Genomic DNA, 144179 nt, shown 5'->3' with positions numbered 1-144179 from the left:
TGTGCAGCTATTGCTTAACAGAGGACAGTGGCACTAGAACTGGCACTGACATCAGGAGCCGTAGAGCAAACGCAAAGACTCATTTGGTTCAGACAGATTTCTCTGCCCAGTGTGGTGGCAACACTTTGGGCAAAGCAATTGGATGTGGCTAATAGGAAGGAGACGGGAGGAGGAGGAGTCACTTTTGCATTAGCAGAATCACATTTTGAGATAGATGCAGCATTCCAGGACCTCTTTATTTGATTACTATAATGTCATAAATGCAAGAATGTACTCTGATAAATGGCAAAAGTAGCTGATGAATTAGTTATTCCCGTCAGCAAATACCCACGCTGGCTTGCCCTCCCTGTCCTCATCCCACGGGCCACATTGCCTCCTCAATCTGCAATATGGAGCATAATTATACTAATTTCTCTCTATTGCATTAGCAAGGGCCTGGAGAAAAGAAAGGCTTTCTTTCTAAGCAGGAGTCTTGACTATGCAGTCAGCCTCCTTCCATGCACCTCAGAGAGCAAGTACAGGGGGAGGCAACATGACCTCTGGTCACCCCCCACCCCCCTCCCAACACACATACACATAACCACCCCTTCATTTGCCTGTACTTCCCTTGCTTGCTTCATTCCCCCCAACTCTTGTCTCTTTTCCTCATTCTGTGTTTTGTTCCCACTGACAGCTTCATCTGATGTGAAATGAAACTTTAATACTCAAAACACAAAAGTGTTTCTGGTACTTGTTAAAATAAATATTTAGTCTTAGTGTGTGTATTTCCGTGTGTGTATGCATTTGATGTTTCCTTTTCTGTCCTTAGAGGAAGAAATATGAAGTTTTAGTGGCTTGTTTTTATATGCCCTTGAAGACCTTTAACTTTTGTTTCAGCTTGTGTTCAAACAGTCCCACTCCATTAGAAATGTGTCCCTGCTCTATCATAGCAAGGCATTATTCCAAACAGCATAAATTCACATAAATTCATAGCAATCATAACATTAAACTCAAAGCTGGAAAATCTTTTTAGCTGTACAGCTGTTAGGGTCAGTTCTGAAAATGTTCTATTACTTTAAAATTGTCAACTACACCCTAGTCTCACATTAGAAACTATATTTTGAATTTAAATTTTGCTTTGGTGGATAGATATTTATACGAGCAAAAAATTATTTAAAAAGATTATACAAAGATACAATTCCTTCTTTCTGTGTTTCCTCCTTAAGAAGAACCAGTCCACCATGACCAGGTCACATCAGATCAGCCTGGTGGATGAGGGACTCTGGGGGACAGTGGGGTGCTGGTAGTGGGAACGCTGCCTCAGTTATGAAAGACGCCATTGTCCTATCTGGCTCACCAACATAGAAAATGAATAAATCAAAGTGGAGAGATCAAGAGTGGAGGAGAAGAGGGGACGGTGAAAGGGGGGGGGGGGGGGCTATCTGACATCTGCATTTTTAAACTGGGCATTGAGCTCTGGAAGAATGTTGTTATCATCCACCCGCAATTGCTACAATGGTGAAGAATTCTGCATCGCATTATAGCATGTTCAGACATCTGAAAAGCTCTAAATCCCCTCTTTGCCTCACACTCCCTACACCCATGAGATGGGGGTTCTACTTATAACCAGACTGGTATCAAAGTAATCCCTGTTTTGTGGTCATGCCTTTGGTTTTAGGCTTTTTGTAAAGAATAGTCAAAAAAAATAAAAAGAAATTTTTTCAAATGTATATTTTTTTGTCCATAGATGCTATGCATTGTGAAATAATGGAATTACTACAAAGTTTGTTAGTGTAAATAGGTTAAAGTGGAGGTGATTTATATCCACGAGTCTGTAATGATCAATCAGATAGGTCAGCCAGGATGGTTGCAACAGATGCTATTTTTGCCTCCATATCAAGCAGTTGCAGTGATGCATGCAGACACAATTCTATTTCTGTTTATTTGATTGAGGGATTAGATTTGAAATCAAACAGCAGTTTTCACTGATAATGCATTATTTGGCGTTGGTGCTTTTAGTACCACAAATAGATAGCCTTTTCAGCGGATAAAGCTAACAAGACTTGGATTCATCCATTGAGAATCGTGCTAATGCAATCATCAGAACTCAATATAACTGAAAAAATGTGACTTTCTGGTCAAAAGATCAAAGGATGAACATAGTGAAGTAGCAAAGACAATTTCTTTTTTAAACTCTAGGTAGCCATGACTGTAATATATTTCCTTTTTTTTTTTTTTTTTTTTTTTTTTTTTTTGGCCTGTCCCGTTTGGCTCTTTTGCCATCAGAATTGTTGTCTAAAGGCAAAGAAAGATGCCCAACGGATTTACTTTACCAAACTGACCATCCCAGCCTTGCCGTAATGGTCCATTTGATTCACCTTTTATTGTTTATTTTATTTTCACTTACTGAATACGGGACAGACTTGACTGGGGGAAAGAAGGGGAGAAAGAAAGAGGGAAAGAGAAACAGCTGAGAAGACGGACGGGGGAGAAGGGCAAAAGACAAAAACCAACAGAACGGGCAGAGAAAAAAAAATGCATATATCAATCACCTGGATCACCTGCTGAGAAAGAAAAAAGAAAGCAAGCAGAAGAGAACAAGAGTAATAGAATAAACAACATCACAATGATATATGGGAATATGACAGTAAATACTAAATGTTAAACATTATTGTGCAGCACATAAGATCAACAGAACACAGTGTGCTTTGAGGTAGGAGCCAAAAAGGGTGTAGTTTGTGGGTGTGATCACCCGTGTGTACACCTGTGAGCATGGACGCGCTTGTTTTTTGTTTTTTTAAAAGGTTCCTTCATGTAATAATCTGCTAGAGGGTGTGGGGGGGCCACAGCCCCGTCCTCCAGGGCGTGAAGCAGGTGTGGAGGAGATCAAAACTCCAGACATCCAGAGGCCCCCAGAACACAAGAGACCAAGGAAGACCAACAGAGGGGCAGCTGCGCCACTGTCCCGGAAAGAGCTGAGGAGAGTCCCAGATGAGGGCTCACTCAGCAGCCGCGGAGCAGAAGCCAGGGGGAGTTGCAGTGACGTGCCCGTGAGCTCCGCCGGCAGCCAGCTGCGCCTGAGTGACCGAGCCCCAGGCCGAGAGGCCGGGGGCACCCCACCTCCGAAGTGGCCCGAGCGAGCCCCAGGCTCCAGGCCCCGATAAGCGGCCGCCAAGGAGTGAGCCGGTGTGTACCTGGACGCCCATCCCCGGACACAAAGAACCACCAACGCACCGATGTCTGAGGGGGTCCGCCACTGGCAGGGGAAGTGGTGGTAGGGGGAGATAGGCCTCCAAACCTTGGAGGGCCTGAGATGTCCCCAGAGAGGTGGCGCCTGACACCCAACCTGACATATAGACACAGACATACAGGCACACACAGATACAAACATCCATTCCCACCCTCATGCTCTCATATGCACTTACTCCACACTCAACCAATGTGGAGACATACATAAAGAGACGTTGTACACACGATCACACTCCCCAAGCATACTCTACAAACCGGGTCTAGGTGCCCCCGCCCCTGGAGGGGGGAACTGCACCCAGACCCAGGTGGTGTTTCCCTTTTCCCTGCGGTGGGGGGAGGCAGACCGCCCCGACTCCGCAGCAGCAGGAAGGCTCCACACTCCAGACCGCAGTCGGACGGCCAACTCCTCCTCCTAGTCCTAGCCCCCCTGCTCCAGCAGGTCGCAGAGAACGGGGGTGAGAGAAGACTCCGAACCTCCCTCCACCCGCTCATTGTAGTGTTGATGCATGTGTGTTCTAAGGTGCATTTAAAACCCAGGAGGGCTTGGAGCTACCTGCCAGAGAGCAGCAGGTAAGCGCATGGTCCCTCCTGCTAGCCCTCAATGTCTACGTGTATTTAAAATTGAGAGGTGGGCAACGATGCCAGGGGTGGGGTGTACACCCTGATGGTACTTTGGACTCCGTGTATCGTGCCCACCCCCAAGATCCTATATGTATGTGTAATGAGAGTGTGAGTAATGTGAATGTCTAAGTTGTGGGATAAAATTGAGGCAGAGGCAGCCAGAAGGGGACAGAGGGGGGGGGGGGGGTAGCCTCCTCTGCACCCTGGTGACATACCCCTACTCCAAGGCCCTGCATGTGTGGGTGGTTGTGGTGGAGCGGGAAGAGGGAGGCAGCTGGAGATGGGGAGGGAAGGAAGGGAGGGGCAGGTGACCCCTCCCTGGGGCCAGCTCCCCCGCTGACCCCAGTAGGCACCCCCATACTCCGCGACCCGCCAGGGAAAGGGGGCCCAGGCCCATCCAGACCGGGCCCAGTGCAGCAGCGCCGCCCGGCCCCACAGAGCCCGGGACAGTCCACCCAACCCCACCACAGAGAAAACTGCACCCACCCCACCATCCACTCATCTTCCAGACTACATAAGACAATAAACACCCAGGCTGAGATCTTCCTCCACCTCTCCTGTATCTCCCCCTCCTGCAGAGGCAGCTCCTGAGGAGAGGAAAGCTCCTGCAAGATGTGACAATCTCCCCCACCAGTTGAAGAGCCCCCCAGGTGGCTCGACGCACCGGCGGCACCCTGCTCCAGGGCTGGGCCCCCATGCACCCACCCGCCCACAACCCCGGCAACACACCAACCAGGACCCAAGCCCCCGAGGCCCGGTCCGGGTCCCAGCCCAGAGACGGAGCGCCCCCAGAACCTCACGCCCATCCCGGACCCACCCAGGGGCAGCCAGGCTACCAGGTCAGTAACCCACGTCCGTCAGCACAGACCCTCCCCTAGCCCCGCTGCACGCAGCCGCGAGGAAACAGTCACCGGAGAGCCAACAGAGCCCCTAACCGGACATGACCGCTACCCCGGGTTGAGCCCCCCAAGGAAGATGCCTCCGGGGAACCCCCCGACGCCCTAAGCCTGTCCCTACCCCCACACCAATCACAACAGTGAAGGCGGGACCAAACTATGACCCCCCACCCCCACTAGGTGATGGAGCTGATCAAAGGAGCCCAGAGCAATTGATCTGATGTGGTGGCAGAGGCTGTATCAAGACTAATGTAATCTAATAGATAATTTCTATATTGGTTAGAATTAAGATTATTTTTATTTTTCCAGTTCATGAGGACTGTTTTCTTGGCTATGCATAGGGCAGTGAAAACCATATGGGCGATATTCTTTTCTGAAGTGACATTATCTAAGCTGCCCAACAAACACACTAAGGGGGAAGTTGGAATGTTACATTTCAGACACTTCGATAAGTCTTCACATATCTCGCGCCAAAACTTCTGAACTGGTGGACAGAACCAAAGAGCGTGGATATAATTGTCCGGTGAATTGGTTTGGCAGTGTGAGCAGTTGTTGGTAGACGTAAAGCCCATCTTGAACATCCGATGACCTGTATAGTGCACTCTATGTAATATTTTGTATTGAATTAATTGAAGACTGGGATTTCTAATTAGATGAAAGGTTTTTAAGCAAATCTGAGACCAGAAGTTTAGGTCTAAGTTAACTGATAAATCCGCTTCCCATTTTGCAATAGGAAGTGATATTGATTCATCTGTTTTAGAAAGCATTCTGTATATTTTGGATAGTAATTTGGGGGGTTTAAGAGTAAGAAATTGAACCACACTTGGTGGTGTTTGTAGTTCAACTTGACCTGGTTTAAATTTCTTTTTTACTATGGATTTAATTTGTTGATATTCTAAAAATCTTTCTTGTTGATCCCATATTGTGTAACTAGTCCGTCAAATGAAATAAATTCTGTTCCTTCTAGTATATGTTCTAAATATTTGATTCCTTTATCACTCCAATCTGAAAAGTTTATCATATTATTGTTTTGTAATATGTCAGGGTTGTTCCAGATAGGTGTACGTTTGCATGGGATTAATGAAGACGCCGTCAATTTTAGAAACTCCCACCATGCTGTCAGAGAAGAGCTGATGTTGATGCTTTTAAAGCATTCATGTCGTTGGATGTTTGAGCTGATAAATGGTAGGTCTGAGATCTCTAGATTATTGCAGAGTGCTTGTTCTACATCTAGCCAAGGTTCATCTAAGAGGGTGTGTTTTAGCCATCCTGAGATAAACTGAAGCCTGTTGGCTAAGAAGTAGTGCTGAAAGTTAGGCAGTTCTAGTCCTCCTTTATCCTTGGTCTTTTGTAGTGTTTTTAAGCTTATACGTGGGGGTTTATTTTTCCAAAGGAATTTGGACATACATGAATCTAGAGATCTGAACCAATCTTGTGGCGGTTTAGTTGGGATCATTGAGAATAAATAATTTATTTTTGGTAAGACCATCATTTTTATAGCGGCAACCCTTCCCATGAGTGATATGGGTAGACATTTCCATCTAGCCAGATCATCTTCTACCTTCTTTAAAAGTGGGATATGGTTTAATTTAGTTAGATCTGCAAGCTTGGGAGAAACATTAATACCTAAATATTTTATATTTCCCGATTGCAGTGGTGTAGAAGAGGAATTATGGAAGGAGCAATTAATCGGTAGGACTGTAGATTTTGACCAGTTAATTGAGTAATCTGATATTCTTGCAAAAGAGTTTATCAATTCAATCACCCCAGAGATATTGGTTTGTGAATTTTGGAGAAAGAGTAACACATCATCCGCATAAAGGCTGATTTTATGTTCCACGTTCTTGCATTTTATGCCCTTAATTACTGAATTCTGTCTAATTGCTGCTGCTAGTGGTTCAATAAAAATTGCAAATAGTGAAGGGGAGAGTGGGCATCCCTGCCTGGTGCCCCTCAAGAGACAGAAGCTGGAGGATGTCTGGTCATTTGTTCTAACACAAGCTGTTGGGGAATTATATAATATTTTTAACCAGTTTATGAAAGAGGATCCAAAACCAAATTTGTGTAAAGTTGCAAATAGAAATTTCCAGTTAACTCTGTCAAATGCTTTTTCTGCGTCTAAAGAGAATATTGTAGTTTCTAGGTTTTTACTGTATGAGTAGTCTATCAAATTAAGTAATCTACGTGTATTTGTTGATGAGTGCCTACCTTTTATGAAACCAGTTTGGTCAGGATGAATTAAGAGGGGGGTTATTTTCTCCAGTCTCTTTGAGAGAGCTTTGCAGATTATTTTAAGGTCTACATTTATAAGGGATATTGGACGATAGCTTGAGGGATATACAGGGTCTTTGCCTGGTTTTAGCAGGAGATTAATGTTTGCAGAATTCATATTTGATGGAAGTCTGCCCTTTTCTTTAATTTCCAACAACGTTCTGTAGAAAACTGGTGCTAGAATCGACCAGAATTCTTTGTAGAATTCTGCAGGAAAGCCATCTGGACCTGGAGCCTTATTATTGTGCATACTTATCAGGGCTTCCTGGAGTTCACCTGGTGTCAGTGGTGAATCCAGTGCCATTGCTTGAGTGTCCAATAATTTTGGAAGAGTTATGTTGTCCAAAAACTGATCAATTTCTTTTTTAGATGGGTTTATTTGTGGTGAATACAACGTTTTATAGAAATCCCTGAAAATGTTGTTTATTTGTATCGGATCATATATTGTGTTCCCAGATGAATCTTGAACAGCACATATAGTTGTTTTTTCTTTATTTATTTTTAGCTGGTTTGCTAGAAATTGACCGGATTTATTACCATGTTCATAATTTTGTAGGCGTAGTCTTTGTACTAAGAATTTTGTTTTTTTATCAATTATCTCATTTAATTCTAGTTTTGTTTTGCGTATTTTGTTCAATGTTTCCTGATCTTGGTGGGACGCGTAGGCTTCTTCTAGTGATTTGATGTTTTTTTCTAATTCCTGAATATTTTTGTTTTCTTTTTTCTTTTTATGTGATGAGAAAGAAATTATTTTACCTCTCATCACAGCTTTCCCTGCTTCCCATAGAACAGAAGCTGATGTTTCGGGAGTGTCATTATAGTTCAAATATGAAGTCCACTCTTTTTTAAAATATTTAATAAAGTCTTCATCTTTAAGTAGTGATATATTAAATCTCCAGTTTTTTCTTGGCGTAGTATTATTCTTGTGCATTAGTGTTAAAGATACAGGACCATGATCGCTGACAGCTATAGGGTGAATCTCAGTGTCTGAAATGTCGTTCAGCAGTGAGCTGCTGACCAAAAAATAATCCAGACGAGAGTAGGAGTGATGGACATGTGAGAAAAAAGTATATTCCTTACTGGTGGGGTGAAGGGAGCGCCATGCATCGCAAAGACCAAAGTCGCTCATATACTGTTTGATTATATTTGTGGACTGCCAATTACGCTGAGTTCCCGCTGTATTGAGCCTATCCATGTCTTCATTTAGTCCAAGGTAACTGTAATATATTTCCAATCTAGCTGAAAAATATTACATTTATTCTTTTTTTTTCAGTCTCATGCCCTACTCACGGCAGTATTTGCATGCCTTTTTTGTGGATTTCCCATATTTAGCTCACTTTAAGCAACATCAGCAGTTGCTGCTAATCCTGGGGTTTGCAGAGCATATGAAATCCTTCCAAGTAAAAAGCAAAGTCCTTGCCGTTAGACATTTATACTGAATTCAAGGTCAAGTTCAAAGGTTTTTTTTATTTTTTTATTTTAAAAACTAAAATCCCTTATTTATAGCATGAGTCTACATCTGTGATAGATTCAAATGTGAGTACAGTATATCATTAGATTTGTATGTGTAGCATTTTGGGGGATATATTGGAGAATTGTTCATTTTCTTGTCTTCATTTCTAAGAGGGGGAAAGACTTTATACAATATAAATGGTTACATGTCAGTGAACTGTCACTGTCTGGTCACTCTACTTGTGAGGGGCGCACAGGGCAGCCAGTCAGTCACCCAGCCTCTGCCTGACCTCTCCAGTTGCACAGCCAGTCCAGACCAGTATACTGGTAGATCCCTTTAACAGCAAGACAGCAGCTGGCTTGCTGATTCAATTCAACATTTAACACAGTGAGACTTTGCTACTGCCTTCAGTCCCAGGTGTGTGTGTGTGTGTGTGTGTGTGTATCTGTGCGTGTGCATGTGTGCATAAATGATGACCACACAATGGTCGCCCTGTGTGACCCTGTGCATCTGTGTCTGCCCGGACAAGCTCCACTGTCCTGCCTGCCGCTGCAGTCTCTCTTCAGTGTTGACGGCATGCTACAGGTGCCCCGCACATCTGGTGCTTCACACGACCAAACACATCTGCTGAGGCACTGATAAGTTAAATTAGGATGGCCCTCAAAGGAATACACTATCAAAATCGGCAGGAACATAACAGAATGCTTTCAGTTGCTACTCTAAGACGTGAGAGAAGTTAAGTGACTTTTTTTTTCTTTTGCTGGACCACAAACGGATTCATTATTTGACCAGGCCACAAGTTCATGACCAGACCTCTGCTCATTAATGAAAGACTGTGTTTGGGGCGGGATTTTGAACAGTCATCACACTGTTATTTCATCTAACACCCCCCTCCCCCCCACACCACCACCATCTTTCAGTACCAAACACATTCTGCACATAATCAATGCTCTGTCTAACAGCAACCTCTGTTTGCTAACTCTGGACAGGCAGAAAAGTTTGGTTGAAAGAAGCCATTTATAGATGTTTTTGTACGCTAAGAGAATATTTGTGAATCATTTGGCTGCTTCTGAAACACAGTGGCACCCTACAGTTGTAGCTGCTCATTTGTGCTTCACTCTGCATACTGCTGTTCAACACATCTTGGCTGCAAATTAGAATATAAACCACTCGCTGGTCGCAAAATAAAAAAAAAAGCCCAGCCCAGCCCAGCCCAGTTATGCAGTAAGCTATGCAAATAAATCATGTAAGTTAGTTTCATATTTCTAACAAATAAATGCAACAGACAGATCATCATCTCTGATGTGTCACACTGAAATGCAGACCAAAGGTTAAGCTGTTCACAGGTGCACTTCCTCCTTCACCTGCATGAATATTTGCATGAATATCCAATGAGGAACCATCATCTGCGCCACCTGTCATAGTGATCAGTGAGCAAAGCTTGTTGCATGCTTGGTGTTTAATCTCTTCCTCATTAACCTGTGGAACAGGTTTCTTTTTTAAGATACCAGAACTGCTCGGAGAGAAACTCTTATCATCATGTTTAAATGATTTGTCCAAGCTCAGATCACTTTAAAGGAAGTTTTTGCAGCATCGGTAACAAAATGTACGTTGTGTTTTAGGTTGTCATGTCGAGGGGGCTAAATATCTTTACAGAGTTACATTATGAGGGTGCTATTTTATGCAGAAGATATATTAAAAGGTATTATTAGGTTAAGATTTCGGTTAGGGTTGGTAAAAGTTAGGGCTAGGCAAGCAGAAGTTATGGTTGAGGTTAGTCGAAGTGTCCAACGAATTCATATCATTCATCATGTCCTGTGAAGTCATGAAAACAAGGCTTTTTATTCGTCTATGTTATTGTAAGTTCCAGGTTTGGTAGGTCAGGTCAAAGGACCTGACAGTTTGCTGGTGGAATACAGCCTCTAGGCTAGTGCAAGCCCCTTCTCACTCTGGGTGGCCTGTGTTTACGAGTTCCAGGAGCAGGTCATCACTGTGCTGAGAACATGGTCTGTGCAAGGGGACTGTTATTGGGTCATACCCGGAGGAGCAACCAGGAATTTTTTTCCTCGCTGTGCACGTCTTAATGTGTGTGTGTGCACACTGACTGATGTGTGTTGATTCAGACTTCCTGTGTGCAACAGTGCGGGGGAACTGGAGGTGGGGGGGGAGCTGACCCTCGACCCTGACCACATGTCCCAGTCTGTTGGTTGATCATCCACACTTCCGCTGTGCAGAGGCTCTTTGGGCTAAAGAAACCTCCAAACTCATCAGCACCACTGTTATGATAAGGATGATCAGCAGCATTGTGCAAGTTCACACTTCAAAATAGCTAGTGAAATGTTTCATCACACTGAATAAAACTTTAGACTCTAGAGCCAACGTTGACAGTCAAAAAGCAAACTGGTTCACTTTTATGTTTTTTAGCTGTTCTCTTTCAGTATTTCTCCACATATCCATCAGTACTGTTTCCAGTCATTCCTACTACCCAAACAACTATATAGTCACAGATTTATAAATTTAAAAAAAGCACAACAAAATGCAAGTATATGTTTTTATCATCTAAACAATGTAAATGGTGCTGGTGTACAAATTTAATGCAGTTACTTCTGTTGGATCAGGGTGTCGTCCTTTATTATTATTTCCTGCTGTCGTCGGTCTGTGATTGATGACACCAAGTCAATAATGGATGTTTCACAAGACTCTTCAGATGCTTCTTCTCATGGAGTTGTTTGAAACTCAATTGCTGATGTGGCTGATGCAGAGAAAAGTTTGAGTGCTTTACTAAAACTTTCTGGGAATGTTTTTCTAACAGTATAAGTGTAAACGGCATGTTGGATTATGGATTTTCCAAATTACCTCTTAAGAGCTACATATGTAATAGCCATTCCATTTTGTGAAGCCATGTTGAAAATCAAATGTTTATAGTGTTAGAGGTCATGCTTTACAGTCAACTTAAAGGCCCAATGTCGCAGAGAAGCGAGAATGAGAGATTGTCTTTTTAACTCATCTCCCCACAGCTCATGTGAATAAGGTGTGAAAATTAGCTTGACTGGTTCCAAAAGTTAGGCAGTACATAATAAAGCAGCACAGATGTTGGAGGGGAATCTGACAACCTGACACGCAGTTTGGATAGTCCATAAATCCCGCTTATGTTTCAGCTCCCATGGCAGTGCCTGTCTGACAGTTGTGTGTCAGTGCTGTTAGACGGTTTTCCACCAATTTGCATGGTGAGTCACACACACTGTAGCTTGTAGCACAGCATATTTTGTCACTTTTTCTTTGTCACTCCCACATATATATTTTATACTTTCTTGGGTATTTGTAACTTTAAACTTTATATATTTTAATATTTACCAGCCAGATAGCATAGCAAAGTCATTTGGTGGGTAGTTGGTGTTACAGGTGTTGGACAGATGTTGTTAAAGGAACTGTATTAAAACTGTGCTCAAAACACTTTTGTAATTTTTTTAGGTGTGTAGTGTGTTTAATGGATGATATCTAGCTTGGGTAAAATGGTGCTACTAATTAAAGTAATGGATTTTTAGACTGTTTTAGAAGATACTCCGAGAGATTTTACAGAAGTTTCCAACATATGCAGACAATTAATAATATACTCGAAGCGCAAGGTGGGTTGGGATCTGCCAAGCGAGTTAGCATAGCTTCCTGGCTAGCTTGATCTATTTCTTTTTAGCTCCTTAAGGTGACAACAATTAATCATACTGTCAAATACAGTAAATGTTTTCCAATAATAGGTCTACGTGTTTATTTTTAATTTAAAAAAAAAGTTTTTTCCATTCTGAACTTTTTATCTGTTTTAGCCATTTTCAAACCCCGTGTTGATTTTTCAAATACGAAGACGTTAATAATCAACCACGATGCTTGATCACTGGAGACCTTTTAGCCCCCCGGTTTCCCTGGGAACATGCTCATTCCTGTGCTCTCACTCACACAGCAGTAGTCACTGGCTCAGGTCAAACCAACCACAAGGCTTCCTTTGACTACGCCTAATGAGAAGACTATGGTACAGGATTGCAACCAACATAGAGAGGTTTACATCCATTACTTTTCTGCTTATTGGCGAGTGAATCACAGATTATCCAATTATGTACATCTCCGCTTTCCAAGGATTATGCCCACTCCCATTAGTGCACACTATTCTATTAATGTAGTTAAATACAGTTAAATTGTGTAATCACAGAGGCTGCAATTAGTGCAGTATGCTTGTCAATAAAGGGCCTAGTATGTCTGCTGGCAGAGTGCGCTCCCCCTACGACATCCCAATTACTGTAATTAAATGTAGGGGTCTGCATTTTAGTTTATTCAATTTATTTCGACTTATTGGCCCTGGCATTGACTGATGGGTGAAACAGCGGTGGTGTTTGGCTTAAACAGAGAGGGATCTAGTACGATGTGTGAGCAAATTGTCCTACAACTGCTAGGACAATCCACCCAGAAGGTCAAAGGGCAACACATATACAATCAAATGTTTCAGACACAAACACCAACGTTCATTTGCTTTCTTTCCTGAATAATATTCCATGTTTTTCCTTCAGAGCCTGAAATTTGCTTATGTGCAAAGCCATCATTTGTAGGTTGTGGGAGTGTGTTTGGAGTGGCATTTACTGTGTTTATTTGGTCAGGGGTGTCAGACAGATTAGCTGGTGTGTTACAGGTGCTATAAAAGTTGTTGCTTTGGACACGGCTCATGAACAGCATAATGACTCCGGGTTCATGTTAATCTCACCCTGCCTGGCTCCATCTTGGGCTGCTGGACAGTTTAGTTGCCAGGCTCAGCCTAAGCTAAGATGACGCATAGAACAGGACAGCGCTACAGCATTACGCCTACTGGCACAGGTTGGGGAAAAGGCCAGAGCGGGAGGGAAAAAAGAAAAGCCTGAACAAGGAAGAAGCTGAATACTATCATCAAGGTCCTTATTTTTTGTAGTTTTTTTTCATCCATTACTGTTCTCCTTTTTGTCATATGCTTTCCTGTCTTTTATTTACAGATGTTGTAGGTTCAGTTTTTTGTTTTTTGAAATAGTTTTAGATTTAAAAAAAAAAGAGAATGACTTAGCGCAGAGCAAAGGAGAGCACAAGAATATGGAGAAGAAAAGAGTAAAGGAGAGGGTTCAGTTGCTGTTTTCTGCTCGGGGGGAGGTAAGAGTGTTGAAGAGTACATGCTGTTTGTTTTATTGCCCTTTAGGTGGGGAAAGGAACACAACATTTGTGCTGAATACCAGGAAGCAAATGGCTTGTACCTTGTTTGTGGATGATATTCAACTCTTTGAAAGATCATTACAGGTCAAAGATTTGTTTCTTACTGTCACCCTAGTTTTCTGGTGCATCTGTCTTCCTCCTAGCTGGCCACTGCCTCTCACTATAACTTTTGCAATTGCTGTCTGTATTATCTATCTCCAGCTCATTCTTCAGTTACCTTATTCTGTTTCCCCTCTTTTTATAATCTTAATAAATTATAGCATGATGAGAGCATCAGACATGGTTCCCTAGTGAAGTAGGGCTTTCGGCCAGCCAGCACAAAGTTTGAAAACTTAGATGCAGTTTAGAACCACAGCGTTTATGAGGCAAACACTGGTGTAATCCAAGTAATTGTTTATTACAGACCTCAACCTATGTTATAAGTAATTACTTTCGGGTGCCCCTGCTCTGTAAAAATCAGTTTTGTTTCCTGTCTGGCTGCCTTAACACCAAAATCTAAGCTCCTCCTTTCAAAATGAATGTATTTTATTGCGCCTTGAGAATGACATTACATATAATTGTTGGTTTTCTGTTAGCTACACAGTTGTAAAATACATGCATTTGCTATTAGGGATCATTAGAGCTTTGATGGTGCAGAGCTATTCCTCAGTGACACTCCATCACCTGTGCCCATAAAATTCTGTGTGCCAAGTCAGTGGGGGAGGATTTTTAAATGTGGCATAGGGCTCTAATAGCCACTTCCTTATGTGAACGGCTGGCCAAATTGCAGTCATGAGCAACATGCACGACATAGCTCTTGAAACACGTTAAAGTGAGTTAGCAGGGATAGGGAGCATGTGAGGGAGGATACGAAGGACGGGAGACAGGAGGAGAAGGTTGCTATCACAACCTGTGGTCCTATTAGGCCCTCGCTAGCTCAAATCAGCAAGGCTGATGTCATATTCATGCCACACATGCATGTAAGTACTCCTCTCACATGTATACAGTAGGCATGTGTGCAGGGATAGCCAAACGTGTGCACTGAAACCCACACAAACTGTGATTACAACAATCACACATGCGCGCACACACTCAGCAGGGGGGGCAGATACCGTTCACACTCTGATTCACTCTGTTGTCCTTCTGTGCTATGTGAAACCGACTGCAACAACAAGTGAGCCTTCAAGTTACTGATACCTGTTCGTTTTTTTTCTTCTGTGTTCTGGGCTTAGTTTCCCTTTTTTTCTCTTTCTGCCTTTGTATATTTTCTTTGGCCAGTTTCTTATCTCCTACTCTTTCATGTTCACGAAGTAGCTAATAAACAGTCAGGGAACATTAAATACAGAGAACATCTTGAGTCGCCCTTCCTTTTGTTGAGACACCAGAATTCAAAAGACACACACATACACGGGATCATTCATACACACGCTGATAAAAAAGACTGTATGGATGACTGTGTACAAATACTGTACACAGAAGTGCAAAGACGCATGTGCACGATTCACACAGCTGCACATGCTTAAGCAAAGCCAGCATCTGTCGCAGATACATCCGTCAGTGCCTTCACATCTGTGTGCTCCAGCTCAAACCTTTGGCTCCAGCCCCCACACCCCACACACGTTCCCCTCAACCGGGTTTGGCCTCGAGCCACCCTCCTTTATTTCTCCAACTGAGTGATACATACACTAACCTCAGACAGCCTTACAGTCGTGTAGCCTATTTAAAGTATTCCTAACGGGAATGTGATACAGTAAGTTTTATTTGAAACATCTTTTTTAATTAAAGGGGAGACGTGACAATTCCCTATAACTGCAGTTCTAATGGCCCTAACATGGAATGCCTTTTTTCCCCCCACTGTGACACATGTTCAGGGATTTTCTGGCATGCGCACTGAAGTAGCAAATGTTGTCCAGTGAAAAAAGTCCTTCATCTGTCTGAAACTTGACTTTTCTTTGTAGCAGCCTCATGGACGGGCATGAGTTAAATCACTGATACTGGCTCCTGAAGCCATTGTTTAGAGACAGTGACTGACATATCATATGCAAATCCAGAGCAGTTTCAGTTGTGAATCTAATTTGGATAGATTTTCATTTTGAGAACATTTTTGGTGTCTTTTCAAATGTTGTTGCTGAGGCATCGACAGAGGCTGGGTTTTGACTCCTGTAATGATGTTATCCCTACCCCGCGATCATCAGTCATGAGAAAGAGGGAGAGGGAAAGATTGCGAACAGTGTAGAGGAAATTGTGCAGAATGGATCCCATTGTCGTAGCCCCACAGGCCAGAGGGTGCTGTCTCATCCAGGAAAGTATCACCATTTGGACTACGCTCGTGGCCAATTGTGTTTTATTGGGTGTCTGTGCAAGTGTGTGTTTATTTTTCTGTGAATGCTTGCGTGTGTGTGCGTGTTTGGCTACACGTCCATGTACAGTATGTGTTAATGTGTTTCTTCCCAGACATATCACCATGGCAACTGCTCTTTTTGGTTGTTCACATGCGATGTGACACCAGCTGACACCACCACATGAGCATGTGAAGCTTCTTACAAGCTCATTTGTAAACTTGTCTTTCATTATTGTTGCATCTAGAGGTATTTCCATATGTTGGCCGTGCAACCGGGAGCGTATGCGGAATTGCGTATGCGTGTTGGTGGGCGGATGGGTTTGCAAGAGATGGCTAATGTGAATTTATGTACTTGTGGTGAAATTATTACAGATTACCATAATCATATCTGGCTGTGACGTGACATTGATTTCCGGCCAGCTCTTTTTTTTATGCATGTCAGCAAACCCATTCCCTCTTGGCTCGCCCTTTTAAACTGGTGTCCATTGTGTGATCGTACCTGGTTTCAGGATATTTGAGCCAAGGGAAAAATCAGCCTTTAATAAGTAAAGGGAAAGATTTAAACTGCCAACATGGCAGTACACTGTTCAGCTGGCGAGCTGACAGCCAGCGAAAGAAGGATGGGATTAGAACCTAAGCAAAAATAAGAGGGATTTTTCTCCCAGGCCTCCTGTTGACAGCATGTAAGAATGTACATGTGAGAATGTGAAGACGCACTGCACCAACGCAACCTTGCAAAGTATGGAAAACATCCCGATAACAGGCTTCCAGGTCACGTGACCAGTAGCTACATCAGTAGCCACATTAACATTAGGACCCTTACCTATCTTGTTATTCCCCTACACTTTTGCTGCTGTGCTTTACCGGGTGCTAGTAGTTGTATGTTTTGTTGTATGTGAATCACAAGTCTGAGCTGAGTGGAGCTTGGTAGGGAGGAGGCTCCAGCATGTTGGAAAGCACAGAACTAACGGCGCCAACTCCAATGAGAGAAGAATTATAGCTCCAGCTTCCCTGAAATCAAATAAATAATCTTTCCCTTATTTATTTACTCAGACTCTCTTTCTGATTTGTAGCCTCTTAATTATTCTACTTGAGTAATTGACCGTGGTTTTCTTGTCACACTTTGCTTTCCCTCCTTGTACAAACTTCACTGCTGATATTCAGACACACACCTGTCACCTGTTTCTTTCATTTATATCGACGTCTGGATATTTCGTCATTAAATTAATTGCAACCAGCCGGTCTATAGCAATGTAAATTCATTGTTAGGGCATTTATGCAGCAGCAGGCTTTGCTATTCCTACGCATGAGCACCGACAGAGGCAAAAACATTCAGCCAGCCTATAAACACGCACACACACACACACACACACACACACACACACACACACACACGCACACACACACACACACACACACACACACACACACACACATTCACACAGGTCCCAAGTAGCAACAGTGTTGCACCTATCAGAGCCTCTTGGCCATGTGTTGAGTGCAATAATGGTAAAGGCAATGACAGGCTCAGCTCATACTCTCAGTAAGGCTCCCCAAGTGCTAGGTGTGGAAAGGTGTCTGGCAAAACGCCTGACCACAGCACTCAAAGAGCACTTTGTCTGCACACCTCACACCCACCGTACCTGCTCATGTTGGGGTAACAGCCCAATGTTGTCACACAGTTGATTTAATAAAATTGGATCCTCAAAATGAGTCTTCTAGTGTTTCAGGGGCGCAATATTCGTAATGGAAACATATACTCCGCCACCCGTACCCCCACTTTGGCTTTACAGGCACCCTTCCAGAGTAAGAATGAGCAGGGGAGACCCGGGTAAACGGATACTTCCCCACTATGAGCCCAGTAGTCTGGGTATGGCACAAGTAAACCCACATCCATTGCAGGCTCATATCTAGCAACAGTCCTTGGCATTGCTGGAGCTCACAGAGTTGTTAAATGATGATTACTTAAACAGAAAAAGTCCCAAATGAAAATAAAGGTAGCGGCAGTGGAGCTGAGGTGTGGCTGTGGTTTTGTAAGTTGGTTTTGGGATTTTCGGGGAATCTGTTTAGTCTCACGTAGCTGAGACTAGTGCACAAGCTTTGAGAATGTTTACAGTAATTACATTTTATAATAAGTCCAAAGCCAAGTTTGATTTACTGAATTTATGCATATTTTTCGCCAAAAGCTTGGAATGCAGGAGGATGATCAAATTGCCAAAAGGGTTGGCAGCAGCTGAGCTTGTGAACACAGAGCAGTGTGACATTTCCTGGAAATAAATTTACTTTGATGACGCATTTTTAAATAAGACTTAAACACATGAAAATAAATATGAAATGGAAAATATGTTCTTCATACGCTCTGTGTGAAAAACTTTTTTAAGGTGCAAAGACAAGAAGATGCTACTTTTGTAAGAAAAAAAAATTAGCCTGACTCTGGAGCTCCGAATCAATCAGTGCACATATATGCTATCGTTTATCTGGAAATCTACAATCGCTACTGGGTGTTATTACTCAAAAGGTAATGTATTAAACAAAAACATTATTTTATTTTATTTTTTTAAACTGATGCATTAATGAAATGCTCTTTGAAGAAAATACTAATTGCATTGCTTTTGCATTAACTCATAACATGACCTGAGATGCTCTGTCAGATAATTACCAGGTAACAAGATAAACCTTAGGCTACAGTTTCACACACTAGCACAAATGCCTATCCTAATGAGGACACACACAGAGAATTGTTCTGTTTTAAGTTTTAACACATAGCTGACAGCAGGCCTGAAAACCAGACCAAAGATCCCTTGACAGCTATCACCACGGCAGTTCTGCTATAGAAAACAAACACTGGTAAAAGTGGAGGCTAGAATGCTACAAGCCTAACATGTTTCCTTTTCTTTGTGTTATGATCCTGCCTGTGCATATGCTTGCAAAGAATCAATCTAGTGCTATCAAGAGTTGGTTTTGGCCTGGACACTGTTTGCACTTTGCGGTTATGTTTTTAATCTTTTGAGCAATAAACATAAAACTATGTCCATAGCTCCAATAGTTTTGGACACTACTTTTCTCCTCCCTGCACAAAAACCAAAATAAGTTGATTGTAACACAAGTGTGTTTGAAACCCTCTCCCCAAAAAAGCATGTTTGATGACTTAAATCATACAGCCAAACAATCAATGAGCATATACAATGGCAAGGCAACCGTTATCTGTCTTTTTCAGTTCAAAGGAGTTCCTTTAAGAGTATTGATCAGATTTTACTGCACATAATGATCACCTAATTGGTTCACCGAAACTGTGCTCAAGGTCACAGTTTCCCTTTTATGGGCATTTTTCTATTGTTTCCTAATTATAACCCTCATCCTCCTGACATAGCTACTAAATAATATTCATTTTAAACCATTTAGCAAAGTCATTAACTTAATATTCTCAATGTTAAATTAGATTTTTTTTTTCCTTGCACAGCATTGTATCCTGTTAGATGAAGATAACGTCCTGTTTGTTACTATCATGGAGAGAGTCATCCTATTCGTTGACGCCAACATTAGAAAGGCTTGAATGGAGCCTTGCTACCAATATAGTCAGAGATATGAAATGCTGATACATTCCTATATTTTCATGGTTTTCTAGCCCTGAAGCCATTTGGAGATGAGCTAGATCTGTGCCATTTTTTTTTTTTCATTTAACCTGTATTTAACCAGGTTATTACCATTGAGATCTAAGATTTCATTAACAAGGGACACCTGGCCAAGAAGGGAGCAACACTGATACACAGAAACACATCATACTCAATTAACAACATTAAAACTCACTCACATAAAACACTTGCACACAGACAAGTTAAACTGTAATGATATCACCAGATCTTTAAACATCTTTACTGTAAGAAGGGCGTGAAGCAAAGTTCAGATTGATATGACAGTCGTGTTGATTTCTCAGCTTCATTTCTCATGTGTGTGCAATATAACAATGTATGAAGTATTTATCTACTTCATACATTACAGTTATCTGTAAACTGCAATGAGCCGGATGAGCTATAGTGTCGTCTACATCCTCTGTTGTTGTTACTGCACCTAATTTAGCGCAGTTTGCATGGCATTTTTCTGTAATCACATTACAGAAAAACATAATGTGACGACAATAACATCTTGTTTTGTAACTTATTACACTGCTTACAATTCAGTCTGCTAATTCAGCAGTAATGGTCCTAAAATGTGGAATAAATTAGGACGCTGCTCAGCATATTTCTGGCCACTGTTAGGATAGGTGGCATTACACATAACAGACTCCCAGTTTCATGTTCTAATAATATAGTGATTTTATCAACAGATGATGATCCATATGTCTTTTCCACGCTATTCTTCTATATATATATATACTGTGTCTTGGAGTGATTTCCTCTCTCTTGGAACACACTTTTGCCAGCAGCCACCCAGCACTTTATATAGCCATTTGCACATTTGACAATGTAACTGCAACATGTTTTTCTTTATCATTTAATCCTTAATGTTACCAGAAATGCCCCTGGTTCCTTCAAGCACTGCTGTGGCTCAGGAGGTAGAGCAGGTTGTTTAATACGGTTCGTGGGTCCATCGCCACCTTGTTTGAGAGAGATCACCTTGTCCATGAGTGCTATAAAATATTTTGGTTATGTTTAGGTTTTTTACACACAGATAAAAAGAGAAAGCACAAAGTTACATTTTTATACAAAGGCCAGTCAATGGAAATGATTGCAGGCAAACAGAAAAGCCACTAGTGGGGTAAACAGTTTTTTACAGCCACCATAAAACATCTAATGTTGTATAATGTTTAATAATGCGTGACATTATTAAAGTTTCATGTGAAAAGTGTCATTTAAATTTGAAGATCTAGAATAATACATACATTGTTACCATCTTAAATTCAGCTCTTTGAGTTTCAGGATTTTGGTTTGTTGCTATTTAATATTCAAAAACAAAGGCAAACGCTGCCACTCATAGATGGCTTCTTTAGGTAAATACACTATGCTTTCTCCCATCTTGTTAAATTGTGCAAAATATTAACACACCCATTTTTTCCCTTCTTCTGTGTATAACAACACTTATTTTTTATTTTCTAGTTTTTCTATTACCGTAATACTAAATATGATAGCAGCATAGGCATTTTAAAAAACTACAATTATTAAGCCATGCAGTCAGATTACTCTCACAGGGTGGGGGTAGCATAATGGTCACTTGGTAAACAGGTAAACACCCTGCTGAAATGTGTATTTGTTTACCCGCCAAGGTGTGTTGACACGCACATATTGCCACAGGGCTCTTAGGAAGGGGTGGGGTGTCACAGGCTTATTTATGCATCCATGTGTGTGGTACGGGGTCGTTAAAAAACACACATTATGGATGGAAAGTGGGTGTAACAGAGACACCTTTTTAAAATGAAGGAAAATGGTCCTTAACTGCTGGAAAGTTTCCTCAAAACAGTGTAATTTCTAAATCAGGTACTTTTAAAAAATGGTCTTAATTTACACATTTTCATTCCAGAAAATTAGGTTGAAGCAGTGAAGAGTCTTTGATCATGTGATTGAGATTAGAAATAACAGGGCTGGCTGTGAGTTTCACACAGCTTGTTCCATAAATGGAAAAACCTTATACACTCCAGAGCAATTTGCTATCTTTAAATGTGTTCATCTTAAACTTGGTCTCTGTTTTGTGCTTACAGCATGTTCGAATGCACATGCACGTCCATACATCACAGAGCCATCTCCAGCCACAATGATGTAGATGGATTTGTGAGGTTAAATCTTGTGGCCTTCAACGTGGAGGTTTACTTCCATAATTACACTTTGCAGGGTTATTCGTGTATTTTATGGGTCTGAACTTGTGACCCTGGATGCATCGTGGAACAATTTATGATTTCTATTTCTTTCCCCCTGTACATGATAAACATCTGCAAACCTCCCCAGAGCTGGCGACGATGACAGCTTACAGAGAAAGAGTTTTGTTTTTTTTTAAATGAGAATAGCAGAAATCTCTCTTTTCCTCTCTACCTCCCTTGTGCCTTCCTTGTCCTCTTATCCCTCTCTTCTTCTTCACTTCCATGTGTTTCTGTAGTCTTTGGAGTCTGGAGACAGAGTGGGGGGACAGATCCTGCTGCACATCTGAAGTTTATTTGATCTCCCCCTAGGGAGCGTGGTGAATCTCTGCATTTCAAGGAAATTGCCAGCACTTTTTGGTCAGCTTGGCACACTGTCAAACACACAGTACACACACACATTTATATATATATTCTCACTCCCAGTGGCAAAGTTTCTCCAGCTTTGCAGCCCTCAGCATCCAGTCCATATTATTTTAATATACATTCCCGTTGTTTTAACATTTATGTGAACACACGATGCTTGAATTGTAATTTTGATACCTGCATTTTTTGTTTTTTGTTTTAAAGTTGCACTTTTGAAGGTCATAAGTAAACAACATATACATCGAGTAAGCTGGTGTCAAAGCAGATCTAAAAGCTGCACAAAACAAATGAAATTCAGATTGAAAAGATGAGATGGATGCTACCAAACTGCAGTAGATTGCTCATATTCTAATGTACAAATACTGTATAACCACACAATAACATACAGTACCGCTGCCAGCTTGCCACGCTGCCATTTTTCTCATTTTTCTTTGTTTAAATGAGGAACACAATTAGTTGTTTTTTTGTCAGATGGACACGTTGGATTGTTGCCAATGTTTCTACCTCACTCCTACCCTCATTTGTGCTCCAGACTTCCAGCTGGTGGAGGGTGGACACGAAGACAAAAATTATGCCATCTCCCTGCTCAAACACTGACTTCTTCCATTTCCTGCTATCCTCTCTAGATCCAGCACCCATCCCCCCTCTCCCTGCCTCTACTCCCCACCTGGCTGTCATTGAGGTTTCCATCTACGGGTGGTGGGGGCTTCAAATGCAGAGGCAGACAATCAGACGCAGGTGTCTCCTCTAGTGACCCGGATGTACTTATCCCCCGATGCCTGGTGACCCTGACAGGAAGTGATCCGCTGGCCAAGTGACCTCCCCTGGTGGCCCTTCCTGTCCCCGTGTTGCCTCTCAGGAAGGAAGGATGCGGTTTGTTGTCCTCAGGCGCCTCTCTCTCACTCTCCTGTCCTCAGCCTGACGAGAGAAACTCGATTATTGATTCCAGGCTCGTCTCTCCTCGTCCTGTCTTTTTTTTATTCTTCTTTTTCTGTCTGCTCCATTCTTCATCTCTTTCTCTCTTGTCTCAGCACCCACTTTATTTTCTTTTGACATCATCCCTTTCTTCTTTTGTTACTTTTTCCCCGTCCGTACGAGATGTGAGTAAACACTGCGGACACAGGCAAACCACATCGTCCCCGATCCCATTCAATTACACTCAGGGGGCTAACAAGTCTTTTGATTTATAGGCTCTGCTTTATTTTATTTCTGACACTGATTTATTTATTTGTTTTACTGTTATTTTATTGCCCATACATTCACATTAAATATGGCAGTCAATTCATGTGGTGGAGAACTTCCAAGGTCAGGCTTCTGGGTTTAGTCTGCTCTAAAATGAAGTGCATGCACACTGCAGATTAAAGACACCATTTGGTCATATTTAGGACGGGGACTTCCAGGCAGAGACAGAGACAGAGACCTCACTAACAACATCAAACACTGTTTTTGTTGTTCTTGGCTGTAGATTAAGAACAGGAACTTAAACCAACAAGGTGGAAAGGTCATGAAAAATCATTGCCATTGTTTGTTAATCTTGTATCTGTCAAGCAACAATGTCCAGGCCAGGAAAAACCTTATCTCCTGAGGACTTTCACTGCTTTCCAATGTGAGCATAGAGATTAATTTATAATAATTTGTTTGGTGTAACGATGGCGACAAAACCGTTTTTATGTTTTATTATAGTAGAATATTTCTCTTTGTCACTTGTTAATTAACATTTTGTAATTTCTGTCTTCAGCTGTAATAGTTTTATTGTTTTTGGCAATGTGCCTTCAGTATGTTTATGGTTTTAATTATTAAATGCATTAACATCAAAAAATAATAAAGTTAAACCTTTTGTGAGCTTGTCCTAATTGTGTCCTAATTGTGTCTTTTTGTAGTTTTAATATTAAGGGGGGAAAAAAGTAGAAACAGAAAAAGCTAACAGCAGAATATGATTTGTATCAGTTCAGGCAGCTTCAGCTGTAACTTATCATTTATTAGTTAATGCTTCTTTACTTTCTTTAAATACAAATTAAAATATAATTGTCACTCCTGTCATAACAAATACTATAACAACTAACAATTGTCACATAATGAGAATAAATTTGTGTTTCTAAAACATTTGGATCTAATTTTTAAAAAAATGACTGCAAAACCCAGCAAAACTGAATTATGTCTAGTCCATTCTCGTTTTCTTTGTGTTGTTAACGGAGACAATAAATGGATTTAGCTGTTAATGGGGTGCTCGATTCTTTGTTTTCTAAACGGCAACATAACGTGTTCCAAAAGAGACGGGAGAATAACAGGACAGCAGGGAGAGAGTGTGAAGTGAGATGCTGTAGTCCCACAGGTGTTTTTCTCTCCTCTGTAATGTCAGTCTGCAACTTTATTGCCACCTAGTGGGAGTGGATGTTTACTGTTTTTAGACCATGGCGGTTTTAATTCATTTATAGCTGTTAAACGTAGATGGTCTGTTTAAAGTTGAGGTAAAGCAGTGAAATAATTAAGCCCAGAATAAGTGTTCAGATCAGCAGTTTCTTACCATCATTGCCTATGTCAGCAAACTGCTGGTCTGTGACAGTGAATTTTTCCAGCTGAGCTCCTCTGTCAAGTCCTCCAGTAAATCTCCAACCAGTGAGTTCACATCTGGAGTCTGAGTGGGGAGATACACATCAGCGGGCCTTCGGGCGATGAGCTGGGGCTGAGGAGCACATCTCCACAGTTGCAGAGGATCAAGAACACTCAAAATGAATAAATGTCAAAAGGCAGTACTTAGCGGGGAGGGGAATACACAAAGGAGGGTAAGGGTACAAGGACAGAAAATCCTGTAAAAGCAAGGGAGGATTTATTTGGCTACATTTGTCTAATTGGTTTTACGTTTGTGTCCACTGGCAACTAATGAAGTGTGTAACTGCTGAGTTTTATGTAATTTCTGCATTTTTCCGAGAGACGCAGAATGCAGAACTCAATTGAAAAAAGGAGAGTTAAATCAGCTAATTTAAAACCACACGTAGCACATCCTGCCACTCCTTACTGTATTTAACAGATGTTAGGCAAACTGAATTTGAACCTGTTTCATCCATTTAAAGCTATTTTAGGTTTTCACACTCTAAACGTCAAGCTTACATTTGAAGATTTTTAAAAAATGCTTTCATCTACTTCTTCCATCTTCATACCTATCTTCCATCTCTTTTAACCCTATCAAGTTATAAATGGTCATCCCTCTGACCTTCACCATTCTGTTTTGTACATCTTTCTTCAGCCATAGCTAAGGAGGTATGCAACAACAAAGCTCTGCTGTGGTCAGACGGCATCTGTCCTTTTAATAATCCTGGTTTTATAACTACACATCAAAGCGTTAAAGGCTAACATAATTGAGTTAACGAGTGTGTTTGGTATGTAAACCGATCCATTTTCCCTGTTAGGACTGTGGTCACAGTGTGTTGACCACAGATAGAGACAAACAGAGAGAGAGAGAAGGAGTGAGAAGGCCCTAAAGCCTTGCAACAACTGTAGATTCATGCTGTGGGTCTGGCAAGCTCCACAGCACTCTGGGCCAGCACCAAGCTAATGAAAAAACAACACAAGGGTAATGCTGGTGTGGAGTTGGGATCGCAGCACCGCGCACACGGCACAACTGCCCCGGTCAGCACTGGCACTGGCCGCAGCGCCAGTTGTCACGGCCTTAATCCTGCCTGCTGAATGACCTCATCATTGCCTGCCTGCCTTGCTCAAACAGCAATAGAATGACCTCACCGACTCAACACACTCACACAATCACATGCAAAGTAGGCTAATAGGCTGGTGTAATATCCAAAACATGCAAAACCAGAATAGATTAGACTTCTTTTTTCTTTTCTTTTTTTTTTTAGATCATTTTAATGTTCAGCGTGAGAGTTCTACCTCCAGCTGATAAAGTGGAGGTGAATTAGTTTTATTTTGAGTATTTGGGGTAAAATTTATTCATTGTTTTTTATCATTCAATTTAAGCCCATAATAAAGTTTTGGCAGTAAGAAATGTGAACTCATTGAACTAGTAAATGAAACAGGATGAATACATGTTTTTTAAAGATTAGAGATAAAGTGTTGTGAACGAGTGTTTGCCCCCTTCCTTCTTATTTTTCCATTTTTGTCACAGACCATCAACTACATTTTATTAAACAAAGATAACCCGAGAAAATTGAAAATGCACTTTTTAAATGATGATCTTATTTATTTAGAGAAAAACTTTATTCAAGCCTACCTGGCTCTATGTCAGGTAGAAACACATGATGCAAAACACACTCTCCTCTGCAGAATTGTTTTAATTCGGCCACATTGGAGAGATTTTGAGCATGAACAGTCTGTTTAAGGTCATGCCAAAGCATCTCAATTGGATTTAAGTCCAGACTTTGACTTGGCCGGACCAAAACCTTCATTTTGTTTAGCTTTTTTTTTTCAGTTAGCAATTGAGAGACAGACGTGCTGGTGTGTTTCAGCTTATTGTGCTGCTGTACGTCCTGACATTCTCCTTCAGGTACAATTCTTGGTAGAGAGCAGAATTCATGGTTCATCCATTTGGGCAAGTTCAGTCCAGGTGCTAAAGCAGCAAAGCAGCCCCAGACCATCACACTACCACCACCATGTTTGACTGCTTGACTATCGGTGCGATGCCATTTTTATGAAATGTGAGATGGGTTGCTTTTTGAGATCTTTTAGGCTACTTCACTTTCTCAAACAGGTTCTATTTAAGCAGTTTGTTAATTCAACAGGTCTGGCAGTAATCAAGTCTGAGTGCTGCTAGTGAAACTGAATGCACCTTTTCAAAAAGAATGGAGCTAATCACAGGTAAATCATGATTTAACAACAGGGGGCAGTCACTTTCTCACACGGGGCCAGGTAGGTTTGGATAGTTTGCTCCCTTGAAAAATGAAATGATCATTTATGAACTGCATTTTCGATTTAATCTGGTTATCCTGGTCTAATTGTAAAAGTATCTGATGATCTGATATATGGGCAAAAAAAATAAGATAAAATAGGACAATCAGAATCATGGCAAATACTTTTTCACAGCACTCTATACTTGTGCAAACTTTTCCTTGAGCGTCCTTGAAAGTGACAAATACGACAAAACACATGATGCAAGTTTACATTTACTGCACTCGTATTAAATAAGATCCTGTCCTGCACATACAGCCCAAATGATCATGAACATAGCTATTAACAGACATAAACACAGATGTACCTGCTGTCCATGAACATATATCCACACACAGACACACTTGTCTGTGATGAAAATAAAGAGACACTTGCTCTGTTGGCACCTCCTCCAATCACACAGGCCGCCTCCACTCCTTCATCCCAGCTGTCACAACTGCAAAAACTCTACAAATACACACGCGCACTCTTGCATATTCACACTCACCCACACACACCACTTTTCCTGCTCACACCTTTTCCCGCTCACCATGGCTCTCTCCAGTTGGTGCTCGTGTGCCCACTCTCAGCTGCAGCTTGTATGTAAAGTTTATGCTTGTGTGCATGTGCCATGTCTTTTATTGACGTGGTTCCAGCTGCGTGCAGACACAAAGAACCCACCTCTGCTCCTGAAGCAGTAGAGTGGACAAAGAGTTGCCGCCTTGAAGTTGTGAAAAATTACAGCCACCTAAAAGTCAGTCTGCTCTGTGTCTGAAAGAGGGGAAAGTATTGAAATGGCATCGGGTAATTTTGCATCTCCTTGTTGTGAATCTCTGCTTTTTCTCTGCTTTACACACCCTTATATTTTTGCTCCATGTGTCCAACCTGATACAGCTCACCTACTGAGTTAATTTTGGGCCACTGGATCTTATGATTAGTGCGTGTGAAATCACTCCTGTGCTTACTATGCATGTTTTCGTCTGTGTGTGTGTGAGAGTGAGTAAGTGCAACAACAAATGCTTCCTGTTTGACAGCAACACCATGTGCAAGGTCATAAATCTGATCACCAGAGCAGCAGATACAGTGACAGTGTTGCTCGCAGGAAGCACCCTGGATTAGCAAGGATTTATGGATGGACTTTGGATAACACAACCCATCACTTGTGAATGCACCCAGTATCCTGTTTCTTAAGATGGCAGACTGGGATTTTTGCAAGTGAAAAGAAAAGTGTCTTGATACTTCAAATCCACGAAAATAGAAAATGCTCAGACTGAATTCAGCTTTAGTAACTATCTGCAATTGAATAGGGGAACTAAAATAAGGAGCAGATATCTGGGAGGGGAGTTGGGCCTCTGTTAGTGATTATTGCCCATGTGGAGTTTTTTCCATTTTGGTACCCTGGCTCAGACTCTTATGTCTGGATCTTTTAAAGGGTCCAGTGAGGTTTGGGCATGTCTGATTTTCAACACTTCAGAATAAACTTTTCTACAGCTCCCTGAGGCCTTACTAATGCAGGCCCCCTGTTGACTTGCAGCAAAATTGAAAAAGAAAAAAACACAACTGTGAAAACTAGAGGTGGAAATTGCATGTGTGACACTGGGATGATGTGGTGACGTCTTTGGAAAGGTAATAATTATCGTTGTCACCTTCGTTTTTTATGATGCCAAGGAAAGAGAATTAAAACATTTTCAGGATGACAGGTTTGAAGCGGATGCTTGGCTTAATTTGTTTAGCACATTAAAAGAATTGAGGCATTGAAGGACATGATTGTGCCATGGCAATTTCAAGCAGCCTTAGCACATTGTTTCTGCAAAGCACCGTTTCTTTGCAATTTCTCAGCTAAAGTACACAAAGGTTTATAAGTAGAGAAAGGTTAACAAAATGACCTTATGGCTGCAAAGAAACTGCATTAAAATTCAACTGAAATATCAGGATTTCACATTAGATATTCATGGTGTTAGTCAGACTATCCATCTAAAATATTTTCATTTGTAGTGAACCGGGCCAGAATCAGCCCGCCAAAGGCTGTCAAAGTGAAGAAGGGCATGAATTTTAGACTTTTAACTGTATTTTCAAAGGTTTTACAATTTTTTCTACTGATAAAACTAAAACCATTCATGTCACACCAAAGTAAATAACTAATAGATAAACAATGAAATAGCAGAAGGTTCCTGTTTTCTATAATATTATCTAATAAAGAAATGTGTGATTTTTAGAAACAAAGACAAAAAGAGGACATCAACACATCTGTATAATTGCCGGACAGTCAGCACAAATAGATAGTAGAACTTTTTTTTTTTTTTTACAGTTTAGGCCCAAAACAGCATTTCTTTCTCATGTAGAAAAACTGAGATGTACTCCTGAAATTGCACTTGTTTTTTATTTTAGAATATGTCTAAACTTATTTGCACTGACATAAAGAGGAGTTTTTCTGACCGTTACAATGCTTTACTCTGTTGGGAAACCTCAGGTCTGTCCTTGGTAATATGCTAACACACACACACATAATTATTGCAAACAGTCACAACAGCACTCCCTGATGGCCGGAGCCTCCGCCCTCCTCCAGAAGGGCAATTCACTCCCCCACACAGTGCCCAAACCATTAACCCAGCCTCACTTCAAAACATGATTATGCCAGAACAAGCCTGATCCACAGAGGCTGACACCCCAAAACCCAGGCAGGACCCAAGTGATAAACTTCCAGCTTACTGGTGCCAGAAACCACAGGACATCCTCAGTCGTCCCTGTCCATACTCCAGTGGATCAAAGCTGTTTTCCTGGCATGTGGAAGCGCTCCTGATAGGTGATTTTAATATTGTGGTTTAATGGTCTATGAATTTGAATTTATTTTTGAAAATCAGACAAAGTGTCTTCAATATTTTTTTTAAGAAATCAGAAAAAGAGTCCTAAAATACTGACAGCTAATGGAAACCTGGAACACAGAAAGGATTCATAAGTAATAAATGAAAAAGGTTGGGGAACATCGCTACATAACAGTGTCAAAATAATCCAATAATACCTCTTTTTAATGTGTGTGTCCTGTAAGTATAAAGCTGTTTCCCTCACTAACTTATAACATGTGGCAAATGTCATGGAGTAAAAAGAAGGATAAGACTTATGGAATTATAGTTGAAGTAAAGCATTCCTTGAGTATTTAAATATCTATAATAAAAACTGTTCTGTTCATATTATACTTGTGCACTCTTTCTTAATGTTTTTTATTAAAATATATTTGATATAACCACATACAAACAACTAGCACCCACCCATACTTTTCTCTGGGACACACATATACACTCAGTGTGTTTTTCTCATTTAAGTTGCCTCGGGGAGCGAATAAGTGCCAGGCAGTACCAGTCCACTGTCGGCTGCTCTCGCCAAGGCCTGACAAACAGGGGTTCGGGCTGGCAAGATGCCCCCTGCCCCCTCTTGCAGCACTCAGGCCACAGGCAGCTGACAGAAGAAGCAGCCAAAAGATCAACAGTTGCTGTGACTTTGGTTGAGCGACTGGCCAGGCTGCTGCACGCCACCCAGCACACACTCAGGGCACCTGACCCTGAGTAAACTGACAAATGCCAAACATTTGGGTGTGCCTGCAGAGTGATGTGACCCTGAGGGTTCGATGACCTTACTGCACCAGGTACCCAGACACATACAAAACTACAGGTATTATTTTAACACTTTTCCCCCCTTTTTTGTCTGTCTTTCAAGCTCTCGACCAGCTATATTCCACTTGCAATCTCCCACACAGTAATCATCATGGAGCAAATCTAATGGCCCTTGCACCAGGGAAAGTGTGCTGTAATTTGTGCCTGATTACCATGTTTATGTGACTGGATGCTGTTTTACAGTGCGCGATACTTAAACAAGTGCTTGAAATTAACGTCTGGTTTGTTACTTTCAGCAAAGAAAAAATACACTCGCTTCATTAGGTTTCTCTGAACTGCCTCCACATTTTGTATTCATGGGCCTTGGCACAGAAACTCATAAACATGCACAAGCATATGGCACCCTAACTATACATTACAGCCTCTCGATGTAAAGTACAGTCGTTAGACATATTTAACTTATCTTGACAAGGATGTTAATTTTCCTGAAAGCAGGGATGGATTCCAGTGACCTTCCCTATTGACGTCCCTAATTCCCTCCAAAATGCCCAGCTGTTGCCACAGCAGACAGCTGCTTTGGGGGCAGAAGGAATCTCAGCTGTTGACGGGAGCTGTGCAAAAAGGTTGGTGGATTTTCGGGTTTGTATTCCCCCCAAATCCACTTACTGCCCTGCATGAAGCTGGGTGGAAAAATGCTGACAGACAGCAAACTGAGGGACGGAAAGCAGAGGCTACAGCTGTCCGTGTGTTTACAACCAAACTACTCTGTTTCTACCCCCAGCTCAAAAACGACTGACTTTTGAGTTGGGGGTCAAATTAAGAGACATCCCCAAATAATCTGTGGGATATAATTTGGCTTGATGGGAAATTCAGTATTGGGGATTCAAAAATAAAGAAAGGAAGAGATTAATTTGCCATTTTAGCAGCAAAAGTTTACTACAGTTATGTCAAAACCACTTAGGGATCAGCTAAATTCCAAATGCAGTGATTTCAATACACTGATCCCTCTATACATGTGACTCATAACCTGTTTAATGCTCTGTTGTTTCTTTCTGGGTTGATTTTCAGTTGTAACTTGCATATCTAAAATGTGACTTCCTCTGTGGAAAATTCAGCCTGATATTACAATTACGGACGCACACTGAAAAGCTGAGGGGATAATGAGAGCTCACTTTGACTCCCTGATGTGGGCATCAAATAATGTCTCTGGGCTATGATTGCCATTAATAGACTAATGAGCCTGGACAGTCTGGAAAATGAACGGAAAGAAGACTGCTGCGGAAGTCATGCTGCGGAAGGAAAAACTATTATATGAATTAGAAAGGGCATGGGTTAGTTCAGAGAGGATCAAGTGACCATCATTTACCATTCTTGATTATGGAGGCAACTGAAAAACCTACTGTAGTTTGGACAGAAGCAACCAGTAGTACTGATATATAAGCCAGACTCATGCAACAGTAGCAACTCTTTTTATTTTACTCCTAATAGTGATCTAATATAGTCGTTTCTCAATTTCTAAAACTCACACATTTAAATCAATCATATTCATTTTCTAGAAATCAAAGTATAAAGTGCAACTGTAGGTCTGAGTTTTAAGCTCTATGACTTTGTTTCTTATTGCTATACCGCCCTCTTGCGACGCATTGTTGAAATCACGTTTCAGCTGTTTTTCTTTTGATTATTCATGTATAAGAGAACCTTTTAAAATTATTTGTACTGACCTGCAGCCACACGCCATGTATACAGAGAGAGAGAGAGAGAGAGAGAGAGAGAGAGAGAGAGAGAGAGAGAGAGAGATACATACCAAACAAACAAAAAATCTAAGCTAATCATCAGTATAATACATGGAAATGTTGGCGCACTCACCTTAAAACGGCTTCTGTAACACAAAGTAGGGTAAGCTTATTACTAAAAAAGCAAAACTAGCTGCTTTAAAAGCAGTTCTGTTTTAAAGTATAATGCAAATTATTATGAGGCTTTACAACATATCACCTTTATTACATAAAAATCAGACTGCTGACAGAGAAATATCTGAATGCTCTGTACTTTAGCACACACTGACCCAAAGTCCTGCAAATATCAAGGTTTCATTGAACGCAAAACTTCGTTTTTAGGTGGAAGAATTCCTTGCACACAAATCTGTAGCAAAGCTGTGCCGCTGATATTTTATTTTGTTATTTTTGTTGTTGTTGTTGTTCCTTCTCTTCTTTTTCAGGACCACGGAGAGCGCCCCTGACCCCGTCGATTGGAGGTTATGCGTTTGGAAGTCACGTGATTGTGTTTAAACCTGAAAATCCCCCCTCCTCTCTAAATCGACTTCAGCTCTGCCCCCTTCGGCTTTGCCGTTACTACGCGCAGTGCTGAAGCTGCTGTCCTGGAAAGAGCAACCTATCAAGAGCAGGAAGCGGCAGATCAACAACGGAAGCGACAGCGATTTGCGACAAATTCACTCCTACTTTGAGTGGAAAGGTGTCGAGGAACATGCGTTTAACGCACAGGTGAAAAAAAATCACCTGATTTAACTTCTTCGCTGCTCCAACTTTTCAGCCCTACCTTGCGCAGATTCCGGTTAGATTTGCTTTTTGTTTGTTTGTGTCTGTTGAGAATAGTTTTTTTTTAAAGAAACAAACAAACTATAAAATCTTGAGACATGTCTCGCAAGAAGGCAGTCAAAGGCAAAGCAGCGACCAGCAGCCCGTCCGCGGGCAGCCCCTCCGGGAAAGGGACCGGGAAATCTGCGAGAGGAAGCCCGGGCATCGTTCAGATGAATGGTGTAGTCCATCCCAGCAGACCGTCCATCAGCAACAGCAGCGAGTTTTATGACATCGCTTTCAAGGTAAAGGTGTCCACCGATGTTACTCAGTCAACCCAAGTCACGCAAAAGTCGACTGTGTTGGAGGACTTTGCATGAAAACATGAAAGGGTGCGGTGGGGTATAATTTGGGAAACAACACACCTACGAAGGTCAAAAACTAAATATCGAGCAAATGATATGCATGCTTTTGTGTATGTGTGTGTATTTTAGGCACGATAAACCCGATTGTAGTCTACTTTATCCCTGCTGCTGCCGTTGTCCTGCCCAGCTTTCATTGTCTTCCGTTTTACCACCACCTTTATCATTTAAACAGCAGCGAACCCGCGATAGCAGCTGTGTCAATAAACAATCGATAACCCGGAGAAGGGGCGCATCGCACTACAACAGCCAACCAACAAATTATTTGCTCCTTCCGTGCAACCGGTTAATAGCACGTTTTCCTCAGAAGCAGGATGAGTTGTTGGTATACACAACCTAGTGTGAGGGTACTGGGTGTGAGCTGCCACTTCACCTCAACACAAACACAGATTTACACCCACAGATTCCCTGTGTGTACTCCCAGCGTAGCTTCAAGGGGCCCTTGCCACCTACTCCGTGTTTTTGAAGCAGCTGTTTGATGTGAGAGGAGAGATGGCTTTGTGTTGCTTTTTTTCCATTTGAAAGAATGGATTGTTCCATGTAAGCCACTTAAATGAAGGGCTTCTACTTCCATATTTTCAAAAGGTTGGATTAACCTGTTTCAGTTTGGGCTCAGATTTCTACTGGTGAAAATCTCTACTGCCTGGGTTTTCTTCAGTAGCATCATATGCTGCCACACTGATTTCCTACAGCTCTGACAAGTGCTTTCGAAATTCTCTCTAATCCTTCTCTTTTGATTTCTTTTGATAATTCAGCACTGGATTATAGTCCAACCTGTAGATTCAAGGTTAGCAGCAGGCTTTTGAGAGATTGCACTGTACCTCTATGTGATCGTGCTCTAAAAAGTGTCATTTGTCGGGCATTTTGCCATGTTCCATGTATTATGGCTCTCTCTGGTCAATAATCACATTAAATATAAGAGAGACAGAGAATCCAAGCACCTTCTCTTACACACTCCTTCAAAGGTCTGAATATGGGTGAAGCTTCTGAGGGAGGGGTCATAAAAGAAACAAGATTTTTAAAGATAAAAAGAAGTGGGAGCAACTCCTTTTTTTTTTTTTTATTCTCCTTCCTGGTTCTTTCGTGTCCTCTCTGCTTCCTCTCTACGGACCCAGGAGGCGCTTTTAATTTCCATACTCCAGGTCCCAAAGTGCCTCAGCTAAACTGATAATAGTAATCACATAAAACCTTTAACCTAATCACAGCTCTGAATAAAAAGAGAAATGTACAGCTCGCTTTTCTGCAATAAAGTTAGCCGCGTACGAATACATCATGCACTTACAGAAAGGCTTTAAGGACATCAACTGGCCGCAGCAAGGAGTCACACATTCATCCACGTACACCTTCTTCCGTGGCCAAGCACCAGAATACCAGGACTGATTTAGCCGAATGATTCAGATGCGGCGATGACAAACAATCAGACGCTGATAGTTAATTAAACAAATGAGCAACAGCTCCCTCCTGTTCATGCTAATTATTTCAGTTATTTCTGGCATTTACTTTTTTTGGGGGGGGGATCATATCCCTCGCATGCCTCTAACTCACTCCTGCTGGAATACCTGTGCAGGTGATGCTGGTTGGAGATTCTGGTGTGGGGAAAACCTGTCTTCTGGTCCGATTCAAAGACTGCGCTTTCCTGGCCGGCAGCTTCATCTCCACTGTGGGCATCGACTTTAGGGTGAGTTTAAATCACGAGAGCCAAACAAAAACGAACATAAACCAATTCCCTGCACACATGCACTTTCATACACACTTTCAGATTGTGTTGTTTCTAAATGGGGCCATATTCTAATGGGATTTTCTTTTTAAAGCTATTTAGTCACTTTACATGTCCCAGAACTCTGACTATCTCCTGTGTGAGATGTCTCACAAGATAAGATATTGATTTCTTAAATTAGTTCGACATGCTTTAGTTTTTTAGTCTCCCTGGGCAATCACAGTGCCTATCATGTGCCAGTTTCATGGTCCCACATGGGCAACTATAGAGAAATTTATCCATGTCTTCATTTGATCACATTCAGATGTCTATGCATGTGACAGAAACAGGTGTTCACTTAGGTGATACTGAGAATCATATTTGCAAAAATGTGCTACTTTTAATCATTAAGTCATAAAATGCTTTGTTCCGTTTGATGCACATAGATTAAAATAAAAGTAGAAACAGCTATATCTTTTTGCTGTATATTCCTTTTCTTGATAGAATCAGACAGATACAGTTGTGGTCAGTTTACTTGTTATCAGAATGATTGTTGTAATAATTTTGGGTGCTTTTAAAAGATTTGAACTGTTCTTTTTCCAGGATGCAATAATTATGCAGCACACATCTTTAATTACTTTTTTAAAAAACAAGAATTGGGTGTGCAATTTGAAATTTTGGGGGGGCTTTTCTCTTCTCCACACACATTTCTCCACACACATTTTAAAGTATACATACAGGCTTAAATACACACACTTACTAATTGATGCTGAAGGCAATAAAACATTTTTTAACTTGACAAGGCCCAGGCTTATTAACATCATCGTGATCATGATTGACTGCAACTGGTAGGTTCTCTTTGCCAGCATAAAAGGATTTGTTTGACAGAATTTATTGGACTGATGTACTCAGAACAATGGGAAAGTCCAAGCAACTCAGTGAAGAGCTAAGAAGGAGAATTCTAGCTTTACTTTTGGTCACAATGACGAGATGTATGTTTAAAAGATGATAAAAGTGAGGCTTTCGCCAGCTGTCAAGCAAGGTGGTGGCACTGGATCATTGCACAAGGTGTATGGAATAACGAAAAAAGAGAACTACCTCCAAATTCTTCAATTTCACTTCAAATCAACAGCTAGACAGTTGAAACTTGAGACGATCAATAAGATTATTGAATGGCCATCCTAAAGCTCTGACCTCAACCCTACAGAAACTGAATTTGTGGACTACGCTAAAAATCCAGGACTGTGATGAGAAACCAATTGATTGAAATTGCCCCTACCATTTCTGTCAAGAAGAACATTCATGCCCATGATGAGTGACTGCAAATCAGTTCAAACTCCACATGTAACCGAGAATAACGTAAAAATAAATCTTTACATGTTCATGCTGAGATATTTTTTGCTTGTTTTTGACTAATTAGGTTCACTGGCGATAGTTCAGCAACATGGCTGGGTACAAAAAGCAGTTGTAGGAAAGTTTGGTAAGGTTTGCCGTTGTGTTAAATGTACCCCAAAGCACTTTACACATCCAGTCATCCACCCACTGGTGATGGCAAGCTACATTGTAGCCACAGCCACCCTGGGATGCACTGACAGAGGCGAGGCTGCTGGACACTGGCGCCACCGGGCCCTCTAACCACCACCAGTAGGCAATGGGTGAAGCGTCTTGCCCAAGGACACAACGACTGAAACTGTCCAAGCCGGGGCTCGAACCGGCAACCTTCCGATTACAAGGCGAACTCCCAACTCTTGAGCCACAATCGCCCCAGTTTAAAAAGTAAACTGAAATTTGTCGGAGAATTGAGATGTGATTAATGTGACTGCAAGTCATCACTACATCTACAAATTCTTTACCATAGAAAGACACAAATTTATATACTGTAAGCACTTTCCCCAGAAAGTAGTGTCATCAATACTATACTACTGTAAGCACTTTTTTATTATAAGCATGTGCACACACTGCTGATCTACTTGTAGCAGCTGTGTTGCTTTCAGTCTGTATTATGTGTTTAATCTCTTATTTCTCTAAAATTAAAGCTTTTTAGTTTTAGCTTGCTTTGTAAAATCACCGACAGGGTTTAAATGCAATTCTGTTTATGTCACAGGTTGCACGGCTTCCCAACTTTTTTGGGGGAACAGGATTATAATATTACATAAATGTACAGCAGTCTAGTAATTTATGTTTGTGTGTGTCCCTGTGTGTGGTAAACTAAATATCCAACCATTGTATAGTCCCGTGTGGGCTGGACGAGTTTGTGGGTGGGTGAGCGGTTGAATTATTTACTTATGCAATGTCTCTTATGACACTTATAGCACCGTAATGCTGATGCACATTTAGGCCTCTCCAAGTACAGAGGAGGCCTCTGTCTGCTACATTTAATGCTAATGGAGGAAAAAGAACCGGACGCATAAAGTTTAGCACTTACTCAGCTCTTTTGCCTTATTGACTTATTATTTAATCGCAGTGTAGCACAGAGCTGTATTACGTGAATAATGATCTCTCGTCAAAGCTCCCTTTGTCTTCTACATGGTTTCACGTTAAGCAGTTCAGTTCTTGAAACAGATCGCCCAGGACTCACGAGGATCGTCTGCAGTTCTATTTCTCTTATTATATTTTGTTGGGGTTTTTAAAAATTTACGTTTAAAACAGATCACCGAATGATTATAATTACATAATCTCTTAAAACTGGACACGGATATCTATGTAAACATGAATGTGAACTTGTTTAAACAGTGACAACAGTGAGCGGCTTATCTGTTTGTTTTTAAGAGAAAGACCAGGACTTTGTTGAGTTGGAGGGAAAACTTGAAGGTCTGTGGTGTTTGTCTTCCCATGGAGAATACACAGAGAAAGGAAGAAGGATGGGGAGTGATTCTTATTTTTAGGACAGACAGTTTTGATCCCCTTTAGTTGGTGGGAAAGAGAGGCAATTTGCTTCGTATGGGGATTTGATCCAGTTCTCACTTCAAAGCTCTCCAGCAAGACGCAATGTTTTCCTTTCCCCTCTTGTTTATTGCATTCTCATCTCATTTAAACCTCAACATGTTCTCGGGATTAGAGTTGCACTAGTACACAGTTTGGCTTAAGATACAGTGAGTGTGAATGCAAAATGTGCTGCATCTCTGCATTTGTGTTTCGCTTCAAAAATCCATGCAGGATGCTTATAAAGGATTAAATTACAGATAAGAGTGAAAGGTTAGACCGTACCTTGCTTACTGTCATAACACAAATGGGAAGCAGACATAGCTCTCTATTTCACACTCATGGCGATGATATGATATCAACCCTACCAGGTTAATAGGGTGAATTCAAGTCTCTAGCTGCCTAATGAATCACACCAAGAAATGTTTGTGTCGCAGATGTATCACTGGATCCAGAAATGCGTAATTCTGTCTTTCAAATGCGTTTCTACTTTCACATCACTGTTTTGCACATGTAAAAGTTTTTAGGAACTAAAATTTTAACCAGAGAAGTTCAGTTTTCAGGGTAATGAACTGTCTCTTGTTATAGTTCAATTGAAATTGAAAATTTGCATAAAAGTGGGACAAGTGATCATCTTCAGAGTCAGTGCGTTGACAGTTAATACAAGTGCTAATGGATCGGGACTTTGCAGGTATTAGTGTGTGTAAATGACTTGTTACCCAAGCAAAAATAAATTATGACAGATATTAAATGATTGTTTTCAGAAATCACACGAAATAAATTTTGATATTTTACTTTCATACACTGTGTTGCTAAAAGTTTTTGTCTACTGTCTGATGTCAGCCCACCCTTTGCTGAAACAGCTTCAACTCTTCTGGGAAGTCTTCTATCAGGTTGTGGTTAGGACTAAACTGTAAAGGCCACTCAAGTTCTTTCAAACTAAACTCATTCATTCATGTCTTTATGGACCTTGCTTTGTGCACTGGTGCAAAGTCATGTTGGAACAGGAAGAGCTCATCCCCGAACTGTTAGCACAAAGTTGGGAGCATGAAATTTTCCAAAATGTGGTGGTATGCTGAAGCATAGGAGTTCCTTTCACTTGAACTAAGAGGCTAAGATGAACTCCTGAAACACGACCGCACCACAATCCCCCCTGCATCAATCTTTACATTTGGCACAATGCAGTGAGACAGCACAGTTCTCCTGGCAACCTCCAAACTCAGACTCGTCCATCAGATGGCCAGACAGAGACGCGTTATTTGCCACTTCAGAGAATACGTCTCCGCTGCTCTAGAGTCCAGTGCCGGCATGCTTTCTAGCACTGCATCTGACATTTTGCAGTGTATTTTATGACGTAAGGTTTGGACACAGCTGCTCAGCCATAGAAACCCTTTCCATGAAGCTCTCTACACACTGTTCTTGAGCTAACCTGGAGGTCACATGACGTTTGGAGGTCTGTAATGATTGACTGCGCATCAGCATCCCCTGACCCCCGCTCTACCACTTCCTCACTGAGTTGCTATTGTTTCCTATTGATTCCACTTTGTTACAATGCCACTAACAGTTGACTGTGTGGAATATTTATAAATTTCTCAATGAGAAATTTCACGATTGGACTTGTTACACAATGGCTTTCTAACACAGTACTGCTGAGTGACACATTCTTTCACAAATGTTTGTAGAACCAGTGTGCATGCCTAGGTGCTTGTTTTTATACACCTGTGGCCACGGAAGTTACTAGAATGACTGGAATGGGTGAGTGACAGCTTTTACAATATAGTGTATGTTTGTGATTTACACATTTGCCTAACAAGCAAATGATTCCTGGTTTGATCCTGTGAGAAATTTTGGTGTCGCATCAGAAAGGGCATTTGACATTAAAATCTGCCAAATTAAACAGTCTACCTAACAAGAGGCAAAGCAACTAAGGAAAAAAATCACAGCATAATAACTGGAATATTATTACAAAAAGTCAAAACAATGGACAAACAAAAAAACAGCAAGGTTTTTGTTTCAAATTCTTCTGGAGACGTCTCATCTTTTTCAACTCTCTTATCAATCTCCCTCTGCGCCATCTGTGAAAATCTACTGTCCTGCATTGTTAGATCGCTGAAAAGCATGTGAAGCTCCTCTTGGTTGTGACTTGAGCCCAACTAGAATGGCCATGTGCATGTAATATGCCAATATTAGGAGGTGCACAACACCAAAGTGCAGAAGAAAGCATGCACTGTGCACAAGGATAACAGAAGTGAGCATAAACTACCTGTATTAGTATTAAGTCCATCAATCTATCACCAAACAGTATTTAGCATGTCAGCCTGTACGTCTCTGTCTGTTGCAATGAGATTTTCATGCACTGAGAAACCAATATCAACTGTAATTGTTCACATCCATCATACATTAAGTTTTCCTTCATTTTCCTGTCACTTCCCTCACTGGCATCCCGTTTGGCATTTCATGCATATTCTTGCTAAAAAATAATGTTTTGTTTATCCTTTTAAATGCTGGAGCCTGAAGGGATGCATTTTTTTCAGGTTTAACTCAATCCCACAGTTCCAAATAGCAACAGGGAATTTATCTGAATTTAATTCAGTTTTATTTTTATAATGCCAATTTACAACAACAGTTGCCTCAAGGAGCTTTATATTGCAAGGTAAAATCCCTACAATATTAGAGAGAGATCCCCAACATTCAGATAATCCACTATGAGCAAGGACTTGGCAACTGTGGGAAGGAAAAACTCTTTTAACCGGAAGAGCCCACTGCCTTATCGGGCTCAAGAATGGGCAACCATCTGCTGCGACCAGCTGGGGGATAAGTGGAAATTATAAAAGCTAGAGAAAGAAAACAAAAGTTAACAAAATGTATTTATAGCTTAGATAAGAAATGTTGTCTGAATGAAGAAACAAAGGGAAATGATGCCAGAGAGAAAAAGAAACACAAAATGCTCAAAAAGAAGCCATTACTCCAACAAACCTTCCTTTTATGCCTGTACTTGGAAAAACAACCTTTCCTGCTGCTTCTTTTTCACAATGTATTTCATTTAAGGACAACAGAGAGAAGGAATACTTCAGTCCTTCATTTGACAGAGTGGTTGAGAGAAGAGCATCACTTCTCACCTCTAGTAAGAGACAAGGGAGCGGCTCTCAGCTGTCTGTTATGTCTGCTGCACCCAAAGTGATAGATCTCTTATGCAACCACAGATTTCGCCTCGGCTGGGCAGTAGTTTCATTTTTCAGCATGTATTTCTATAGTAGTGAAATGAGATATGGGATGTTTATATGGATATAGTTTAATGTTGTATTACCTAACCTGTTCTTCTGTAACTGTGTGCTTGTGTTTCTGTCCTCCCTCACATTCTCCGAACAGCCAAAGCCCAGTTGAAGAATTCATTATTATCTCAATATTTAAAGCTATATGTTGACTCAGTGTGACAGTAATATGTGTGGGAAGAACACAGGTTCAGCGGCCATTGTTTGGACTATGTTTCTCTTATCCCCTTGCACTTACGGTGCTAGAATTAGACAAAAAGGGTTAAACATACTGAGCGGAAACACCTGATCAGTGAAATTGTCATTTTTAAGAAAATGTCTTAAAAAAATATGTCATAAGACCTATATTGCCTATAACTCCTGACTAACGTTTTCTCATTCAATGGGCTTAAAATTAATGTTTCTTTTTCAGTTTGTGGTGATCTGCAAATTGTGCTTTACAGTGTGTGTGAATTTATGAATCATCCTTACCGACTGATATGCATATGTCTGATCTCTGAACAAAATTTCCAAGGGGCTCATCTCGTACTGGCATGTGGGCTAACCAGTATACTGAAAGTTGCCCAGTGAGCTAGGAACAGATCATTTTAACTCTGGGGGTTGGTCATATGGCCTTATGTCACTATATTTCAAAGAAACTTGCAATAATTATATAATTGATGATTTATATTTAAGGCGTCCTTATTGGAGATTGCAACTTGCAGGCATCAGCATCTATAAGTGAGCTGCTGTCACTGATGTCATATTACCTAATTTGAAGTGTGAATCTACTGAGGTGCCAGCAGCTGGAAGGTTATATTGCAGTATTAGTGACGCATTATATACAGCTTAATGCTTTAGTTTAATAGTGACAAAGTTAATGTCAAATGTCATTTGGATCCCCCCTCTCCATCCCCACACACTTGATTGTGACCACAGCTGGCAAATACTCTAGCAATACTCGATGAGTTATTTGTTGACTTTTGGGGTATCACATCACCAGCTGCTAGCATCCCTTCTTCTTGTGCCTTTGTAGCCTTATTGTAGTTGCTGGTGTGCCTTTTTTCCTTTAAGTAATGAACAGTTGCAAAGAATGTTGCTTTGCAGGAGGTTTTTAAAGTAACCTCCTTTATAGCTAGTAAATTGCCATTGGAGACTGACACCCAGCTCTCGCTCTCAGACATAGCTGGGCTTGGTCATTATTGTGTATGCACGCAGATTTTTGTACAATACAATACAACTTTATTTATATAGCACATTTGAAACTGAAGGTACACGAAAGTGCTTCACAACAAGGTTAAAACATAAATCAGCTGGTTCTAACATCACATTTTTCTGCTCTGCTGGAGCACTTAAAGCACTTTAAAGAAGCAGTTTTTTCTATGTATGTATGTATTTGGCATGCAGACTGGAGCAGTCAAGGATCAAACCACTAACCTTCCAATTAGTGTATGACCTGCTCTACCTCTTGAGCTACAGCTACCCCATATAATACTGGTATTTTAATTATACCAGTATTATCGTGGACTTTATGATATGGCACAGCCCTAATAAATATCTTTATTTCTGAGGATTAAATCAGTTACAACTGACCACAGACTACAGCCCAGAACAGATGAAATATCACAACACAGTCTCAGTTCTCCAGTGTTCTAGTAGCGCTCTGTCTAGGAGTGGTCTATAAAATGTCCCTGACACATTTAAGAGACATGGATCACATCTTGAATACTAATTAATGTCTTCCTGCTTGTAGTCTGTATTGTACTTAAGACCTTTTATCAGTGCAGTGCAACTCTAGGCAAGATTCATTCATGCTCTTCAGCTACAATGGATGAGTCCATGGTTATCACTGCGTTATGGGATGCACAAATATCGTTGCAGTAGCCCTGTCCTGGTAAACACTTTAATGCTCTTGTCTAGTGGTGTGCGTGTAAGAGAGTCAACCATGTTTTTTTGTGAGTCATAGAAAACCAACCTCTTTCTGAGCTGGATAAAAGAATGAAATGAATAATAGGTTGTGTTTTTGGTGGGGGGGTTAAATAACACACCATGTTACATAATGCATTTACTATACTTCAAAATAACTAAAACACAAAGTACTGTCTTTGCCTTCGTAAAGCTGCTTTCAACCGCTTCCTTATTGACAGGGCGTGGCCGAAGCGGGTGGCTCTGCAGGTTTGATTTGGCTGGTGTTTATGGCGGATGCTCAAGGAGGATCTCTCGCTTGTTACGCAAATATGTAAACCAGTACACCGTGGAGCCACCTGCCCCTTACTGTATACTAATCATTATTCTTATCTGTAAATGTTCTCTAATATCCTCCTCCACTATCTTTTCCGCTTGCCTACAGACGTCACCTGGCACTTTCTCATTTGTACTAATGAACCTCAGACTCACGTGTGTCAGGATTTTCATACCTCACTGATGACGGAGAAGTATGTAAACATCAAGCTTCCATTTTTAAGTGCAGCAGGCGTGATTCGCACATTCACCAGGGAACAACATTGATTCATATTTCACTTTCCGCTGATGTTATTTGTGGTAGTACTTAATATGTGCAACATATGGGGGTGGGGTCTATGATGCAGGCAAACTGCAGAGACTTCCTACTACTGTTATAAAGACAACGAGAGGTAGGCTCACTTTTATCTAAGTTAATGTGGATAATGGAGACATTTTTGTAAATGAAGGATTTCTTACAAAAGCTGGTATAGTCATTATCTTACACTGTGTCCATTTACCTTCATTTATCTCATGGGAATTGCCCAGTTAATTTTACTGAATTAGTCATCAGCAGCAATTTATTTATAATTTATCTTTTTTCATCTGTGAACAGAGCAGATGTTGAATAATTCAAAGAAGTCTAGTCTTATTATGAAGGTAGTGCTGAGGATTGTCTGTTAAAGTGTGTGCATTTACGTGACAGTGAAGATGGGTGTGTTCCTCCTGCCAATGCAGAAAGCACAGAGATATGACAGAGGCAGCGGCAGCACAGAGAGCTGAGAGAGAAGGTCAGTGGTGTTACAGAGGATTTGAATCAGCTGTAAATTATGTTGTCATCTTGGCACAGGAACAAAACGTATCAATGAGCATGAATATGTTACATAATGAGGATGAAATGTAATGATTAATAGGGATTAGAATATTTCTCTGTGCTTTAGTCATTTCGTCTGTGAAATGTCAGAAATATCTATATTTTAAAACAGGACCTTGAATGAAATGCACTGAAACCAAGTCTTATTCGTGTCTTAAAAGCGAGGAGTCTTACCACGATGCAGAGGCCTGAACATTACATGATTATTTTAAGTTGTTGCCATGGCTCAGACTTGTTTCAGCACATACCATGTCAAAGCAAATATCCTGGTTAGATTTTTTTTTTCCCGGCTCAGACCATGTTTGGTAGGTATTCACTGTTACTGAAAGGATTGCGTTGCTTCTGGTCGAGTCACTTGGCAATAATAATTTGGCCCTTCCAAAAGTCACTCAGGTCAGCACGCCTGCCTATTTTCCTCACTTCCCATGGGCTGAGAATGATAACGACTGTTCTTTTATGTGGTATTCAGACTTGGAAAAAGCACACATTCTGAAGTAGAAGTACAGCTACTAGAATAAAGAAATACTCCAGTAGAAGTTGATAAAAATAATAATAGTAGATGGGATACAAACTTTAGTCATTTTTTAATTCTGATAGTTGTAAACGAAAAACAGAAATGTGTTTTAGAAAAACATCTATAAAACAAAAAAAATGGCATAAATATTGATTAGGCAAATCTGAGATGGTCTCAGGGACAATCCAGCACATACTGTAACAGCAGTGTGTACAATGCAAGCAGGCAGGGCATAACCAAGTGGCCAGCATAGTGTACAGGAACATGTATGATAAGTATGGCCAGGAAGCCCCATGGTCAAAATGGGATAATAGGGTGGTTGAGAATAACGAGTTAAGATCCAGACATAGTAGTGGTGGACAAGCAGAGGAAGAAGACTGTAAATGGTAAATGGTAAATGGCCTGTATTTATATAGCGCTTTACTAGTCCCTAAGGACCCCAAAGCGCTTTACACATCCAGTCATCCACCCATTCACACACACATTCACACACTGGTGATGGCAAGCTACATTGTAGCCACAGCCACCCTGGGGCGCACTGACAGAGGCGAGGCTGCCGGACACTGGCGCCACCGGGCCCTCTGACCACCACCAGTAGGCAACGGGTGAAGTGTCTTGCCCAAGGACACAACGACCGAGACTGTCCAAGCCGGGGCTCGAACCGGCAACCTTCCGATTACAAGGCGAACTCCCAACTCTTGAGCCACGATCGCCCCTGTAGTAGCAGAGGTAGTTACACGAAGTGATAGCAACAAGAGGAAGAAGGAACAAAAGATACTCAAGAAACCCGAGAAGGGAGCCAGAAAAGATGTGGACGGTAAAAGCAATAGTGCTACCCTTAATTATCAGAGTACTTGGAGTAGTGACCCCCAAAATGGGTAAGTCGCTCAAGCAGATTCCAGGAATGACATCTCTGCCCAGAAAAGTGCAGCCCTATAAACATCAAAGATACTGTGCAGGACCCTCAAGCTTGAAGGATAAAGACCACCCACAGGGCGAGTGGGAAATTTTTATATATTTTATATATAGCTACAACAGAACCGAAAGGGAATTTACAATGGAAAATCCCACAGTATCAAAGCCTGAAGGCAGCTCATCAGATCATAAAGTGTGATCACAAGCATGTTAATTGTTTTTTCACCACTGATAGAGCCATGCACCATGAATTTGTCCCCCACAGTCAGACTGTCAATGCAGAGTTGTAGAACGTCCTGAGGCATGTGAAGAACATTTGCCACAAATGACCTGAGATGTGATGCGTGCCCATGTATGCGCCCACTCACTGTTTTGAGCAGTGATCGCAGTGCATAAGATATCAGGTCCTAAAACACATGCTCAGTGCAGCTTTACTACAAAGATGCTGAATGCTTAAAGCGTTTTTTTTTTTGTTTTTTTTTAACCAGTTCCCTTTTGATTTAAAGTCATTTCATATCATTGTGACCTTTCTAATTCTTAATGGAACTAGAAGTGTAATAGCTGATTTACTGTATGACCTCTCACTCCAATAATACTGAGCCAGTCAACACACCTTTATGTGGTTGTCTTCGGTAGTTTGCAGTTGCACTGGAAGGCATATTTTAATCTGTGGTCAGTTGTTTTGATAGCAGCTTTATAGGTAAATGGGACATGCTCAACAGTCGGTTTATCAATCTTAAATTGACATTTTAGTGTGATTATCAGGCAGCGTTATCTTTCCAAGTAGATAATTGTGTTACGGACACACACATATGTACGCAAAATGTACAACAGCAACCTGATAACGATGCTCAACAGATGTGACGACTGTTAAGGAACCAGGGGAGATAAACGCAGGCAGCAGACTGTGTGTCTTACATCAGTGTTTGCACATACGCTGCAGGTGGGCTGTTCTAAAGCAACATTTTTTATAAAAAATAGGCTGCAAAGAAAAAAAAACGCGCAATATTTTTAGCAAGCTTTAAAAAATGCAAGTGAGATAATAAAGAAAACATTTTTTCAACATTAATCAACATTAGTTCATCTGAAACAGTTTCTTATGACTTCATTAATTGACCTTTTTTCTTTTTCTATTGAATGTGTGAATTTGTCACATTGTAAAATGACACGTTAAGTAACTGCAGAAAGTACATTTTCTTTACTTTTCTTTATATTTTCAAATCTGTTCTATTTTATCCTTTAACTCCACTAAGTTTGAGGATTTAGTATATCATTTTTAAATATAGCTAATAGTAAATTTTACAGATTCGGATAATAAAAAGTATAATAGATGGGATGTGTGGCATCAGCACTAATGCAAATGGTCTGTTTTGAGCAAATAGAGTGCTGACCATGAAGCAATGTTGTTGACTCACCAGTCATTGAATGTTCTTACCCTGATGCAGGGCTATCACAGAGAGACGGACAACCATGGGCAATTTAGATTCACCAGTTAAACTGAAACCAGATCCATTAATATTATAATTAAAAGTAATATATATGATTATTTAAGAACTTCTCAACAAAAATAATTACATCCCTCTGAACACACAACTTTCACATGAATCAACAGACACATTCATGCTCATGGTGTGAGCCACCGTCCTTAACACCGGTGAGTCATGAGCCAGACCATCTCAGCAAAGGCACTCTGAAATAGACTAAATAAGTACAAGTATGATATGAATCATTTTACTTTAATGCTGGATGTGTATGTGTGCGTGTATTTACCCATTATTGACTGCAGGTTGCCTTTGACTTCTGTCGTCAGTGTACACACTTCATAGCTGCTGATTGTTGACCTTACTGAGTGCATTATTATGCACTGCATTTTAAGTGTGTGTGTAATGGCTAAAAACTGTTTTATGCAAAGTAAGATGAGGTCATCATCTTTAGATGGCGTTGGGATGGTGACTCATGCAACAAGTGGATGTTAGTCATCACATCATTACAGCAACTCAGTTGGTCCTCAGGAGAAGTAATAACATATTTTTGATAATAATTTTGCTCCAGTGATGTGAAATACCCCTACTTTCTGTTCTGTTGTGTTTTTGCTGTTGTTTTTCTGGGGGAAAAATACATGTAATTGTTTGCAACTCCTGAATGCATTACACATCTTTACTTGTAATATTTAAGTTCTTTAGATGATTCAAACCTTTTCTAAACTTCTGCTTCTGCTGTTTTCTCAAGTGGTCAGAATTTTGTATAAAATGTAAGAGTCTATTGAAAGAAAGCAATGAAAAGATGAAAGCAAGACAGCAGGGAGAGACGCATCTTTGGCATGTGAGAGGCTGATAACGGACCCATCATAAAAATCAAGCTGTGGCTTGATGATTGCATCTTCTTTTCTGAAAGCTTCCGCTTCTCTTTGATGTTTCACCTGTCAGTGTGCATGTCACTGACAGTGCATTGCCTCTCTGATAATGGTCTCTTTGCATCTGTCTGTCAGTAGTTTCCAGCATCTATACTTTTTTTTATTATTTATTTTTGGGTAGTTTGTGTCAAGATGCCTGAGTGATTTCTCCATTATCCACTCTCCCGCCTGCCAGTTTGTCTGCCCGCCTGCCTTTTCTGAGTAGGTGGAATTAAAGTGCCAAGCATAGTCATGCACTGCAAATGGCAGTAATGTTTTTGTTTTTTTTCTGCTTTAAAAATAATTTGAATCAAGATGAACTGGGCCCTAAAATGCACATTTGGACACATTAAAAACGAGAACTAAAACAGAGAACCAATATGCATGAATCTTTATAAGTAAAATTTTGTGCAACTGTTGGCAAAATGTTACCAAAGTTAACTGAGAAGAAGGTTAAGGTTAGTGGAATTCCTTATGTTTTGCATACTTGTAGAGAAGTAAGCAAAGGGCGAAGATCAAAGATTTGGGCACTACAAGAGATTTGATGGCTCAGAAGAGTTTTATAAAGATCACTAACTTAAACTAGAGCTTAGACGACATTTGAGGAGTCACTCTGCAGTCGTGGGTTCCTCTACAAAGCTGCCTAGCATTCGAAATGTATTTGCTGTAACTGACACCCACAAAGCTGGAGAAGACAATTATACAACAAGGAGGTGTTTTTAGCAGTCATAGTGAATCTTAAGTGACTGTTATTAGAAATATTGGAGCTCTGGTGCACTGGGCAGCAACACCTGCACATAGAAGACCGAGTCATGAGAAGAAAAGCTCAATAACAGGAGTTTGCAAATAAATATCTAAATGAGCCTGAAGCTTTTCCTGTATTCAGAAGTTAAAACTGAATTTTCCATCATCATATGTTTGGATATAAAAAGGAAGAAAGCTACACCCCATGGGGGGAATTGATCATTCGTTGTTTGTGTTGCAGCCATTGACGTGAGGTACATTTCACCAACATCTTCTGGAAGCAAATATCACACTGTCTGTATTTTAAAGGTTCTGCTTTTGCCATGGTTTTCACAATCCTGGGACCTAAACGCCATCAAAAAAAATCTGCCGCCAGACATTAGAAGAGTAATACATATGAGAGGCGCCCAAGAATCTAACAGAAGTGCAATGCTTTTGCAGGAAAAGTAGGAAAAAAATCCCCCAAACAAAACTAGAAGTGAAATACTTCTAAATGCTACAAAAAGATTCTCCACGCTGTGATTTTTGCAGAAGGTAGCGCTACTGAGATCTACAAATCTTTTCCTTTTAGGCTTTTTCCCATTTTCTTATTTTGAAACTGTAAAAGACAGAGAGAAAAGTGTTTTGCTCAAAAAGAGCTTTTTTGGAAATCGACTCATTATTCGCACCCTGGGTTGTGACTGGAAATGCGCATGAAAATACCTCTTTGCTTGCTTGTCACTGTTTATGTTGTAGGGCTAAGATATTTAGCTGTGTTTTATATGAGTCCCAGTCCCTGCTAAATGAAAAGTATTGGGCGAGGGTTCACACCTGCCTGGAGATGTTTGTAATTAATGGCAAGCAGCTTTGCCACCTGCTGCCCTAATGTCACTCCGATCTAGAGAGGCGAGCCCTGAGGAGCACGATGAATATTTAATGATGACATGAAAGAGGTGGGGGGTGAATTGTTTGACTGTGGAAGCATCAGTCAACAAGCTATGAGAGACAGAGATTGTTAAGCAAGATAAAGCAAAGGAAGATGGTCATTTTGTTCTATGTCTGTCTGTCTCATTTTTGTGAGTGTGATATTTGTCAAATCTCAAACACCTTGAGGGACCTTCTTGTGGTTTAGTTGAACTCCAGAATGAACTTGTCAGAATTTGTTGTGGTGTCATGTGAAGGTCACGGTGACCTAACAAAACACATTTTTGATCTGCTTTGCAATTCAACGACAGGGGAATTATTATTTGTGTCATCCCAGCATGTGAAAATACCAAGAGATAACCCTGACAGGGGACATGTGTTCAAGTCTGTGTAGATTTGGTGTATTTTTGTATTTTGTTCCATACTGAACTACGTTTTGTTTTTGATGATTTGGTTCATGCAACCAAATCAAGGAGCAACATGGGGAAATCAATATCATTAATAGCAAAGTAGTGATATCACAAATCTAAAAGTTTTCACAAAAATTCTTCTTGTTTTGCCTGAGCAATATAAGCTAAAGATGATGCCTCAAGGGCAAAGTATGACTTTTTTTTTCTTTTTTAAATTGGAAAAGTCCTTCTCTTATAAGAGTCCTAGATATGAAATCCTGAGGCTTTACACTTCTTGGAATGCAAATCTAAAAAGTTAGCCAGGAAAAAAAAGTGCCTTAAGTTGATCTACTGGGACTACATGCCTCCATGTCGTGCATTTTAACCAATGCTGTACTGACAAAATTGGAATTTATTCTTTGCCAGATAGATCCCAGGCTCTTTCCTTGATGTATTTTTGTTTTGTTTTGTTCACCTGTGATTTTCCTCAGCACATTGAAGAAGCATACTTAATGGCAGCAGTAATAACAGTTTGCTGCATTTTGCAGGTTTTCATCTGAAATGCCCCCGAGGCCTTCTGCTCTTTCAATTAGTCTCAGTCTCGAACTTCGTCTGGTCACCCAAGTGGAAAAGTCAATAACAGCAAAGGTTCCCGTTAACCCACTGAATATATACAGTCACAGGTGCTTTAACGGGTGGACTTTTTCAATCAAAGTCATGCACAAAAATGTACTTCTTATTTTCAGGCACCTCATGTTACTGCTTCACTGCTTTGCAGACATTTGGAAGCATACAGGTAAAAACATTATTGCCGCAGCAGCTATGGCCTTGCTGTTAATTGTGCAAGGTCAGCAAGTTTAGCCCATCCATGAATGAATCCCATATTGTCTATAAGTTGCACAGTGTTTGTGTGTCTGGTGTAATGTGATTTATTGTGTTTTCTGTGTCTTCAAGAGGTTTTTTTTTCATTGCATTTTAATAAAAAGTCCAATATTTTTTATTGTATCTTGTGGCTTAAAAATGCTGATCAAGCTCTACTCTGAATGTGGAGGAGAAGAAAGGATCTGTGTGTTCAGTTATGCTTCAATAACATGATATTTATAAAGTATCATTTATTCCCTTTAAAAAGTTAAATGTGTGCAGTCAGCCTTAAATAACAGAGCTCTTGCTGTGCCCAATTCACTCACACTCCATTATGATGATTACACTTTACGCTGAGATACTAAGGAGTTACAGATTGGCATAAAGTAAATGTCAACAATGAAAGCTAGCAATGTAAACTTGCCACCAGCTCAGTCCCCATTTTGACTTCTGACTTCAGAGCTGCCTTAATTTTCCGTGGAATAGATTCAACAACACGCTCAAAATATTCCTTAGAGAATTTAATTGAGGTACTGTTATGTAATTTACTGATTAGTTATGTGTGTCAAAGAGCGGCTGAACAGGTGTACCTAATAAAGTGGCTGGTGAGTATGTATCGTCTTTTGGCTAATCCAGTGTGCTGAAATCAAATTTCAATTTGAATGTAATGTTGATTTACTCTCTTTTACATATGGGTTGTATCACCTGTCTCATGCGTAACCTTTTTGTAGACATCATGCTCCTGTTAGCAGTCTCATGCTACAGTCATTAATGTTTTATTGGCTCACACTTCAGAAAGCTCCTCATACATTTGTAATTTATGATCCCTGTAAGGTGCTGTTAGTCATTCTGTACTAATGTGTACGTTCTCACTCATGAACCGTTGGGGAAAAGAATACATCCAGCATCTGACTGGTCAAGAGGTTTGCATTTGAAGACGTCCTCTGCTTGGAGGGTGATTGAAGCTGACCTAAAAAGTATAGCAAGCTTCTCAACTTCTCAAGCCTCCTGTGAGCCAATTGTAATTACACAGAGCAGAGCTGTGTCAGGCTGTAAGTTGTAGCTTTAGAAAAGTCTAAAGGATGGTGGAAACTGTGTCTGCCAGAGTGGGATTGACACTCTTTAATCTACAATACCTACATTTTCTGTCCCACAAAATGTGATTCTGTTATATAAGCTGCTCAAATATATTATATTTTATCCAGCTCACTGTTTCATTACATTCTGTTCTGCCTGATTTTCCTATTAACAAATCCAACATAATTATCAGTGCAATCAAGCCTCAAGAGTAACCACCCAAAATACTCAGCCCAGTGTTATCGTGAGTCTTTTTTTATGGGTCACTAAATATTCATGAACCCTCCAAGCACATTACAGATAGTTTTTAGACACAACAACAACAGGGACGTGGTCCTTTGAGACTAATTCCTATCAGAAAACACTTAGAAAGTAGCTTCAAGCTTGAGTTCCCCATGAATATGTATGGCGTTCCTTCTTTGTGACTCTCAGGGAGGTAGATCAACTGAAGACATTAACAAGGACCATATCTATTTCTAAGTGCCCTGCTGGAGGATTAGCAGCATCTAGTCAGGGCTGAATATCTTGGGTTTCTCCTCAGGGATCAGGGAATTAGAAGGTCATCAGCAACTCTCAGAATATCCCAGAGGGGATGATGTTAGGAGGAGGCTTTTCAGCATTGCCACAGCACCGACTGATATAATGCACATTGACATAGTAGAACAATGAAGGGCATCTTGACCTCCTCTAGCAGACATTAACTCACAGAAAACAGAAATTCAATGTGAAGAAATGCAGTGCTGTGTCCTATGTCTCTTTATATTTTCCTTCCTAGTAGCCTGTCTTTCTTTTCGTTTTTCTTTGGACATTGGCTACTTTTTCAGTTTCAAAATGGTTATTTAATTATTTTTTTTTAAATTCTTTGTTAAACCACTAAACACTGACTTATGAATCATTCAAGCATAAAAAGCACCTAAATTGAAATATTTGCCCCTGTGACCACAGTAACAGTGGTGTTTTAATGCATCTGACACACACACACACACACACACACACACCATATGGCTATTTCTCTGAGGACATTAATGAATGCACTCCTAGGCCACTAACTCTCTGCTAAAACCCACACTGTACCTCACAAAGAGAGCCATATGAGTAAAAAAATTAATGATCACGAAAGCTTCAGATACATATAGGTAACATAAGGGATGACTTACATGTTTAAAATAACAGAATTTTTAGTAACAGGAAATAAAAAAAACAGATGGAGTAAGAAGAATTAAAGTAATAAGAAATCATAGAAAGGGTTTGAAGGGAGGCATGATGTAAAGCTAAGTAGGAAATATAAATGAAAGAAAAAGGGATGGAGATGAATAAAAAATGAAGAGAAACATGGAAAAATTTGGAAGGGGAAAAAGAAAGTAATTAAAGAGAGAATAAGTGAAAGAAGAGTAAAAGAAGAGAAAAGTAAAATGTGGAGATAGATGCAAAACTGAAAGGAAATAAAGTAGGAAAAAGGAAACATTGGAAAAAGTAGGAAAAGTTAATTCCTTGGGGGGGGGGGGGGGGGTGTGTGTGTGTGTGTGTGTGTGTGTGTGTGTGTGTGATTTCAGTTTTAGGTCATTTCACTACAACTTGTGATTTTAGTTGAAATGTTCACTAACCTTGAACTTCTTTCTGGTGTAGCAGCTGATTTAAGTTTGGGTACTCTCGAGTAATAAAATACGTCACAAGCAGTGTGTTTCAGTGTACAGGGAATTTTTTCATTTGGACTACCTGGTATGAGTTTTTCCCCTTTTTTGGATCCATCACTTGAGTTTACAAACATTTTTCAGCATTTGGTAAGCTAGCTATAGTTTCAACTGAGGAGCAGTGAATCGAGAGCTAGATTACTTCCTTGTTTCATCTCGGAAAAAATATAGCTGATTTCCTCCAACTTGTACAGACTCTTATTCATTGCATTTAATGTGTTAGATGCCCTGTCGAGTAGCTACAACCTATAATCAGTATAAAGTAAAATCTTTATTTTATTTTTTTGTCATTAACACTGTGAGTTGAGAGTTGTTTTTTGTCTCAGTAGTGCTTCTGTTTTCTAATCTAAAGTAGGGTAATAGCAAGAAAAGACAGACAATAAACAATGTATTTTAATGTTGCTCATATTTATCTTCCTCCATTCAGTGTTTACCAGGTTCAAATGAACTATAAAAGTCGTCTGATCCCTCCAAGCATCTGATCCCTTGTTTTAAAGAAAACTTTGATTTTCCAAAATGTTTCCTACTGTTTGCATTAAGTGACTGAACAGTCAGTGCTTATCATTTTTCTCCAGGTTTCCCAGCACAAAGAGGCTGAGATGAATATTGGCACCTCCATGCCTGAGAAACATGGTCTTTAGGTAACTCATACAGAGTGTGTTACCCACTCTTTATGAGCTACTGCCTTAGGTGGAGGAGTTAGAGTATATCAGGGTTTTGTTAATGTGTGGCAGAACAGCAATGGGGCATTGACAAATGGATGGTAGCAGCATATTCAGTGACACAAACAATGTACACGTATACAGTGCAGTGAAGAAAAAGCTGAGTGTGTCGGTAATGCCGTCGATTTACCCTTGACCTATGCCCACAATCTGTGGGTAGTGACGGAAAGAATGAGGTCGTGGATCCTTAAAATACAGGGAAGAGCTTCCTCCAGGTTTTGTCGGACCTCACCCTTTGAAATACTTTGTGGGGGGACTTTGTCTTTTAGTAGGGACTCACTGCAGAGCCTTCTGTATAAAAATGAGCCAGCTACTGTTTTGTTTTGTTTTGTTTTTTTTCCTTTTTTTGCATGGAGATTCTGGGGCAGACCAAGGACACCCTTGACTGGCTTGAGAATGCTTCAATTTTTCTGAGAGCTAGAGGAGGTGGGTGAGAAGAGAGAAGTCTGGGCAAAGCTTCCCAGACATACATGGATGGATGGATGATGGGGTGGCAATGGCAGGTGGTCAGTTCTCCTACTAAAGTAGATCTAAAGATCTAGTCTAATGACTAAAGTCACTCAAAATATAGACTGTAGAAATTGTGTCCCATAAGTCTGAGCTTTGTGGTGTTGGTGAAATGTCTTGATGACTACTAGAATAAATGTTGTGACACTTCTTGCTGACTTTTGTTCCTCTCAGGAAGAAAAGTACTAACTCTGGTGAAAAGTATCATTTTTACTAGCTGGTTTTTTTGGGGGGGGGGGGGTTTGGGTTGTTTTTTTTTTAAGTCGAGGATTCAACAAGTGTAGATGGTTCACCACCACGTGACTGGTATGAAGTTCTTTTTATGAAATGCTGTTAGTTTTACCAGATATAGCAAAATTTTAACTTTTGTCTCATCAGTCCACAGAATACCTTCCCAAAAGTCTTTGGGATCATCATGATGAGGTTCTTAGGTCAAAATTCATGATTCAACAATAACCTGAACACGATACAACACGACTTAGGCTACGTTCACACTGCAGGCGAAAGCTCATCAAATCCGATTTTTTTTTTTACCCATATCCGATCATGGTATGACAGTGTGAACGGCACAAACCCGATATTTTCAAATCCAATCTGGGTCACTTTCGTATGTGGTACTGAATCCGATACATATCTGATGTTTTAGAAAGCGACTGCTGTTTGAATGGTCATGTCGCATTAAAGCAGTCTTTTCCGTCACTGGCACAAGACAGACGCTAATTGTCAGCGCCCGATAAGATCGTGAACGCTTCCTGGCCATCCAGTGTAGATGTTAGTAAAACTGTTGGGAAGACATTTTATTTGTACCGTATAATCTGCAGATACTGACAGAAATCTGCAACTATCCTTTGAAGCACCGCTCCTCTCTAAAACAGCAATAAGGATAAATATTAGGCCATATGTAAATAACAAAATAACTTTATAACTTAAAGCAAAATTGTGAAACGTAAAGTCTGAAACAAGTCTTTATATTAAGGGCCATCAGTCAAACAATACTGTTTGTTTAGAAGTCAAACAATACTGTTTGACTTCTAAACAGAAGGCGTTGTGTGTGACGTCTTCTTTTGCACATGCGGGCCGCTTTGAGGGTTCACACTACAGCACGTTTGCTGTCCCATTTTATTTGTAGTGTGAACAAGCAGACAAAACAATTGGATTTGATCAAAAAATCAGAATTGAGCATTAAGACCTGCAGTGTGAACGTAGCCTGAGACAAGGTCTGCAGTTCTTTAGATGTTATTGGAATAAGGTTGGTAGGGCAGCCAAGGCCTGTCAAGGACATTGTTTCTTTAGATCATGGTATGACGTGTTCCTTTTTTAGATCTTTTAGCCTAGTTCACTTTGTCCAAATGGTTTTATTTATTACTTTATTTACATGATGATCATGGAAGAAAGCGCGCGGAAAAACTGTGACGTTTACTCTTAGGTCAGGTGGGCTACACAGTCCACAGTACGTCCACAGTCAGGTGCACATATGGACTACAGTGACTAGTGTTGATCATTGGGTTAAAAATAAATATTTCTGTAAATGAGTCATGATTTTATTTTATTTTTTATTTTATTTTTTTGAACCAAATCTTTTTTTGTATAATTTTGACAAAACAGAAACCTGATGGAAGGGTGTGAAACCGGCTGTCAAGGCCAGGTCAACCTCAAACCTGCCAGGTCCATTTGGCTGAGCATCACTGAGCTGTGTGTTAGAGCAGATTGAATCAGATCAGAGGAGTGTCTCCATAAGATTAATAAAAAAAAAAAAGGCAGGTAAGGAGAGCAAAGGGGTTAATCCTCTGGAGGAAAAAGGCGAGGCTGCTTCAAAAAGGGGGCAAAGTAAGGTGCACACATGCAATATTGATTGAGTGGAGAGGAGACTGTGGAAGGAAGAGACTAGAGGATGCTCTACACATACACACATCAGGGTGCTTGTGCCATATACAGAAAAATATTGTTGCAAGTTGGAAAACATGCCTAAATTTAGGTACTGTCATTTACATCACTGCTTACCTACATCATTTCTATCTTTCATTTTCAGAATAAAGTCCTGAACATTGATGGAGTCAAGGTGAAGCTCCAGGTAAGAAATCTAATTTATTAAGATAATATTCTAAAAACATAGTCTGGTATATAACCTGTCCCTACAAAGGTGGAGATTATTGACAGACATCTTGAAATGCCATATTTATTTACTGTTAAATAAACACGTTGATAGGTTGAAGTCATTATCATAGGTCTGTCATAGCGAGTAGAAAACATTACTGCCATTGGAGCCAAACTCTGGGGAGATACAGCGCTGATGGGGGAGAAAGACTTAATGAGCCAATTCCACTAAGATTGGAAAACTTAGTATCAGCCAGGTGATTTCTGTTCAGTGTTATGACCCTGACTGAGGTAAAAAAATAAATCTGACAAAAGAAATTTTTACTACTGTATATATCCAATCTATGGTATGAGCTTCAAGCTGCAAATTGGGTAATATTTCTATACTAATGATTATGGACCAAATTACAAATAGAGGTGGTTGCAGTGACCAAAGATGTTTTGGCATCTTTTAGTGAAATGGCCTGTGACTGGTTTGGTTTAACCAATCATATCAATATTTTTACAAACCTTGCTTCCAGCAACAACTTTTGATACTCAGTATAGACAACCTCCCTAGCAACAGATAGAAGACTGATGAAACTGACTAGCTGGTGATAAAATATGAGCTTGAATTGGAATTAATTTACACAGTACCCACATTTTTCCAATGTACAGAAAGTTGACTTTAATTAATACCATCATTTTTTGTTGTATGTGAAAAGTACAAAGGAAATTATTTGCACACTAGCCAGAACAATTCTGCCGGTGTTGTTGAGAGCTACCAGTCCTTTTCAGTGCTGTGTTAGTAAGATAGTTTGAGTCCCATAGATCTAATTACCATATTCTATGCTTATCCAAAATCACAGAGTGAATTGAATGGGTGGTTTCACAGTGAGTGCCTTCCAGCTGAGTGAGCAAACATAAGGCTTATTAAAAAGACTGAAACTTCTTCTTCTATTTCAATGATCACCTCTCTCTCTAATTATCTGCAGATCTGGGACACAGCTGGACAAGAGCGGTTCCGCAGTGTCACTCATGCCTACTACCGTGATGCCCACGGTGAGACACACACAAATACACACTTTAATATCTTTTCCTGATTATTATACTAATGATTTAACTTTGTTCTTGTCAAAATGTGTTATTATATGCAGCTGCCATTCAGCCATTATGCAATGAAAGCCAGTGAATTTGTATGCAAATTGCGAACTTTATTTTTCCTCCCATTACATGAATATTTTGCGACTGGCATTGGATTCGAGTTCATACACTGCACACAATGAAAGGGAGTGTTGATGTTTTCAAAGACAATGCATTGCCATCAAACTAAACTTTTACAGCAGTTGTATTTCACAGCCTTTTTCGTATCAAAGCTTTTGTTCCCACGCTGCAGAATTGTCAAGCGCTGAAGCTTTATAACACTTCAGCTGAGATAGAAGGGCAGCAATTTCAGGATTCGGGGACTCTCTGATGATGTGTAATCAGTCATCACATATGGGTGTGAGTCAGCGTGTGTTTATGTCTACTTTGTATTCATCTTGACGGCATTAGTCACTATGTAAGTTAATTAGAAAGCTCTTAGTTGTGACATTACATTGAGTTATCATGGAGTTGGTAATCGTGTTAAAAGTCTTTTTTGGAAGTGTCTTTGATCAAATGTGAATAACCTGGTGCATGATACACTAAATCTGAACAAACATACTCTGATTTCTCAGGCTTTTACCTATCCAGGATCTTATCCTTACTAAATAATGTTCACCAAGGAATTACTAAATAAAAATTACTGTTTAATTCAGATTTCTAAGCAGACCTAACCTGTCTTTGAGTAAGTAAATATCAGCTCTGCTTCTATGTTTTGTTTTGTTTTTTCTGCTTGATATTCACTGAATGTTTCAGTATGTGTTTGTGATTTTGTGCACTTATGTGACTGCATCACTTCCTTTCATCTTATAATCTCTGGTCATTTGGGGATTCTTGTGGGATCAACCATCTGGGTCAGTGTGCCTGTTTAAATCAATTTAAGTTTGTGGAACTTAAGCTGGGGTTTGGTTTGGTGTATGACCAACTATGCATAAATGATAGAACAAAATCATCTGTTTCCGTGTATTATCTATGCTAGGGTTTGGCGGTCAGCCTGCGTAATTACACCAGTTTCACCGAATCGTCTCTGTCTCCTGTAATAAGGGGACCCTAACAGACTTTTAGCAGGGTAAGTTCCAGGCAAGATGCCCTGGGGACATATCTTGTTTTCTCAAAACCACATCACGCATGTCTGGAATGTAGCCTTACTCGTCTTTGTGTCGGAATTCTGTTATTTTTCCATTACTGCCGTGGAGCAAATGAGAGAATGTTCCAACATCCTAATCAACTTTAGGTTCTTTTAATGCTGCTCTAAGAGCGTGTGTGAGACAAGAATTTAATAAAGCCTGAACTGCTATTGGAGAAAAATATCCAGGATGTGATGTGAATATTAAATTTTTTTTGTGGCCACTGCAGCATTAATAAAACTGTGACAGGTTCATTGAAATAGTGTAGACTTTTCTTTGCACAAAACTCTTTCTTTGTGCCTATTGGCACACACCTTCACACATCGCTTCAAAACTCATGTTGATACCAAGCCTATAAGTGCTGCTGACTGAATCTGTGCAACGTTGTTTAATCTGAACAAACTCCCGTTTCAGGACCAGACTGTCAGTCGATTTTTGAAGTCTCTGAAGTGTTGTGCAAAAGGTCTGCTGTAGTGGTTCCCCAGCTTTCCAAAGCTCACACAGTTTGATCTCCCTGTCTGTCTTCATGCTGTGTTCTGTGCTTCCCCCAAAGCCTGCAAACAAACCAAAGTTATTTCCAGCAGTGTAACTTTTTTCTGCTTCTTCATGTAACCAGGCAGCTGTTGCAGGTTTTGTGTTATTTCTGACTGTTTTGAAGCTGCTTTATACGTCTGTCTACGTCAATGTACTGCTAATGCAAAGAGACCTTGGGGCAAGGCTATGACTGAAATGGTACATAAATGTTTAAGTGCTTTACAGCACAAGGCGTTTTATTTTAATTAATTTTGCAACTATATGCAAGCTGTGTACCACAAGATTAAATGTTTATAAAACATGTTCAATTTTCTTTTCCAAATGTTAAATCTTTAAAGTCCTGCATTAAATTGACTCGTCTTTAAGGTGGTATCCATGGGTAGCTTGGCACCACTCCCACAGCTCCTGTGTTTTGGATCACTCTGTGGAATTCTTGTTCTGAAATCTTGCTTACAGACAACAAATATCAACTTTTGTGTCAGATTGGTCCAACCACATTGTTGAAGATCATCACTGAGAAAGAGAACTGCTTCTCTGACTACAACCTAGAGACTAAACCCCAGCCTTCAACTGAAGAGCAGAATTCTCGAGCCCAAAGACAGCGCTCATGCTCTGTATTTATTTCTGCATGCACAGGCACATTCATTGTGAAGTCGTCCACCAGGGTCAGACTTTTAATGTTTTCTTAATGCTTCAGTTCTACTGTAACATCACAAGGCATCATTAATAAAGCAGTTTGAGCCTAACAAACATCATCACTACTCACCAACCTGGCGTCTGTATCATCTTCCTTAAAATGCAGTCATAATATAGATGCAGTCAGAATGGGGTGATCCGAAAACTGCAGCGATGCTTGAAGCGGTCAGCATGTGCACAAGGAGACAAGCAAATTAGATATGAATTTTGGTGGAGTTGCAGATCTTTTTGACCAAACCTTATACTATATCCAATGCCAAAATCCACACAAGAAAATTGTCAAAGTCCCCCAAAAAACTGATCAGACCCACAGGAAACTGTAATTGTTTTATGATTTATTTGTGACATTTTGGCATTTCCATGTATTTCCACTTCATTCAGTTTGGAAAAGTCAAACAATTCCTTCTCCTCCCTGTTTACACTCGGTGGATTTGCACTCCTTCATGAAGCTGAAATGGACAATTATAAATGAAGCCATTTGTCAGTGAAATAATATTTAGGCTATCGGAGTAAAGCTGGAGCCAGGGGCTCCACAGCTAAGGTAGCAACGCAGAGAGAGAAGTGTAGGAGCATAAAGAGACTCTGAATTAGGAATTGTTCTGCAAGAGGACATGGAGAGAACAGCGGGATTATTTTAGATGTTGGTGGATAGGCAGCGTATTTGGTGTGTGGGAGAAAAATGCAGACAGTCATCAGGTATTTTTTTTTTTTAGCTCAATTCAAAAGAAATCTGTGGTTATTGTTTCAGCACTGGGACATTTCCTGTAGTTAAGTTAAAGCAAGGCATACAAATTTTATCTACACAAGCACTGCATTAAAACCAAGATCAGAACAAGTTATGAATTAAAGACAGACAGACACAGAACAGAAGAGGTGGGCTAAAACAGAAGACTGGTGCATTTCAGTATTAAAAACTTAATTTGTCCAAGCTACATCTCTAAATTATATGCAGGCCATTTGGTGTAGAAAAAGGGATTAGTTAATCCAGTTATTTCAGACTGCATAAAAAGTAACTCCTCAGTGGGGAATCACACTTGGAGCTGCCGAACAGACTCTTAAATACACTGATAAGCTCCAAATGCCCTCAGCTGTCTCAGATGGAAGGACACCAATCTTCTGCAACATTTTTACCACTGTCAGATCTATGTATGCCTGTCGTTCACTTTTTTTGCTTTGTGATGGACAATTTTATACCAGCTTTTACAACAAACCCTCCAAAAATGCTCCTATTTGGTCATCTGTCTTTTTTATAATTTATAAATAATGGAACACCTTTTAGAAAAGAGTACAAAGTCATGTACAACCTTTCCCCAAAAACCATTTATTTCTATTACTGAGTCCATCCAGAAATGATGAGTGAGGAAAGAAGTTGTATTTGTATGTGTAGTGAGTCCACAATCTCAAAGCTGGTTTGGACGCTGATTCAAGGTGGTGTACTGTTCACTTGGACAAGAAACTAAGTCAATGGGCCATACTGGAACTGAGTCTAAATACACATCAGGGAGTAATGCAAGGTCCGATAGTAATGGGACAGGGAAGAGAATAGATATAAGAAAGAATAACCTTCAAAATATAAGAGGAATCAACAGAAATAAAGAAATTCACCTACACAAACAAGAAGAGCCAGGCAGGCAGAAAAACATCTCAAGGGTAGAGCCAATAAAAGTCTAAAAATACAAATTTTACAGCATAAACTGTGACGTGAAAGTTGTGAGTATGCTTTCATAATAAAGATTCTTCCGTTACCTATTAGTCTACCTCTGTCTTGGAGCCACAGTGATGGGAAGTGGTCCCCTATTTCATCTTAATAGCTTGGCTGTTTTTCTTTAATTGTTGCTTTTTATCAGTTCCCTTCTTCTATCCTCACAATCTCTTCATTTAAAGCTTAGCTTGACTGTGCCATGTGTTCTACAGTGCAAAAACCTTCAGATTTGTGAGGGGAAGATACTAACCAAACACCTGAAGCTGACACCTGCTGGCATTTTAACATTGGTAATAGAAAAAAGCTGGATAAGATGTTGAATTCAGATAGCAGAAAGATATCCAATAAAACAGAGACTTGCAGGTTATGATTTTAATGTGTCCTGACTTCATCCACTTAGTGGTGACCAATTGCAAAGGAGTGAGAAACACCTGCAGCACAAGTCTGGCAGACCTCAGCTTTGTTGCATAGCTGTCAGTCCTCATCGTGTTCATCCCTCCTTGGGCGCTGCCTTTCTCAGCTGCAGTGTCTCTTTTTCTTGAGTATCTTCAGGTAAACTGCTACATAGAGTTAGAACAGCTTAGGGGCTCTCTGTATTTCATTTATATTCATTAGAATCCTTGAAAATATTAAACTTTTATATGTTTTTGTTTGCAAAATTAAGTTGGTACTCACATGAAGTTAATGCATCAAGGTTAAAGACAGTTGTTTTTTTTTTAATGCCACAACTTTCTACATGGCATCTTTTGCTTTGTTTCTTTCAGCTCTTCTCTTGCTGTATGACGTCACCAACAAATCATCCTTTGACAACATACAGGTTAGTCATTCTCTTGATTAAATAATTGTGTCCATAAAACAAAATAGTACTCACTTTTATGCAAGTACATAGTATGACTGCATCACATGTCCATTCCAAAATTCACCTTAAAAGTAGTGCATGTAAGTGATCAGAGTCGAGGATGAGAGGAAGCTGCTAGTGAAGATGTCTGGGGTGGGTCTGGGACACGGGTTTCGATGCCTGACGTGTGCTTTTCAGTAGTCTTTAAAAAGTGAAAGGATGTGGCTGGATCAGGGCCACAAATGTCAAAAAATTATCTGCGACATCTCTTACATTATTCATCGTCACTGGAATAAGTGGAAGTACAATCTGACTTTGTAATGCTGAACAACATCATGACCAAATGGCAATCAGGAAAATGGAGATTGATTACTATGTCATTGTAATTTGTGGTGGGGTGGTTGGGGGAAGGCATTATGGAGTTCTTCCCATACTGTCCAGTGGGAAAAGTATGAATGAGGTCTGTGCAAAGGGGAGACTTGAATGAAATAACTAATCGGATCAGGAATATGAAGGAAGACTGAAAGTTAGGGTAGCATGGTTACCTTATTGTCTAAACTTTGTGATATTTCTCAGGAATAAAATTCAGGACGATTTAATTATTAGGTGAAAAATATTTTTTACAAATGTAGTTAACTTAGTTTCTTTTATGAATCACTAGGGGGGCATCTGTCGGCTACACTTGGCCTTATCGTTAGGCACCTAGGCCAGTACCACTAATAATGGCCAGCAGGTCAATATTAGTATTTCTGCAAGGTCATCTTAAAATTCTCTTTTTGTCTACTAGGAAGTAATGGATGCACTCGGACAGCAGGAGCACTCAGAACAGATTAGTTGATGAAGGATTAAATTAATAATAATCACATGACCACTTGTGTATATGAAACCATTTATTATTGTTTGTAATGAGACCAATTCAATCCAGAACTTGTTGTGGGCTTATAGTTTTGCTTAAACACAGCAGTTAGATCCAGTCAGTCTCATATAACACTGTTGAAATCCCAAATTGCAGCATAGTGTTTTCTTCCCTGAACTTTCTGTATTGATTCATAGATTTCAGAACAAAACTGATATTTTCATATAATAATTATGTTATATACTGCGTTAAAAGAACAAGCAAAACTCTTTCAGTTAGAAATCAAAAAAGAAATGCCAGCAGCACAGCAGGGGAGGACATGAAAAGATGCAAAAGTCTATAAAGAAAACAATTTGTTCCAATATTTAAATGGGAAAAATAGTTTTCACTGATGTTAAGAGCACAGGCTAAACAATTACTCATTCATTATCAAAAATAAATTTTAATTATTTGACAATTTGACACCAGTAAAAGTGAAATAACTGTCAGAAAGGGCTGCAAAATGGCAGCTTTTACAGAAACCTCTATTTCACCATTTACCCTCCTCAGCAACAACCGTTGTCAAAAGAGGTAGAGCTGTGTCAGCTGGTGTCACTTTGTAATCATAGCACTTGTTCCCCTCTGTGTAATAAGTATAACCTGCAGCACAAGGGGACACAATTTGCAATTGCTTTAATTTACAGTGACCAAAAAAGGATTCATTCAGTGCACCAAAGGGCTTGTTAAGGCACGAAGAGCCTGTTTGTTACCAGCCTGTGCTAGAGAAATGTGATGTGCCTATCTGCCCTGTGAGATCACTGAAGCAGGAATGATGCTTTTCAAGTCCAGATTTGAACAACAGCTAAAGTGAGAGTGGGGGTTGGGGGGGTTATGTGAGTGCAGAATGCAGAGAGGAAGGACTGATACGTTGGCAAAATAGTAACACAGGGGAGTACGAGTAGCAAACTGTCAGCTATCTGACACAAAATCTAGCTAGAACAGGCCTCTGGCCCTTGTCTTCATGGTCCAACACACAGTGCTACGGGCTATTTTTTTATATGGAAGTCTTTACTGTCCCAACAATCTTCACCCATGGGTATACCTGCATACTCCTCTAACCTGCTGTGTATCAAATTTGACTTTTTAACCACATATTTACTGTATATATTTCATATATAGATATATTAGCACAAAATAACAAATTGCTAAAGAAATTTCTTAAACCCAGTGTAAGACTTTCTAAATTTATTTAACAAAGATAAAGGACAACACTCAGATTTGAAGACTGCAAACTGATTAGAAAATATTTAAAAGGGAGTGCAGCAGGAGTGTAAAATGGATCTCTGTATTAATTGTGACATAAGTTTGCACTTCTTACTGCATTACTTTGAAAAACTAAGCATATATTATTCAGTGAAGTGCATGTACAAACATACCATATTTGAGAACGACTATAAATGAGCCTGGAAGCACTTTATTTTAGTAAACTAAGTGAGACGGGTTGTGTGGACTTATTGTTGTACTGTTGTGAGAGGCTGTGGAGCATTTTTGTGTTTGTTTCGATTATTAGCTTATCATTTACTGTTCGGGCCAACTTGGATCAAATTCCACAGTTTGTGGCCTATGAGCAAATATAAGTTTGAGACCTCTAGCTTAGTGAGCTGCAAACATTATTACATGTATACATTGTAAGCTTGGTGTAAAATGATAGATGAATGGTGTCAGTTCACTTCAGGTAATGGATCTGTGGATGTGTCAGGTTTCATAGCAGCTTGTTAAAAAAAGGTCAGAGAGATCACCAAAGGCAGTCTGATTTATTCTTTGGAGAGTGTGGATATCTGCTTTTTTTTTATGGAGCTACAGTCTGAGTAGAAAACCAGCCCCTTTACGTGATTTAAATATAACTCAACAATTTTCCAAGTTGAACAAATGGAGCAATTCACAGTATGGCCTTCCAAAAATCTAAATCTGCCACTGTTTTCGTCAAGTCTCCCACTTGTTTTTGCTCTTACCTAATTAAAACTCCCTATTTGTCTTGTTCATACGAGACTATTTTTACTTTTTAGAGTTGTAAATTAGGGCTGAACGATTATGGAAAATAATCTAATTGCGATTTTTTTGCCCCAATATTGCGATTGCGATGCGATATGCGATTATTTTTTAAGGTATTTGTCTTCTGTATTATTAAACAAAGACAAGCAATACATCATATAGTATGGCCAATACTATATTACATTAATTTTAAACTGTTCTTTCCTGGAAGACAGACCTCTGTTATGATGACATGAGGTGATGCATGAATTGATGACTGACATTTTTATTTAACTTCTTCAATCACAACAGTATATTTGAACATACACAATAGTTTATTTTTAGCTTACAAACATCTGACCATAAAGTGCTGACAAGGAACCCTGGTGTAAACATTAAAATGAAAGTCAGTACAATGTGCAGATTGCAGAAATATACATAAAAAAAATCAGTGGCTTTACCACACTCAGTTTTTCGACATCTGTGAACTACTAGACAGTCATTCAATTAAAAAATAATATTAAATAAATAAAACGAATAAATAAAAAATACACACATCTTACTGATCTCTGCAGTCAGTAACATTACACATAAAGTGCAAACATAATAGCAATTGTATAAACACACACACAAACACGCCTTTAAAGTTTAAAGGCGTGAAATTGGACGGTCTAGCCTTCTGATTAGCGTCACCGCTGTCTCGGTGGAGTTTAATAAACTCGGCCGTCTGCTTCTTGCTATCTAAAATATAAGATAAGATAAGATAAGATAAGAGAACTTTATTAATCCCTCGGGTGGGTTCCTCTGGGAAATTCGACTTCCAAAAAAAGCACAGCAACGACCAAAGTTACAGTTACAACCAGACACTGGTGTAAATTCTCGACTGTCTCATACTTCTGTTTAATAAGTTTTCTGTTTGACGTTTAGTCAGCTGTGTGAAAACCAAGGAGGAACCCACCCGGGGGATTAATAAAGTTTTATTTTATCTAATCTAATAACTTTAATCTCAGCCAAACCGATTTACTCACGAACAAACAAAACACTGAAAAAAGCCCAACAATAACATTTTTAGGTTGTCTAAGTGACTTATATATTACGTTTAACCCGAGCAGCGAAACTCCGCGGTGATCTGAAAATGATGTGCCGGGAGTTGTGCCGTTCTCGGCCGCATCAGTAACCCTCGAGCTCCCGGCTAGCTGTCGAGCTGGTGGGTAGCAGACGCCTCTGAAAACGTCGAAGCACTTTTGCAAATATGGGATATCTTGATAAACCGAGCAGATATTTGATGTTTACACAACTACTTTCTCGCCTGAAAATATGTTAAAAGTTTATTTTGTGACCCAGAAAGATTAGTATGAGTAATTTTAAAACTTAGTAGCGGCCGCCATTGCTGGAAACTGGAGTTTGGCTGGGCCGCGCTATGAATTCTGGGATATGGTAGTAATTTGGACAGCCTTCGGCGCGTCGCTGTGACGTAATCGGTCTACAAATGCGGCCTCAGGAGGATGCAGCCCATGAATTGTATAATATAATCGCAGTATAATCGCAGCCTTTGCGGTTAGAAAATTGCACTTGATCATGTCGCGATATTATCGCAAATGCGATATATCGTTCAGACCTATTGTAAATGTAGGCACAAATAGTATGATAAGCAAAGTTAAATGAACAGCTTGACTTTCTGTCTATTTTTGGTTGTTTCACAGCTTGGTGGAGTCCCCCCCACCACCACCGCCCCCGAGATTGTTGACGTTTATTTAATACAGTTATAGTCTCCTACTGATACATTTACACTAATCCTCTGAGGCACAGATTGACAAGTCCTTCCCCACCCTGCTCAGCCTTCTCCCTCCCTGTTTCATATCCTTCCACCACTCTCACACTCAGTCAGTGTCTATTACAGGCAGGAGATATGTTGGCGGTAAGCTGCAGATTCCTGCTGGCATACTGCTGCCTAACGAGCACTAACTCATGTTAATGAACACTAATGGTGATGAATGCCACTCTGAAGGAGAAGCAGAAATGAGATAGGCAAATAGTTCTCCTTTTCTCGTGCCCTCAGAACCGCTCCCCTCTGCAGTGTTTCGAGGACACAATTACAGCAGCACATTAACATCATTCGAGCTGTCCATCATCTCTGAGAGAAAGACTCAACATGTAAGGCAATAGAAGTCCAATCAGTTCATCTCATGAATGTTCCAGCCGCTGTCACTTGGATTATGTTTTAAGTGGTTTGAAGATAAAGTCAAATTCATCCACAAATGATTTCTTGTATGTGCGCTGCATCATAAACATCTGGCTGTTTCAGAGTTACTCAGGTGTTTCACGCCGTCCTGGCAAGCGCTATCAATCAGTGGTTTGTTTATATAATACACAGTGGCAAGTAACGCAAGTCTTTATTTTTGCAGAACTACACAACCCATTTAGTAAGATGATGAATGCCTTCTTGTCAGAAGTGGTGCTTCAGGGAGACTATAAAAGTCTATTTAGACCTCTGCCGCAAATTATTTGTCTGGGCTTGTGTTTTAAATAGCAGCCTGGCTCCTGTGGTGCCATCGTTCAGGAGTAAGATCATTTGCTCTTTGTGGGAATTAGAGTGTCCTATCGAAATTATTCACTCCTTTCTGTTTGTCTGTTAACCATCTAGTCATGAGAGATTTCTCCTCATCATTAACATCTGGGGCTAACAAAAAAGTTGGTCTTAAAATAGATATTCAGTTATTATTAGACCATTATAACAGCATGAGGTCAGGGCAAAATCGATTAACATTGGTAGGTTAACATTTATGCTTTTTCTTTTGCAAGTCTATATTTTTATTCTGGGATTCCTCTAAAGAAACTTTGCATAATTCATAGTTTTAAAAAATGTCTCACAGCCTCTCAGTTAATCATCTGTCCTAAACAGAGATGTTTTAACTTCTCTCTCTTAAATGTCCGCTTTCTAAGTAGCTGCAACAGAGGCAAACTAACTGTAAGTGTTCTTAAGACCTATTTTCTCTTTGTTAAAACAAAATCCATACTTGGATTTACACACTGCAGTCGCTTCAACACTTTTTCTACCTGAAGGGAAGCGTCTGTCAGTGAAATAGTTACATGGCTGCTTGGATACATAAAATAAGTAAGTTTACTTAACAGTTATATCTAACATAGCCTCATTAACTTTCTGTTACAGTTACCAGTTTTACACATGTACAGTAAGCTGTGTATTAATTCAAGGAATTTAAAATAAATTTCCTTTACATGGAGCCAATTCACAGCAGCAGTTGCCTCGAAGCACTTTATATTCTAGGATTAAAAGCTCTACAATATTAGAAAGAAACCCTGAAAATCAAAATGAGCAAGCAGTTGGCAACAAAGGGAAAGAAAAACACCCTTTTAACAGGAAAAAACTTTCTGTATAACGATGCTTAGTGTAGCCAAGTACAGGATAGGGTAGGGGAAATTAAAGTAAGATGGAGAGAATGGGCCAATAGCTAGATTCGCAGGAGGGATAAAGGGAGTTGCGTGGAGAAGAATGACTGGAGCCACAGGTAAAGTTGCTATGAATTGTATTAAACTATTTAGCAACAATTTAACAGCATTTTATGAACAGGAATGAAAACATAAAATAAAATACAGTGACAGCAATAATAATAACAGTCAGAATCCTATCTGAGCTCAGATATGTCAGTCTTGCCGGCTTAATAGTCAGTGTTCAGTCAAGTCAAATCCAACAGGTCAAAAGTTTGTGATTGGTGCGATTTCGTCCTACCGCACTGTTGCAATTGTTCGTGAGAGAAGAGCAACCTGCCCTTCTGGGCCAACTCAGAATGGCTGTGGTTTGGTTCGGTTCAAAGGGAAAGGCTCGCCATCTTCCTCGTCAGGAAGAGATCCAGGTCTCACGATCCCATAAAAAAACCTAGCCTGTAAACAACAGGACTATTACTAATTCAGTTCACACTCTAATGATATACATGGCCATATGTAAATAATGTAAGTGCTATAACAAAACAAGCACAAAACATTAATTCTAATTTCTAACTAGTCTATACAGTGCATCTTAATCATGAATGCAATCTTTAAATCACAATCAGCTTATTCTATCGTCAAGGTGCACATTTCTATCAGAAATCAGAAATAAACCATAAACTATGGTAGATTATTTTTTTACAGTATTGCCCTTTAACTGAATTACAGGAGCATTGCTTTACACTGCATAGCAATGAAGCAATATATTATTTACACTCAATGTACAGAATAAAATTACCAAAAGAATATACAAAAACCCACAGGCTGTAGTTTTACAGTATGTGGTAACGTATCAGCACAGTAAGAATACACACGGACATCTATCCAGTGCCGCTCGAGCATCAAATGTAACAAAATAAAGTAGATTCATGACCTTTAAGATCAACATTAACTTATTCCATCATCTAATTTTAGTGCATTTAATATTCAACAAGTAATACTAGAACATCATCAGCACACAAGCTGAGTGCTCAAAATGGCTGAACTCAGTGAGAAACCCCGTGTGTTCTCCCACAGTGAAAACGTGGTCAGCTACAGCTATGAGCATTAGGCTAGTTAGCTTTTCAATTAGCCTGATTCGCCCAGTCCCAGTTTAACTCACCAGCACACTTCTAATGTTCAACTCTCAGAGAGGATCTTGTTCAACTCTCAGAGAGGATCTTGTTCAACTCTCAGAGAGGATCTTCTTCAACTCTCAGAGAGGATCTTCTTCAACTCTCAGAGAGGATCTTCTTCAACTCTCAGAGAGGATCTTGTCCACTTCATCCGCTCCCGCGCAGATCTACAACATTGAAATCGGGCCATTATATTCCCTGTTAACTTCTTGTTAGCTTTTTAGCTTCAAGGTTAGCTTAACAGCTTCTGACTCACCGCGATGGTTTCAAGGTCCGAAATGTTCACAATAAATCAGGTCCGTTTCTCCAAGGTGATCAGTGATGGTCTCGTGCACCTCCGTCTCTCTCTGTGTCTGAGCACGTGACGGTACAGAGCAGGGGAAGGCGGGGCTTGTTCCTTCCTAACCAGTAGGGGTGTTAAATATACTCTTTGGGTTTTATTCTTATATTTATAGTATTTATCTTTTATTATTGATTTATTTTTGATCAACTCAGTGATTAACAGAGTAATGATAAATCCCAATTAACAATAACATGTTGTAGTGCATTACTGAGTCGTGTAAACTCACTGGGTTACATCAGGGAGGGCCAGCCAGCCACCAAGACTGGTTTAGGATGAGGGGAAGAATGAAGACGAAAGACTCAGTGCATTGTGGGAAATGACCCAGCAGCCTACACCAACTAAAGCGTAACTAAGGGAGGATTCAGGGTCACCTGATCAACCCTAACTATATGCTTTATCTAAAAGGAACGTTTTAAGACTAATCTTAAAAGTAGAGAGGGTGTCTGTCTCCTGAATCCAAGCTGAGAGCTGGTCCCATGCTAGAGTGACCTCCAGTCACTCTAGGAACCAAAAGTAAGCCAGCACTGTGAGAGCGAAGTGATCTGTGAGGATAATAAGATGCTATGCAGTCTTTAAGATATGACAGGGGCCTGATTATTTAACATTTTGTATGTGACGACGAGAAGGATGTAAAATTCAAGTCAGAATTTAACAAAGGGCCCATAAAGAGCAGCTAAAATGGGAGAAATGTGCTCTCTTTCTAGTCCCTGTCAAAATATGACTTCTGAGATTATTCAAGTATTCTGATTCTGATACTCTCGCTGCAGCATTGTCGATCCACTGAAGGCTTTCAGGCAGCTTTTAGAGCGAGCTGATGGTAATAAATTACTGTAGTCCAACCTAGAAGTAATAAATGTGGGAACTAAGTTTTCAGCATCACTCTGTTTCTATTTTTATTTATTGCACAAATGATACAGGCAGGCCCTGTATACTTGCTTGATGTGCACGCTGAAGGGTATATCCTAAACAAAAAAGACTCAGAGATTCCTCACAGTGGTACTGGCCAAGGTAATGCCATCCAGAGTAAATATCTGGTTAGACACTATGTTTCTAAGAAGCAACCAAAGGGTCACTAGTTTGATTCCAGCCAGAGACACAAATCCCTTCAGGGTTGCATCAAGAAGGGCATCTGGCGTAAAACTCTGTCAAATCAAACATGCAGGGCTATCCACTGTGGCCACCCCTTGTGACAAGGGAGCCTCCGAAAGTGACATTTGAGTTAGACTCAGAAGTCAATGGACTGGAAAGAGAGAGACCAGGTGTATTAACAACCAACATGGCTTGCATTTATTTCATGGGATCTATACCGCTTCTGATCCTGCAGTTTTATTTCAAACTTAAAATATTAAATCCCATAGCTTTCTGATAACCTTAGAATTGATCAGTCCCCTGACAGGGATCAAAATTAATCTCTCCAAAGGCACATGGTGTCTGTTGGGATATTGACTATGCAGATCAGTCGCTCTAGCCTAGATTGAAATTCATTTTCCGCAAATGAAATGTAATGTTTCTTATTGAACAGTCTGGCTTTGGTACTGATCATTGAAAGATTAATTACCATCTAACTGCACTCGCACTGCCGATGTCCAAATGCCTGATCATGCTTACATGTCTGCATTGTAGAAACACAATGAAAGCAACGAGGGGGATTAAACCTTCATCTGTCTGTCTTCATTCATCTCTCTCGTTGCGTCCCCGGGGCATGGATTGGCTTCAAATGAAATGGCCGCCTGCCTACCACATTGCTGTTCACTAAATGTCATGGCACCACTGCACCAGATGGTGATGAGAGAAACTGTCATTAAATAATGCAGTGATGTGAAGTCAAATACCATTCATTTCACAATCTGTGGAGACTTTTGGCATTTGTGAAACGACCTGTTTCAAGCTTCCAGGTGTTTTATGTTGTTGTGCTTTGAAATCATCCTGATTATTCTGCACAGTCGGTTCCTCTGCAACCTAGTTACCTTGTCGCTCAGACATCACCTTTAAATTGGCGTCCTGCGTGGAACATTATTAGTATGTCAGCTCCATTGCTTCCGCAGATTACTGTAGTCATATATATGATGCAGCCAGTGGACCGTGGATCTGCCAAGGCAAAGCGCCAGAGGAAAAAATGATGTACCATTGTTCAGGCAGCTGCTTTCTGTGGACATTTCCATTTACTTTGATGTCGGCCCCAAAGTGACAAAACAAATGGGGGCACTTACAGTACGTGCACACAAGCAATGTAAGATGAATGAAGACTCAAGATTTAAGTCGCTTGCTATTTGTTGTTGTTGAAGCAATTCCAGAAGAAGTGATATGACCAGAACCCCAGCGGATGGATTTATGTTACAGGTGCCTCGTTAAAATAGCTTCAAAATCAGTGATTCTATAGGCCCTTTTTCTCTTCCTCATCTCACCATTTTTTGTTATATAACACCACATTTGTGCACCAGAAAGCTCCTTTTATGGTCGTCTGAGTGTATTGAAACTCTGCTGAAAGAAGCTCTTTACCTGTGAGGGGGCTGGCAGGTCAAAGGTCAAAGCCGTTTATCATATATTTTCAGAAGAGAAATATGATTCGTTGGCTGCCACTGTCTCTCCTTTAGCTTCCTCAAAAAGCATCATTACCCACTTGGAAGTTAAAGTAAAGAAAACAACTTAGTCATAAATGAAAGTACTCAATTCTCCTGTTATTATATCAACATTAAAGATTGTACAAGAAGTACAGGCATGCCTTTGCTGCATTCACACTTTCCTTGGCATAAAATATCTTCATCTGAAGGGATATATAGTTTATTTAGGATTTGCTTTAAGGAGAAAAGAAAAGAAAGAAAAAACCCAAACAAAGGGTTGAAAAAATTGGGGAAGGTTTTTTTTTTTTATATTACATTTTGTGTGAAATGTGTTTGCCCAGGGTGAGTCATGCACTTACCTTACACATTGTTTGTCTGTGTCTGTATCGTTTTATCTTCAGATAATGTCATTTTCTGTCACACTTTTGTCTTTTTTGGAGGGTTGTATCGCTACCCTGCATGAACAAAGGCAGAGGTGTCATTGTGTTTGTTGTGGTTATTCTGGCTTTTTATCACATTGGTGCTGTCCTTTTATCATCCAGACAGAGGGACCTCACACTGTTTGTTTTTCGATTATTTGTTTAAGCAGAAGAGAGCTGTCGTTAAAACACACTCGCACATAATACATGAATTTGTGATGACGTGAATTTAGAACAACACTATTAAATCAGTCAAAGCACAAAAACAAACAGCAATCAAAAGGAAATTGTTAGCACTTCACGGGCTGATTATCCGTTGTTTCTGGAACAGCTTGTGGCTCTTGTTTTTAAAAAAGATCTCTTTTTTTGCACGTTTTTAAAGATACCAGAAAGTAAACACTGGATTCATTTAATACAGCGTTTAAGTAGCTAACATCTTAGTATTCGTGCAAAGAAAAGCAACCCTCATACTATAAGCCAGACATGGAGACACTGTTTTTTCTCGCTTAGAAAATGAAAACAAAATTGCTGAAATTTACACAATAATTTGGTTGACCTGAAAGTTGAAAAATTAATAGAGGATGTATAAAAGAATACCTCTCAAAGGCTTAAAAGAACCAGAAGATTTAAACGTTTAATTACAGTGCTATACGTGTTTGCTACCACCTACAATATGTGTTTACACAACACAGCTTAGATTTCTCTTATTGTCTCATGTGTTAATTAGCCTGCAGCGTGTCAAGGCAGTCGTACCGAATCAAAGATGTTCTGTCTTTAAAACAGAAGTATCTCAGCATAGGCCAAAGTCTTCCCACACAGACTGACCCCATATCAATGTCTCAAAGTCAGCTAAATTTATATGTGGCTTAAGGTGTTTGTGGAGCTTTTCTACACGTTTAACTCTTTGTTTTATCACTTCCTATCAGATCAACTTAAATAAAATATGTCCTTAGATTGTTCTTTGTTTTTCATCTCGACTAATAATAAAACTAATTTTGGCCAAAAGTTCAATTTTTAAAGTTGACAATAACTAAACTATGAAAACGGGCACAAAGATAAACCTGATGGAAGACACAGAGGGAAATGGAGATGAAGGCTAAACAACAAGGGAGAAAGGATAACCTGAAGCTCTGAACTATAAGCAATAATAACTAAAAAACAAAAACTAGACTGCAAAAGGTATTAAAACTAAAACTAACAAAACCTTGGAATAAAAAGATGGCAAAACCAACAGGGAATAGCTACTAGAACAACAAACTCCATAAATAATAAGTAAACCAAAAGTCAAGCAGAACAGGCCCTAAAAGTTCATAATATGGCACCCATTCAGTTTTTATATACCATCATGCATGCCATTAAATTTGTTTCTCCTCCACAGACACCTACTCCCTCCCTAACCCTGGTTTTGCCCACAGTTTTCTTTTTCTTTTTCTCCCCACTTCCACAAAGTCTTTCTTATAGGGGTTAATTTTATACTGTAGGGTCTTTACCTTACAGTATAAAGTGCCTTAAAGTGATTATTTATACAGCACCAACTCACAACAACAAACTTGAATGTATTCGAATTGAATTGGATAAACAAAAGAAATTGAATTGAACTTAACTGGTGGATTACCGCAAGTCAAATTCCTGTCATGAGGTAATATTAATTCATTGTGATGAAAATCTAGCAAAGTGGCACATTTGCAGATAAATGACTTTTGTTCTTTTTCTATTGCAGCTTTGGGAACCTTAATCCCCTTTGCAGTGAGTCAGTATTTTACTGCCACTTGGCATTTTGAACACTCAATTTCTTTCTCTTCAGAACATACTGAAACCTTAAATTACTGATTTTTCTCTTCGTTAGTCATGCATGCATAATTTGAAGAAACACAGGTCCATTTACAAGACTGGTGCCATCGAGTGCACTGACAGGGTTTAAGAACTGATTTAAATTGCTCCTCCAATAACTTCTTTTTCATAACCAATTGTTCAAATCCGGGTCCTGAGGGGACCAGAGCATACCTCAGCTGTCATACCAGCCGAAGTAGGCTACACCCGGGATAGGTCGCCAGTGTATTGCAAGGCTACAGAGAAACAGAAAACCACTCACATACACACCTACGGCCAATACAGAATCACCACTTAAACTAACAAGCATGGGAGGAAACCTGAGACACAGGCAACAGTGCTAACTACTGCACCACCTTGATTTGAGAATTTGTGTGAACAAATGCAGTAAAACATTATTTGACTTTACCTTTTCTTACTGTGAACTGAACAATCAGCCAATCACAGAGAAGCAAGGGAGTACATATAAACACGTAGACCTGGTAAAGACGACTTAAGTTTAAAACAAGATGGGGCTAAAAGGACTTAAGTGGCATGGATGATTTTGCCAGATGGACTGCTATGAGTATTTCAGATACTGATCTACTGTGATTTTTTTTTCCCCACACAAGCATCTCTAGGCTTTACATAGACTAGTCTGAAAAAGAGGAAATATCCAGCAAACCACAGTTCTCTGGTCAAAAGTGCTTTGTTGATGGTAGAGGTCGGAGGAGAATGGCCAGGCTGCTTTGAGCTTACAGAAAGGCAACGGTAACTCAATTCAGTTCAATTCAGTTTTCTTTCTATAGCGCCAAATGACAACTCTATATTGTACTTTATATTGTAAGGTAAAGACCTTCTCTACACAGATGGTCTCCACAGTCACACAATGTCAATCGAAATACCTTTCTATCCAAAAACCTTGAAACGGAAGATTCGCATCATATAGTTGCTGCAACAAATCTGCAGCGACTGTGTCAATATGAGCCAAAATCTCTTAGGAACATTTCCAGCACCTTGTTGAATCTGAGCTGCAACACATTGAGGCAGTTTGAATGCAAAAGGGGGGTCCAACCCAGTACTAGCACGGTGTTCCTAAAAAGGTGGCCAATGATGAGTGTGTGTTTTTATGCTTGTTGTGCTTACACTTTGAGATCTTGCCGTGAAGAGCAAGAAGCTTTTACTATATGCATTTTCTTTTCTTTCTTTCTTTTTGTTTTTGTTCTAGATCAATAGAACAATTCAGGCAATTCAGAGGAATTTATGTTCTACGTAGAGGGCCAAGCTGAATCCCATAAATGTTCTTAAAGGAGAGATTTAAAAAGTGGAAAGCAAGAGAAAGTAAAAATGTTATATACTTCACTCATATGTCATATACAAGACTTGATGCCCCATTTCCCTGTTAAATTACAGTGTAATCTGATATATCTCAGAACAGCTATTTATAACTGTAAAATATAAAAGCACCATGCAATATAGAATATAACTTTCAATAAGGATAACACCATGTGTTTGGCTGCCATAATACCATCATATTAGTGTTCCTGCTGTAATCTCCATCTACAGTATATTGTTGGTTGCTTGTACTCATAAAACCTAAACATGAGCAGTCTAATGAGTGTTTGCACTCATCAGCCACACTTCCTCCGGTGACAGCAATATTTTACAACAAGCTTTCAATTTTATTAACTTTGCTCTAAAAAATGTCGTGTGACTTCTCAATGAGATTATATAGTTGATGCTTGTTGACATTTAGTGCTGTTTAACTGGATTCATAAAGAGCAGCACACTGCTGTACATGATTTCAGCTGCAGTTTGGTGCGGTGTATGTCAACTTGGAAACGAAAGAGACAAAAGTTAAGGTCAGCAAATGTGTTTATCGGCTCGAGTGCAAAAACAACTTGGAGGAGAGCGTCACTCTTACTCATGCTCATATTCACTACGACTGCCGCTTTTCAAAGCACATCAGTCATCCCGACATGTCTCACACCCATGTTTGCTGGCAGATGTACACGTCAGCTGCTCTTTTATAAACATGAAAGCCTTTCTCTTCCCTGTCAGGCAACAGACGTCAACTTACAGGCCTGTCGTTGTCAGTGTCTTTTTCTTTCTTTCTTTCTTTCTTCTTTTTAATTGTCAAGTTTTATAACACACCAGTTGCTTGTTAAATTGGTTTTATTCACTAATCTAAATAGTGTATTCCCTTACAGTCTAAATCTACCGAAGATGGCACATGCAATGAGTTATTCATAAAAGCCAACAATAAATTTCGCCAACAATAAAACCACTTTGTATTATTATTGTTGTTATTATGCATCGCACGTGCATGCAGATTTGTTTCTGCGTGCACGTGTGACAGGATTGCCCCAAGTGTGACAGGATTTCAGTGTGTCCTCCCCGCGTGTCAGGCGGTGCCACAGTGTCACTGTTTAGCACAGCTGCATAAACCTCCTCTCAGGGGAGAAGCCCTATTTTCTCTTTGCGCTCCTGTGGGTTGGTTCATTTTGACTCTGCCTGTTGTTGAGAGCAGATTTCTCCCCTCTCTTGTCTCTTGGTGTTACACTCTGATCAAAGCTTGGCAAGAATAGCGTTGTCACCCATAGCAAATCTGCTTAGACAAAAGTGCAGCAGAGGAAAAGTTGGGTCAAACTTCGAGGCTCCTTGAGGATAGTCACCTTCATTATTATATGCAAAGAGATTCTGCATATTGTATTGGGAGTAACTAATGTGTTATTGGTGTTAATGTATGGTATTTATTACACAGGTTTTGGGGCTTTTATTGTTCCTTTATTTTGGAGCCTCAGTTTAGCATTAGAGCAGTAACTATTTTGTTTATTGAGTCAGAAGTCACCAATCTAAAATGAGAATTTTGTCATCAGTATCCGTAGACCGTGTTAGGGCATCATAACATCACACCTCCTCAACTGAAACACAAAAAACTAATTCAGAACAGTGGGTTTGAATCCACTGGACTTTCTGTGTGGAGTTTGCATGTTCTCTCCAGGTACTTCGTCTTCATTTCACAGTCCAAAGACAACTTTTTATGTAGACTAATAGATCAATAACTCCAAATTTTAGGAATCCTAACTTTAAGTGGTCCGTAAAATGTATGGATTGTATATTCTGAATTTGAGCAGGCTGAGGAATCTTGTGATGAATGCTGATATTGTGAATAAAAATGACATCACCACCCCACACTACTGCAGTTGTAGTTTTTAATGGGTTGGTTTGTTTTTGCTGTAAGACACACAGCTAATCCCACAATATTTTAATACGGCAGTAGCATATGTGCGATTTTATTTCTAAGGAAGAATTCAAATTTCCAATCAGTCTTTCTAAAGAAGAGAGAGAGAGAGAATGAACAGCTGACCAGGCTGGTCCAGTATCCTGGAGTAGTACACATACCTGCTGTCTCCTGTGACAACAAAAGAAAAACAGATGCAACATCAGAAGTACCCTCACATACCTCTGCCAGTGACAACTTGTCTTTGCCAATGTCACAACGCAGCCACCAGCAGCTGTGTGCCTGGCTTCATATTTTCCTTCCTCTTTGATATAGATCCTTTGGTGTTTGACTTGTCTTTTACTGTCCTTTTCTCCATCTTTCTAAGAACATCGTTACTGGCTCTTCAATTGTTTGATTAACCCTGACACTTGGCATTGCAGCTGTATGAAATATTTGATGGAAAATAGAAGGTAATAATTTGTTGCCTGGAGCATTTTAGAAACCAGTGGGCATTTTAATTCATTAGAGCTCAAGTGAACAAAAATCAGAGGTGCTATTTATGAAACATGAATCATGTTTCTTGCTCATTTTGACTGGGTTGCTTACAAACAAACAGAAAAGCACAACAAAAACAATAGAATCCAGTTCCATCTGATTTGTCACATAATTTATGGACTTTTTAATGTCAGAAAAACAAAGAGAAAATGTATTACCTCCTCTCGCGCCATGCCACGATCTCACTGACATTTGGTTCCCTAAGCATTTGGCCAGAGATCCTGGTATTAGTCTTGAATAAAAGATGAAGTGAGCCCTGAGACTTCCCCAGCAGCCGCTGACAATATTATTTGGAAGCTGGTATTTATCTGCTTAATATTTAATTAGATAAATAAATGGATTCTTTTCAAAAAACGTTGCACTATCTGCACATATGCCTTGATGCTGGTAAGAACTAATGATAAAAGGTGCTTAATGTATGTAATGTTATTATTTAGTATTTTTTTGATTTAAAAATTGACTTAATTATAGTATAAATTATGTGTGTAGTTACACTTAGAGTGCTTTGTTTGCTGGAAAAGATTAGATTTATTAAAGTATACGAAGCAACAACAGAAAATTTTGTTTTTTCACTTTCTTTTACTTTCAGTTGCTTTCACAGTATCTACCTAAAAAGCTTGTGCTAGTCTTCTTTCTTTTCTATGTTGTGCTATGTCTAATTCCCTTTCATCTCTACAATGAAGGTAAAGCCACTATAGCCACATGAATTTGTTTTATGCCCGGTTAAATTAACTGCTATTGTCCTTTAAGTCTGTTTAATATTTTATTCCTAGCTTTAGCCCCAGGCATTAGCAGACTACTCCTGCTAACTAAAAGTGATTTGGCAATCATAAACTGGAATCCTTTGTAGTTTTTCCAGCTTTATTTTTATTGAGTGATGTGCTGTTACAGTTGTTACACTATTAGTTTTACAGTTAAAAGCTCTTGTTGCATACAGTTAGGACACACTATCTGCCTTGAACGTTGACCTTCTTGTTGTAATGTTTAGCTTCCACTGAGATTTGTGGGTCAGAAAAGCTCAACTTGCCTGTATCCTGTAGCCAGATGCAGTAGGACTTTCTGGTATTCTTGGAATGCATTTCACATACTGGACACTAAATCACATTTTCTGGAATACTAAATGCTATGTTAGTGGGACTAGAAATGCACCTAGAATCTATTGATTCGCCACATTGATTCATTTTGTTTTCTGCTGCATCATTGCATGCATATTTCCTCTGCTGCAACGAAAACACAAAAGAAGACTGCAGTTCTCCAGGATGAAAGTGACAAGTGGCATCATGATCAATGATTACATCCGTGAAATGACCCATGAGGCGATGTGCTATGAACAGCCAAATGATCTAATTACAAGCTATGGTTCATCACCAGTAATCACAGCATATGGAGAGAATCACTCAGAGGCAGGCTGTCAGATTTTATCCTGCAGAGGGTTGCTTGTAGTTGTGGGAGGATGAAAGTTTGCACGGCCGGGAGGTAGATAACAATAACCAAAGGCCAAATGCATGATCCAATATTTTGATAAATATTGTATTGAACAGAGGTTACATCATACAAACATAAGCGACTTTCAAAGGATGCACAGAATTCAAAGATGCTTCATTTTCAGAGACAAGCAGTTGTAGCAGCTGACCTAAGCAATATGTGAAACCTTGACAAAAAAGTTGAATTATACATGAAGCAAGTGATTAGCTACATGGAAGGTGTTCCTCTGAAACATTTCCCCCCCTCAGTACTATGCTGAAGATCACTGGTGATGCAAATTCAAATCCAGCCCAGTCTTTTTTATCTTTCTTAAAATAGCAAAGGGCTCAGGGCTCTGATTAAAGAATCTTGGCGCCACCATCAGCTTTCTCAAATCACCAGACCTCGCTGACCTCATTAACTCTGAAGCCCATCAAAACACAAATGAGATTCAGCATTGATTTTGAGACAACCCATTAAACTGGTGAGATGACAAAGGCTGTACCGGTGAACAAAGGGAGTCTACTCAGTAGTTTCTTTGTGTACAGATGTAGCTTAAATAGCTTTCACTCAGTTTACCAGTTCCCACAAAACACTATTTGAAATGTAAGACTAATTCTTTTTATGTATGTCCCAAAAGGAGCTGCTTGGCCACGAAGAGCCATACCATGAAGCTCCTGGCCCACAATCTTCTATTTTTTTTCTTTCTTTCTTTTTTGTGCTGATCTTAGTGCAAGTGGAGTTTTGGAACTGTACAGTTATTGAGTCAACTGAGCTTTGGGGACTTTTACACAGTATACACCTCAGTACTTGTAATCTTACATGGTCTTTCTTTTTGTGGCTGTGTTGCTGTGGTTCCTAAACGTTTCTACTTTGCAATAATACCACTTACAGCTGATCATCTGGGATTAGGGAAGGAAGGGAAGAAATTCCAGAAACAACAAGTCAACATCTGAATTCAAAGATTAAGAAATTTGGTCCGTTTATTATAGCTAAGATATTTTTGGCTTTTGACTCAATGTCAGGATATTCCAGAAAAATGTTGAGTATAGACAGTCGATTTAGAAAAATAGAACAATAGATGTTCTCCTCCCCCTTTTGAGGTGCCTATAGCTCAGGGGAATAAAGCTGGTTATCTACTAATTGAAAGGTTGGTGGTTCAGTTCCTGGCTGCTCCACTTGCCAAAGCTTTCTTGGACAAGATATTGAACCTCAAGTTGCTCTCTGATGTGTTCAGTGGGGTGTAAGATAAGATAAGATAACCTTTATTAGTCCCACACGTGGGAAATTTGTTTTGTCACAGCAGGAAGTGGACAGTGCAAAAGTTATGAGGCAAAAATTAGAATACAATAAGAATAAATACAGTACACAACTGTACAGAATAGAATAAAATAAAATACTATATACAGTAGAATAAAATAAAATAAATATACAATAAGATAAAAATAGAATACAAATACAAATACTATATACAACTGAGTAAAAATACAACGATGTGGATGTTAGTTAGAAAGCTCTTAGGCATTGGGTTGTGTGAATGTGCCAAGCTGTATAAAGCACAAGTGCTCCAGTAGAGTAGAAAAGCTCTATATAAGTCATTTATCATTGACTCATATTAAAAAGTGGACAGTATGGTGGGATGGCAGTAGAGTGAAATCCACATCTTTTTGAATGCAGCTGCGCATGTGAGCCTGGTCATGTTCTATTTCCAGAAGCACGTTGGTCACAAGGTGAGGCAGGCAACTGCTTGGGGCCTTACCCCCAAAGGATGGTAATGTGCAAAGTATCCAATGAGTAGGAGAGACCTGACCTCCCTTAGGGGCTTAGTTTACTTTGACGTTTAATATTTGTTAATTGACCTAACAGAGCAGGCAAGTGTGTTTAGCTCTGCTGGCCATGGTGCGACTGAATCTAATGTGGGCATTGCTGGGAGTCAGAGATGAGTAACTGGTTTATTAGCATATCTAACAGGCTGAAATATAATAGAGGGTGGTGGTTACAGTATTAACACTTTTTTAACCAGTATACTTAGTCTTGAGCATTGTTGCTGAAGTAAAATGGTTTCTTCCATTCTTCCAGTCTTACCTGTCATTTTGTAGGACTTTTGGCAACAGTGCTGTCATGTTATTTATAATGAGCTCTAGTTAGAAGGCTCCCCCGTGAATTTTCACCACTGTCTGTTTCACTACTGTAGCTTAAACTGATGGGAATAATTATGAGGTATACACTAGAGGGAACGATTCTTAGTTGGCCTCATTCAGTATGATAATCTCACCTTATATAGTTTGAAGTTCATTTAATATACTGGATGTAATCTCATTAAATATGATTTGAAGTTCACTTAATATGCTACATGTATCCTCTGTGGGAAAACTACTGTAGCTGCCTTTATTGTGTGCCTTAGTGAGTGAACTCTGTTTAACCCTGTGCCTTAAGAATTGCAAGCCTTATTTGTTGGCCCCAGCACAGTAGACAGGCCTCGGAGGAAGGCTGTCATACAGTCAGTGGGCAGAACACACTGGGAAGCATGCTGAACATATTGGGAGTTCCCAACCCTGATGGGAGCTGTTGTGTAGTTGCCATGCTGAATGCAACAGTAAGGCCGAGTTATGCCTGATTAGTACTCAAATATTGTGAGAGGACCGGTCTACTTATTCCATGGTGGAGGAATTTGGGATCATTTTTGATTTTTTCTAACAATTCATATCATAATAGTCTACAATTCATGTTTGCAGAAGGCTACCCAGATGTATTCTGAATGTCTTGATACAATTTAAAACACATATACTCTGTGTGGTATATATTTTTACGAGACATAAATAACTTAATTCAAAGTATATTTGTTGTGTTTTTTTTCTTTGTAACAAAGAAATCTGAGCCAGTGGCTCCTGTCTCCCTCTGCCTTTTGCTTGTCCTTCGTCTGTCTCTCACTCACTTTGCTTGCTTAAGGTTTGACGTCCCGGGATCACTTTGTTGTCGCTTTACTGTTCCTTCTGCTTCTTTTCTTAGGTGACTCTGCTTTTATCAGGAGAAGCTCAATAAACTGCATTGCAACAAACTCTGCTTTTCTCCAAAAACCTGAATTTTTGTTTTAGTTGTTTTCCTTTTAAAAGACATCAAAAAAGCTGAATCCAAAACTGGGGAGACAAAGTTTATCGTTTAGGTTCCAGATTTTTGAATAAACAAAACTGTTGCATACCAAGAAGTCACATCAAGGCGACACATACGGTTTATAGTGGATTTACATGAAACCTGCTTATAGTCTCCCTCGGCCATATGCTGGCACACAGAGACGCTGAGAAATTCCTTTACAAATGCAGTGTCATCAGCAGACTTAACTGTAGTTGTCTGAGTGGGACCACTAAACAAAAAAAGGATTGATCACCTGCAGAAACTTATGCAGAATAACTCGCTGTGGGTACAATTAGGCATTGTGCTGAGACGGCGGGGAATATTTCAGCAGGTGTTTGTTTGAGCTAACTAATTGCTCATTAACAGTGAACGGACGGTTCAGCAGCTGTCGAAGCTCACACAGTAAGAAAGGCTGTTTGTTCCCCTGGATGACTTTCTCTCCCCACGGCACATATTACAGTTAAACCACGATGCAGCTGATTTTAACTGATGATGATATTTTTTACAATCTTACTATACAGTTTGTTAAAATCTTAAAATATTGCGATTCCCCAGATCCTCTGTCCTCTTTCTTTACCCTTTATTTTTGTCACTCTTTGTGATTAGATTTAATGTTTGAGCTTGTCCTTGCGAAGTCCCAGACAGGGTTTGCTTTTTCGGAGTCCTTCCATATGCATACCACACATTTATCCTTGTCTCTTCTTTTCTTGTGTTTATCAGGCATGGCTGACTGAGATCCACGAATACGCCCAACAAGATGTAGTGCTCATGCTGCTTGGAAACAAGGCAAGGCACTGAAATTCTTTCATAGCGGTAACAGTTTTTTACACATGCGTTGCAATACCGAACTTTTCTAGAGATTACCTGAGTGAGCTGCCAGCTCACATGTACAAAACCCATCTGACAGGGATATGATAGTGGCACAGATAATTGCCCTTTGGATACACAGTGAGTGGGCATGTGGAAATACTTTAAACACATGTGTTACATGTTTGAAAGGACAGCTTTGGGCAATAATCTGACCTGATTTGTGCTTAAAGGTACTCAATCTGACACTCACAGAAGTCCCATCATTTTTATACACACCCATTACTGTGGCACCTAATGTAAATTCTTCCACTATCAAGTTAGCACCTGACAATGAAACTGTTGGGTCTTGCCTTTGGTTTAAAGCCTTTAATAGGGCTTGGAAGTGAGGGACAATATAATGCACACTTGATTTTTGAACTGGATTTTGTCTTTTATGGGATTTGTTAATAGCGACAAATACCAAAACACACACAAAAAAGTTCTCTAATGTTGCATCTAAGAAAATTCAGAAAAAATAAGTATCGTTGTATTTCTAAGTATCAGTAATAATTTGCTGCTCCAACAGACGCATGCTTAGCATCAACTGATGTCTGTGCTTAAGCACAACTACTTGCTAAAGCTGTTTGAAGCTCAGTCAGTTGATTATTGGTGACATTTGCTTAAAAACCTGTTTTTTTTTTATGTATCCTTTATTTAGCCATGAGGGTCCAGTTGAAATACAACATCTCTTCTGCCAATGAGTCCTGAGTCATTCTGTGTGCGCACACATCTAATAACTGTCAATCAAATTTGCAAATATTAGCGAAACACATTTTCTGGAACTGTCATTCTTTCTAAGCAGAGAACAGATGTCTTTGGCTCAGAGCTCTGTCTACTTTCAGTCACCTAACGTGCCATAACAGCCTTTTAATAGCATCCCGAGACTTCTTAGCTGCCATCGGATCAGAACGAGGCTTATATATGGCAAAAAGCCTGCAATTGGTGAAAGCATATTTGGCGCTGATGCTGATGGTTGCTTGATGCTGGATTGTAACCTTGTTTTTCCTGTCTCATCAGGCTGATGCCACTCATGACAGGGTGGTGAAGAGAGAAGATGGTGAGAGACTTGCTAAGGTGAAGAACTAAGATGCATGGGGATTTGTTTAGCTGTGTCATAGTCTGAAGCTCCACACAATATAAACAGAAATTTTGCCCCAATCTTTTTCTAAACAGTGAAGACATTAATTTTTCTGTATATGTGCTTTTCCAAAGGGATTTATATGGCTGATTGGATTTTTATGGCAAGCATGAGGATTATAAATATTACAGAAATGTGTGATTATCTGGAGATCCGTTTGAATTCTCACTCTAGCTCTTTATCTGAGATTTCCTTCTGCTGTTAGGAAATGGAAGATAAGACTCGGATGTGTTTTCTCCCCCATAGATAATAAAAATTTGATAGTCAGTATTTACTCTGTAGAATTGTGTCTTATGGCTCATCGTGTTTTATGAGCTTCTGCATAACATGTATCGACTGTCAGTCATCCCCAGTTTTATAGCTCTTTCTTCAGTGCGACTGCAAATCCTTGCACTGCCTCAAAACCAAGTGCACTGAAAAAAAAGGTAAACTGCCAAGCAATTCTTTTTAGAAATGGCAGCAATAAAGTGCCAATAAGTAACTCGGGGCTCAGCCTGGAAGGAAAAAGACACATCAGTTATCATCTCTGTTTGCTGATACAAATTTGCCTGCAGAGGGAAAGCATGGAGATGGCACCGAGCTGGATTATCTACAAGTGAACAAGTGTGAAGCTGCTGGGCACTACATTTTTATGCAGTTTTTATCCACCAGTCACAATTTGTTCTTTCAAGCTTAATCCTGCTGTGTTAACTTTTTATACATACACTTATAGGCCATTTCATGAGGTTTCTTATTAACGCAAATATCTAATGCAACTCGGTACATTCAGGCATGTAGACATTGTCAAGACAAAGTTCAAACCGAGCATCAGACCGGGAGGTAACTTTGAGGCATGGTTGTTAGTGTGTTTTCAGAAACTGCTGATCTACTGGAATTTTACCACACAGCTCCCTCTCGAGTTTACAGAGAAAGGTGTGAAAAAGAGAAACTATCCAGTGAGCGCTATCTTGGTAAAAATGCCTTGTTTTTGTCAGAGGTCAGAGAAGAATGGCCAGACTGCTTGGCGCTGATAGGAAGGCAACAGTAACTGAAAAAAACACTTGTTAAAACCAAGGTGTGCGGAACAGAATCTCTGAGTGGACGGCATTGCGAAATTTGAAGTAGATGGGCTACACTTGGAATGGGAAACTGAGGCTACAAATTTTACAGGCTGACCAAAATTGGACAGGAGAAGATTGGAAAAAATATTTCCTGGTTTGAGTCTTGATTTCTGCTGCAACATTCATTTGGTAAAAACTAAATGGCTCCTACCTTCTATAACCATTCAGGCGTCTGTTGGTGTAGTAATGGTCCACGGGATATATTTCAGCACATTTTTAATTCATCCATCCATTTGCTTCCGCTTATCCTTTTCAGGGTCGGTGGGGGGCACTGGAGCCTATCCCAGCTGTCTTAGGGCCAGAGGCAGGGTACACCCTGGACAGGTCGCCAGTTTGTCACAGGGCTAACACATAGACAGAGACAACCAATCACACTCACATCTAATTTAGTGCTTCCAATTAACCTAACCCCACTAACTGCATGTCTTTGGACTGTGGGAGGAAGCCAGAGCACCCAGGGAGAACCCATGCAAACTCCACCCTGGCCTGAACTCAGGACCTTCTTGCTGTGAGACAATAGTCCTAACCACCATGCCACCTGTTTTTAATCAAATCAAGCATTTTTTTTTTTTAAACAGCACAACCTACCTGAGTGTTATTGCTAACCATATCCTGCCCATCTTCTGATGGCTCAGACTGGTTTTTGGAACATGACAATGATTTCACTGTGCTCAAATGGCTTCGAAAGTCACCAGATCTCAATCCAATAGAGCACCTTTGGGATACGGTGGAACAGATGTTTTGCATCAAATCACAAATCAAAATTTAGGAAATTCAGACCTTAGCAATGTTTCAATGCAGCACATGGCTGAATGTTTGCCATAAATGGCAAACAGATTAATGGACAGGTTTGCAGTTTATTATGACTGTAAACATCTTTCTCCAGTGTCTTGAGCTCCTCTGCTCAAAGCTGCTTCTTAAAAAATTAAGAAAGAAAAGATTATTTTTTTGAGGTTTTAGTACAAACATCACAGAGAGCACAAAAAAAGCACTTTGCATTAAGATTCATTGCTTTGGCTCTGCAGGAATTCGGAGTTCCCTTCATGGAGACCAGCGCCAGGTCAGGCCTCAATGTAGAGCTGGCTTTCACTGCTGTGGCCAAGTAAGTATATTTCTCTTTGCAAGTGTCAGGGATTATATAAAGGATGTATGAATATAAAATGTGGTTTTTAATTTAAAACATTTAGTATTTTCATATAAACATGGACGTCAATGTGGAGTCAAAAAGATTTGTTACTCGTGTAAATGCTTCCTTGAAGTTGCAAATGTTTCAATAAAGATCTGAAGTACAGATTTAAATAATAGTTTTCCCTTACTAGTGTTTATTTTTGTCTTTATTTGGCTAAAAGAATGGCAGAAAGTCAGGTGGTTACACAATATTAAATTTTTTGCCTACCTCTGACTTCTGCTTGTTCTCCCCTTTTCTGCACGGGCTTTCTCTCACAGTCCAGTTTTAGTATTTCAGTCTGAGCATTTTCTAATCTGTCCATAGGTATGAATGTGAATCTCCTGTGTTAGTTGACTGACAGCCAATTCAGTCAACTAACACAGGATTTTCAAAAATAGGTTAATGTGTGTAAAGGTCCTTTACCTCAATATCCTCTTCCTTTTCCTCAGGGAGCTGAAGCACAGGTCCATGAAGGATCCCAGTGAGAAGTTTAAGCTCCATGAGTACGTGAACAAGGAAATGAAGGGCACTGGCTGCTGCCGGTCTTAAAAGCCTGCCCCAGTCACTCTTTGGCTCTGTGTGTGTGTGTGTGTGTGTGTGTGCCACTTATTTCCATACTGTACATGTTCATATCTGGTGTGATCAGAAAGAAGGAGTCAGCTCCAGCGAGGTATAAACCCGTTCGACCTTCTGCTCGTCCATTTTCAGATGTCATTGTGTCAGTACACACAATCTCACTGTTGTCCTCACTAGTCTCGTTGCCTTCCTGCATCATGTGTATGTGCGTCTTGCTTTTCCCCACCCATCTCCTTCTGTAGCTGTAAATGTAGCCCAAGGTTATAATTGGCAAAAGGCAAAGATGGCACACCTCAGTTATTACCCTTTTTCAACTGCAGCTACACAATTATCTTCACCGTTGCCTGGTGTCCTTCTTTTATTTTGAAGGGTCTTTTTTGTTTTGTTTGTTGCAGAGATAAAATGCATGTTTTTAAAGCAGTTTAATTTCTGCATATAATTATTGTGTTAGATGCAACTGTCATTTTCTTCGGATGTTACGGATGAATGTTCAAATAGTAAATGTGTAGTGAAGTGTCCTCTGTACAGTTTGTGGTCAAATCAATGATTCAACAGGCTCCCTGGAGCCGGGTTAGCTCACCAGCATAAATTTAGTCTGTTTCAGCTGTGGATTTGGGGGTGGGGGGGATTTGTATTATTTTAACACAAAAATCTAGTAAAAGCAAATGGGTGTCGCTATTTTGGATACAATGAGCATTAACAGCATTCAGATATGAATCCATATTAATATAATGTTTAAACAAATTTAGACATTTGAGTTTTGAAGAGCTGTAATGCAACCACTGTTCCTGATCTGTATTTTTTGTTAAATTATTAAAAACAGATAGTCAAACACACTGTATGCAATATACAGGAATATAAAATTGGGCTTTTTTTGGTCATTATGGTGTAAATACTACTTTTTTTTCTGCATGTAAAATAGTTTGGATAGAAGAGAACAGCACTTTAGATAGGAATAAGAGCATGGGAGTGAAGTGAGAAATAAAGAGCTATAGAGACCTGAAGTATTGTACATGAAACATCTGTAATTTTTTTTTATTTCTCTGTTTGTTTCTTTTTTGTTTGTTTTTTGAAATCCATGCAAATCATGACAGTGTATTTAAATGCTGAGTTTTGAGCCACCTCTCATTTCTTTATATTTTGCAGGGAAATAGCTGCAGTGATTTATCGAAACGTGCAAACATACATTGAAATACTGTATATAAGTCAAACACAGAGATCATAGAATTCTAACAAGCTGGAAGTCTCTTTAGATAATCATTGGGAATAGTTCTTTAGGGGTCTTGAAGGACATTTGAAGCTCTTCTTTGGATGTTGGATCCCTTTTGTTCTGTTTTTTGTCAAGATGATCCCTCACTGCTTCAGTAAAGTTGACCTCCAGTCTTGGCAGTGTGTTTGGGATCATTTCCATGCTAAAACTTGAAGCCAACACCCCTGACTTATATGCAGCATCAGACAATGACAGAGCCTCCACCATGTTTTACACTTGGCTGTAGATGCTCACTGTTATCTCTTGACCTCCTTAACACATATTAATCAATTTAACCAAAATTTTCAAATTTGCATTCATCACTTCAAACCTGATTTTCAGTCCATTTGTTAGATAATATGATATCACCACCCTGACCTTCAGATACTGTTCATCTGCTTCTTCTTCTAATTGTCCAGTTTCCTCAGTATTTTTAAGGACATCTGCACACTATACTGAGATAAGCTAGGTTTTCAGCTATAGCCCTTGAGAAATCAACTCAATCTTGTTGATGCAAAAATAATATTTTTATGCCCATCTTTGTTTATCTTTGGCATTTTTGGATTCAACTAAAGAAATGGGAACAATTGATGTGTTTTTGCAACAGTAACATCGAAGCTAAAGATACAATTTTTAAAAAAGCCTTTTGCCTTCATCCTTTGAGTTGCATTAGTTTGTGCCTTTTTAAATGCTTCAATAATTTAAATCATTTTTTCTATAGCAAAAAGCAACAAAATGCTATTTTGTGATGTCAGGTACAAGAATTGGACTGAAAATGGGTGAAAATGCAGCCAATCTCCAGAAAACAATAACAGAAAACCTGGAGAACTAATCCTCAAGACCACCTTAAAAACAAGAAAGTCTGGGTCTTTGGAAGTAGATTAAAAGGAAATGACCGATGACTCAAAACCTTTGCACAGTACTGCATGTATGTGTTTTCTGTACATTCGTATATAAATTGGGTATATAGTGCCATGTTTTCTTAACATTTTGAGCAGTATGTCACCTTTAATCGGTTAACAGTATTTAACTTATAATTAATATAAGAATCACAGATGACATTTTATATACTGTTGCTTAGAAAGACTCCATCTCAGTCACAGAAACCACATACTGTACTGCACTTACTGTACATGCCCATGTTTCTTTCTTTTAGCCTTGAAGTTAAGAGTATTGTTTATTTGGTTTACTACTTTTCAGTGTGTAACTTCTTTCTTGTAACTTAAAACTACAATAAAAAAAATATGTATACATCATATTTCTCTTACACAAATTCTCTTCTTGGACAGTTACACAATACAAAGCATGCAATTACAGATCACTGAGCGCAGCAGAGAGCATGTGCGTGTTCACGCTGATTGACGTCAGCTCTTCAGGTTTGAACAAATTGTGCGACAGTCCAATGACAGTAGTGCTCAAACCTTGTTGTGCCTTTTTCCTAGGGCTGCTTTCACAAATCACTTAAAGTGTAGACCAGCAATCACTGGTTTGATGAAGTTAAGCTGCTGGAGCCTTTTTTAGTCTAAAGCCTTTCCTATGTCTCCCTCTGCTGGATAATAACTCATGACATAAAGGAAATATTTAAATAGTTGTGTATATATAGAAGAAGCAGTAAGGCTAGGCAGTACTTAGTTGTTACATTGATTACATCTGTGCTAACAAAAAAAAAGCAAAAATTGTTTATTCTACCTGTGTGGCACATAGAAAATTAGACAGTTTAAAAAAAATAAATACATTCAGAATTACACATATTTTTACAGAAAGTCTAATATAAAATAATGTATGTATACCACCTTAATGATGTTAACATGCAGTTTGATGTCAGATAAATCTGTTTTGGTCTGCATATAATTGGTCAGAAGTTTGCAGTTCATACATCTGAAATGTAATCTTGTTACTGATGACAGAACACTACACTGAAATCTCGTGAGCAGCAGCCGTTCTAACTCCAAGTTTACAGACACACACACATCTGCACATTCAGTGTAAATGTCCTGTTTCAAGTATGAAAGTAAGTCAGACCACATAGCAGATGAGTTAGCTAACATTCATGGCTCCCCACGAAACGTGTCTGGCACATCATGTAGGTGAGGCTGACGAAGACGACAGGCAGAGACAAAAGGGTAACTGCTGGAATGCCAAATAATCAAAGCTGTGTCACCGTGAGGCTGTTTTCTATGTGAGCCTTCAGTTTTCGTAAGTGCTTCTATTACAAGATGTCAAGGTTTTTTTCTTCTTCCAGCGGCAGTTTCTATATTCCTCACCCTGCACCAAGTTCTTCGTCCTCATCACGGTTTGTGCTTAAAATATGCCTCCACTGTAGAAAAGGAGAAAGAAAATAGAGCCACATGAGTTAAGAAAATAGTGGCACGTTCTTCTATGTATTAAAAAACGATTTACAGTATTGTGCAAAAGTCTTGAGCCACTCCTTATTTCTTTATATTTTGCTTCCAAGGACCCGACTTTGTTTCATTCTTTCTAAAGATCTTCTTTTGACATCAGCTGCTTTTTCACTCACTTTAAGTCCAGGTCTTGTTCTTGACCTGAAGAATATCTTATGTTTTGTTTCGCTAAACCATTCAAGACTAACCTGTTACTCTTTCAAGCATTATAAGGCATTTAGGACATGAGCCGGTGCTGTCTCTGCACATAACAGACTAGAACCAATTTAAAATTTGTTACTTTCTTTTGTTGAATCTTAACAAATGCCAAAGATAACACAGTTTGACAGGTACAAAATAGTATTTATGTACTAATAAGGTGATTCCCAAAGAGCTTTGAGCTAAAAAGTGTACACAACAGTGTAAGTTTCTACAACCAAGCTCTGTCATGGTTTTCAGCCAGTTGTGTGTCAGATTTTGTCAAAATTGGTGGAAATATGAGCCTTGCATCAGATTGGCGATCTGTCCAGGGTGTACCCTGACTCTTGCCCTATACTTGCTCCAGTCCACCCACAACCCTAATAAGGATGAGCAGAAAAGGATGTTTGGATGGATGGACGATGGAATTATGAACACAGAAAAGTATCTGATTTTGATCCACTGTGCAATACTATCTAGAAATTGTCAGATTGGCAGCAGCTTCATTTTTCACTGCAAGTGCAGTAAAAGCATACCTTTGATAGAAAACACACAATGGGACAGTATCAGCCATGGATTGGCCTCCCCAGAGCCCGGAGGTCAACGTTACTGAATCAGTGTGAGATCATCTCAACAAAGAATGGAACAAAAGCCAGCCAACATCCAAAGAAGAGCTTTGAACATCCTTAAAGAAGCATTGAGAACAATTCCTGATAACTATTTACACAGCACTTTTTTGTATCTTTGCACATTTCCTAGCAAAATATTAAAAAATGAGGGGTGGCTCGAGACTTTTGCACAGCACTGTATGTGTTTTGTAATTTTTTTTTATTTTAACCTGCATACTCCTGAGGCAGCATTGGTCTGTTAATAACTGTAAGGAAAGCAGTGATCCATTCTTTCTGCTCCACTTCGGTCTCACATGCAAAGAGGAACTTCCTATCTGGGGTCACTATTGTTATTCCAAATGGCCAATGGTAACCCTGGATAGTGGAAGGGAGGTTGGGAAGCACAATGTAGCCATTTTCCTGACTACCGATGAAGACCTCACCACGTGCATAGGCATCCTACAAGCAGAGAGAGAAGCAGTTTTAATGTATGTAATGTAGTTTTATGTACCTGAATCAAACTTAAATTCAGAAGAGTTAATGGATATGGAAATTGCTTCATTAAAGTATAAAAACACACAAAACGTGTGAATAAAATCAAAGGCGCTGTGCTAAAGGCTACTTGCACAAATTCTGGGTCATGGTCTCTTAAAAACAAGAATTGACTGTAGAGAAACATCACAGCACCATCTGCTGGTCACAGTGTGTAATTAAAATTATTTTCATATGTTTTACTGGTGAAACTTTACTACCAGTGGATCCTTGAAATACAAGAGCCTCCTGTCATCCATCGTAAACCACCTCTTCTTGAAGCCCTCTGTGTGCTGCAGGACAGAAAACAAGACATCGAAGTCATCTTGACGGCATCACTGTGATTTTTTTATTTTATTTTTCTCCTGTGCTATATGATCGGCAATTTATCTACACAAAACAAAATCACCTTTGGACCAGTCTTCTCCATGTAGCCCTCTTTTAGGTAGTTTCTGGTTACCTTTGGCAGCAGCTGCACAAAGAAAAAGAAACATACTCAATCATTTCAGGAAAACGTTTGATTTGTTGTTCGTTTCTTTTTTAACTGTATATGTGCGCATGCTTATATTAAACTGACTACTGGTTTGCAGTTAAACCACATTGAGAAGTTGTTGTGATTTAGTGTTTTACATAAATAAAACTGAATTGAATTGAATTTGACATTTTAGAAATAAATACAGTTTACCGAGCTGTACTGAAGTTAAAAACACCTGCAAAAGGTTTAAATTAAACCTCTACATGAGCTTAAATCATGAGTACAGCAACCAGATTGAAGCACAAAAGATGCCATTATTGTGTGCAATATTACCTTCATAATGACAAGTTCAAAAGAAAAGGAAAAACTTGTCTTCAGCCACCTTAGTTGTAGCTGCCTTCATGCAGGAGCCCATATATGAGAGCACTTACTCACCTCAGAGTTTAGAGCTAGAGGAAAAGCCACCTGCAGGTAGCGCAATCGAGCTGCTCTGATGCCATTGAACCAGTCCACTATTTCCTTAAGAGAAGGACATAAGGAAGTATAATGGCTAAGTTACACATTATCATGTCATTTAAACCATTGGTCCCATCCCCAATTAACTCCACTAACAAGGTAACTTCTTAAAAATGCTTTGTAAGAAAACCATCTGAAACTAAGCTATTGGCAAATATATTGGTCACTATTTTTAATTAAACAGATCCCTGTGATGCTCTTACTAAAGTAAATTTGTTACATGTTGAATTGTAATTGCCAACCTTTTCCTCTAGAGGGACACATTAACTTTCCCAAGCTCACGATTTCCCATCTGAAACACCAAACGGGGCATGTCAACTCACCTTTCCATCCTCGTGGTAAACAAAGACATTCCTAGTGCTGTTGTCCTTTAAGTAGGTTATCTGCAGACCATGGGCAGTGCCCATTTTGGATGGCTGGAAAGTGGCATTCAAAGTATTGATCTTCATAATCGCTTTAGGCTCTTTGGCCTGCAGAAAGTAAAGACTTTTTGTTAAACATTCTCGCCATTATCAAGGCTGTTTTTGCACATTATTAACCAATTGTAGACTAGGAGATAACCACATTTGCCAAAACACACAGGCTCCTTATTTATACAACTTCATATATTACAAAGAGAAAAATCAGGACATGTATGAAGTGATAGAGTGTAAGCAAAACAGACAGAACTCACGTCATGCTTGTTAAAGTATTTAAGCACACCCTCTCGCTCGGACAGAATAAATTTTCGGCTTAGGTATTGTCCATTGTCTCTGCCACGTTTCCACAGAAACCCTTCTCTGTAGCCTGCCAGGAGGAGAGAAACACAGGTTGGGGGTGAAAGCAAAACAACTTTTATTAATGCTGAAAATCTCAGACACACATCTAAGAAATGTCCACAAATAAACAAACTGTTATTAACTTGATAATCAGATAGATAAATGTGCACTGGGTGATTTAGAGCAAGAAGAAAACTGTCACTTTTAAGGCTGATCCATTTACATTATAAAACAATGATAGCCTCTCTGCATATACTGTAGCATTGGCATTTGTTTTGGACCTTTGTTTCTGACCCTGTTCAGTGTTCAGTTCCCATCGCTTATGTTCATGCTATGTTTCAAATAAAATCTAAAATTATATGGTTTAATTTGCTTTGCCAGGTTAACTCCTACTATTTTGATATATTTAGACAGAAATTGTTCTGAAGAGTTGCAGCAATTGCACAATACACAAAGCTTTTATATCCACTTGCCATTAAAAAAAAAAATAAAATTGACTCATGCCGCCTTACACTCATGGCTGACACTTTAATTCCAGAAAGCAAGTACGGAAATCCCTAAACCCACATTGTCTTGCTAAATAGGTTTAAACTAATCCAAATGCTAAAGAAAACATAAGTTATATTATTGCACAACCACGTCTTGTGGTTACTCATCCGGTGAATTAAACGCCTATTACACAATCGCTTGAAGAGCTAACCAGTAACAACATTGGTGGAGGCCACTGAAAGACATACTGATGACCTTGTGCTTGTGTGTGTACCCTTTTAGTATTTGTGACCACTGTTCTAAGAACCTCAGTAATGGCTTTTACTATACATAAATAATTAAGCTTCTACTGATCTACAAGCCTGAAAATGACTGAAACAAATATGCTAGCACACACACTAAGCACGTTTGTTTCATAGCTGTAACTGAACAATCGGGAGCAGTGAATGACTCCACTTATTTTTAGTCATACCTAAATAATCATGTCAATCATTCACCTATTTTCTCCTCCCCACAAACACATAGACACACACACAGTAGTAGATGGTCCTATTCTTGACCATGGCCACACACAAAACCGTAATAACATTATTCTCATACAGACAATTAAAACTGAAACACTAAGGAAATATAAAATGCACCCAAATAACAGAGAGCTAGATCCTGATGCTGAAGTTGATACGAAATCAAAAAACACTTGGGTATTGTTCCTCAGCTGTTACTCTACCAACACTGTGATGCTACAACGCAATCGCCATAGTCACACGTGAACTACAAAGTTTCCCCATTTTTACATGTAGCACTCAAAAGGCTAATTAGGCAGCCAAGTGTTTAAGGGTGCATACTACGTGAGCAAATGGTCTTAATCAAAATTAAATGGAAATCTGACTGGATATGAATAGCTGCATGTGTTCCTAGTAATATATTACATTGATTCGTCAGAAACAACGAAAACTACTTCCCCCGCAAGAAACTGTATCAAAAAAAAAAAAAAAAAAAAGCACCTCAGTTAATTGCTGCTGCTGCATGAGGTTAAATACATTGCTATAGAGGCCAGAGGCTTCAAAATAAGAGGAGGATGTGCCAGAAATTTATACAGTAAATTACAGTACCTAGAATTATGGTACACCTGCATCTTTCTTCACTTTCCTACTTAAATATGCATTTTGAGTCACAAATAGAACCTATTGCTGTGGCTGAGCAATAGCTTCATCAATAATTTATGAACCTGAACCTGTTTTCTTCCACCTCTGGGATGGGGTCAAACCTTCCACAACGACAGAACAGAGGAGAAGAAGAGAAATGATTCACTGAGATAACAGAAAGTTAAAGATTTGCAAACACTTGGAAGAGCAAAGGGAGTTTCGGATGGCAGTGTCCGTCTCTCTCCAGATCCTGCACAGATGAATACTGCATGTTTTGGCATAAAATCTATGTGCGCTGTTGTATACAATGCTCATGCACAAAAGAGGGCATTCTTCCTCCACGGCAGGCACGCATATTCACATGCTCTAAACCTCTGCACAGCACAACACAAGGGAGCATTGACAGAGAGACAAAGTTTGACTGTCATGAGACTATGATAACAGGGCTTTATATTCTCTACCTGCAACTGAGAAGACTTTTAGTTTCTGCATGCAAACATCCATATGTGTGCCAGGATCTTAGCCCAGACTCAAATCTGCGGTCTACATTTTAAATATGTTCAGCTGACCTGACTAACACGAGACCAGAGCAATTAGTTACAAACCTTCCTGCTTGCCTTGCACATCTACTCTGCAGCACTAACAATACAACGCACAATACACTTCAGATTGTATATTGGCGCACAACAAAAGCAAATCTTAAGCTTTATGCTAATTTTTAAATGCACGAGGTTCCTCAGAGACACCCAGTGACAACCTCATACGACTTAGTTAAAAGGGAACTGTGTTGATTTTACCCATCACATTCTGCTTCCTCATCATGTGGACTACAGCATGTGAACCTACCATCTGTGATGCTGCCCTACTACAAATTCTAAGACACAATCGCACACACACACCTTCTGAAGGTGTGGTTTTGAGTAACAAAGTATTGTATTATATAATGTACAATTTTTTTTTTAACTGCTTTCTGTCGGGTTGAACAAAATTTAACTTGCCTTGTTTCCTGTTTTCCAAACAGACGTTACCAGGGGAAGCAGTCTTTCAAGCTTGATAGTATGTATGGTTTGTGACCATCATTTCTTATCTGGGTAACATATACACACGTCTGACAGCTTCCCATTTCCTCAGACTTTGCTCAACTCTGAGTAGTTGCTAAAGAGAAGAGTGGATTTCTCAGAACTTAGCAGCATTGTAACATTGTGGGGTAGGCCTATCCTTTATGTGTGGCTCTTTTAAATAAGATCGTATGAATAGGTATGAACACACAACACAAGATCCCCATTGCCCTGAAAAACAAGACAGCCTGCTCTGGAAAAAAAGGTCTAATCACAATAAAAATACTTCAAATTACTCCGTTCTACTAAATCATTTATCTCAAAGAGTGCCGGGTTAACTATTCACACATTAACCTCAACTTTTTGCCCATTTTCAGCACTTATATTCTGTATCTAAACATTTCATACAGTGTCCAAAAAAGTTGTAAATATTAAAATAAATAATAATTTATTGTCATTAATACAACTACGCCTATCTTTTTGGCACCGAGTTTGGTGAAAACCATACATGCAGTGTGTATAAAGGTCTTAAAACAATATATAAATAAATAGTTACCAACAGTTCAGACATTGATTAGAAAGAATAAAGATGTATAAAGATAACAATCGAATAACTGGAGTTTTGTTTTTATATAAATAAAGTTTCTCCTGTCATCGGTGTTAAATATATCATCTGCTTTAAATATCTTAAAGTGCATTTTATTGCTTTTAGCATGGATTCAATTCAAATACATTTTCTGTTTGCTATTTTATTTAGGTTTTGTGAATCGACTGCATACTGCCCTTGCGACTGTAGAAAAAAAGCAATTTTTATGCCATGATTTAAACAGCATAGGGATTTTCTGTTACACACCCAGCGATGCAATGCACCTCATTTTACAATCATGGCCATTGTGCAACTCAACAGACGATACTGACGATATGAAATGAGAACTCTAAATGTAACGTCCACTAATGAGGGTGTGTCCATATTATTCAGAGAAGTGAATAAGAGAAGATTGTTTTGGAAACGCTACATAATCTTCGCATCATAATCTTAGCTGTGTCATACATTCGTGCATGCGAAAATCACAATAGTCATAACAGGCAGACTCATAGTAGTCCAGTCTTGGCATTTGCACACTCATTGCCAGTCAGTGGCAGAGGCGTCCGTTATTGATTAACTGAGTCTGGTTTCCACTGGTGCTTCTTTGTCTCTTATGAGACTGCATTGGGCAATTAGCCAGACGTCCATTATGAAAGGGACATGATTCAGCACAAAAGGCATGGATAAGTGTTCACACATTAAGTTTGAGTTTAGATAAACTAAAATGAGAAAAGGGTGTTTTGGTAATTAGTGAGAAACGAGAATAAAAAGGATCTGTAGGGCAGAAAAAGACCGTTTTCTTCACTTGATGACATACCCTCATTGTCTCTGCAACATAAGCCATGCTGACACACCATCTATCTCTAAACAGCTGACTAATTGGGCTGGGCTATGTAAATGAGCACTGGGTGATGGTGCCTGGTGGACCATGACTATTTATTTCCTATTACACCCTTTGATGCCATTACCAAGTCACATAGTACCTCCTGCAACAACAGCACCTGCCAACATCTCACCAATTAAGCTGATATATCTCATTTCTGTTTTTATGCCCTTCAATTATTTTCTTTATTCCCAAATTCCTGAATTATTACTTGAAGTGGAGGTGGTAAAGTGGCGTGTTTTCTGTCCTCGATCCTTGTTTGGGTTAATAGATGACGCTTTCTCGCTGATTCAATCAACACTGAATGGGTGGTGCAGCGTAAGACGCAGAAATACATCTTCTTTTGGTCATGTAAAAGGGTATAACTATATGCATATAACTGTGCACAGGTATGTTGTATTCTTACCTGCCGAGTAGGGTTCCTGCTTTTCCACGCACAAAAACTCCTTCCTCTCGTACTTGGCTCGGATCCACTGATCCCGCAGGACCCTGCAGAACGGAGGCTGTTAGACACTCAGCTCTGCCTGGGTTTGATGTTTACTTCATGCCTCAGCTAATTTGTTGTAAACATCTCATTAACTTGCGCAGATGCCGACCCTCGTGGATTCATTTTGTGCAAACATCTATCAAATACAACCTCATCATCTTGTAATTATCATTTGTGTCTCCCTTGTCCTGTTTCAAACATAATAACGATTAGATGGTGTGTGATGTTCTTTAGCGTCATATTCTTCTCCTTTTTTCCATTTTCTGTATTTTTTGGTTCCCTTAATAATAATAATCATAATAATTGCACTTGTATGCATCTTCTCAGTATGTTCAAACTGCTGCGGTATTACTGTGTGTGCAGCTCTTCACTGTAGTAAATGGATCTGCCTTTTTCATCCCTATTTTCTTCACTCATCAGTCACCCCTCCAAAACACAACACATGACAGGTCACTGTGGTGCTGTTCAAAATTGTTATTTATATCGCTGAACAGTTAAGAAGAAACCCTCGTGCTGAATTGCTGCTTCCTGTTCATACTACAGGAACTGGGCATTCTTATCAATGTCATCCTGCCAAACCAAAACCACTTGTTAATGAAGACATCCATTTTCCCAACAGCTGCAGGCTTAAAGGCACCATTGCTAATATTTACTGCATAAAATAACAATTAATTTAGAGCATATATAGAGAGAAATTTACTAGTTTTAATAGTTTTCAATACTTATTACTAAAAACAAAAACAGTTTCTGTCATATCCCACTGCTTTGTGCTTATCCATGTTGCAGTCATAATAAGAAAATGGAAACCTTCTTTCAATTTAAAAGGTTTTACATATCAAGACATAATAAAAAATAATCTGGTCCTTAGCCTGTGTTAAAATGATCATCATCACCCCTTTGTCACTGTGCTCGACTGTTGGTTTGGTGTGTTTGTGCTGAGGTGCTGCGTTTATTTTTTTTACCAAACATAGTTCTTGGCATTATGGCCAGACTTTTGACTTTTGGTTTCATCTGTCCAAAAGGCATTGTTCAGGAAGATTTCTGGTATGCTCAGATGCAACTTTGCAAACATAAGCCATGAAGGCGGCATCAAGGCGACCCTTCTAAAGTGCCATATTTCTTTTGTTTTTCTAATTTTCTACTGTCATGTACTTTAACATTTAACATGGTTGGCAAGAGGTCTTACAATGTTTTCCACTTGTGAAGAATCTTTCTCACTCTAGGAAGATGGACTTGAAATTGTTGGAAAATGACCTCATAACCCTTTCCAGACTAGTGGGCAGCAACAATTGCTTCTATAACATCACTGCAAATGCCTTTCATCTTGGGCATTGTGTCAGTGCGTATCTGAATGATCCAGAACAACAAGCTGCCAAAACTTCTTTGTTTGAGGTGCTCACACTTACTGATGATCAATCAATCAAGTTCATTTGATTAGTAGAACCTGTGTGCTACCTTCCCTCTCAATCCCTAAGGTTATACTTTCACACGGCTTCTGCAATTTGGCTTAATCTTTGTTAAATATACAATGGCACAGTGCAGTATGTCGTGTATTGTAGCTTGTCTGAGGTTGTATTTACCAAATTTCAAGATTTGCTGAGGAACATAATATTTTTTATTATGTACTAATGTGTAAAACCTTCGAAGTGAAAGAGGGTGTACTTTCTTTACATTTTGACTGCGTATTTAGAGGTGACTCAAACATAAAGTGGAACAAAAGAGGATGGATTACTTACGTGCAATCCTTGAAGGTGGGGCAGTAGTAAAAGGCAGGAACTAGCTGTTCATATATGGCTTTGGCAGCATTGTTACCAACAGAGTCCATAAACTGTGGAGGAGGGGAAAAAACATTCACTCTATAAGGAATATCTGTTTGTGTTCACAGCTTTCTGTAGATATTCAAAATGCTGTGTTTGGAGCTCAGTGTTAGTTTGGCTGACTCTTTGCCCAAAGTTTGACTGCTGCACTTTTGTGTCTTCGTATTTAAAATTGAGGATGCTGCTCAGCACGCAGAGAAGTATACACAGACACGCCTTTGCATAAGTACACAAAGAAGCTGGTTGTGTCCGTCAGCTGCTGGCCCATTTCTTTTAGTCCAAGCTTAATTCATATAGATGACCTTTATTATTTTTTCAAGCAGAGATGCAGGGGGAAGTGTGGGAGACAGAAAGATAGCTGCTCATAGATGCTTGAGAGAGATGGGTGCAGATGTGATTTCAAGCCTGATTGCTGATCCCCACTTACTAGAGGATCTCCTACTGGGTTTCTCACCTCCAACTCAGAAGGGGTCCAGGGATCCAGAATAAGAGATTTGACCTTGCTGATCTGAGCAATGTTTCGATGGAGGCCTGAGCAGCTGTGACACACAAACACGCCAAGGGTGTACGATGCCCACTCTGGGCCTGTAATGCAGGATAAAGAGGTATATGACCACACACACACAAAATATTTTACCTTACGTAACTGCCACACTGAAAAATTCCTGACAGACACTAATGGTTCCAAATAGTAACTGGGAAAAGTGGTTATCACAGGCAAATAGAACAACCATTGCTGTAGTTGATTAAGATTTCAAATAAACACAAATATGTTACAAATGTCGCCTGAGAAAGAACAGAAATCAGCACAGGCAGAAGCATAACAAGATTAAGACAAGCCAACGATAAAAGCTTGGTTGTTTCTCGGTCATTCTGCCTCTTCGTCTTTAACATAAGCAGATGATCAGCGCACAGCATAAATAGATTTCCACATATGCTCACTATAGTATACACAGGAAGTTACTAGTGCGCAATAAGCTTGTTTCTAGGACCTAAATTTAGGCAGCCTAAATCTTCAGTATTTATATCAAGACCCCGTGTTTTTAATAAGCGTCTGTATGCAGGAATAGATACATAAATACACATCACATTCACCTTTAACATGAATGCTTAAGCAAAGGTTTAAAAGTTGAAAAGCAGGGAAAGAAAAAACTTCACAGAGTTTTATGTATACCACACACTCTTCTTTCTTTTTTAAACTCATGCAGTATGACAAGCTGCACTAAATGTTTTTAAATTTAGTACAGAGAACAAACGCTGAGCAGGGTTATAATACAGTGAAGGTGTGAGGAGATGCAGATATATTTCGAAGTTTAATTTTTAGCGTCATTGCACTGACCAGCGTGAGGCTATATTATACCTGCCATTGTGGTTATTTTGTAACTGAACCGCAGAACTGGGGCAACAAGATTGGTGTCAGCATTCAGCAGCCTTTAAACCGTCTCTGAGGAAGGCAAAGCCGCACACATGCAAGAGAGCATGAGAACAAAGAGCTCGATTACTTCCTCGAGCATAATTTAAAAACTGTGCACATGCGAAACCGTGTATCTGTAACACTGAGACAAGATGCTGCCGCGTGGTTAGCAAGTCCCACGCCGACTCACCCTCTCGGTCTAACACTGAAGTCATTCTACACAGAAAGTGTAATGCACGCAGAGCCTAAAAATGTATGAGTGTGTTCAAAACTTAGAGCTGAAAGAAAGGACTCCAAGAGAACTGCAGCCGTGTTTATTACTGGTATTTTAATATGATGCTCTCATGTGCTTGTCGCCTTCCACACAAGAGAATCTTGAAGGCTGCAGAGTAGATAAGTGAAAGTAAATTTCACAAGCAACACCTTTTTGAAAATGCATGCATGCTCTCATATACTGAGCTGCAGATTTGATTAATGTTAAACAACTAGGTGTGTTCCTCAGGGTGTGTGACCACATGTCTGCAAGCTGAAGAAGAAAACCAACCACGTACATAAACACCCATTTGGCTACTTAGCATGAACAGTAAAAATAATAATAATAAAAAAATTTTTTTTACTGAAACTACTGAAAACCTCCGACTGACAGTATTGGTTGTTGTTGTTGTTTTTTTTTTTTATCAGAACTCACAAACGTATTGCATCAGTGTGAAAATCTTCATTGTGTCAACTATCGCACAGGTGTCATAACTGCCCGAGAAGAGAAACTAAAGCAGTTACGTTCGTGTGTCTCAGTTGGGATTGCCACAGAATGTATGAACACTCTTAAAACTGGATGTCCAGCATCTGAGAGTGACTCCACTCCTCCAGCCTACCTGCAGCTCCACAGTCGGCACAGTTCCCATTCCCAGGTTTGTCCAGAAGCGCTTTCACACGCTGTCTGATCATTTCGTGATCGGAGGTCATTTAAGTTTAACCTATTTTGCTCCGACGCCTGATCAACCCCTAAAATCCTCCAGCAGTCTTGCATAGAAAGTAGCCCAGATACTGTGGCCGGACGAACTGAAGTAAATTCGCAGGGCGTCAGAGCGCGCTTGGCCAAACAGGAGCGGTGTCGAATTTAGGTGGTGCCTCGATGAGAAGAAGAAAAAAAATGAAGCACGTTCAGCGTTGTGTAGATGCTTTAACACTGAAACAGCAAATGCAAACACAACTCTTCTTTGTTTATTTGGAGGGAGACCTCCAGTGGTCATAATGGAGACTTACGCAGAGTGGAACCACCCATATTTGACCTCTTCCTCGCTATTTCACTTCACTACAAAATGTAGTCTGCCAGATCAGTCATTCAAATCTACTAACAAACTCGGCAGGACCGGTCACACAGAAAAGAACAATTTAGATCAAGGTTTGATTAATTTAAATATGCTAGGGACAAACTGATTTTAATGTGTATAATAACTGCATTTCTTTTAGATCTGTTCCATTAGACTGTACAGAGGTACATTGTAAGCTGACTCACTGGCACAGTTTACTGGACATCCTCATTAATAAAATTCGTTTCACCGCACCATTTCCTGTTAAAGAAGATTAAGACTGCATGAAATTTACTATAATCGTGATAGAAAATTTCATGGGAAAAGGGAAATATGTGAAGAAGGAGCCTATTTTTTACAAACCCATCCAACTATACCAGGAATTATATGCTGAAAGGAGGTAATAAAGGAAGTAATGAGGAAAGTTTCCTCAGTATTTAGAAATTTTGACTTTACAATGTTGTCACATAGATGCTTCTGGGTGATGTCACTCAGGCAGGAACCTCCTAAGCAAAACTGATTATTCCACCACACCCTGAATGTCAGCAAAGGCCTCTTTTTCCTTGTCCCTTTCTCTTTTCCTGTGGCTGTAAGGCCTGTGCTCTTAAAACAGGAACCATTAGGAAATGATCAATAACAGTATGGCACAAGGCCTTTCACATTGTTAAAGTTTTATTTTTCAAAATGTCTAAAAATTCAAGACAAGGTAAAAAGAAGACACGCTCGAAGACTGGTCGATCTGTATGCAGAGCAAGCTCAACCTAAAAAGACACATACTGGTCTAGCTTTCCAAAATAAACTTATACAAAACATGGAAAAAAAATGTTGCACAAAGAGCACTATTAAAGAAATGTCCATGTTGGCTACAATGCAGATGAGTGAATTCTGTTGAGCCCACATGAATACTGAGGAATCAAGAAACGAAGCCGATTCGGCACCATGAGAGATCGCGTACAGTACGAAAACCCGTCTATCGAGAGGAGTTGGAGCTGGAACGAGAGCGGTGACGCCTACGACCGGGAGATCTGGAGCGAGAGCGGCGGCGTGCTGGCGATCGCCTCCTTGGGGAGCGGGACCTGCAAAAACGTAAATCAATAAGTAAGTGTGGAAGGGCATGTAGGCCTGATAAAAAACACAAATGTCAAACACGAATGGAAACAGTAACTGGTCGAATCATTCATAGTACCTTCTCCTCATGCGCGGTGGGCTGCGACGCCACATAGGTGGTGGCGGGGGCATTCTGCGGGGTGGAGATGGTCTACGGGGTGGAGGGCGGACTCGCTGAGGCAGCACAGCACAAGCAGTGATTTCCTGTCCATCAATCTGACCTATTCGTAAGAGTCAACAAAGAGTTACCCAACACGAACGCAAGTCTGTCTAGATTAATCTTCCATGACGAAGCCACAGAACTACCCACATACCTCCGTCCATGTGTTTGAGTGCCTTCTGGGCCTCCTCGGGGGTCTCAAACTCCACATAAGCACAGCCCCTGTGCAGGTGCGGGTGGAGTCTGTCCATTGGCATGTCGACTCCTTTGATTGTCCCATAAGTAGAAAAGATTTCCTGGATATGTTCCTGTTAAACAAAGACATAGCTGTTAACATAAAAACCTTTGTGTTCTAAAAATATAAAATTTAAATTAAAATAATTACATTATGTAGGGAAAGTTTTTATTTTCAATTCCATTTTTGTAATATATCTATATTATGGCTAAAGCAGTTTCTGGATGGATGCAAACTGCATTTTGTTGCCTTGTACTTGTGACATGTGCAATGACAATAAAGTAGAATTCTATTCTATTCTTATTTACATAGCACTAAATTACAACAACAGTTGCCTTAAGGTGCTTTATACTGCAAGGTAAAGACCTTATAAAAATATAGAGAAATAGGATTACCACCTATGAGCAAGCACTTTGGTGACAGCGGGAAAGAAAAACTCCCTTTAAACAGGAAGAAACCTATGGCAGAACTAAGCTCAGGGAAAGACAGACATCTGCCAAAACCAGTTGTGGGTGAGGGGAGGAAGACAGTACAAGAACATGCTGTGGAGGAGAGCAGTTATTTAATAAAAACTAATTACTAAATGTAGAGTTATGTATAAATATCAGGTGGGGAAAAAAGCCAGTGAAGAAGAAACCCAGAGAAGCCTAGGGAAAATAAGAACTAAACCTTATTAGAGAAAAAAGCCGAAATGGGCAGTAAAACATGAGATGCTTTTACCCGGAACAATCTGACAGCTGTAACATTCACACTTAGTGTTCTGATTTTTACATCAGGAATTTTGTCACTAATAAGCGATGCCCCAAAACACCCAAATTTCACTTTTAGGCAACTATCTGTCAGTTAAGCTAAAGTACTGTACTGGTGTGCAGCTGGTATTACAGAGGAATGTAGAAAAATCAGTGACAACATGTTGCCACAGCTTTAAAGCCCAACCAATGTATGATTTGTCAGATCAGTACTGATATTTGGCGATTTAAAATCCTTACTAAGAAAAGTGCAGTCACAAATGTGTTTTACTGTTACAAGTTGTCGCCTGTTTACACTAATGGACTCTAGATCGCCTGGTTAATGTGTTGCAAATAGGAAAGTTGCAGTGTGCCCTCTGGTGGACAAACTATTTAATCCCAACAGTAATAACATGCTTGAAGGACGTTTCCTGTGTCTCCATTTATGTCAAACACCAACACAATATATCAGTATATTTATACTGATATCAATATACCCCCTCTTTAAATCAATATACAGAAGGTCGTCTAATTATTGGGGTTTTCTATCTATTATTGTTAGGCCTTATAATATAAAGTAACTTGAGCCGACTGTAGTTGTAATTTGGTGCTAAATAAATTTAATTTAATGTAATTTCAACCCTTAGCTGCATAGTGTGTTATCGCCTGTTTTCCCCTCCAGTGTGAGTGGTCCTCAGGTCTCCCTTTTGCTATAAAAACCAACCTTGGTGACATTCCTGGTGAGTCTCCCCAAGTAAACTTTAGTTGGTTTAGGTGTTGGGCTTCTTTTCCGGCGTTCCTTGTCATCTCTGGTCTTTTGTGTTTTAGAGCTGGAAAATCACAAGCAAAACACTAAATAACCAAGACTCAAACAAGAGAACATACAACACATCATTGTGCACAATTACCAAGCAGTTGCATTGGATGAAGAGACTTACACAGAGCGGGAGCGGCGACGGTTATCGTGGCGTCTGCGGCTGGGGCTCGGAGAACCCGAGGAGCTGGAAGACGAAGAGGATCGGGAGCTAGAAGAGCCGGAGCGGCTGGAACCAGACGAGCTGGATCCGCTTGAAGAACCTGAGCTGGAACCAGAACTGCTGCTCGAAGAAGAGCTAGATCTGGTGACAATCAATAAAAAAGAGAAATATATGAGGAAAGAGGACAGATTTTTATTTTCAACACTGGGATAAAGGATCCCATTAAGAGGGCAAACCTGCTGCTGCTGCTGCCAGTGGATGCGCTGCGGCGTTTCCTTGCTTTCTCTCGTCCTCTCTCCTTCTCTCCTTCCTTTGTTCCAGGCTTTTCTTTGCCTCTGTCTTTTGTTTTTTCATCCTCCTTCCGCTTTGTAGGTGAGGGTGCCCTTAGATGAGAGGAAAGCCACTGTTATTTTGATATGTTTACGTTAAGAATAGCACAAAGTTTGCTACTTTAAGATTATTTTCACTGCAAATAAATATATTTTTACTAAATGCTTAATTGAAAAGTTGACAGAAAATAGAGCTCAACATATTTCACGGTTCTAAAGATAAAAGCTTTTTAAAACACAAAGGTTTTTGTTAACAGCTATGTCTTTGTTTAACAGGAACATATCCGGGAAATAAATTGTATTTTAGGTCATATGTTTTCTGTTAGGTAGTTACTGTTTCAGAACAAAATAACAATTAACTGTACTGAGGAAATAATACAAGTTTTTCTAAATTTACAATACTTGAACAATTCGTAACGAGCAGCAGCCTCAAATCTCTTGATCTACAATTAGAACATCCTTTTGACATGTTTAAATTTGTATTAATTCGCCCATTTTCTCTACAAGCTTTAATTTTTGCCTCCAACTGCTGGAGCCCATACCAGCTGTTACAGGCCAAAAGGCAGGGTACACCTAGAAAGCCTATCACAGGGCAGAGACAGACACCGATTCATACATTCACATCTATGGCCGATTAAGAAACATCGGCCATGTATGCAAGAAAATGCCTTCCTGTGTTTTTTGGTTGTGGGAGGAACCCACTCAGACATGGGGAGAGAACATGCTAACTTCACACAGCAAGGCCCCAGCCAGCGCATTCAATGGCAGGACTTTAAATGGTAAAATCTTAAATGGCCTGCATTTGTATAGCGCTTTACTCAGTCACTAAGGACCCCAAAGCGCTTTACACTACATTCAGTCATTCACACACACATTCACACACTGGTGATGGCAAGCTACATTGTAGCCACAGCTGCCCTGGGGCGCACTGACAGAGGCGAGGCTGCCGGACACTGGCGCCACCGGGCCCTCTGACCACCACTAGTAGGCAAACTCAAACATGGGGCTAGTATCTTGCCCAAGGATATTTGGCATGCAGCCAGGAGGAAGCCTGGGATCGAACCACCTTCTGACCTGCTCTGCCACCTGAGCTACAGCCACCCTTTATTTATTGCTTTGAAGTAACAGTGCTAACCACTGCACCTCTGTGCGGCCACTTCTGTGTCCATTTAGTTTTCATTAACAAGTATGGAATTTAATTCTCCCTATACATCTAAGTACTAAGCGGTCTGATATTGGAACCTTTAAATGCTTGGTGTCTATGGATGTCTTCTTTTCTTGAATGTTTTCAGGTTAATGCAGGTTAATGTTATATTACTACCATCAGAGTCATTCAGGTTCTGTATTTTTCATTATGTTTTGCTACTACAGTTTTCTTCAGTTTTTTTTTTGTTTTCCGTTTAATTTAGTTTAGGTTTCCTGGGTATGTCTGCATGTTTAATATACCCATTAATTTAATTTGAGCTTTCTTTATTCTCTTACCGTCTACATGTTCTCCTTCATTACATCTATGAACATTCTTTATGGTCTTACTCTTTTCCTGTCTAATTTTGTTGACCCCGGGGTTTTAAACTCATCCACCATCACTTCCTCTACGTTTTTATAATCTGGCAGGTATTTGTCACGTGCAGATTGCATTATTATGATGTAAGCAACATTTTGTTTGTTTGTGTGTGTGTGTGTGTGGGGGGGGGGGGGGGGGGAATCTCCAATATATATGTAGAACAAAGCCTCTTGCCTTGTATTAACAGAAATTAATGGACATTATTTAAATAGTTTTAGAATTATTTGTCTTCTTATTAGATTTTTATAGTCAACTTTCCATAATAACATTGTTTATCAAGGTAAAATAATCATTAAAGTAAACTAGTTGACTTCACATCTAACATCTTGAGCACGAACGCGCCGCCATTGAATTTCATTCAAACAAGAAGAAAGCGACGCGCGAGCTGCTGTTTCACCCAAAACCGACTTCAACTGCGATTAGAAAATGTCGCATAATTTTCCGCATAAGCCTAAATACGTTTTCGGGTTTAAAAAAAGCTCAACTAAAGATAAATAAAAGGTTAAACTTACATGATTTCCAAAGGAGCTAGGCGCAGTTCGACCACTTGCGGCCTGAGAAAACGTCGCACGGTGATGACGATAAGCGGAAGTTACGTGACCACCTGAGCGCCACTTACAACTCATTTGTTTATTTTACATTTTTTGACGACAAAATGTGAGTTTGTAAGTGAGCGCGTGTGCGACCCAGCGCACTCGTGGAATAACCTTGTTGTTTCGTCGAGCTGCGTGAAATGAAATAACCGAACAGGAAACATCGATCGAGCTTCCTTCTTCTAGATCAAGTGAGTGCATCACTTTCTAAGGATACTGTGCTAGCTGAGGTGGTTACCCCGCGCAGCTAACACGGAGTTACTGTACAACACTACCTTCGCACTCAGCAATAAAATGCCATTGTTTAAAAAATAATCCTACATAGGGTAATCCTACCCTATGTTTTTCTTCTTGAGGAAATTTTAATTAAATTTAAAAAGCACACAGCTTTGTTCCTAGAAGAACTTACAAAAAGAAGAAATAAATAAAAAACTGTTTCTTATGCGCTGGATTTATAGTTGGTTGTATTTCATATTTATATGATAATGTAAGATATTGGCAGTGTTTTCAGTTTCCTCCGTTTAGCCAGTAAGTTGATCTTTTTGTTATGACAGCCACATTTCCAAAGAAGTTTCCTGATTTTGTAGTTTAGCTTGACATGATGATGTCTTTTATATTAGCAGGAAGAATTCATAATGACATTCAAAGTATCTGAGATGTGAGGTAATCATATCCTCCTCTATAATGGACATTTGTTTTCGATCTATGTCTTTTGACTTATTTGAGTTACCCTACTAAGTTCTAATGTATTAAACCGAGGACATCCTGGGCTTTCCATCGATATCTCACATGTTTGGGTGGCCACTTTTAGCTCCAAAGAGGATAATTACAATTTACTATATTATCATATGTGTATTACATTTGTGCTATGAAGAGTGTTATGACAAAGTATTTGCCCCCTTCCTGATTGTAAGAAATTAGAAAGGAGGCAAATACTTTTTCACAATATGTGGATTTTTAGTTTTTTAATTTCAAAGCTATTGCCAAGGCTGCTATTACCCTACACCTCTAACATTGTTACAGAGATCCCACTTTCCTATATTATTATACATATTATTATTATTAATAATAATATTATTAAAGATACTCTAAATTTCACTTTTTTATGACAGGTCAGAACAGGTGAATTCACCATGGGCCGGCTCGATGATGCTGCAAAGCACAAAGTGGTAGAGCTGCGAAAGGCTGGCCTGAGTTTCCGTAAAATCAAAGCTGTGCTGGAGCTGGAGAACATTAAGGTTTCCGCTCAGGCCATCTACTTGTTCCTGAGAGAGTTCCAGGGGAGGCCGCCAGGGAGGGTGAGACCTGTAGAGCCTGGAAGTAGCACATCACCAGCACAGGTGCAAGCTCAAACTGGAGCAGTACAGCAGAGCTGGAGTAACATTCAAATCCGAAACCTATTACGGGATTCATCTCAACGTCTTGGCTTCCCAGCTGCTGCTGACTTTGCTAAACAGACTCCCACCAGCTCAGAGGGCTCTTCCTCCGGGGAAACCAGTGGAGGCAACAGGAAAGAACAGCAACCTGAAGAACATAAGGATGAAAATGATATCCAGATTGTCAGTGTCACGTCACTTGCACAGCAGAGCCAACAAAGAGCTCCCCAGTCCACTCTACCAAGGTCAGAAACCTGTGCTATGACTTCCACACCAGCAGTGAGGCGGAGAGTCACACCTTCTCCAGCCACTAGTTCAATGCTGGCAGCTCGAAAGAGAATTTTGGATAAAGCATTGTCACACAGATTGAAGGTACCTAAGCATTAGTGTACTGATGTGTACTTAGTGTCATAATCCCAGTTGTACCTCTTATATTTACTCTTCAGGTGCATGGAATCTGTGTAATTTACCATAAACTAGCCTCCAAATATTATTCAGTCTTTCATACGTTGTTTTTCACCAGTTTTCAACAGTGGCATCATTGTTAAGGAGAGATCCATCAAGTGTCCAGGGCACTGACATGAGGAATGCTGTGCCACAGCCACCTGAAACCTACGATCTGACCACTGAAAAGGTGAGATACATTTAGCTTTAGCTAACACTTAGCTTTTGAATCCCTTTTACTAAACAAAGATGTGAGTTTATCACCATCAGAGAGTACCTGTTAAATCATAGGCTTTATTTCTCCTTACACAATTTTAGCTGTCACCTCATGGGAGTGATATGGTCGGGTCTTTAGACTCTTTATCGCCACTTTTATTTCTCTTAAAACATTTCTGTGTTTTGTATTTGGTAAATTTTTTTGCTTGACCCAAAAAAAAAAAAAATTGTTATTTTCTGATCTGAGTCTGGGAGCCTGGCCATACAAACATCATCTGTTGTTGAGCTTTTTGTTAGTACGACTGCAATGTGAACACCATTTTAAATGAAATGTTTTCAATGTTACACAGACTGTTACAGGGAATCAGCCTGGAAGTAGCAGCGCTCCTAGACGTTCTCTCACCCAGAGACCAGGGCTATCTGTTCGTTCCCTTCCTCCTCCCCCTCATCCTCCTCCTCGAGTTGGGATTCGTCTTTCTAACCGACCACAAGCACCTTTAACATCTGCGTCTCCCGGGGGCGCTGTTATCCGCATACAGGCCCCCGGGAGTCAGGGTGCTCCTCGTACTGAAGGGAACCCAAGTCCACAGCAGGCAGCCCAGGACGCTGGAGTCAGAAGCGGTTTCCAGGATCAGATTCAGAGTTTGGGCTCTGAAGTGCGCAGCTTGGGCCTGGCAGTAAAGATGCTTGTAGAGCAGCAGTGCCGTCTGGAGAGGGAGCAGTCGCAGCAGACCCAAATTCAGAAGCAGATCCTCAACACTCTACAGACCATTGCAACCAAAATGAGTCATGGTAGCAGTGTTCAAAAGCAGAAAAACAAGACTCCTTCACCCTCTGCTTTGGCAGCAGCTTCTGCCTCTACCTCGTTTAACCAAGACACCTTCAGTTTTAGTCAAGGCACTTACACTCAGTGTAGCCAAACCCAGCCTAGCTACAGCTCTTTAGAAGGTTTAGAAAATGTGGAGGCCTTTAAATTGCCGGGACTCAGTCCTACAACCGTGAATGGGTTTCCACCATGTAGCAATACTGAAAGCCTTCCTCTTACTCACACCCCTTCTCAAACACAACCTTATTCAGCTGCATATATTCAGCAGACCAGTCAACCACTCATGCCTCCCTACACGCAATCATATGTCTCCACATACAGCATACAGTCACATCCTCAGACTTTCAGAGCATTGGAGAGTAAAACATCGGAATTCCAAAGCAGCTGCTCAACAAGGACTTTCCAGGACTGCAGCGTTTCCACTCAACCAGTGCTGAACTCGGACCACTCTTCACAGGACCAGCAGATCAATATTATCAAAGTGGAAGGACCATAGATGGCTTTAGATTCCACACACTGTTTGAGGACCACAAGGGCTTTGATGTACTTTTTTTTTTAGAGTGACTGTAGCATTATGAACATGTTTTCAAATATAACAATAAACAATGTAGCAAGTTTTTTTTTTTTTTCCCAAAGGGAGAGGGTACAATCAGCAATAGGATACTACAATCTTTTAGTAAATATTATAATTTGTATTTGCTACAGGCAACAAATAATTCAGACATTTTAAATGACATGTTTATCTTATATCACCATTACTGGCATTATCAACTGTTAATTTTCATACATCTGCGCAAACTGATTATAAAACACAAGGACCTTATTATGATCCAAAGCATGCTTCCATTTCACTATTTTAGAGATGACAAGCCATTCTCATATAAAACTGAGAATGCTTAAATAAAAAACAAAAAGGAAAACGTGATTCTTAAAAGGGGCGATTCAGGACAAAATCACGTGTGTGTATATTTTTTTTCTGTGGTATTTGTATTTATCCATCTAGATTGGTGACGAGTTTTGGGTGTTTGCCTTATTTTGAATATAAAGGAAGAGGACAACACTTTCATTGTTATGCTAAAAGACAAGTAATGGTAATGCTTCTTTCTATAAAACTTTTTTTTTGTTATACAGAAAAAAAATCTGGTGCTTTTAGCCTTACATGCTGTATACTGTTGTGGGCATAAATGGGTAGTAATTGGGTAGTAATTTAATTATTTCTTTTAAGTGTGTTTTTTTTTCAGGGTGGAATGATTGTAATGCATACATCTTTAATGACTTTAAAAAAAAAAAAAAACAAGAATTGGTTGCCGTTTGAATTTATCTTGGACTTTCTCTAATCCACACAGGACCAAATGTCTTTTAACTTGACAAGGCCAGCTCCTATTAACTTCTTGCTAGTGATCATGTTTCACTACAACTGGCAGTTTCTTTGTGTAGCAGATAGATGGATAGATGCAGATTCCAAGATTAAATAGTTTAAATAAGTTTAAATAATTGTAAGTTATTCAGATGTGTAACCACTTTGCCAGAGTGAAAGAATACTCAAACTGTCCCCCTCCACATGAGAGGAAATTGGTTAGGATGTTCAGAAACTACAACGGCTCAAGTCTGCCATTAAGTGGAAACTGCTGGAACGCCAGCGTCACCATCCACAATGAAGTGAGGCCCTGGGTTCTAATCTGCCAGCTCGTCAAGACCGTAGGTGTGAATGTGAGTGTAAATCTGTCTCTCTGTGTCGGTCCTGCGACAGACTGGTGACCTGCACAGGGCATACCCTGCCTCTCGCCCTATGGCATCTAGAATAGGCTCCAGCCCCTGTAACCCTGAATTAGATGAGGAGAAAAAGATGGAGCAATTTAACCAGTTTAATCATTTAAAGTTACTTCTACCAAAGAAGAGTGGTCAAATAACCAGCCACATTTATGCCAGAATTCTGCTGATGGTGACCATCTGGTCGAAATAGAGCTTCCTGAGGAATATTTAACTAAATATTAGTTGGGTTATATGCATATATTTGACCCCGTGTGCATTAGAGAAAATAGACAATAATTTATAATAATGTATAAACGGAAAGTTTAAAGAAATCCTTAAAACCCGAAATTTACCATGACATTCATCCCCATGATGAGTACATTTCTGACCATAACTGTACATCTCTAGACCAACAGAGGGATACAAATAGCCACCATTACAACTCAGCTGAGGGGAGTGGCATTATAATCTCTTTGATCAGCTAGTACAGGGTCACTGAATCTAGGGCTGTGGCATTTACCTACTGGGCCAATGCAAATATGGGCCCCTCCACTATCTTCACCGTGCACTCATGTACCTTGTTGAACAGAGTTCGGTGTGTAAAAATTGATTGATACACATGAGGAAACAAAAATCAAAAGGTCAACCTGAAAAGCTAAGAGAGAAAAATTTAATGAAAGTAGAAATAGATGCAGTAAAATGTGTCAAATTAACCAAATATTGTACATATGCTTCCATTTGACCCTGAATGACCTTTCTGAGCTGTACACATAAGATTAGGACTCTGAAGTTAGGACAGTTTTACGTTGCTTCCATCTAACTGCAAACATTATACAGGACAAATACATTGAATACTAGCCTGTGTTCTTACTCCTGCTTTTTTGTACATTTATTGCATTTTGCTTGATGGTTGTGTGATTTCTGCTGTCTGAACAACAAATTGTCCTTTAGGGATAATAAAAATATCCTTGCTTCTTTATTGAATTCTTGATTTATTGCCAAAAATGTTTCATGAGGTTACAGTGGCTTTAGACCACCAAAATCTAATTAATTCATCCCTGATTCCATGGTGTTTGTAGCCAAATTTTAAAAACTTCACTCAGGGGATTTATGATAGGTGTGTTTAAAAACAGCAAACTTGGTTTTAACAATGACAACAATACCTTTGATAAGAACAAGCAGATCAAACTCCTACAGCTTGTTGTTAGCGTTTTTGTGTAACCAAAATGGTTAAAGAAAAATAGCACTTGTGTGTTCTACACTTTTAATCTTTAAAATCTGCTGATGGCACAGAGCTTATGAGGTAAAGGGGTGAGGGTGAACCCTACAACTGGTGTCAGATCCAGGTCATCTCCAGTCATTCCAGGTGGAGGAGTGAATCGAAAGCGCTGGAGGAGGGAAGCAAAGAAAAGGAAAACCTCCATCTTGGCCAGACTCTCTCCAGCACAAACCCTCGGCCCTGCAAGAAATCAGGGAATCGCAAACTGTTAAGCCATCTTAATGTTTGTCTTAGATTTTATGTCTTAGTCTTATATTTCTTTGTGTTAAGAACCCACACACTTACCTAGAGAGAATGGGATAAAGGCCTCTCTCCTTCTAAAATTGCCTTTCTCATCCAGGAAATGGGCTGGATTAAAAGCAGAACTCTTTTCCCAGTTATTCTCATCACAGTGAGCTGATGAAAGCAGACCAATCACTGGGGTTCCCTAAAATATGGAGAAGATTGCTTTCTCATTGTCTTAAGAGCACTCATGAAATAAATTTTACTTAAGTTTCCGAAAATTAACTCATATTGTAAATGACCAAAACAGCAATAATGTGTATGCTGAGCTAATTTCTTCCTTTATATGTATTCATTAACTGTTCATTTCTATATTAGGCAACAAAAAAGTCCTGAGTTTAATTACTTGTTGTACATTTTACATAGTTTTGTTTTTTTTTTTAAAACAAAAACAAAAAAACATTTATAGCAAGTTGCATTTGTCAGGGGTTTTTCTTGTTATTTTAGCCTCCCCCTGTGTTCCTTTTGTATCTTTTGTGCAGTAATGTTATACAATATATTCATTCCTTATTGTTTTCTTATTGTAACTGTTTATTTCAGTACATTTGTTGTTAAATAAAAAAATAACCTATAGGGTAAGCACCCATAGTTTTCAGTGATTTTTTAAGACTAAAATCTTATTTAAAATTTCAACTTGTGATAATTTATGGATATGAAAATAAAAAAAAAACCCAAATAAACAGACTAAGATCTACTATAGTTTGAGAACAACGACAGCTTAAACACTGTAAAATGTAATATTGTGTTTAATTAAAAATATTAAATAGGCTGAACTCAGTTTTTATAAATTTGTTATTAGAACTCGATTTAAATAAGTTACCAGTACTTTTTAGGCAAAACCGCTGATAAACTCAATTTATTTGAGTTGTCTTAACTTAGAAAAACTAAGTAAGATGGAAGTTTTGCTTCTCAGTGCGGAAGGATAAAAGATGTGTTTTGAAAATGCCCCGTCACTACCGTCGTCCTCCCTCGGATCAGTCCGCATGTTCATGGTGCCAGCATTTGTTATCAGAATCAGAATCGTGTTTATTGGCCAAGTATATGTGCAGACACATACAGGGAATTTGGGTCCGGTAGATGGTGGCTCTCAAGCACAGCAATGTAAATCACACACACACACACACACACACACACACACACACACACACGTGTCTATATATACACACATTACACATACATACACAAAGCTGTGTAAACCAACTATAAATAACGAATCTAACTTCTATACATAAAATACAGAAATGAATGACGTGGAATGAATACTACAAAATGTACATAAGGTGCAGTTGCAGTCTGGCAGTGGGAGCAGTGTGACAGGTCAACTGTTAAGAAGGGAGATGGCGAGGGGAAAGAAACTGTTCCTGTGTCGGGTGGTCCTGGTCTGCAGGCTTCTGTACCGTCTGCCAGAGGGCAGCAGATCAAAAAGTCTGTGTGCAGGGTGTGAGGGGTCTATGATGATTTTCACTGCCCGTTTCCTGGTTCTTGAGAGGTACAGATCCTGGATGGAGGGCAGGGGGGTGCCGATGATCCTTTCTGCTGCCCGTTCAGTCCGCTGCAGTCTGCTCCTGTCCTGTTTAGTGGCTGCTCCATACCAGACTGTGATGGAGGAGCACAGGACAGACTCAATGACCGCAGTGTAGAACTGGATCAGCAGCTCCTGTGGAAGACTGTACTTCCCCAGTTGTCTCAGGAAGTACATCCTCTGCTGGGTCTTTTTGAGGATGGAGTTGATGTTGGTCTCCCACTTCAGGTCCTGGGAGATGGTTGTACCCAGGAACTTGAAGGTCTTCACAGTTGACACAGGGCTGTCTGATATGGTGAGGGGGAGCAGAGTTGAGGGATGTCTCCTGAAGTCCACTGTCATCTCTACAGTCTTAAGAGTGTTCCGCTCCAGATTGTGCTGACTGCACCAGAGTACCAGCCGCTCAACTTCTTGCCGGTATGCAGACTCATCACCATCTTGAATGAGGCCAATGACAGTGGTGTCATCTGCAAACTTTAGGAGTTTGACAGCCGAGTTCTTGGAGGTGCAGTCGTTAGTGTAGAGGGAGAACAGTAGTGGTGAGAGGACACATCCTTGAGGGGCACCAATACTGAGGGACCGGGTTTCAGAGGTGATCTCCCCCAGCCTCACTTGTTGCTTTCTGTCTGTCAGGAAGCTGGTGATCCACTGACAGGTAGCTGGTGACACGCTGAGCTGGGAGAGTTTGGAGGAAAGAAGTTCAGGCACAATGGTGTTAAAAGCCGAACTAAAGTCCACAAACAGGACCCTGGCATAAGTTCCCGGGCGGCCAAGGTGTTGCAGGATGTAATGCAGCCCCATGTTCACTGCATCATCCACCGACCTGTTTGCCCGGTAGGAAAACTGCAGAGGGTCCAGCTGGTGGCCTGTAATGTTTTTCAGATGGGCTAACACCAGTCGTTCGAAGGATTTCATGACCACAGACGTCAAGGCGACAGGTCTGTAGTCATTCAGTCCTGTGATGGTGGGTTTCTTGGGAACAGGGATGATGGTGGAGCGTTTGAAGCAGGAGGGAACTTCACACAGCTCCAGGGATCTGTTGAAGATGCGAGTAAAGATGGGAGCCAGCTGTTCAGCACAGGTTTTGAGGCAGGAGGGTGAGACGCCGTCTGGTCCGGGGGCTTTCCTGGGCTTCTGTTTCTGGAATAGTCGGCTCACATCCTGAGTGTGTATTCTGAGTTTCAGGGAGGAGGAAAGGGGGGTGAGAGGTGTGGTGGAGGTCGTTGAGTCTGGATTGGAGAGGGTGGTGGTGGTCGTTGAGTCTGGATTGGGGAGGGTGGGGGTGGTCGTTGAGTTTTGATCGGGGAGGGGCAGGGTGAAGGGGGGAGAGGTGGAAGGTGTGTTGGGGGTCAATGTCTGAAGCAATGTCCCTGGGAAGGGGAGGGTGGGGCGTGGGAGTCTGTCCGTCTCAAAAGTGTTTAACTCGTTGGCCAGGTCTTTGTTTGCTTCAATAGTGGGTGGGTGGCGTCTGTAGCTGGTGATTTCCTGCAGGCCCCTCCACACTGACGCAGGGTCGTTGGCTGAGAGCCGTTCTTCCAGCTTCTGGGAGTAGATACTTTTAGCTGCTTTGATCTCCTTGGTCAGTGTGTTCCTGGCTTGCTTGTACAGGACCCTGTCACCACTTCTGTAGGCGTCCTCCTTGGCCTTACGAAGATGTTGGAGTTTAGGAGTGAACCATGGTTTATTGTTGTTGCATGTGCAAAAGGTCTTTGTTGGCACACACACGTCTTCACAGAAACTGATGTATGATGTCACAGTGTCCGTGAGCTCATCTAGGTTCTCAGATGCAGCTTCAAAAACAGTCCAATCAGTGGAGTCAACACAGTCCTGCAGTTCCTGCTTTGCTGCGTTAGTCCACTTCTTCACAGTTTTAACTACAGGCTTGGCACGTTTGAGTTTTTGCCTATAAACTGGAATAAGATGGACCATGCAGTGATCAGAATGTCCCAAAGCTGCCCGGGGCACAGAGCGATAGGCATCTTTTAGAGTGGTGTAGCAGTGATCCAGTATGATGTTGTCCCTGGTGGGGCAGTCTATATGCTGTCTGTATTTAGGGAGTTCGTAGTTTAGGTTTGCTCTGTTAAAATCCCCAAGAATAATTGTAAAGGAATCCGGGAATTTCCTCTCCAGGGTAGTAATCTGGTCAGCCAGCTCGCACAGTGCGTTGTTCGCGTTGGCCTGTGGAGGGACGTAAACTCCGACCAGCATGAAGGAAGAAAACTCCCGCGGTGAATAAAAAGGTTTACAGTTGATGAAAAAACTTTCCAAGTGTGGGCTGCAGTGTTTCTGTAACACTGTGACATCAGTACACCAACCTTCATTACCTGATACACTGACTTGGTGAGTAAACGTTTACTCCTATTCAAACTGATTTTGTGGCTTTTCTTAGTTTAGCACCAGGTTTATAATCTTGCTAGCTAGTTAGTGTTAGCCTAGCGTTGCTGCTGCGGCTGGGCTCATGTTACTTAAAAACCTTACATAAAAATATGTCTGAAATTTTCTGTTGATTGTTTGAAATAAAAAAGTGAGATAAGAGCCCAGACAAAATTCTTCGGGAGGTGCAGCCGTTAGGGGTGGGGTGTGGGGTCGCTAGCCCCGGGACGTCGGGCTAGCGATTTTGCGAGCCCTGTATCTGATTGAGGAATCACTCATCTTTGGAAAAGAGTTTATTACAGAGAAATGGCTCTTTCCAAAATAAAAGCTATACTATACGCTTCTTCTGGGCTATATTCTCAGCAGCATATTGTAGCGGGTCAGGGCTGTTCGGGGTTCTGTTTTTTACAGTTATGTTTTGTTTATGTTGCCATAGTGACGGATGACGCCCTCTCGCTGCGACGGTGTGTCCTTCCGGGGTCAGAGGGCGCCCTGTGTGTTGTTGTTGCTGTGCGGTTGCTGCGCTGAGCAGTTAGCTAGCGGCAGCGGTCTTCTGTAGATGTCAATAAACGACTGTGCTCCCTGGCTAGCTCACGGGAAGCAAGACCAAACGACACCTCCGTCTCCTCGTTGTCTGAGCTCGCCACATTGGTGTCAGAAGTGGGATGATGGTGGCACCCCATGTTCTGACCCGAGTGACTTTTCCCCCGCCGGTTGTGACCGGCCGGTGCGCCAAAAGAAGGCACCTGGACATTTGCAGGACTTTGTGTGGCGTAATGGGGTCGTCGGGGACGACTGACCCCTTAGGTGGGGGCTATGTAGCGGGTCAGGGCTGTTCGGGGTTCTGTTTTTTTTACAGTTGTGTTTTGTTTATGTTGCCATAGTGACGGGTGACGCCCTCTCGCTGCCACGGTGTGTCCTTCCGGGGTCAGAGGGCGCCCTGTGTGTTGTTGTTGTTGCTGTGCGGTTGCCGCGCTGAGCAGTTAGCTAGCGGCAGTGTTCTTCTGCAGATGTCAATAAACGGCTGTGCTCCCTGGCTAGCTCACGGGAAGCAAGACCAAACGACACCTCCCTCTCCACCTTGTCTGAGCTCGCCACAATATCAAACATATCAGGTCCCCATAAGGAGAATCATGTGCTAACGGTTGTCTAAATGACTCGGGTAAAGTTTGTAGCATGCATGCTTGTTGTTTTTGTCTGCTTCCACTTGTCTTTGCACTAGGGTGATGTCAGCGTAAATGTGTAGTCATATTCGTTGTGTTCCCACTAGTGCTGTCAGCGTTAATCTCGTTGAAATGACGTTAACGCCACAACAAGGCAATCTCACGGCAATCTCCTTTAACGAGCTACCCCTGATCGCCCTGTGCGTGGGGCTAGACGGCCAACACGTTAACGAGCTAACTGTGCTAACACACTAGTTCCCACCCATGTAATTGAGCATTACGTGGCACATCCAACATACTGTTTTACTTTAGTCCATGACACGCTTACCTTCAGGGTCATACGTCACATGAAAACCAAAATAATTCCAAACGCCAGATCTAAATGAGGGTGGGGGAGGTTCAATTTGCTATGTTGCAAGGAGAGCTTAACTTCTGTCTTGCTGGCTTGCCCTGCGCTCTTCCTTCTGACTATGCTGTCTGTGTTGAGCGCTCAGTGGATCTGCGCTGGACAGTGCAGCCTAGGCGGAGTAGTCGAACGCAGATTCACTGAGCGCTTAACACAGACAGCATCGTCAGAAGGAAAGTTGATCAAATAAATTACAAATTTTGTATTGTTCGATACATATGCGTACCGAACCGAAAGCACTGTATCGAACGGTTCAATATCAATACGAGTATCGTTGCACCCCTAATATATAGATATAGATATATAGATATCTATACATCTATCTCTATATAGATATCTATCTCTATATCTATCTCTCTATCTATCTATAGATAGAGATATAGATATATATCAATATCATGTTTAACCTGAGTGGCAAAAGACCGCAGGGGGGGGTTGAAAACAATATGCCAGGAGTTAGCTTTGCTCGCGGACTCTATCAAGCCTTGACCTCCCGGTCAGCTTTTGCTCTGGTGGATAACAGAGCTCTCCGAAAACTTGGAAGCATTTTTGCAAATATGTGATATTTTGATAAATTAAGTAGATATTTGAGCATTACACAGCTACATTCTCGGCTGAATATATCTTAAAGGTTATTTTGTGACCCAGAAAGGGTAGTCTGGGGAAAAGGCAGATCGCATTTGTTGGCCACGGTTGCAAGGCAATGGCGGAGGAGCACGGCTAAAAAACGTATTTTTTCTGGGTCACAAAATAAACTTTTGAGATATTTTCAGGCGAGAATGTAGCTGTGTAAAGTTCAAATATCTGCTCAATTTATCAAGACATCACATATTTGCAAAAATGCTCAGACGTTTTCGGAGACGTCCATTTTTTTTCATGCTTTGCGGCAGCTTTTGAACATCTGTGGCATCTATTAATGTGAAATCTAGACTTTATTTAACAACATAAGCAAACTCTATGTTACAATGATTGCACAGCCATTAAGGATCAAATCAGTTTCTGAAAAATGTTCTGCTTTTTCTCCCTCTTGCTTCTTACTGTCTTTGAGGCTTGGGACCAGCACTCTTGTTGTTGGACAGAAAGACATCAACTCAGTGGTAAGCATTTTGGTTTTCCAATATATTAGCAACTGTCAGTGACATTTATATTAATCAGGCTGGACTTAAATCATACTTTAGATCAACCTGTTTTACTTATTGTTTTATTTGTGCTTTGGTTTGGGGAAGTTGATTCTGTACTGATCTTTTCATGTCTTCTGTTATTAGACTTGAGATATGACTGCACTATGCTGTTGCTGGTGACTCCAGTTAATTCTACAAGACATGCTGTGTAAGTAAACAAACAGTTTGGTCTGCATTTCTTGAAAGATCACATCCCCCAAACTTAGTTTAGAGGGTCTACACTGTTGTGATGGCAGCAGCCACACAGGGGTAAATTAGTCCATTTTTCACTTTATTATTTTGCTTTGCAGTATTCTTCATTAATATAATTCATTAATCATTTGGTTAAACCTAACACTGGTATTATGAGGCGCGCACATAGTAGCATTGTATGGTTTTTCTAAAATGTTTTGTTATATTAATTATGTTTCTCTTTCTTTGAGTTACCTGGGTTTGGGCGGTGGCTGTTTCCTGTCTGGGCAAAAGGTGTGGCTGAGGACTCTGGGGACAAAATGCCTGCTCAGCAGGACCAACCATGGGCTTACCAGGAGCAGGGGTGTTTTAGGTTTAGTTAGGTTATTCTGTGCTTAGTTAATATTAGTGTGTGTTTTTGTTTTCCCCCCTATTGTGTTCAAATGGTTTGGCCAAATCATTATAAAAGCTACCCTCATGTGTCTTTGTAATTAGGTCAGTTTGTGAGTTAAGTTGTGTCTCACTTTGTTTTGTTTAAGTTTCTGGAAATTACTTTTTGTAGAGTTATATTTAGTTGACCTGTTTTATGGGCCTGCTAAGTATGGTTTTGAATTTTGTTAATTTTGGACTTTTTGAGGGTTAAAATAAAGAAAACCCTTTTTGAAGATATTTTTTGCCTGTGTCCTCTTTGCTTTGGCTGCTTGGTCCCTCACAACTGTATATAGTGAAGTCTGCAAGTTTTCTAACAGCAACATTTGTTTTGTGCTCAAATCATTTTGCACATCATTAGAATTAAAGTTATTGGCCATGTTTGCATAGCCCTTTTTAAAATGATGCTTTCATGACATTATTGTATGTTGGGTGGTGGTCACGGCTATCCAGACTGACAATTGGGACATTGAATGTCACCTCTCCGGTGGGGAGGGAGCCTGAGATTGTCCAAATCTGAGTCTGTTTTATACCAAATGCAGAAAAAAATGTTTTAAGAAAACAATTAAGTTCATGTTCCAAAAAATATGATTGTTTGCTTGCAGGACAACAGGAGAGATGAGTCCTCCGTCACAGATGGTGTGGTCAGTGAAGATGGTTGCCTGCAGGTTCAAGCTCATTGCATCTCCAACCCACATCCACTGTACTTAAGGGAAGTTAAAGACTTTCTTCTGCACCTTACATTTGGATCACCTCGATCCATGATAGTCATTCAGGCCTGGACTGGAAACAAGCCATCCTTAAAATAATACAACATTCCAGCTCATGTGTTGGAATGCAAAACAAATGTGTTGTTTAAATTAGAGACTGCATTTGTGACAGAACAACAAATATTTTATTTTGATTATATAAGTAATGTAAGTAAAAAAAACAAACTTGTGGTAGGCCTAAACTTATTTTCAGAATAATTAAATCTGAGACTTTGTTTCATTGTGAGATTATAACAGTGATGGCAATATAATTGTTTGTTGTTCAGCAGAACAGTGTCCAATATGTTGGCTGTTATACTTTGTTATGTTTGAAAATAAAACTTCATTTTAACATCATCACAAAAAGTGTTGTTAATTATTTTTAATCATATTCATGGTACCACAAATTGTTTTTTCATTTAGTTGAACTTGAAATGTTTGTCAGTAGGTAAACAATTAGTATTGTACAGTCAGAAATATCAAGTTATTCTTAATACTGCAGACTTGCAATGTATAAGTTGTCCTAACAGTCATCTTAAGTAAGCTTTACTTAGTTTTTTGAGGCAACGAGTTTCCTTAATTTTATTGAGTTCTGGGAACTAACAAGGCTGTACAGTGTACTCAAAATGAGTCATCTTAAGTAAACTTGATCCAATTTTTTGAGTTCTGGGAACAAATGAGCTTGTACAGAGTACTCAAAATAAATAAGTTGTCCTAATTTAGTCATTTTTAGCTAAGCTTTACTCAATTTTTTTGAGGCAACGGGTTTCCTTAATGCTTTTGAGTTCTGGGAACTAATTAGATTTTACAGTGAAGTCTGAACAAAAGTCATTATCCTACATAGTAGCCTGTACGTCTTGGTGAGGGTCCTATAGAGCCCAGTGTGTTAGTTTCATGTTACTCTTGATGCTGTTTGTTCTGCACTCACGTGTCATTTTTAAAAAAAAATAAAAATGTAGACGTGTACAGTGTCACTAATTGGTTCAGAACTGGGACTGTTTGACTTTTGTTTTACCTTCTTGATGAAGTAGGACTGAAAGGTGACATCTTGTGAAACGCAACGTACAATAAAAGGCGTAGTATTAATCACTCTTTGTATTTCATGGATGACAGCGTCAGTGAACGGCAGGCTCTTTCTGTCTCCCACTCGGACCTGGCGATTTTCTACTACCTGATCCAGTTCCTCCTGGACTTTGTCTACAAAAAGAACAAAAAAACAAACCAAGTAATGATTGAAACTGTAGTAGTGTTGTTACACAAATTATTCTATTTAAGAGCAATTTATTAATTTGCTGTTAGGTTTGAATTCATATTTATATCTGCAGTATTCTGCACACTGCTGGAGCTAAGTAAAAGGGACATCTAGCAAACCTATGTTAGTCAGAATAGCAATGACTAATGGTCAAACAAAAATTCAGATTTTGGACAAATTATATCCAAATGTGATCGTATAAGTTTTTGGAAGTCATGAGATTTAGTTCTTTCATAAATAAAATGAAGAACATACTTTAAAAGAGAAACAGTTGATTATGTTTTATATGCTTCAATTTCTTGATTGCTAATATATCCTCACAATATACAGTGAACTCCTTCCCGGTGAAGCCATGGCAAACCTACTGTGGTTTGTTATTGGTTTTGTGTTTGGTATTGTTTTTTCCGACCTTCTTTATCTGCCACCATCTTATTCTTACCCAGTAGTAGGTAGTAATCTAATAAGTAAATAGACCAGGGAGTGGAAATGATGAGTATTGCCAGAGAGCCAGTTTGACAGTATTCTGGGTTACTAGACAATGGCTATTTGCCCATGGGTAGGACTGTGTTTTTGTTCTAAATCATTTCTCACATTTGCTTTTTATTTGACGTAAGTGGTTCTCACCATCTTTTCTTCCCCTGTTAGAAAAAGCTGCATAACCCGGTCTAAATTTTATGAAAATGTTGTTTTTTGATTTTTCTTTCTTTTCACTTAAAATACCTTTGTTTCATTTCCACATTGCCCAGATATCTGGTGAATGAAGCATCACCAGTAAATAAGTGTATTATATTTCTTACCTTGTATTTCAGGGTACTTGGCCATGAGCATTAAGCCATATCTTATAGTAATAGATGTAGATTCTGAGCCAGCAGTAAATAGGTTGACAACAGTAATCAGTAGGTTGTCTTCGTGATAGTGAGAACTTATATTTTTATCTATATTTCCAGATGCCTTACAAGTAGAAAAAAGGGAAGAAATGAGTCTCAGTAATAAGATTACTTTGGAAAGGTATTTAATCAAATTTAGGTCTTACCTCAAGCTGAATCTTCCGAGCGAGAAATGAATCCACCAAACTTCTGCACATCTGTGGATCAAGGGTGTCCTCTAAACCTTTGATCAATGCTGCGATCTGTCTTCTATTAGCAAAGGCATTCTCTATCAGCTCTTTGCGGGCTTTAACCCAACTGAACAGCATTGGAAAGTAGTTATACAACTGTTGAATAAACAAGAAAGTTAGATTCACCACACATTACCAGTTTAACAAATACATTGTATTTATATGTTTAATTATAGAAAACTGCATAACTGGACATGATATCCTGTTGCTATTAATCTTCGATTTAGATAAGAGAACCTCAAATCCTGTTCGTGGCAGGGCATGGATGACATGGTTATGATTTTGCAGATACTTTGTAATGACTAAATACTATTGGCCTTAATGTCTTCTTTTAACATTCTGAATTTACACTAAAACTGCATTTTGACTAAAGGTAAATAGTAATGCTGATCTACTGAACTTAGAGCACAGGAGACAAGAGCAAGACAAAATCTACATTTTTAATCAAAGGTTAATCAGGCTCATGAGGTCAGCAGTCGGAAAGGCAAACAGGCAGACAATAAGAAGGGTTCTAAAACCATTCCAACAGGTTATAAGCAATGGAAACTAGACTAGGTACTAGAAAGAAGACAAAAAACAAAACAAAAAGACAAATAATTACAAACATGTAAAGGAGTAGTAGTAAGTAGCAGTGAGCAGCAAAATAACCTGACAAGTGACAGGGGAGTGTGAAGAACTGTTTCTGTCAGATTGTTATCATACCTGCACTGAAGCAGAGCCCAGGAGTTGAGTATTCCTAATAGCTCGACTCACCATCACTCTGAACTCTGGGTCATCATATTCAAATCTTTTACCATAAACAATCGAACAGATGATATTGGAAACAGCAGCATTCACAGCCTCAGCACTGTCAAAGGCTTTACCTGACAGAAAAAGGAAGGTGTTTTTATTTAAGGACCAACACAGTAAGAACTAGAAGCCTCAGGTAATAAACGTTCACAAAGGCAGGATGCAGGAACAAGTTTGTTTTGTGTGTTACAACACAGCCCTTCCTGATATGTTTGCTCAAGGTCTCCAACCAGGGATGAATGTATAACTACCATTTTATGAAAGCGCTAAGTTGGGACTATGAGTAAAATGAAAATAACAAAATAAATGCAGTCATGCATTTTGCAGTCATTCAGTCACACAATCTTAATTGCTGTGAATTACAAATCACATTTCATTAAACTGTAATTGTTTTCAATGTTGTTTATAAACATATTTGTCTTGAATTTCATATATATATATGTGTATGTTCTTCCTCTACCCTCACCCCCCCCCCCCCCCCCCCCCCCATTTTTGCACATGTCGAGGAGCGTGTCAGGCTACATTACACTGTGTGTTATACTTGTATAACTATGCATGTGACAAATAAAGAACCTTGAACCTTGAATTTAAAGCCAACAACCTGTTCAAATAAGTTAAAGTGTACAAGTTTGAAGAGCAGAATGTGTACCAACATCCCTGGTTAATGACTAATTTGCCTGAGAAAATCTAGTTAAATAAATCGGGATCTGGTGCCTCTGTTACCCAGTGTCGGGTATTGCATAAAGGGAAGGGTCATAAGTCAAGACGCTTTTCTTTTGAAGCTCCTTAGACTATCGGGGAATGTTACAGAATGTGGTTGCACAATGCGAGTGCTGAGTTACATAGTACGTAAAAATCATTAACAATGCTAGTTATTGCCCTGTGCCGACTCAATAAGTACAGAGTTCCAAACTTCATAACGGCATTAACACCAGCACAAAAGTGTGCGCTGGGAGTTTCATGGCATGAGTTTCAATGGCCAAGCTGTTCCTGTAGCTGCAATGTGTTGATTAAATGGTAATTGCTAGTGTCACAGAAATGGCTTATGTATAAAGATGTTTAATAGATGGTTCCAGCAGTTAAAATGTTCTTGCTTGTACATTTCTGTGGACAATATTGTAAAGGTGCGTTTTCTTGTACAAGAGACATGTTTATCTTGTCACAAAGAACAAGTTTTTGTTACACCGCTATTATCGCGAGGTTTTGCGTGATAATATAGGCTGTGAGCCCACATTTAATAATTGCACTAAGGAGTTCAGCGAGCTATCTGCAAAAGCCTGGTTAGTCTACCAGCTGTTCAAGATATTTTCATATAATTGTATTGTCCATCCATCCATCCATCTTCATCCGCTTTATCTGAGGCTGGGTTTCGGGGGCAGCAGCCTAAGCAAAGAGGCCCAGACCTCCCTCTCCCCAGCCACCTCCTCCAGCTTATCCGGGGGAACACCAAGGCGTTCCCAGGCCAGCCAAGAGATATAATCTCTCCAGCGTGTCCTGGGTCTGCCCTGGGGCCTCCTCCCGGTGGGACATGCCTGGAACACCTCACCCAGGAGGCGCCCAGGGGGCATCCTTGTCAGATGCCCGAACCACCTCAGCTGGCTCCTTTCGATGTGGAGCAGCAGCTGCTCTACTCTGAGCCCCTCCCGGATGGCCGAACTTCTCACCCTATCTCTAAGGAAGAGGCCAGCCACCCTTCGGAGGAAGCTCATTTCTGCCGCTTGTATCCGCGATCTCGTTCTTTCGGTCACTACCCACAGCTCGTGGCCATAGGTGAGGGTAGGGACGTAGATCGACCGGTAAATTGAGAGCTTCGCTTTTACACTCAGCTCCCTCTTCACCACGACGGACCGGTGCAGCGTCTGCATTACTGCAGCTGCAGCCCCAATCCGTCTGTCGATCTCCGGCTCCCTTCTCCCATCACTCGCGAACAAGACCCCGAGATACTTGAACTCGTCCACTTGGGGCAGGAACTCATCCCCGACCCGGAGTGGGCACTCCACCCTTTTCCGGCTGAGAACCATGGCCTCAGATTTGGAGGTGCTGATCCTCATTCCCGCTGCTTCACACTCGGCTGCGAACCGTTCCAGTGTGAGCTGGAGGCCCTCACCCGATGAAGCCAACAGAACCACATCATCCGCAAAAATCAGAGATGAGATTCTGAGGCCACCAAAGCGAAAGCCCTCCGCCACTTGGCTGCGCCTAGAAATCCTGTCCATAAAAATTATGAACAGAACCGGAGACAAAGGGCAGCCCTGGCGGAGCCCATCACCCACCGGGAACGAGTCCGACTTATTGCCGGCAATGCGAACCAAGCTCTTACAACGGTTGTATAGGGATCGAATGGCCCGTAGCAATGGGCCAGACACCCCATATTCCCGCAACACCTCCCACAGGACACCCCGAGGCACACGGTCGAATGCCTTCTCCAAGTCCACAAAACATATGTAGACTGGTTGGGCAAACTCCCATGCACCCTCAAGTATCCTCGAGAGGATAAAGAGCTGGTCCAGTGTTCCGCGACCAGGACGAAAACCGCATTGTTCCTCCTGTATCCGAGGTTCGACTAGCAGACGAACTCTCCTTTCCAGCACCCTGGCATAGACTTTCCCAGGGAGGCTGAGGAGTGTGATCCCCCTGTAGTTGGAACACACCCTCCGGTCCCCCTTCTTAAAGATGGGGACCACCACCCCGGTCTGCCAGTCCACAGGTACTGCCCCTGATCTCCACGCAACATTGCAGAGGCGTGTCAACCAGGACAGCCCTACAACATCCAGAGCCTTCAGGAACTCGGGGCGGACCTCATCAACACCAGGGGCTCTGCCACCAAGGAGTTGTTTAACTGCCTCAGTGACCTCGCCCCCGGAAATTGGCGGGTCATTCCCCTCATCCCCAGACTCTGCTTCCTCCTCGGAAGACGTGTCAGTGGGATTAAGGAGGTCCTTGAAGTATTCCTTCCACCGCCTGACAATTTTCTCAGTCTTCGTCAGCAGCGCTCCGCCAGCATTATACACAGTGCAGGTAGAGCACCACTTTCCCCTCCTGAGATGCCTGACGGTTTGCCAGAATCTCTTCGAGGCAGTCCGAAAGTCTTTTTCCATGGCCTCTCCGAACTCCTCCCTGTCACGATCTGGTACAGGGATTCAAACGCAGAGCGGTAAGGTATCTCCAAGGTGTAGTTTATTTACAGTGCCAGTGCAATATATGTACAGTGAAGGGATCCAAAACTCCGGGGGAATCACAGGGTAACTCGCTCACGTCTTCTTCGCTCACACTCACACACGTTCCCGCAGCAGGGAGGTCGCAGGTCCCGGGGGGGGGGGGGGGGGGAGATCTGAGGCAGACGAGAAGGCAGGTCACCAACTAATCACAAATCACGAATATGAAGCACAAGAGCTGTGAGAACACTAACGTTAGGGGTACAATCATCCAGCGACGAGAGGATCTGTGTTCCAGCCTCAAATAGTGCTCCCGGTGATGATGGGTGAGTGTTGTCAGGTGTGTGTGTGGGCCAAGGGCAGGAGCCCACAGTGAGCTCCGCCCAGGCAGAGAGGGAGAGAACAGAAACAGCAATTGTAGCCTTGTGGGGCCGACCGGGCAGGCACGGAGACCATGACACTCCCACACCCGAGTTTTTGCTTCAGCCACTGCCCGAGCCGCATTCCGCTTGGCCTGTCGATACCTGTCAGCTGCCTCAGGAGTCCCACAGGCTAACCAAGCCCGATAGGACTCCTTCTTCAGCCTGGTGGCCCCCTTCCCCTCTGGTGTCCACCATTTGGTTCGGGGATTACCACCACGGCAGGCACCAACCACCTTGCGGCCACAGCTCAATGCAGCAGCTTCGGCAATGGAGACGCTGAACATGGTCCATTCGGACTCAATGTCCCCAGTCTCCCCTTTTTTCTCAGAAAAGTCAGAATTCTGAGATTAAAGTCAGAATTCTGAAATTAAAGTCAGAATTCTGACTTTTTTCTCAGATTTTTTTTCCAGTGGCCCTTAGAAGTGGCAGATGGCCACAAGGTAATTTTTTTTGTTGTTAAAACACAAGTGTTACTTTTGATAGACTGAAGCGCTTAAAGCCTTTGTGTTTTTTCACGGCATTCAATAAATGCAACGAAGCGCCCGTCTTGAAGAAGCCGTGCCTGTGTTGTCATTTCGGAGTTACAATTACAATTTTAAATGAATGAATACAAATTTAAGACTGATTTGTAAAAACAGAGCTATTAGCAAAAGTTAATGTGTCAAAAGGTGTGTTACCTTTTTTTTCTTCAAATACTTCAATCAGGCACTCAGACTCCTCTATGATTTTTTCTTCGATTGCCGTCTTTCCCATTCCAAACTCTTTTAAGTTTGTTAATGCAAAATGCCTCATCTCTCTCCATGAATCTCCACTGGCAAAAACAATTCCTAGAGAATTTTTCAAGTACCAGAAGAAAAGCAAATATTAAAAAGAAACCTCAATATACACACACAGAAAAACATTTTTTCCACCCACCATGAGTTAATTTTAAGTCACTAATAATTGGAAGTATTTCTTTGTCTGAAAAGGCATCAACATTCAGCAGAGCTTGCTTGATCGTCTTGTAACCTGCCAGCACCACTGTCTTTTTGGGCCCCAAATGGACAGTGAATACTGGGCCATACTTCTTGGACAGCTGAAGTGAGTAAAACACAAGGAGACAAAAGTTTTTAAGTTTCTCCACATCTGAGTGGAAATAAATTGTAGCATTTAATAATAAATCTGTTTGCCTTTGCCAACAAACACTGCGTCAAACAAAAAAACTTTATGTCGTGAATTTTTTTAAATTTTAGAAGTCTGTCAAAAACTTGTTTAAAACTTAGAATTCAATTGTTATTTATTAGGCAAATTCAATTCAAAGTTTTATACCAAAATTTGAGCGGGCACACTGGACTCCTCGGAGAAGTAAGAAATTGTTCAAAGAGAACTTTCAACCGCACAAACATTTTTTGTTCAGGAATTCAAGTAAATAATCGTAAATTAGCATCTGCTTTAAAAAATATATAATAAATTATAGTTTAGCATGGAATGTCAGTTTAATTACAGAAACATTCAAAAAAGATTTTGGTAATAGCCAATGCTGTTATTTTAGAGCAGTTGAAGTATAATCTTTACATTGTATGGTGGCTTAATAATTTTGTCAAGCACTGTATTTGATTTTTTGCATACCTCATAGAGCGCAATGTGAAGCGGCTGACGATTCAACTGTAGCAAATTGCCAAACAGCGGCAGTGGCGTGGGACCTGGAGGGTAGTTTCTCTCAGAAGCAAGTTTGGTGCATATTAGATAGAAAGCAAGTAAGATCACAACTGTGATGAGCAGAGATGTTACATTCGGAGTATGTAGTAAAAAATCTTCCATTGCAGCCATACTGACCTAGAAACAAGAGTAGTCTGCCTTACACTTGTGTTTCAACAGACTTTATGGTTATTGTCAAACCGATATTAAACATTAACAACACAGACATGCCTTGTTTGGATAACAGCCAGTCAGACTCTGGCCTACTGAGACTATTGCTATTTACACACAGGCCCAGCCCCAGCCACTGGGGCCATGGGAATGCTGAGTGATCAGAGGGCAGTTTAGGTGAGCTCAGTCTGAACTTGTTTGGATCAGATTCAGAGCATGGGGTTTGAGGTTTGCAGCATGGATCCAGCAGTGACAATTCTTGTAGAGCACAGGTGTCGAACTCTAGACCTCGAGGGCCAGTGTCCTGCAGGTTTTTAGATGTGTCCTTGATCCATCACAGCTGATTTGAATGGCAAAATTACCTCCTCAACAAGTTCTCCAGAGGCCTGGTAATGAACTAATCATTTGACTCAGGTGTTTTGACCCAGGGTGAGATCTAAAACCTGCAGGACACTGGCTCTCGAGTTCGACACCCCTTTTGTAGAGCATCTGTGCCTGCAGAGGGTGCCATCACTGCAGGGCCTGCCAGCATACAGTGCCATGCATCCTATATTTGACTCATTGTCTTGAACAAAAGACTCCCGCTTCCTGCCACTGGTATGTCAGGTTGCTGGGCAGAATTTGATTAATTTTTCCAACATGTGTATTTTGATTATTGTGTGTTTTCATTTATTTCATTATCTAATTTCACTTTAAATGCATTGCCTTAGTTCAGTCATGAAATATTTGATTTGGTAAAATTATAATGAAGGCAGGATTGTGAAAAAGACTGAAAACTAGATATGACATTGATTCAGTTTGCATAGTAAAAATACAATACTTAATTTATTTAGCTGAAGACAGGGCCAACACACAATTACTGAGCTACTGGTTTAACATTTTTAACACATCCTTTAAGAGTATAGTAACCAGAGTGCAAAAGTGATGATTAATGCCAGAATCAAACATTGTTTTATTTAAATTAAAGCATTCTTTGAGAATCATGAGTTACATGGACCACAATCACAATATTGCCTACTGTAGCCACACAGTTTAGCCTGTGCTTAACGCCTTTAATGAACATGAACGTATTTATTTTCACAGTCATCTGAAACTATGAATTAATTGGATAACCTCAGGAACACTTCATGTACATGTGGCAGGATGAATGTTATTCCTTGGTTCAACCCACTTTCAGCCTGGCGCATTAGGGGGCGCTAGTATAAATAGTGGCCATCTGAGCATTCCTGGATCGCTTACCTGTGATCTCCTTTTTGGTCACCTGACTTCCCTTTGGTGTTGCAGAAATCATTCTGAAGCCTCCATCGCGGCTGGTCATAGCTGTAGAAGCCTCCTATGAGCCACTCTGCTCATGTTTCATGACGCGCTTTACTCGGAAGTGTGGGCCTTAGTTTTACGCAACGCCACGCTAAGTGAAGTGCTGCTGCTTTGCTTTGCTTTGCTTTTACCGTCTGTTCCCGTTTGCTCCTGATTTTAAAGTTTTATCTAGATTGTATGTTGTTTTTCTGTTGTTTTGATTTGTAGTTTTGATTTTTGTTACGTCACTGGTGGGAGGCCCTTTTTCTAGCTGCAGATCACCAGTGTGGTCCTGCAGTTGGGTTATCCCCCAGTGCTACATATTATTTTTGTTGTAATATATTAACATTTCTTTGTTTCTTTTATTCAGATGCGGAGTGCCGACGTGGAGGAGACTAGGGTGCCTTGGTGGTGGGATCCTTCGAGTGTACACACCTGCCTTGTTTAGTTTATTAGTGTGAGTGTGTGATTTTGTGTTGCACTTGTGTCTTGGTGTGTTTTCTTTTTTTGAGTTTGTGCGTGGCATCCCTGCCCCTCCACTGGTAAGCCTCAGCTCTGAATACCTTTTTAAGCATATTTGTACATGGATATTTATGATTGTGTTTTTATACAGTGTTTTAAATAATTATTAATAAATTGTCAACTTGTTTTATCATTGAACCTCGTCTCTGTACTGAGTATAACAAACCTAACTGCCTTCTTGGTGATTAGTGTTACTTCCAGTATTCTCTGGGTGAAATTCCCAGAGTGGCGTTGTCTTTTAAACTGTGAAGAGCATTTACTTTATTCTCACCTCGTGCTGCCACATACACATCTTATTAACATGTAGCAAAGATGAGGACATGAAGATGTGTGCAGGCGATTTGGTGGTTTTGGAGGATAACCACTGCATGCTATCAGCTTCTAGTTCACTAGGCTGTTTGTGTGCCCGTGGTGTCACAGAAACATATTCCTCATCACATGTCTGTTGATTCTAAACTGCTACTTTGTTGAGCACCAGGCTTATGTCTATTATGTCACTGTGCAGGAGAAAAGGCAAAATCAGTGGGCCTCCCTGCTACTGCAGGAGGTGGTCCGCTTGCCTCCACCCCAGAGAGAAGGGTTACATCTCCTGGGTCTAGGTGCGGCTTGCCCCTCTGAGGGCGGGGGTACCTGGACCTGGGATATAGAGTATGTTTGGGGAGTGCGACTGTCTGTGCAGTGTCTATTTGTGTCTGTCTACACGTTGGGTGAGTGCCGAGTATTTGGTTGTGCATATGGGGTGGGAATGCACGTCTGTGTCCGCGTGTGCCTGTTCGTCTGTGTCTATATGTCAGGTTGGGTCTTAGACTCAACCTCTCTGGGTACATCTCAGGCCCTCTAAAGTACGGAGGCCTATCTCCCCTCACCACACTCCCTGCCGGTGGCTGATGCCCTCAGACGTTGGTGTGTTGGTGGTCCTTGTCGTCTGGGGCTGGGCGCTCATGTATGTACCGGCTCACTTCTGGTGGCCGATTGGCGGGGCCGGGCGCCTGTGGCCCGGCTGGGCTCCTTCCGGGGGGTGGGATGCCCTCAGGCCTCTGGCCTCTGGGCCTGAAGCTCGGTCCTCTCTGGCACAGCTGGCTGCCGGCAGAGCCCGCGGGCACACCACTGCAACCCCTTCTGGCCTCTGCTCCGTAGCTGCGGGGTGACCTCTCCTTTGGGGTTCTACTCAGCTCTTCCCAGGAGGGTGGCACGGTTCCCCCCCCCCCCCCCTTTGGTGGTCCTCCTCGGGTCCTTGTACTCTGGGGCCTCTGGATATCTGGGGCCTGGATCTCCTCCATGCCTGCTTCATACCCTGGAGGACGGGGCTATGGCTCCCCACACTCCCTAGCAGATCGTTACATGGAGAAACCTTTGGAATACAAGCATGCTGATCCACACAGGTATGCACACAGGTGTACACACGGGTGTTCACAGACGCGGACTACAGCTTTCTTGGCTGCTGCCTCAAAGCACATTGTGCGCTGTCTATCTTGCGTGCTGCACAATATCGTTTATTATTTAGTATCTACTGTTATCTACTGCTAGCTAGTTTATTGTGATGGTGCTGTTTTTTTTATTATGTTGCTCTTTGTTGTTTGCTTTCTCTTCTGTTTTTTTTCTCCATACAGGTGACCCAGGTGTTTTGTTTGTTTTTCTTTTTTTCTTTCTTTTTCTTTCTTCCCCCCCTTCTCACCGTCTCTTCTCCCCTTTGGTTTTCTTTCTCTCCCTCTCTTTCTTTCATTCTTTCCCCCTGTCCTATCCCCCAGTCATCTCTGTCCCGTTTGCAGCAACTGAAAATAAAATAAATTCATAATTATAATACAGATCAATCAAATGGACCAATATGGCAAGGCCATGATGATCCACTTGGTAAAATAAATCCGCTTGGCATCTTTCTTGGCCTCAAGACAACAATTCTGATGGCTAAAGATCCAAACGGGACACAAAAGAAAAAAGGGGAAAAAAATAGTCAACAGGAAAAACCAAGGTGCAAAATAACTGCCCATGAACTGAGAAAAGTCAAGCGTGCAGCTGCCAAGATGCCACTTGCCACCAGTTTGGCCATATTTCAGAGCTGCAACATCACTGGAGTGTCCAAAAGCACAACGTGTGCAATACTCAGAGACATGGCCAAGGTAAGAAAGGCTGAAAGACGACCACCACTGAACAAGACACACAAGCTGAAACGTCAAGACTGGGCCAAGAAATATCTCAAGACTGGTTTTTCTAAGGTTTTATGGACTGATGAAATGAGAGTGAGTCTTGATGGGCCAGATGGATGGGCCCGTGGCTGGATTGGTAAAGGACAGAGAGCTCCAGTCCGACTCAGACGCCAGCAAGGTGGAGGTGGAGTACTGGTTTGGGCTGGTATCATCAAAGATGAGCTTGTGGGGCCTTTTCGGGTTGAGGATGGAGTCAAGCTCAACTCCCAGTCCTACTGCCAGTTTCTGGAAGACACCTTCTTCAAGCAGTGGTACAGGAAGAAGTCTGCATCCTTCAAGAAAAACATAATTTTCATGCAGGACAATGCTCCATCACACGCGTCCAAGTACTCCACAGCGTGGCTGGCAAGAAAGGGTATAAAAGAAGAAAAACTAATGACATGGCCTCCTTGTTCACCTGATCTGAACCCCATTGAGAACCTGTGGTCCATCATCAAATGTGAGATTTACAAGGAGGGACAACAGTACACCTCTGAACAGTGTCTGGGAGGCTGTGGTTGCTGCTGCACGCAATGTTGATGGTGAACAGATCAAAACACTGACAGAATCCATGGATGGCAGGCTTTTGAGTGTCCTTGCAAAGAAAGGTGGCTATATTGGTCGCTGATTTGTTTTTGTTTTGTTTTTGAATGTCAGAAATGTATATTTGTGAATGTGGAGATGTTATATTGGTTTCACTGGTAAAAATAAATAATTGAAATGGGTATATATTTGTTTTTTGTTAAGTTGCCTAATAATTATGCACAGTAATAGTCACCTGCACACACAGATATCCCCCTAAAATAGCTAAAACTAAAAACAAACTAAAAACTACTTCCAAAAACATTCAGCTTTGATATTAATGAGTTTTTTGGGTTCACTGAGAACATGGTTGTTGTTCAATAATAAAATTATTCCTCAAAAATACAACTTGCCTAATAATTCTGCACTCCCTGTAGTAAAAGAGACTTTAGTCTGTGGCTTGCATGTTATTATGTTATTAAGTAAGCGAACGCTGTAACAAGGACTGATACAGTTTAAATGTCCGAACTCTGAATTAGTGTGGTCTCCATTCTGCTTGTTGGATTGGAGTTAAAGTCATGAGAAAAACATGGTCAGGGCTCTGTAATTTAAGTAAACAATGGCAGGGGAACTTCTGCAGACACAGGTAGGGCCCCAGCTGAAATGTGCTGATTTTAGCAATAATAGGCTGCTATTCTGTAACTGTGTAGTAACCTTTGGCCTAAATCAGAGGCTTGATGCAATCTTTCAGCAATATTGCCATGGTAACATTTCTGCATAACCTGTTTCTGCAAAATATCATTCAATAGTTAAACACAGAAACTGTGTATGTGTTAGCATGAATTTACTTTATTTACAATACAAACATAAGCGTAGATATATTGAGACCAATAAAAAGACTGCTGTTTTGAAAGCAGTAGTCTTTTTATTGGTCTTAATTTGTCTTTAGAAAGGATTAATCAAGGAGGATATGTAGACTAAAGTAGATGTCAGTGCATAGAATACCATCACTGTGCATTAGATTTACAGGTACTTCACTCTATAGACTAATGCTAATTCATAAGAAAAACACACAGTTATCAAAAATTTCTGGTTCTTTTTCATTGGCGTCTGACAGCACACAGCTTCTGAGGTGAAGGAGAGAGTGTGAAGCCCACAACTGGTGTCAGGTCCAGTTCATCCTCTGAAACTCCAGGAGGGGGCGTGAATCGAAAGTGCTGAAGGAGAGACGTGAAGAACAGGAAGATCTCCATTCTGGCCAGACCTTCTCCGAGACACACCCTGCGCCCTGCAAGGACAGAGGTGAAAATAGTCTTAGGTATATGCAAGCGTAACATATTTGTTTATTTGGGGTTTTTTTAATGGCACCTGCAGAAAATGGCATGAAGGCATCTCTCCTGACAAATTTACCCTCCTGATCAAGGAAATGAGAAGGGGTAAAAGTAAACGGGTTCTCCCATTCACTCTCATCGTATAGGACTGAAGTGAGAAGGGGAAATACAGTAGTTCCCTGTAGCAGAAGTAAAGCATAATGTTCAAAATGTAAGTTAATATATAACAAAGAAAGAAAAACGAATTTGTGTTCACTGGAATAAATGTTAGCAGCAAACCTCTTTGATAAAATAGCCATGAAGGGAAACATCTCTGCTGGTTCTGTGAGGAATAGCCATGGGAACAAGGTTGCAAAGTCTTTGTGACTCATGGATAACAGCATCAGTGTACGGCAGGTTCTTTCTGTCCTCGACACAAACTTGTCGACTTCCAACCACCCTGTTCAGCTCTTCCAGAACCTGGTCTGCATGTAAATGAAATATAAATCAAATTTAACAATATGTGACCTTTTTTTAAGTTCATGTAAATTGAAACAAGCCTGGCGAGGAATTTCTGCACCTTGGATATGAGGGTACTTGGCCATGTACAGCAGACACCACTGAAGTGTATTTCCTGTGGTATCGGTTCCAGCTGCAAACAGATTTATCACACTGTAGAGCAGGTTATCATCATGATAGTGTGAATCCTTGATTTCAGACTTCTAGCACGACATATGGAGAAGAGTAAATGCCGTTAATGAACAACATTAACAGTATAGGACTGGAGTGACCGCTGATACCTCACCTCCAGTTTTTGCCTATGAATCAGAAACGCATCAACAAAGCATCTGCACATCTCAGGGTTGAAAGTCTCTTTAAGGTTTCCTATGATCCTTTTCATCTCCGCCTTGTTGTCTTGAATATTTTTCATCAAATCCCTCCAGTCTTTAAGAAATGGACCCAGCCACGGAACTATGTTGTATATCTGTTAGAGTGACCAATACAAATAAATTATAGCCAGAAAACATAACTATGAAAATCATGAGCCCCAGTTGAGCCTCATTTACTTATTATTGTTTGAACATGGGTTTCAAATTTTGACATATTCATCCTGATGCTGATAATCTTGGAATATTTGCCATTTTCGTTATGTTTGAAGAGGTGTAATGATGCTTTTCTACACATTGTTGTGCTATTAATTGAACATGTTTGTCTTGTTAACATTTAAATGAATTCATTAGACAAATAAGGAAAATCTTACAATTTCTAATTTCAGAAGAGATGTATATCTGTACTGATTTTCCATGTCAGCATTAAATTATATAAGTACCAGAAGGGAAGCTGAGCCCGTCAGACGGATGGACTCATTGTCTCTTTCCACCATAGCTTGGAAGACAGGATCTTTGTATTCAAACCTCTTTCCAAACATTATAGCTGATATAATGTTTGAAGCAGCATAAACTAGTGTCTGCCTATTGTTGAAGGCTTTCCCTGTAATAAAAAATAGTTAGAAATAATTAGATATAAAATATATAATGAACTGCCACACATTATAAATACCTCAGTTTAGGCTCACTTTGAGATAATGTAGCATTAATGTCATACTGGCTGTTCTGACTCAGTGTTAAGGTTACTTTTTTTTTTTTTCAACTAAAGTAGGATTATTGTGAAGTGTTAGACATCATAACCCAAAAATGTAAATGTATTGTTAGTTGAGCAAAATAATGTTAATATCCACTCACTGACCATTTTATTGGGCACACCTGTTCAACTGCTTGTCAACACAACAATCTCACTGTCATTTAAGCATGTAGACATGGTCAAGAAGACCTGCTGAGGTTCAAAATGAGCATCAGAATGAGGATGAAGGATGACGTTTTTACTCTGATTTTCCAGCAAAATCTACTCAAGGGTTTACAAAAAAATTGTCAAAAAAAAGAAAATATCCAGCAAACAACAGTTCTCAAACTGCTAAGAGGTGGGCAATGGTAACTCACAAAGCCACGTGTTGCAAACAAGGTATGCAGAAGAGCATCTCTGAATGCACAACATGTTGAACATTGAAGCAGATGGGCTAACAGCGAGAGATGGGCACACAAGGTGTCACTCCTGTCAGATAAGAACAGGAAAGTAAGGCTACAGATTGCACAGACAGTTTGAGTACAGTTCCCTGTACTCAAATGCTCTTCACAGTCAACAGATCAAAGTCCAATAGAGAGTGCCTTTGGGATGTAGTGGGATGTGGGATTTAAATCCACAATGTGAAGCTGGCAAATCTACAACAGTGAACCGTTAATGACCAAAATCTGTGAAATGTTTCCAGCACCTTGTTGAATCTGTGCCATGATGAGTTAAACCACTTCTGAGCCCAAAATCGTCTCTAACCCAGTACGAGCATAGTGTACCTAATGAAATGGCCATGGGTATATTTATATTCCTCTCTGCTAAGGTTACTAAGTATTTTGTTTATTGAGTCACTTGTTTAACCAATGTGATTTTGTTTGAACTTGTCAAATTGTTCAGTAGAGCTCATGTTACCTTGATGCTGTTTAAATTCTTGGATCAGATAGTGACATTCATCAATGATTTTTCCCTCACTAATCCTCTTGCCCATTCCAAAATCTTTCAGGGTACTTAAAGCAAAGCGCCTCATTTCCTTCCACGAGTCACCATTGGAAAATAGTATTCCTGGAAGCAGATAAAACTGTCTTTTTAACAAGAAGAAAATGAGAAAATAAATAAAGTCACTAACTCAAAGAGGATTTTCTTACCATGTCTTTTGTTAAAGTCATAGAAGACGGGCGTGACTTCTCTGTTTCCAAACTCTTCAGCATGGTTTACTAGAGCCTCTTTGACTGCCCTGTAACCTGCTATGACTATGACCTTCTTTAGTCCAAAGTAGACTGTAAACACTGGTCCATATGTTTTAGACAGCTGAACAGAAATCATGTGCACATAGGTGAGATTCATAATCCGAAACAACAATGACAAAATTGTATTGTCTAAGTTTGTTTTTTTTTTGAAGTTTCTCACATCAAAGAGAGATTTGTCGAGCCTCTTGGGATCGACCTGCAGCAGGTTACCGAGCAGAAGAAAAGGTCTGGGTCCTGGAGGCTCTCTCCTTTCTTTAGAGCTGAAGCTGGATAAAAGAATCTGAATGATCAACAGGCCAATGATGACCCCCAAAAGCAAAACGGAAGTGGAGGACTTAAAAAGCTCTTCAAGCATGATCCTGGAAGCTTCCTTTTCTGCTTTTCAGAAATAAACACTTTCACAAGTGTTCTAACACTGAGTGTAAAGCACTCCCCACTGAAACGCCAGGCAGCAAGTCGGCATGTCAGAACAAGAATTTCCTGTTTTGCAAATTTTGCCCCACACTTATGGAGTGCCAGGACTGCCATAATGAATTAATTAAATACACCATTAAATAATTAATTAAATGTGGCAATAATTAATTAAAATTGGAATTAATTAATTAAATAAATAGTTATGACACATGTAATTAATTAATTATTGACACATTTAATTAATTATTTATGTATTTCACATTTTAATTAATTATTGACACATTTAATTAATTATTTAATGATATATTTATTTATTTCATTTTGGCAGTCCTGGCGCCTGGCTCTCATCTTGAAATAATTTTATCTGTCAGCCTCACCCATCAAACTCAGGGGGCGGGGTTAACGCTGCCCATGCAGCTTCTCTAACATTTGATTGGTTGCCGTGCAAAGTAAGTCAAAACAGGTCGATCCTAGATAATCGATTGCTTGTGTAGACTTGGGGCAGCCAGGTATCCCAGAATGCAGATCAAATCGCAAGCAGCGATGGTGGTGGTGTAGTTTTAAAATACCCCGTTTTTCTGTCACCAGCTACACTTTTAACAGTGTTTTAGCCGCGACTGTCGCGACGTATGTCTGGTCAGGTTGTCAACATAGAACATGTTTGCAAAAGTGCTCAGATGTTTTCAGAGATTTCACTAGCTCTGCTAACAATTAGCATGCAGAGTGCACCGAGGGGGTTACGTTAACCGGTTTGTTTACATATTCCACTCTCCGTGTTCCACATGTTGCATTCGCAGATTCTCATTTTCACCGAACGATCGTCTCTTTCCGCCTGGTCTTGTGTCTCTGTGCTTCTGTAACATAAAGAACGAGCTGACATTTTTCTCACGAAGCAGCGATCAGCTCAACAGACCCTCAGTTTACCTGCATGCATCCTCCTCCTCATCAGTCAGCTGTTTAACACCTGCTGCTAATTCAAGAAACACGCCTACGTTACCTGGTGATAGTCACAGTTTAACTGGGCAGCCGGTGCTCGATATAAAGCAATGTCAGCGCATTTTCCTGCACAAGATAAGTAAATATAGTGTTTTCCCCGAGCGCAGAGCTGCTGGAGCTTGTTTCCTTACAGAGCACTTTATAGGCGAACCAGCTTCATCAGCGGCTGATGTCCAATCACCGGCACACAGCTTTGAAACCTCAGCTGAGTTTTAGCTCTCAGTGGTTAAACGCTGGACTTCATTCACTCAGGTTCTGTCTGTCGGGTCACGTTTACTTCGCTGTTTTATTTACAACTGAGCAAATCGGTTTGGCTGAGGTTAAAGTTACGTTTCATAACTGCATAGTTTCACAGACGTTTAATGGTTCACTGGCACATGTGTTAGACTGAACTATCATCTAAATATCATCTGTTTTTTAATAGTTATTCAACTGTATTCT

General features: G+C 40.3%; 6 protein-coding genes and 2 long non-coding RNA genes across 10 annotated transcripts; 3 read left to right on the top strand and 5 right to left on the bottom strand.

Annotated features, from left to right (window-relative positions):
- The first annotated feature begins 33018 nt into the window (after nt 1–33018).
- LOC146711426 (ras-related protein Rab-26-like) lies at nt 33019–91777 on the top strand. Its single transcript, XM_085454277.1, has 9 exons — nt 33019–33539; nt 35224–35334; nt 57364–57405; nt 58403–58469; nt 63374–63426; nt 85162–85227; nt 86308–86364; nt 88554–88630; nt 89146–91777. The coding sequence occupies exons 1-9, from the start codon at nt 33354–33356 to the stop codon at nt 89243–89245; spliced, it is 759 nt and encodes a 252-aa protein (XP_085310403.1). The 5' UTR covers nt 33019–33353; the 3' UTR covers nt 89246–91777.
- On the bottom strand, nt 69842–70995 carry LOC146711427 (uncharacterized). Its single transcript, XR_014920163.1, has 2 exons — nt 70920–70995; nt 69842–70213 (listed from the first exon to the last, which is right to left on the bottom strand). It is a non-coding gene; the product is annotated as an uncharacterized LOC146711427 (long non-coding RNA).
- A 408-nt stretch (nt 91778–92185) lies between the features above and the next one.
- Nucleotides 92186–105060, bottom strand: LOC146711425 (arf-GAP with dual PH domain-containing protein 1-like). Its single transcript, XM_085454276.1, has 11 exons — nt 104740–105060; nt 102908–103038; nt 102373–102464; nt 100556–100638; nt 95904–96016; nt 95554–95700; nt 95150–95233; nt 94649–94711; nt 94461–94532; nt 93939–94167; nt 92186–92838 (listed from the first exon to the last, which is right to left on the bottom strand). The coding sequence occupies exons 1-11, from the start codon at nt 104828–104830 to the stop codon at nt 92810–92812; spliced, it is 1134 nt and encodes a 377-aa protein (XP_085310402.1). The 5' UTR covers nt 104831–105060; the 3' UTR covers nt 92186–92809.
- Nucleotides 105061–105831: 771 nt separating this feature from the next.
- rnps1 (RNA binding protein S1, serine-rich domain) lies at nt 105832–110867 on the bottom strand. Its single transcript, XM_085454275.1, has 7 exons — nt 110790–110867; nt 108621–108767; nt 108346–108525; nt 108132–108237; nt 106599–106752; nt 106364–106505; nt 105832–106253 (listed from the first exon to the last, which is right to left on the bottom strand). Coding segments are annotated over exons 1-7 (837 nt in total). The 5' UTR covers nt 110792–110867; the 3' UTR covers nt 105832–106147.
- Nucleotides 110868–110875: 8 nt separating this feature from the next.
- On the top strand, nt 110876–116475 carry LOC146711423 (uncharacterized). Its single transcript, XM_085454269.1, has 4 exons — nt 110876–111061; nt 111983–112618; nt 112770–112880; nt 113257–116475. The coding sequence occupies exons 2-4, from the start codon at nt 112004–112006 to the stop codon at nt 114226–114228; spliced, it is 1698 nt and encodes a 565-aa protein (XP_085310395.1). The 5' UTR covers nt 110876–111061; nt 111983–112003; the 3' UTR covers nt 114229–116475.
- On the bottom strand, nt 116141–133626 carry LOC146711421 (cytochrome P450 2K1-like). Its single transcript, XM_085454270.1, has 9 exons — nt 133383–133626; nt 132690–132849; nt 132452–132601; nt 128111–128271; nt 127325–127504; nt 127089–127242; nt 126055–126236; nt 117049–117190; nt 116141–116943 (listed from the first exon to the last, which is right to left on the bottom strand). Exons 1-9 carry the CDS (start codon nt 133581–133583, stop codon nt 116756–116758), a joined length of 1518 nt encoding a protein of 505 aa, XP_085310396.1. The 5' UTR covers nt 133584–133626; the 3' UTR covers nt 116141–116755.
- LOC146711422 (uncharacterized) lies at nt 123328–124680 on the top strand. Its single transcript, XR_014920162.1, has 2 exons — nt 123328–123606; nt 123775–124680. It is a non-coding gene; the product is annotated as an uncharacterized LOC146711422 (long non-coding RNA).
- A 1789-nt stretch (nt 133627–135415) lies between the features above and the next one.
- On the bottom strand, nt 135416–142862 carry LOC146711420 (cytochrome P450 2K1-like). 3 transcript variants are annotated; one of them, XM_085454272.1, is made up of 9 exons: nt 142489–142861; nt 142227–142389; nt 141994–142143; nt 140786–140946; nt 140261–140440; nt 140036–140177; nt 139756–139940; nt 139514–139655; nt 135416–139433 (listed from the first exon to the last, which is right to left on the bottom strand). In XM_085454272.1, exons 1-9 carry the CDS (start codon nt 142681–142683, stop codon nt 139246–139248), a joined length of 1506 nt encoding a protein of 501 aa, XP_085310398.1. In that variant the 5' UTR covers nt 142684–142861; the 3' UTR covers nt 135416–139245. The 3 variants fall into 3 exon arrangements, with proteins under 3 accessions (XP_085310398.1, XP_085310400.1, XP_085310399.1); XM_085454273.1 differs by lacking the exon at nt 139514–139655 and having other exon boundaries at nt 139239–139433; nt 142489–142862; XM_085454274.1 differs by lacking the exons at nt 140261–140440; nt 140786–140946 and having other exon boundaries at nt 138973–139433; nt 140036–140107.
- Between the last annotated feature and the right edge of the window lie 1317 nt (nt 142863–144179).

The sequence above is a fragment of the Copadichromis virginalis genome, linkage group LG4 (assembly GCF_057382275.1).
Source record: "Copadichromis virginalis isolate Kocher_CV1m ecotype Utaka linkage group LG4, C_Virginalis_male_GT1.1, whole genome shotgun sequence".
In the NCBI taxonomy this organism is placed as follows: domain Eukaryota; kingdom Metazoa; phylum Chordata; class Actinopteri; order Cichliformes; family Cichlidae; genus Copadichromis; species Copadichromis virginalis.
This window is presented reverse-complemented; position numbering and strand designations above follow the sequence as displayed.

Coding starts and splice junctions, on each gene's coding strand:
- LOC146711426 (XM_085454277.1), top strand. CDS start 33,354: ATGTCTCGCAAGAAGGCAGTCAAAGGCAAAGCAGCGACCAGCAGCCCG. Junction 33,540..35,223: donor TTTATGACATCGCTTTCAAG/GTAAAGGTGTCC, acceptor ATACCTGTGCAG/GTGATGCTGGTTGGAGATTC. Junction 63,427..85,161: donor CATCCTTTGACAACATACAG/GTTAGTCATTCT, acceptor TGTGTTTATCAG/GCATGGCTGACTGAGATCCA.
- LOC146711425 (XM_085454276.1), bottom strand. CDS start 104,830: ATGACCTCCGATCACGAAATGATCAGACAGCGTGTGAAAGCGCTTCTG. Junction 103,039..104,739: donor TGCCGACTGTGGAGCTGCAG/GTAGGCTGGAGG, acceptor CCTGCATTACAG/GCCCAGAGTGGGCATCGTAC. Junction 94,168..94,460: donor TGTATTTCAAGGATCCACTG/GTAGTAAAGTTT, acceptor CTCTGCTTGTAG/GATGCCTATGCACGTGGTGA.
- rnps1 (XM_085454275.1), bottom strand. Junction 106,753..108,131: donor TCACCAGGAATGTCACCAAG/GTTGGTTTTTAT, acceptor TTTGTTTAACAG/GAACATATCCAGGAAATCTT. Junction 106,506..106,598: donor ACTCAAACACATGGACGGAG/GTATGTGGGTAG, acceptor TCTTACGAATAG/GTCAGATTGATGGACAGGAA.
- LOC146711423 (XM_085454269.1), top strand. CDS start 112,004: ATGGGCCGGCTCGATGATGCTGCAAAGCACAAAGTGGTAGAGCTGCGA. Junction 112,619..112,769: donor CATTGTCACACAGATTGAAG/GTACCTAAGCAT, acceptor GTTTTTCACCAG/TTTTCAACAGTGGCATCATT. Junction 112,881..113,256: donor ACGATCTGACCACTGAAAAG/GTGAGATACATT, acceptor AATGTTACACAG/ACTGTTACAGGGAATCAGCC.
- LOC146711421 (XM_085454270.1), bottom strand. CDS start 133,583: ATGGCTGCAATGGAAGATTTTTTACTACATACTCCGAATGTAACATCT. Junction 128,272..132,451: donor AGTATTTGAAGAAAAAAAAG/GTAACACACCTT, acceptor TTTTTCTGTCAG/GTAAAGCCTTTGACAGTGCT. Junction 126,237..127,088: donor CAAGTACCCTGAAATACAAG/GTAAGAAATATA, acceptor TTCTTTTTGTAG/ACAAAGTCCAGGAGGAACTG.
- LOC146711420 (XM_085454272.1), bottom strand. CDS start 142,683: ATGCTTGAAGAGCTTTTTAAGTCCTCCACTTCCGTTTTGCTTTTGGGG. Junction 142,390..142,488: donor TCGACAAATCTCTCTTTGAT/GTGAGAAACTTC, acceptor ATTTCTGTTCAG/CTGTCTAAAACATATGGACC. Junction 139,941..140,035: donor CAAGTACCCTCATATCCAAG/GTGCAGAAATTC, acceptor ATTTACATGCAG/ACCAGGTTCTGGAAGAGCTG.